General features: G+C 44.7%; 2 protein-coding genes across 3 annotated transcripts; both read left to right on the top strand.

Moving 5' to 3' along the window:
* The first annotated feature begins 37,850 nt into the window (after nt 1–37,850).
* On the top strand, nt 37,851–101,567 carry OSBPL8 (oxysterol binding protein like 8). Of its 2 annotated transcripts, none has more exons than XM_054399418.1 (21): nt 37,851–37,988; nt 63,559–63,629; nt 69,526–69,606; nt 70,434–70,535; nt 71,717–71,923; nt 76,568–76,652; nt 77,760–77,931; nt 82,342–82,570; nt 83,883–84,067; nt 85,149–85,230; nt 87,244–87,342; nt 88,510–88,606; nt 90,166–90,264; nt 91,852–91,949; nt 93,908–93,997; nt 94,560–94,696; nt 95,058–95,243; nt 98,618–98,705; nt 100,022–100,124; nt 101,081–101,186; nt 101,432–101,567. In XM_054399418.1, exons 1-21 carry the CDS (start codon nt 37,898–37,900, stop codon nt 101,565–101,567), a joined length of 2,544 nt encoding a protein of 847 aa, XP_054255393.1. In that variant the 5' UTR covers nt 37,851–37,897. The 2 variants fall into 2 exon arrangements, with proteins under 2 accessions (XP_054255393.1, XP_054255392.1); XM_054399417.1 differs by lacking the exon at nt 37,851–37,988 and adding an exon at nt 54,366–54,507.
* Nucleotides 101,568–106,421: 4,854 nt separating this feature from the next.
* BBS10 (Bardet-Biedl syndrome 10) lies at nt 106,422–108,604 on the top strand. Its single transcript, XM_054399717.1, has 2 exons — nt 106,422–106,606; nt 106,678–108,604. The coding sequence occupies exons 1-2, from the start codon at nt 106,422–106,424 to the stop codon at nt 108,602–108,604; spliced, it is 2,112 nt and encodes a 703-aa protein (XP_054255692.1).
* The last annotated feature ends 33,969 nt before the right edge of the window (nt 108,605–142,573 follow it).

Below are 142,573 nucleotides of genomic sequence, written 5' to 3' on the forward strand. Positions count from 1 at the left end.
AGATGAAAGGGCTCCAAGGAGACCTTACAACTACATTTCAGACCTACACTGAGGCTAGGCAAGGACTGTCTAGCAACAGGATGAGAGGCAGTGGTTTTAAACCGGAGCAGGGTAGATTTAGGCTAGACATTGGGAGGAAGCTCTTTACAATGAGAGTGATGAAATATTGGAACAGGCTGCCCAGGGATAGAGTTGAGGCTGTCTCTGGAGACATTCATGGTAACACTTGGTGTGGCCTTGGGCTTCCTGCTCTAGTTGGAGGTGTCCCTGCTGGCTGCAGGAGTTTGGGCAAAATGATCACACACTCTCACAGTACATCAGAGGCTGGAAGGGACCTCAAGAGGTCATCAGGTCCAACCCCCCTGCCAGAGCAGGAGCACTTAGGGGAGTCTGTACAGGAATCCATCCGTGGGTTTAGAAAGTCTCCAGTGAAGAAGACTCCACAACCCCCCTGGGCAGCCTGTTCCAGGGCTCTGTCACCCTCACTGGAAAGAAGTTTCTCCTCATCTTGAGGTGAAATCTTCTATGTTCAAGTTTGAACCCATTGTTCCTTGGCTCACTGTGCACCACCCAAAAGAGCCTGGCCCCCTCCCCTTGACACCCACCCCTCAGCTCTTGAGAGACATTGATCAGATCCTCTCTCAGCCTTCTCTTCTCCAGACTAAACAGCCCCAGGGCTCTCAGTCTCTCTTCAGAGGGGAGATGCTCAAGTCCCCTAAGCATCCTCCTGGCTCTCCCTTGGACTCTCTCCAGCAGGTCTCTGTCTCTCTTGACCTGGGGAGCCCAAAACTGGGCACAGGATTGCAGGTGTGGTCTGAGGAAGGCAGAGTAGAGAGGTAGAAGAACTTCCCTAGCCCTGCTGGACACCTTTCCTGATGCACCCCAGGATCCCATTGGCTCTCTTGGCCACAAGAGCACATTGCTGTCCCATGCAGAACTTGCTGTCCACCAGCACTCCAAGGTCTTTCTCTGTGGAGCTGCTCTCCATCAGGGCAGCCCCTAACCTGTCCTGGTGCCTGCTGTTATTCCTCCCCACATGCAGGACCCTGCACTTGTCCTTCTTGACCTTCCTGAGGTTTGCCTGCAGCCAGCTCTCAGCCTGTCCAGGTCACACTGGATGGCAGCACAGCCTGACAGGTGTCAGCCACCCCCCAGTTTTGTATCATCAGAACTTGCTGAGGGTCCTCTCAATGCCCTCAGCCAGGTCATTGATAAAGATATTGAACAAAACTGGACCCAGTACTGATCCCTGGGGGACACCACTGGCCACAGGCCTCCAAGTTGACTCTGTGCCACTGATGCCAACCCTCTGAACTCTGTTGTGGAGCCAGTTGTGGGAAGTGTTGTAGAGCAAGCTTTTGACTCATACAATGCTTTCCTGAATATACTGTAGTGCCTTGATAGAGATGTTTGAATTTAAGCCTTGGTGAATTCTTGGGTGAAGGGGAAGAGGGTTGTTTGGGTTATGGGTATGTGGGTTTGGCTATATTTGTTTGCCTCTGTTTTTTTTTTCTCTGTCAGTGGCCTGCTGGTGTTTTCCTGACTTGTGGCTTGATGCAGCTGACCTCCTGCAGTGTGTGTTCCCCATCAGTAGCCCAGGCAGCAGAAATTCTAGAGTAGGAAAAAGTAATTGCTAAATGAGTTCCATGGCAATAAAAGCTGGGGAAAAAATGTGAGTCAAGGAAGGTGTTGGGGTTTTAATTTACTGTCTGAAATGTCATGGAATCCTCACCTCCTTCTCCAGTGTGAAGGGTCCCAAGAATTGAGGCTTGGAGGAGGAGAGAAGAGATAATGGAGCTTTTCTGTTACTGCTTCAGTGTATAGTAGAAACTGTTTTCCGGCCTCACTCGTTATCTGCTCTTGTCCTGTGACCCATTATGGCTGTTTTCATCCATGCATTATGAAAACCTACTTTATCTCTTGGGAGCTTATTCTCCATCCTGCTACAGGATCAGGTTTTCTTGAAATTTATTCTATGCTTTTAGAAAAATAGTTGTTGGTTTTGTTTTTTTAATTCCATATTAGTTATGTCGTAGCCATCGTTTGGGTGATTGCTCTGTCTCCTTGACTTGCCAATTATACTTGGCCAGGACTTTGCCTTTTCTCTGCCCCAGCTTTACTCTCAGCCTTCTACTTGGATAATCATCCTATTTACTGTCACACACAATTACTTTGCTTTACTGTTGTCTTCCTAGTTCAGAGTAGTTTTATCTTTAGCCTCGTGCACCTCTCCTTTTCTTCTTTCACTTAAGCAATTGGTAGCATTTTCTTCTGGACTGCTATCACAGGATGTTAGGGGTTGGAAGGGACCTCTGAAGATCAAGTCCAAGCCCCCCTGCCAGAGCAGGACCATAGAATCTAGCAGAGGTCACACAGGAACACATCCAGATGGATCTTGAAATTTCGTTCCAGTGCTCTGTGACCCTCCCAGTGAAGAAGTTCCTCCTCATGTTGAGGTGGAACCTCCTGTGCTGGAGTTTCTCTCCATTGCCCCTTGTCCTATCCCAAGGTGCAATGGAGAAGAGCCTCTCCCCTCCCTCTTGACCCCCAGCCCTCAGATATTTATAAACATTTATTAAATCCTTCTCAGTCTTCTCTTCTCCAGGGCTCTCAGCCTCTCCTCTTCTGGCAGTGCTCCAGTCCCAAGCTGTGGTGCCAGGCAGCAGCACACCTACCTGCAGTCTGGAGTCTTCTCTTCTGTTCTTTTTGCTTTTCCTTGTTTTCTCTGGAGAAAAATACAGGTGCTCACTGATTTAAGCTTGCTGACATCAATGCATAGTTTGCTGTGGTGAAATCTTAAGTATCTCTAACTGAGTCCTGTGTGTGGCAATCTTTGCTGCTGAACTTGCAAAGATGCTGTTGTAACAGCGTGGGAGATGCTGCAGTGGAGGTGCTTCTGTATGCAAGTTCTTCCTCCTTTGTCAAACAAATTACTACAAACAAAAATAATAATGCTGCACCCCTCCTGGTACTGTGTCCAGGGAGGTTATCTGCATGAATTTGTTTTCTAGGATCAGTATTAGCAGGAGGCCTATTGCTGATGCTCTGGCCAAATGCAGTGGTATCAGACTGCTCTCCATTGCAGCCTTGGACTTTTATGTTCATGTGTCTTGGCTTCTGCTCTTCCTTCAGCACTGTTTTTGATGTCTCATGCCTCATATAGTTCCCTGCAAATGTTTTGCTGAGCAGTGATGACAGTAATTTTGATCTTGTGAGGAGCAGGCTGTCCTTCCTCATTGGAAGGGGAAATGCTGTTCTCTTCTGAATTCTGATTTGTGAGCATTATGATGAGGAGCTCTTATCCTTGGTGTCCTGGGAGAACCTGTTTGAGCTGGTGTGGTGGGTTGAAAATTCCCCTCAACATTAAATTGTCAGCCCAGCCCAGCTGGAAGCAAATGAAGCTGTATTTCCAAGCGAAACTACAGTCTGCAGTGGAATACAATGAATATGTACAAAATATACAATATTTACAGAGATTTACAACTTATACACAGCACAAGAACCCCACTGGACAAAACCCAGGGGAGCTAGCAACAACTTCCCTGCTCCTTGTCCCCCTCCTTACCCTCCTGGACACAGAAGAGAAAAGAGAGAGAATTATTTTGTTAGGATACTCAGCCAAAACAAAGAACACAGCCAAGGTCAGTGAGGCCAAGCAGAAACAAGTTAGTGTCTCCCAGAGCAAGGAAGCTGAAAAGAGAGAAAGTTAGTTTACCTATCTAAGTTTTATGTCTGTTATCAGTCCAATGAGATTGTTTAGAACCTATCATTCTTTTCCTTGTTACACCCAATGGTGATTTATTTGCATTCTACAACTTTCTGGCCAAGATCTGTGGAAAATTTTAAAGCTACAGCCTACAACTACCACAGCTGGAATTTTTACTCTGAGATGCATAATGAGGCTGACAGAGATATATATATAAATATATATATATATATATATTTTTTTTTAATCTGGGGGAGCATTGACATTGCTGTTGGAGATGGTTCCTAAAACTGTTGACTTAGTAGTGTTTGAGGTGTTTTTCAACCCTTTATGCAATAGATATGAACCAACAAGGGTGGCAGCATGTGTTCTGAATTCAATCTGTGCAGCAGAATGACAGATGTAGGGAAGTGCAGGTCAAGGCAGTATGTACATGAATGCACATCACTTGTGTCTTCCACAAGTGAAGGAGGTTATTCTTCCCCTTTACTCAGCACTGGTCAGGCCACACCTGGAGTCCTGTGTCCAGTTCTGGGCTCCTCAATTCAAGAGAGATGTTGAGGGACTGGAAGGTGTCCAGAGAAGGGCAAGGAAGCTGGGGAGGGGTCTGGAGCACAGCCCTGTGAGGAGAGGCTGAGGGAGCTGGGGGTGTTTAGCCTGGAGAAGAGGAGGCTCAGGGCAGACCTCATTGCTGTCTACAACTCCCTGAAGGGAGGTTGTAGCCAGGTGGGGGTTGGGCTCTTCTCCCAGGCAACCAGCAGCAGAACAAGAGGACACAGTCTCAAGCTGTGCCAGGGGAGGTCTAGGCTGGATGTTAGGAGGAAGTTCTTGACAGAGAGAGAGATTGCCCATTGGAATGTGCTGCCCAGGGAGGTGGTGGAGTCACCATCCCTGGAGATGTTCAAGAGAAGCCTGGATGAGGCACTTAGTGCCATGGTCTGGTTGATTGGCTCGGGCTGGGTGATAGGTTGGACTGGATGATCTTGGAGGTTTCTTCCAACCTCTTTGATTCTATGATTTGTGTGGAACTCATGCCATACAGGTCCTGAAATCACCTTTCAGACAGAAGTGTGTGGTTCTGAGAGGTTCTCTACAGAAGGCTTGTTGCCAGTGAACTGGAACAGTGTCAAAGAAAGGAATCTGAGACATTAGTCCCTGGAGGTGTTCAACAAAAGCTTGGCTGTGGCACTTGAAGCCATGGTTTAGTTGTCAGGAGGTGTTAGGTATTAGGTAATAGGTTGGACTTGATGATCTCTGAGGTCTTTTCCAACCTGGTTGATTCTGTGATTAGTGTGGAACTCACTGGTCTTCGCAGCAAACATCCATGCCCCAGTTCCAGGCAAACTGGAAGTCCAGAGAGACCAGATGTACCTTCCTCCATCACAATAGCACTTTCTAGGCAAGAATTTGAACCTGTTGTAGAAAACTTACTCGATTTTGATCAACTGAAATAAAATGTCAGAGCATGCTCAAATCCCATAAACAGGAACATTTTATTGTGGATCTCTGTTTTAAGGCTGTTAACCTCATTTGCAGTAACTTAAAGTCTTTGTTTAATATGTATTATGGTACATGTCTTTAGCTAGTCAACTGAGAAGTGACCAAGATTTGGTTTTGTCAAGGTAATAGTGTTCATCTTGCTTGTTTTCTTACGAGGTACAGCATCTTTTGCCAGTGCTTAAGCTGAACCTTCCTGAAGCAGCCTTATGGTATGTAAGATCCTGCATCTGGGTTGAGGCAATCCCAAGCACAAATCCAGGCTGGGCAGGGACTGGCTGGAGAGCAGCTCTGAGGAGAGGGACTTGGGGGTGCTGGGGGATGAGAAGCTCAACAGGAGCCAGCAGTGAGCACTTGCAGCCCAGAGAGCCAACCAGAGCCTGGGCTGCAGCAAGAGAAGTGTGGCCAGCAGGGCCAGGGAGGGGATTCTCCCCCTCTGCTCCACTCTGGTGAGACCCCACCTGGAGTACTGCATCCAGTTCTGGAGCCTCTGTTACAAGAGGGATATGGACATGCTGGAAGGTGTCCAGAGAAGGGCCATGAGGATGAGCAGAGGGCTGGAGCTGCTCTGCTCTGGAGACAGACTGAGAGAGTTGGGGCTGTTCAGTCTGGAGAAGAGAAGGCTCCCAGGAGACCTTCTTGTGGCCTTGCAGTATCTGAAGGGGGCTACAAGCAAGCTGGGGAGGGACTTTTGAGGGTGTCAGGGAGTGATAGGACTGGGGGGAATGGAGCAAAACTAGAAATGGATAGATTGAGACTGGACATGAAGAAGAAGTTCTTCACCATGAGAGTGGTGAGAGCCTGGAATGGGTTGTCCAGGGAGGTGGTTGAGATCCCATCCCTGGAGGTGTTTAAGGCCAGGCTGGATGTGGCTGTGAGCAACCTGCTGTAGTGTGAGGTGTCCCTGCCCATGGCAGGGGGGTTGGAACTGGCTGATCCTTGAGGTCCCTTCCAACCCTGACTGATTCTATGATTCTATGTTCTGTATTTTGTGCTGCTTAGTTCCAGGTTAAGGTAGAGAACTGAGCCATGTAAAATGCTGCCATCTACAGCACGATTCTGTGCAATAGCTGTGAAAGGTGAGCTGGCAGCAATCAAGATAACTCCTACAAGGAGCTAAATGCTTGAAATGTGCCTTTACTGGACATGAAGATGATTCTGACCTTTAGCCAGCTTGTAAAGTGGCTAATGAATAACTAATTCAGGGTTGTCTAAATACCTGAAGAAGTGCTTGATGAGCAGATACATCGTGTGTGTTTGAAAGGAAATTTAAAAAATTATAAAAAAACTCTAAACTCCAATGGTGAAAGCGTGAAGTTGTAGTAAGATATAACACATAAATCACTGGAAACAAAATTATAGTCCCGCCCAGTTTTAACTCCATAAAATGATGACTCCATAAAATGCATCTGGGTTGGGGCAATCCCAAGCATTCATACAGGCTGGGCAGGGACTGGCTGGAGAGCAGCCCTGAAGAAAAGGACTTGAGGGTGCTGGGGGAGGAGAAGCTCAACAGGAGCCAGCAGTGAGCACTTGCAGCCCAGAGAGCCAAGCAGAGCCTGGGCTGCAGCAAGAGAAGTGTGGCCAGCAGGGCCAGGGAGGGGATTCTCCCCCTCTGCTCCACTCTGCTGAGACCACACCTGGAGTACTGCATCCATCTCTGGAGCCTCTTTTACAAGAAGGATCTGGAGGTGCTGGAAGGTGTCCAGAGAAGGGCCACCAGGATGAGCAGAGGGCTGGAGCTGCTCTGCTATGAGGACAGACTGAGAGAGTTGGGGCTGTTGAGTCTGGAGAAGAGAAGGCTCCCAGGAGACCTTCTTGTGGCCTTGCAGTATCTGAAGGGGACTACAAGCAAGCTGGGGAGGGACTTTTGAGGGTGTCAGGGAGTGATAGGACTGGGGGGAATGGAGCAAAAATAGAAATGGGGAGATTCAGATTGGATGTTAGGAAGAAGTTTTTCCTCATGAGGGTGGTGAGACACTGGAAGAGGTTGCTGAGGGAGGTGGTGGAAGCCTCATCCCTGGAGGTTTTGAAGGCCAGGCTGGATGTGGCTCTGATGTAGTGTGAGGTGTCCCTGCCCATGGCAGGGGGGTTGGAACTGGCTGATCCTTGAGGTCCCTTCCAACCCTGACAATTCTATGATTCTATGATAATGCACTTGGATTTACTAGAGAATCCTAAGACACTTTACTTCCTTTTCCTTCTGTTGAGACAGAAGAGTTATCTTTCTACCTGCTTTTTGCACTGGAAAAAAACAAACAAACAAACAAAAACCAAACATGAAGTTTTGATCTGACATTAAACACTGATGAGGAATAATGGGAAGGAATAGATGGAACAAGAATAGCATGGAAAAAATCTTGATGGTATTAAAAGAGCAGAGTCTTGATACCTGGCATTAAATCTTTGGTATGATGTGAATTTCAAGCTCAAATAGGAAAGTGTGGAAACTGGGAATGCTAATCAACTTCTAAGCAAAGCTTACAGAGTTCTTTTGGTCTGCACCTGTAGCAGTATTTTGTCATGCAAAATAGCTCTGGTTCAGACTGGATGCTCTGAAAGGCTCATGAACTGCCTGGTCATTGGACTACTATAATCCTTTGTTCCTTTCATCATTAAGGGGTGTGTCTAAAAGCTCCTATTCCTTGGTTATTCAGGGGTATGGTAGTAGAATAAGGTAGTGATTGTCCCAACTGCCACAGAACCAAGGGGTTGGAAGGAAGCTCATTGTCAGCTACAGGGCCACATGCATCTGAATTTCATGGCAGGTCAACATGATTTTTCTCTCTTGTAAGAGGAAATAGGATATCCATTGTGAAATTGATAAAAATGCCTTTTTTTTTTTCTCTCCACAAGGAAGAAAGAGACATCATTCAACAGTGCTTTGGAAATTCATAAGTACTTTTGATCAGTTTAGAGTACCTTGTGTACTCTAAACCAAAATGTTGCCACTGTTAGAGATATTCTTGACAATGGGCAATTGCTTGTAGTTTTCTGGTGTTCCTTACTATTTTAAAAGCCACTTGGGCTTACAGAGGTGATCTCCAAGGATATTCTACTGCTTACATGTGTTTTTTAATTTTTTTTTTTTGAGTGAAGCTTTCAGTGTGTAGGCATTTAGTTGGCTTTGGGATCTGTCTAAAGCCTCACCTTGCAATTCGAAAACCCTGGGCTACAATATCTGTGCTTCTTACATCTAGGAAAGAAGCAGTTGGAAAGAAAAATGAGAATTCCAAGTCCTGGCTGGTCATTCTGCTGGTTTAAAAATGGCAGCTACAGGAGAAGCAGGCTTGCAACATAGGTTTTGAGTAGAGTTCTTTTTAACAGTAATTCAAAAGGCAGAATGAATAAAGATACCTTATTGTGGAAGAAGGGATTTAAACTTGATAAATGTGGGCTGTGCTGTGCAAGCTGAGAGAGCTCTGTCTCAGAACTCTTATGATTAATATCTATTGTTCTAGATCAGCAGGAAATGACAAAATCAAACATCATAGCCTGCCTAGCTCATTTTTGTCTTTTGTTTCTATGCCTGTGTTCTTGTTAAACCTTCAGTTTTGCCAGGATCAAAAAGTTCCCTTCATCAACCTTTAAGTGTTTCAGGGTCTTCGTGAAGAACTGAAGAATTAGTCATTTCTTGTTAAAATGATTTATTTATGTATTATGCTTTGTAATAAGAAGAGCTAACAGATCCTTGGAGGTGTCTAAGGAGATAATTGTGCTTTGCTTTTGGGGGAAAAAAACATGAAATAAAATGGAATGCAGTATGCCATTCTGCACTCCCAAAGTGGATAGACTGCTTAGCATTTTAATTGGTTTGGAAGCTGAATTCAGCTTTTAATAGTGAAGGCCAAAGACTGGGTTATGAAGGTTAATTATACTTATCAAAATTTAGAAGCAGTCAATTCTTACTCTGTGTGAAGTGTTGGCACAGTACGTTTCTCCTGGAGGAGAAATGGGATGTAACTGGGATGTGCTTGTTTGCTTATCTTGGCTGGGTGGTTTCCATGGATAAGCTTCTCGGTTATTTTACAGTTTGCTTATAAATGGCATTGAAATGTCCAAGTGGCTCTTCATTTAAAATCTGGATTTGATGAATTTAATAGCACTCCTAGCTGCCCAGGGAGGTGGCATCCCTGGAGGTGTTCAAAAAAAAGATTGGACTGGCTGGAGAGCAGCCCTGAAGAAAAGGACTTAGGGGTGCTGGGGGAGGAGAAGCTCAACAGGAGCCAGCAGTGAGCACTTGCAGCCCAGAAAGCCAAGCAGAGCCTGGGCTGCAGCAAGAGAAGTGTGGCCAGCAGGGCCAGGGAGGGGATTCTCCCCCTCTGCTCCACTCTGGTGAGATCCCACCTGGAGTACTGCATCCAGTTCTGGAGCCTCTATTAAAAGAGGGATCTGGAGGTGCTGGAAGGTGTCCAGAGAAGGGTCATGAGGATGAGCAGAGGGCTGGAGCTGCTCTGCTCTGGAGACAGACTGAGAGAGTTGGGGCTGTTCAGTCTGGAGAAGAGAAGGCTCCCAGGAGACCTTCTTGTGGCCTTGCAGTATCTGAAGGGGGCTACAAGAAAGCTGGGGAGGGACTTTTTAGGCTGGTAGGACTAGGGGGAATGGAACAAAGCTGGAAGTGGAGAGATTCAGACTGGACGTAAGGAAGAAGTTTTTCCCCATGAGGGTGGTGAGACACTGGAACAGGTTGCTGAGGGAGGTGGTGGAAGCCTCATCCCTGGAAGTTTTTGCAGCCAGGCTGGATGTGGCTGTGAGCAACCTGCTGTAGTGTGAGGTGTCCCTGCTCATGGCAGGGGAGTTGGAACTGGCTGATCCTTGAGGTCCCTTCCAACCCTGACAGTTCTATGATTCTATGATTGTGAGGGCTCTGCACCTTTCTTGCTGTCATTGAAATCAGTACTGTATGTGCTTTTGCTTGACTGTTTTGAGGGAGAAAAAACCCCAAGAATCCAAACCAGCAAATCTTTTTTTCTTTCTTTCACATGTTCATTATGAGACTTACTAAAGAAATCAGAGCTTTTAAAAGCTAAGCCCTCTATTTGTGACTACAGTATACCTGCTGAAGTTCAGTGGTTTCTCTCTGTGACCACTCTTTTTGGTTATTCAGTCTTGGGCACTCGATGATGGAATGTAAACACAGGACATGAGATTTCTCCAGTCACCCCTTTTAGCATAGCAGGTGACTGGAAACACAGTGCCAGTTATTCTTAGAGACAGTGCTGCAGGAAATCTAAATGGGTCCACCCGGTGTTCCTCCTCCTGACATCACAGTGGTGTGTGAAATTGAGTGCCAGAGAAGGGATGTGCCTCAGGAAGCAGGCGTTTGGCTGTGGGTTAAGTTTCTGTTCAGTTAGATCTCTGAGACCTGAGCTGTTGCTGCCTGGCTCCACTGACATGGTGAAGAGTGGAAATCAAGTGTTTCATTCTTTTTGCTAAATGCTAGCCCTTGAAATGCTGCCTTCAAGGGCATAAAATGTGTAATGTGATACTTAGAGGTGTAGTTAACTGCTGTGCCAGAGATAGAGAGTACTGAATTGCTTTATGCTAATATTATCTTGGTAGTTAAGCAAGTGTTATCTTGGTATTGTGTGGGATTTTATATATGGAAGTAAACTATGAAATGTTACTAAGCTGATAACACTTAGGACAAGGAGCAATGGATGTAAGCTGCAGCACAGGAGGTTCCACCTCAGCACAAGGGGGAACTTCTTTACTGTAAGGGTCACAGAGCACTGGAACAGGCTGCCCAGAGAGGTGGTGGAGTCTTCCTTCTCTGGAGACTTTCAAGGTCCATCCGGATTTGTTCCTCTGTGACCTGAGCTAGATTCTATGGTCCTGCTCTGGCAGGGGGGGTTGGACTTGGTGATCTCTTTGGGTTCCTTCCAACCCCTGACATCCTGTGAACACTCATCAGTTTTGGTGACAGTGTTGAATGTGAAAGGAAGAATACAGTTTCTCCTCTCTTCATTCTGCCTTGGAAGTGCTCTTTCTGTTAGTATTGTAAACCACCAGCTGAGTTTGCTGTGCCTCACAACCATTGCATCCTTCCTTCCAGGCATTTGCCTGTCTCCAGCCTATGCCTGCGCTCTCTTCCAACCTGTACCACAGCATTCTGACTTCTCTTAAGCAGCTGAGTACTGAGGAGGTGTGTAGAGGATGGCTCCTATCACACAGTCCTGTGGGATTGCACAGCTGAGAGGATAGCATTCCCCTTGAACCACATACTCAAGGTATCTGATGGTCTTGTTAACCCATTTCATGAGAGAGAATTCCCAGTACTTGAGTCGACTGGGTCACAGAATCACAGAATCAATCAGGTTGGAAAAGACCTCAGAGATCATCAAGTCCAGCCTATTACCTAATCCCTAACACCTCCTGACAACTAAGCCATGGCTCCAAGTGCCACATCCAATCCTTTTTTGAACACCTCCAGGGATGGTGACTCCACCACCTCCCTGGGCAGCACATTCCAAGGGCCAATTACTCTTTCTGGGAAGAACTTTCTCCTCACCTCGAGCCTAAACTTCCCCTGGCACAGCTTGAGACTGTGTCCTCTTGTTCTGTCACTGGCTGCCTGGGAGAAGAGACCAACCCCCACCTGGCTCCAGCCTCCTTTCAGGTAGTTGTAGAGAGCAATAAGGTGGAAGGGCAGGAAAGAAATGCCTTGTCCATTCAGTATTTGTTTGGGCCAGAATGGAATTATTTTGTCCAAGACACTAGTGGGTTTTTTGTTTTTTTTTTTCTCATTGTTTTCTTCTCTGAAACATTTCAAAGAACTTCCAAGGAAATGCTAAGACCCTGCTTTCCTGCCTGTGCTGTATGAAATGACCTTATAACCACTCCCTAGTTGTCAAAGAACAGAACTCTTACCTCCACCATGACACATACTTTTTCTGCTTGAGTGAATTTTCTGTCTTCTGTACTGGTCCCTGAAGAAGAATGTTAAATGTACTTTGGTGACGTGGAGTTCTTGCTGCTGAGAATCTTTGTGTGTCCTCCCCATATGGGCAGCCAGAAACATTCTGTCCTTCAGAAGCTGGGGCAGTTTTGGGGACAAATGTTTTAACTCCTGTGCATGAGGGCTGACACTGAGCTATTAAAGGCTTGGCTTCCATTGTCAGCTCTGGCAACATTTATTTGTATTACTTTTATGTAAGTTGCTCCTTTATTGTTGCAAATAGTGTAAGCAGTTGCCTAACTTGCATTAGGCAGCTGATTTCTGAGGGTTGTGAATTGCAGGTAAGTTGCCACTTGTTGGTGCTTGTATCTTGGCCATAGCTGCTGGTTGTGGCAGGCTAGGTGCTTCTCATTGCCCAAAGAATTGTCATGGGGAGCATGGCATTTGTTGAACAGAAATGGGTGGGGAAGGGAGATCTAGTGCTAGGTCACTTGCTGTGTTTGCAGTGTGACAAGATTTTTGGAGTTCTCATGCACCTCTTATTTTATTTTTTAATGCTGTTTGATTGTCCTCTTAAACTAAAAGCTTCTTGCAAAATCTCCAAACCCAAGCTGATCAGCAGTTAGTTGTTTCAAAAAGACAAGGTTGGGTGTTTGGAGATACAAGTGCTAGTCCTTGTTAAGCCTCTCTAAAGGCTTTTTGAAATACTTTTGACTTAAATAAAATCACCAAAACAAACAACAAAACCCCACAAGAGAATGGAACAACACCTACACAACCCCCCCATCCACTTCCCCCAAATACCCTCCAAAAAACCTCCCAAACCAAAACCAACGAAAAAAACCCCTAACTTCCTACAAAAACCCCAAACCCTGTGAAAGAGCCTGAATTGCAAAAGTTAGGTTCATCAGCCGTTTTAATTAGGCAAGCAGTGAAGTGAAAAAAGGCCAGCTAAACTTGGCATAAACAATGGAAATGTAAATGAGACTTTGTAAATCTTCTTAATAAACCCTGATGTGTAAGCCAGATACTATCGCTGTCTGTTGGAGCCTCCTGCTGCTTTTTAAGTCAGAATCCTGTTTCTAAGCTTTTTCCTGTTGCAAGATGCTTCTCTGACCTTTTGTTCTTAAATTCTCATACAGATATCCTGTATCTTGAAACTGGGGAAGCTACCTTTTAACACTAGCTTAAAGAATGCCAAACGAAGGCCATCTCTTATGTCATCAACTCTATTTTAATATCCAGGAGAGACACTGCTGTCAAGATAGGAAAACTCAGTTGTACAGGAGAATAAACAGAATCACAGAATCAACCAGGTTGGAAAAGACCTCAGAGCTCAAGTCCAACCTATTACCTAATCCCTAACACCTCCTGACAACTAAACCATGGCTCCAAGTGCCACAGCCAAGTTGTTTTTTTAACACCTTCAGGGATGCTGACTCCACCACCTCCCTTTGCAGCGCATTCCAAGGGACAATTACTCTTTCTGGGAAGAACTTTCTCCTCATCTCTAGCTTAAAGCTCCCCTGGCACAGCTTGAGACTGTGTCCTCTTGTTCTGTCCCTGGTTGCCTGGAGAAGAAACCAACCCCCACCTGGCTACAACCTCCCTTCAAGTAGTCATAAAGACAATGAGGTCTGCCCTGAGCCTCCTCTTCTCCAGGCTAAACACCCCCAGCTCCCTCAGCCTCTCCTCATAGGGTTTGTGCTCCAGACCTCTTACCACTAGTGCTTTGTAGTATGTTAATTGCTTTTCCACACTGCTCAAGGTGTGGTCTAACCAGAGTTGAGTTCTGTATTGAGACTGTAGGTGAGAAAAGGAAGCAGATCTCCTTAAGCAGACAGTTGTGTAGTCTTGCAGAAATGTTTGTGCCTGTCTCCTAGCAATAAAGGCTACAAACAGAAATGGTGTTGTAACGTTACTTATCTCTCTAATCCCTTAGATAGTTGCTTTAATGGTGTTCATTTTAACATTGCAAACTGTTTGTAAACTTAGTGAGCAAAATGTTTTACAGTACCAGTCTGACCAGGTTGTGGCAGGTTGAAATCTTCCTTGCTTGCTTCAGTCAGCTCAGAGAGAAGCAATGGAGCATCCAGTTCTGGAGCCCCTATTACAGGAAAGATCTGGAGGTGCTGGAAGGTGTCCAGAGAAGGGCCATGAGGATGAGCAGAGGGCTGGAGCTGCTCTCCTATGAGGACAGACTGAGAGAGTTGGGGTTGTTCAGTCTGGAGAAGACAAGACTCTGAGGAGATCTTTTTGTGGCCTTGCAGTATCTGAGGGGGGCTACAAGAAAGCTGGGGAGGGACTTTTTAGGATTTCAGGGACTGATAAGACTGGGGAGAATGGAAAAAAAAAACTAGAAATGGATAGATTCATATTGGATGTTAGGAAGAAATTCTTCCCCATGAGGGTGCTGAGACACTGGAAGAGGTTGCCCAGGGAGGTGGTGGAAGCCTCACCCCTGGAGGTTTTTGCAACCAGGCTGGATGTGGCTGTGAGCAACCTGCTGTAGTGTGAGGTGTCCCTGCCCATGGCAGGGGGGTTGGAACTGGCTGATCCTTGAGGTCCCTTCCAACCCTAGCAAATTCTGATTCTATGAAACTGGCTGCAATAGCTTTTGATGTGACAAAGAACTGCCTATGTGATGATGCCTACCTGTCCAAGCAATTCCCTGCAGCTTCTGAAATACAGAAACTTTACAGTAGTTTCAGCTAGTGTTTACTTTATTTGCAATGTGTAAACAGCACTCAGCTACTCACCTACAGTTCACCTGGCAGTTGGCAGTTCATTGGTCTGCAAGGATTACTCACCTTTTGTATATATAAACTCAAAATAGCTGAAACTTTATTCCTTGTGAAGTCAGTTGTACTCTTGTCCTGCACATGAGACTTGACAAGACTGAGAGAGGGGATCTGATCAATGTCTCTCAAGAGCTGAGGGGTGGGTGTCAAGTGGAGGGGGCCAGGCTCTTTTGGGTGCTGCACAGTGATAAGCCAAGGAACAATGGAGACAAACTTGAACACAGAAGATTTCAGCTCAACATGAGGAGAAACTTCCTTCCAGTGAGGGTGACAGAGCCCTGGAACAGGCTGCCCAGGAGGGTTGTGGAGTCTCCTTCTCTGGAGACTTTCCAAACCCTCCTGGATGCATTCCTGTGCAGACTCCTCTGGGTGATCCTGCTCTGGCAGGGGGGTTGGACCTGATGATCTCTGGAGGTCCCTTCCAACCTCTGATATGTTGTGATGTTGTGAAATATTTCTGTATCTATGATCACATTATAATCAAGATGTTTGGGAGAGCTTCAGCACTGAGGACACTGTTCTGCATCATTTTAAGTATTAAAGTACCCTTTCAGCATCCCCTTCTTGAGGCTTTTTTAGCCTAAATAATTAGTTCTTACATGCTTAAAGTATTTTTCACAGGTTTGCAATAGTAAGTGTCCCTTTCCCCCCACCTCCTTTTAATGCTTTTACTCTTAATTGACAGGAATATCTGTCAGAGATGAGGGAAATGTTCCTTTAGGGAAAAGCAAAGTTTTTGTTTTGGAAAACTCCACGCAGAGGAAATCCAGTCTCAGCAACTGATTCCACTTTGGCATCAGCAACAGAAGGGCTTGTTCTGCCACCTATCCAGCTTGTCTCTGGAAACATCTCTGCTTGACTTATGCTTTTGATTTCAGAAGAAGCTTTAGCAGCAGCCCTGCTTTCCCTTTTGCCTTTGCTTGACTCCCTTCACTTCCCACAGTGGTTTCCAGTTGGTGTTGGGTGAATCTGTAGCTGGTAGACAGCGTACAAAGGCTATCAAGGTTGGAACAGAGTGGGGTGAAGAGGTGAACCTCAGCTGTTCTTTGCCACTGCCATGCCAGAACAGCCAAGTCCCATGGCCATAGCTTTGCATTTTAAGAGTGTCTGTTTAAGATCATAGAATCAGAGTTTTTTTGAGTTGGAAGGGACCTTTAAAAGTCAGCTGGTCCAACCCCCAGAAGACCTGGAACTTGAGCTTTTTGAGAGGTTGTTGAGTGTTAGTAGTGGGATGTGACTCTTACCACCTCTTCTGTACTCCTTCATTTTCATCAGGAGAAGTTCAAGAGACACTTGCTTAAGGCAGTAATTAAGTTGTAGTGGGTATTCAGAACTTGCTATGCTTTTCACTGCCTTTCATCCCTCTCGAAATACAACTGAGCTATCTGGACTTTGCCAAGGTTTTTTTCTAGATAAAAGATGTTTTCAAGCCTTGTTTTTAAACACTTCCAACTTCCCTTTTTGGTGTTGAATTTTGAATGTTTTGAATGTTTGGAGTTCTTCCCCTTCTAAAAGCAGCAATACAGAAACAAAGGAAACAGCTTTCTTTGCACATGGACTGTTTATTCAGGAAGTGAGCAGGCAGCTGGTGAAACTTGGGAGGAAGGAAGTGTTTCACAGGGGTGGGTCTGGTGGCAGATAGCACTGAGTGAGCACAGGGTACTCCGAGGACATTCGTTGAGGCAGTTACTGGGTCTGGTGTGGTTACACTTACAGCAGGCTTTTGAGCATCAAACACTGCAATTCAGTGTTAATGCAGCCATGCAGTCCATCATCAATACTTCCCCTATGTTGTAACTGGGTTTTGTCAAGCTCTTCTGTTTGGCTTGACTTCAGAGCAGAAGGAACAGAACCTAGAAACTTAATTCAGCTTTAATTTTGCTTCTAAACTTGCAGAATGAAACCTCTTCCTAGTTCTTGCTAGCATGTGTGTGGTAGTTTCAGTCTGTGCCTTGAAAAAATTTCCACAGATCTGGAATAGAAGTCGGTAGAGTGTGAATAAATCACCATTGGATGTGAAAAGGAAAATAATCATAAAATCATAGAATCATAGAATCAAGAAGGTTGGAAGAGACCTCAAAGATCATCAAGTCCAACCTGTCACCCTAAACCTCATGACTATCTAAACCATGGCACCAAGTGCCACGTCCAATCCCCTCTTGAACACCTCCAGGGATGGTGACTCCACCACCTCCCTGGGCAGCACATTCCAATGGCCAACCACTCTCTCTGGGAAGAACTTTCTCCTCACCTCCAGCCTAAACCTCCCCTAAGGTCTAAACAATCCCATTGGAGAGACTACTAACAAAGTTGATTTAGACTAACTTTCTTTTTCTGTTTTTTGCTTCCTCTCTCTGAGAGATACTAACTTATGCTTCTGGATGGCTTTGGCTGTGTTCTTTGTTGTGGCTGTGTATCTTAACCTCTCTAGACCCCAATTAGGTTTCCTTTCTCCTAGTGCACCTTACCCGTTCTTGTTGCCACATTGATCTTTGAATTCAAGTATATTATGCCTGAGTCATCTTTGGACATTAGGAAGAAGCTCTTGACTATGAGGGTTGGGGATCACTGGAAAAGGTTACTCAGGGCAGTGGTGGAGGCTCCATCCCTGGAGACATTCAAGGTCAGACTTGATGAAGCTCTGAGTAATCTGATCTAGTTAGGGATGCCCCTGCTCACTGCTGGGGAGTTGGCCTAGCTGGCCTTTAAAGGTCCCTTCCAACCAAATGCATTCTATGATTCTATGATCTTAAAGAAATCTACAGTATACTCTTACCTGATACCCATCCTGGGCAGTTTAAGTGCATTAACTTATTGTAGGCCTTAAGGAAAGAAGGCAAGCATCCAGCAGAGCTTTGTTGAAGGTCAGAGCCCTGGAGTATGCTTCCCCTTTGAAGAGGTTGGCTCAGCATGCTGTGATCCTAACAGTGTGCACTTGGGTCACAGAGGAGGTTGTATCTTGCTGATGAGGTATGATGCTGGCATGTAAGAAGGTACTCTGATACCACAGCAGAACACAAAGCAGTATCAGAATGCAAATGCCGTATCTAATGACTAGGTGCCAGTACTTAGGAAGAAAGCTAAAACCATACAGTATGCAGGGGTTCAAGTAACTTGCTCCATTGATTAAACTGAAAATGTTCAATTTGGGAGTCATCTCTACCACCTTCACTTCCTGGCTCCACCTGGGCTGAAAGTCAGCAAGTCAGGAGCAGAGGCAAGCACAGTGAGGATACAGGAGGTAGTACAGCAGGCATCTCAGACATGAGATCAGGCAAAGGCTCTTGATTAAATTCTCTGAATTCAGCAAAGTGTTTGAATGAAAGGTAATGTTCAGTGAGAAAAGGGAAAGAAAAGGAGTCCTTTTGTGAGAGGAATTATGTTTTCAGTGCTAGAAAAATACCTCCAGTAGCATATTACTGCCAGGGAGTCAGATTTAAACTGATCAACGTGCCTGGAACAACTTAAGTATTTGGTGAGGAACCTTTCTTATACTAGAGGAGAAAAGAGTTTGTCTTTCCTAATAACCCCCTTATTCAGTTAAATGGATCACAGAATCATCGAATACATCCAGTTGGAAGAGCCCTCCAAGCTCATCCAATCCAACCCTTGAGCCAGCACTGCAGGGTCAACACTAAACCATGTCCCTAAAGTGCCAGGTCCACAGGCTGCTTAAACACCTCCAGGGACGGTGACTCCAGCACTGCTCTGGGCAGACCATTCCAATCTTTGAGAACCCTTTCAGTGAAGAAGTATTTCCTGATATCCAGCCTGAACCTCCCCTGGTGCAGCTTGGAACCATCTCCTCTGGTCCTGTTGCTTGACATCAAGGAGAAGAGGCTGCCTCCACCTCACTCCAACCTCCCTTCAGGGAGCTGTAGAGAGCAAGGAGGTCTCCCCTCAGCCTCCTCTTCTCTAGGCTGAACTACCCCAGCTCCTTCAGCCCTTCCTCATAGCCCAGGTGCTCCAGGCCCTTCTCCAGCCTTGTTGCCCTTCTCTGGACACACTCCAGCCCCTCAGTGTCCTTCTTGTAGTGAGGAGCTCAGAACTGAACACAGTTCTCAAGGTGTGTCCTCACCAGTGGTGAGTACAGGGGGATGATCACCTCCCTGTTCCTGCTGGCCACTGTGTTTCTAATACAAGCCAGGATGCCAGTGGCTTTCTTGACCACCTGGGCACACTGCTGAACTCATAACATATTCCTACAATAAATACTGGCATAAACTGGTTAACATAGGAAATTTAGAAGTCACAGAGAGTGTTAGGGGTTGGAAGGGATCTTGAATACCTAGTCAAACCTCCCTGCCAGAGAAGGATCTTCTAGAGTCAAGACAGAACTTTGCCAAATTCACTTGTCTGTGAAGGTGTGAATAAAGATGTGCTGCCACAGAGACTTCTGGCATGGCCAAGGCATCTGGCTTCTGCAGCTTTCTGTGTCCTGTGCAAGTATACCACAAAGAGTATCATGTAACATTATAGGACAACAGCATTGTCTAGGTAGGAAAAGACTTTTCTGATCATTAAGTCCAACTGTGAATGGAGCTCTACCTGGTCTGGTTCATCACTAAACCATTTCCCTAACTGCCACTTCTACACATCTTTAAAATACCTTCAGGAATGGGGACTCAGCCACCTCCCTGGGCAGCCTGTTGCAATGCTTGACAACCCTTTCTGGTAAAGAAAACTCCTAGTATCAAATCTGCACCTCTCTTGGCACAACTTAAGGTCATTTCCTCCTGTCCTATTGCTTGCTGCTTGGGAGAAGAGACTGACTCCCACCTCACTACAACCTTTCAGGTAGTTGTAGAGAGCGAGTTTTACCCTGAGCCTCTTTTTCTGCAGGTTAGGTCACACCAATTCCCTCAGCTGCTCCTCACAGGACTTGTTTTTCTAGAGCTTTGTTGCCCTTCTTTGGACACCCTCCAACACCTTGGTGTCTTCCTTGAGGGTGGCCTAAAACTGAACGTAGTGTTTGAGGTGCAGCCTCACCAGTGCCTGGTACAGGGGGGACTATCACTTTCCTAGTCCTGCTGGCCACGCTGTTTGATACAAATGAGGATGCTGTTGGCTGTCTTGGCCACCTTAGCATGCTGCTGACTCATACTCAGCCATCTGTCAACCTACACTTCCAGGTCTTTCTCTGCTGGGCAGCTTTCCAGACACTTTTCCCCACGCCTGTGGTATTGCAAGGGGTGGTTGTGACTGAAATACAGGAGCCAAGGCATACTCTGACAGATCTCATTTTAAAGAGTAGGAGTTAGGAAGAGGTAGAAGGTCTCCCAGGATGTTTGAAAATGCATGTGTGTGGAGAGTTAGATAAGATCCTACTCACATGGAGTAGTAGCTGTCATTGGTGCATGCTGTCCTTTGCCTCTAGCAGGGACTCAAGCAGGATTTTCCTATTACAGAATCCACCAGGTTGGAAGAGACCTCCAAGATCATCAAATTCAACCAATCACCCAACCCTAACTAATCAACCAGACCATGGCACTAAGTGCCTCATCCAGGCTTTCCTTAAACACCTCCAGGGATGTTGACCCCACCACCTCCCTGGGCAGCCAAACTGTTCTAAAAACTCCCAATGTCTGGTACCATCTGTTAAATGAAGATGAAATACACATGGGAACAGGACAGGCTGTTGATCGTGTAATAAGTAGGATGTGTTTCCTGACTGCTTTAAATATACAGGCTACAGGCTGGGGACAGAGTGGCTGGAGAGCAGCCAGGCAGAGAGGGACCTGGGGCTGCTGGTTGACAGTAGGCTGAACATGAGCCAGCAGTGTGCCCAGGTAGCCAGGAGAGCCAATGGCATCCTGGCCTGGATCAGCAATAGTGTGGCCAGCAGGAGCAGGGAGGTTATTCTTCCTCTGTACTCAGCACTGGTCAGGCCACACCTTGAGTCCTGTGTCCAGTTCTGGGCTCCTCAATTCAAGAGAGATGTTGAAATGCTGGAACATGTCCAGAGAAAGGAAAGCAAGGAAGCTGGGGAGGGGTCTGGAGCAGAGCCCTGTGAGGAGAGGCTGAGGGAGCTGGGGGTGTTTAGCCTGGAGAAGAGGAGGCTCAGGGGAGACCTCATTGCTGTCTACAACTCCCTGAAGGGAGGTTGTAGCCAGGTGGGGGTTGGTCTCTTCTCCCAGGCAACCAGCAGCAGAACAAGAGGACACAGTCTCAAGCTGTGCCAGGGGAGGTCCAGGCTGGATGTTAGGAGGAAATTCTTCACAGAGAGAGAGATTGCCCATTGGGATGTGCTGCCCAGGGAGGTGGTGGAGTCACTGTCCCTGGAGATGTTCAAGAGAAGCCTGGATGAGGCACTTAGTGCCATGGTCTGGTTGATTGGATAGGGCTGGATGAGCTTGGAGGTCTCTTCCAACCTGGTTGATTCTATGATTCCATGATTCTATGCATCTTAGCTGAACACCTTAGAATCCTCCTCTCATTTGGAGAGATACCTAATGTTGTGGTGTGATTTGTCTCATGGGTACAGCTACTTTAAAATGGGCAATACCTTCCTAATGGCCTGTTTGTATCTGTTGCCTGTTAAAAACACATGGGGGATTAGTTGGGAAGCCATCATAGAATTCTTTTCAAACAATTTCAGTTTGTGCCCTTCTGAACACTTAAGAGTTGTGCTTATGGAAGATGTTGTGATTAACATCTGTTAATTAGAGCTGCAGACCAAGGAATCAGGCAAACAAGCACATTGCAAATACATGAGGATGTGAAGACAGCAGCAAAGGCATGCCATAAATATCTCCCAAAAGAGGAAAAACAAGGTTATTTAAATTTGGTGTTATGTATATTCAAATTGAAAACAGCTAAATTAGAGCAGGCCTCACTTCTTCAAGGAAGCACACCTCATAACAACCTGGCTGCATTTACAAAGAAATAATAAATAAATAAATAAATAAATAAATAAATAAATAAATAACCCCCTTCCTTAAATTTGATCAGGAAAAGCCTTGGGGCTCAGATGGTTGGAAGTGTTCTGTAATTCTCCAAACAAAGGTATGTTCTAAGGTCATACTTCCTTGCCTTTTTGGCAGTGGTTTTTTGCTGAGAGCTCCTTTTTCCCTCTTTGGTGTTTATTTTGGCATATTTCAGAAGCAATGTTGTTCACTTTCAGCCTTTATTTTGCCAAGCAAAGCCAAGCTGGCTGCCTGCTCACAAGCTAAGCAATGTGTGGGGAGGGTAATCCTTTAACCATTTCTGTATCTGCTTTACTCTGCATGTGTGCTCAAACATCAGCATGTAGAATTTTCTCTCTCCTTCCCTCCCTCTCCCAGATAACCTCTCTGAAGTCTTTGGGACTCTTGCTGGACTAGTTTGCTGGGAGCTTGGTGATCCTGAGGGTCTTTTCCAACCTGAATATTTCTGTGATTCTGTGAACCATGAATGACCACAGCTGCTAAGAGTTAGACATTAGGGTACCTGCCTCATAATACTGCTCTTGAGGCTGACAAAAGGAAAGGTACAGTGACTGTAAATGGAGATGAGATTATGCCTGGAGCACTGACAATAAAAATTGAGAATTAAAGATGGCTTTAAAACTTTTTTAGGGTGTACCTTGAGTACTGTGTCCAGTTCTGGGCTCCTCAGTTTAAGAAAGATGGTGAGATGCTGGAACATGTCCAGAGAAGGGCAACGAAGCTAGGGAGGGCTCTGGAGCACAGCCCTGTGAGGAGAGGCTGAGGGAGCTGGGGGTGTTTAGCCTGGAGAAGAGGAGGCTCAGGGCAGACCTCATTGCTGTCTACAGCTACCTGAAGGGAGGTTGTAGCCAGGTGGGGGTTGGTCTCTTCTCCCAGGCAACAGTGACAGAAGGAGAGGACACAGTCTCAAGCTGCACCAGGGGAAGTTTGGGCTGGATGTGAGGAAGAAATTCCTCCCAGAAAGAGAAATTTGCCATTGGAATGTGGTGCCCAGGGAGGTGGTGGAGTCACCATCCCTGGAACTGTTTAAAATAAGCCTGGATGAGACACTTAGTGCCATGGGTTAGTTGATTAGATGGTGCTGGGTGATAGGTTGGACTTGATGATCTCTGAGGTCTCTTCCAACCTGGTTAATTCTGTGATTCTGTTCCTGTGTCAGGACATATTTGGATATTTTGAGAAAGGCTGCAAATTTGTGTAACTAAAAAAAGCTGACTAACTGCTTTACATATCAATATATGCATCTGTTTGCCACTATTCTGTCATCCTGTTTGAGAGAGTCTAGTGTTTCCATAGATTGAATGTGTGTGCAGTCTGATGTTGCTGAACTACCTGCTAATAATAGAACCTAAAATACATGTGCAGAGGAGAGATGATAGAATTCATAGAATCATAGAATTGTTAGGGTTGGAAGGGACCTCAAGGATCAGCCAGTTCCAACCCCCCTGCCATGGGCAGGGACACCTCACACTACAGCAGGTTGCTCACAGCCACATCCAGCCTGGCCTTCAACGCCTCCAGGGATGAGGCTTCCACCACTTCCCTGGACAACCTGTTGCAGTGTCTTACCAGATGACAAGGAGCAGTCTCCAAGCATCATTACCTGATTCTGGACCCCTGTGCTGTGGAAGGTGCATGTGGCAGTGCCTGCCAGCCTGGGAAACAGGGCTTCTGGGGTGGATTCCTCTATGTGGTAAATGCCATTGTGGTAGTTTTAGGCTGTACCTTTAAAATTGTCTACAGATCTTGAACAGAAAGTGGTAAAATGCAAATAAATCACTATTGGGTGTAAAAAGGAAAATCATGGTAAGTTCTAAACAATCCCATTGGATGGAGAGATATCTACCATAAGAATTAGCTTGGTAAATAATTTCACTCTCTTCTCACTTCTTCACGCTGGGAGCTACTAACTGGCTTCTGTTTAGTAAGTTTCTTTCTCTCTTTTTGCTTCCTCACTCTGGGAGACACTAACTTTGTGCTGTGCTGGCTTCTGCTGACCTTGGCTGCATTGTTTTGGCTAAGTTCTAACAACCCTCTGCTCTTTTCTCTTGTCCCTTTGTGTCCAGGGGGATAAGGAGGAGGGCAGGGAGTGGGAAGCTATGAGCATCTCCCCTGGTTTTTGGCCAGGGGGGTTCTTGTGCTGTTTATTGATTGTAAATACCTATAAATATTGTATATTTTATACATGTTCATTGTATTTCATTGCAGATTGTAGTTTTGCTTGTAAATACAGCTTTTATTTGCTTCCAACTGGGCTGGACTGGCAATTTAATATCGGGGGAATGAAGGGGTGGGTGGAATTTTCAACCCACCACACAGCCATCTTTCATTTAATTAATGCAAATTAATCACTTGTAGTCACCTCCCTTCAGATGCCAACTGTTTCTAATTTGCATGAAAGCATTTAGCCATAAGCTTCCCAGTTACGTGCCACCTCAGTGATTACTCAGGTACTTGAGTAAGAGCCTTTGAAGTGAGTCACAGGGAGCTAGAAACTCTGCAGTTTCACTCTATCACAGTCCCTTTTGTTTCAGGTTTTTTTTATTAATGCTTCCTTTTGCATTTTAGGGGCATATGTTATGGTAACTTCTTCCAGTGTGTTCATGCTGCATGTCCTTCCTCAGGGGGTTGTAATTCTGATGTGCTTTACATAAAACAAGAACAAAAACTACGGTAATAACATTGAAAGCAGTTGAGCAAAGAGTTTGTAGTGAGATTTGGTTTTGTAAGTGTGTATTTCTCAGGCAGGCTTTGAAGTGCAAGATCTTTTTGTGTACTCTTCTGGCCCTCTCTTTGTCCTGTCCTCCTGCACCCAGGATGCTCCTCAAGCTCCCTGGAGGGGCTGTAATGCCTCCTGCCACCTCACCTGCCTTACCCCTCTGTCCTCAGTGAATCTGTTCCTGCTAAAGCTTGAGCTGAAGCCATGGCTTGGTGGCTAAGCACAATTGGGCTCCCCAACTCAAGAAAGACTGGAATCTACTGGAGAGGGTCCAACAAAGCTTACAAGGATGATTAAGGGATGTGAACATCTCTTCTATGAAGAAAGCCTGAGGGAACTGGGACTGTTTAGTTAAGAGAAGGCTGAGAGGGGAGTCTTAGTAATGTCTATAAATATCTGAGGGGTGGGTGTCAAGAGGAAGGGGCCAGGCTCTTTTCAGTGGCACCCAGTAGAAGGACCAAGGAAGAATGGATATAAAGCTAGAACACAGGAAGTTCCACCTCTACAGGGGGAGAAACTTTACAGTGAGGGGGATGGAGCACTGGAGCAGACTGCCCAGAGAGGTGGTGGAATCTTTCTCTGGAGACCTTCAAAGCCAGCCTGGACATGTTCCTGTGTGGCCTGCCCTAGGTGATCCTGCTTTGGCAAGGGGGTTAGACCCAGTGATCTCTGGAGGTCCCTTCCAACCCCCTGAGTCTAACATGGCAGCTTAAATGTCACCATCTCCATGCTACCCCTGCTCTTGCTCAAGTGTTAGTTTAGCAATCTGATTTGTAATTGGACTGCTTCCTGCTGCTTCACCCCACCCAAGACGAAAGAAAGGAAAAAAAAATCCTTGGGCTGATTTTCTGGTCGAATACTTGCAGTGGCTGGAGGGAAGGGCAGTATGAGCATGGTTTTGTAGAGGGTGGGACCACAGAGTCCTCTCCTTGGGGTTGAATGGCTTTTGATATTTTGAACAGGCCAGCTTACAGGCTTCTCATCTGCTTTGTGTCTTTTGCTGACGGGTGTCTCAGAGAGAGAAGCAGAGTGATGTGGATCTTTGTAGGCACCCCAAGTTGACCTGCTTCCCTCTTGAATGCTGAAGGCTCATTTTTTCCATGGGAGTTTTGTTTGATTCTTCTTGTCTCACTGGTGACTTCAAACATGGTGAGAATGCTAAGGTTTCATTCTGTAGCAAAAAAAAGTAAATAGGAAATGTCTCGAGAGGAAGGTGTTGCTTTCTGGCTGTGGGTGGTGACTGCCAGCTGAGTGCCTGCTCTCCCACAGAGGGGGCTGCTTTGGACAAATTATTTCATTTCTGTGTCTCTGGTCCACAAAACACAACGTGACTGTTTCCAGAGCTATACTGGGAAGCCCAACACTAGCTCCTCCAGAATAGCTTTTATGTACCCAAACAATTTGTGTGCAGCCTGTGGGGTGGGAGTGGTGTGTGGCTGGGGACTCTGGAACCAGGAGAAACACTGGGTAAAACTTACTGGTTTCTTTCTTTCTTTCTTTTTCTTTTTTTTCTCTTGTATTCTTCCAGCATAAATCTTCCTGCTTCTTCATAAAAAATAAATGCTTTCCCTTGTGAATAGCTTTTGGTTTGAAGCTATCCTCTCCACTCCTAACCAGCTGATTTTTTTTTCTTTATTTTTTTTGTAGGGTAACATGCATGTTTTGCAAGGAACTGTAATATGCAGAGTTTACTGTAGGTTAGCCTCTTAAAAGGTAGAGAGGAGAGAGTGTGTAGCTTTTAAACAAAATCCAACTACTGGAAATGATTTAATTTTTGTGTTTTCCTCTGCCAGGATCTCAAGTAGCAGGATGGAAGAACTCTGACTGAGAGACAGATAACAAACCCTTCCAGCATGGAGACCGTTCTGGTTGATGGGGAACTTGACAGAAATTCAGTGAGTACCTTAAACATGATTTCATGTCATCAGATGAACACAAACATGGTTCTGCAGGCAAAGGGTTAAATGATTTCAGTCTGTTCTAGTTTGGTTTGAATCCATACTTTTCTAGTGAATGCATTTGGATGGGTAATTTGGCAAAAAGTTAAACACCCCCTTGTGTTCCAGCTGGTGCTGGGTGGGGCTGAGCTTCTGATTGATGCCCAATTGGACCTTCAGTGTGACTAACTTTTACACTCTCAAGAAGAGAATTGTAAGGAAAAATTAATCTGATCTAGAAGTTCCTGTTCACAATGGAGACACAGGAGGCTTGTAAAACTTTATTCGAACAAAGGGAGAATCCACAGTGCGATTCCTTGTGGGGTCTCTCCAATTCCTGGAAGGCACAGCTTCCCTTTTATCCTGAATTCCCAGATGCAAATTTCTCTCTCCCTTTCCCCATTGGCTAAGGTACTCAGGATTTACAGTCTTTCCCAAAATGCCTATGTGCTGGTTTGAGGCCAGACAGATCCTCTCTTGCCCCAAGAGGGACAAAAGAATGACACTCACACAAACGGATTGGAGAGTGATGGAAAGTTTAAATGGAAAAGCAATTGGTGAAACTACAAAAAACTACAAGCATAGTGGTAAAGATATCCCAAAAGCATACAGGGTCCCTTACACAACACTCGAAGGCCTCCCAGCTCTTCCCTTTTCCCCACCTGAGGATATACCCAAAACCCCCAGGGCTCTTTCTTCCCCTCCACCTCTAGACTAGTCTCAGGCTGGCCAGGCCTGAGACTGCCTCCCCCTTCCTCCTGAGATACTCCCCCACTGTTACCCGATAGGGAAGCATCTCCCACGGGAGCAGAGAAGGAAGAAAGAGGAAGAGAATGACTTTGAAGATGGATTTATAGGGTGCAGGATATATGGGTAGAAATACTTCCTTTTCTGTGTCCACCTTATTGGGTTGGACACTTGGGACACCGGAGGTGTAACTTATGTGGCAGTAACAGGAGGCACCCAGCCTAAACTGCCACAGCCTACCACATGTCCCCCTTGCATCGCACTTCCTATGTTCATTTAAATTAGATTCTTCACTTCTCTGGGTGGAGAAGTTAATATTCAGTAGTCTATTAAGCCTGCGCTCTGTCCTAAAAGTTCAGCAGTTCAGGCTGTGCTCAGTGTCTGCTATCTTCAGTCAGCCCCCTACTGATTTACAGCAAGGTTCAAGGTAAGGCACTTAGCAGAGGCCCTGTGTGATTTACATACACGTAGATAAGGTGAACTGTCTGGTTCCTCCTTTGCTGTTCCAACTCCCTCTTAGACAATTCTTCCTTCGTAAAGACACTACCTCCTTTTAATGCTATCAGAATTAAGACTCACAACGGAGTCAAGTGCCTAAAAAGGGTTTATTAAAAGACTGCAAAATGGATACCGCAGTGGTCCAGCGGTGATGACACAACAGAGGAGGGAGTGGTGCCGGGCGGGACGGCAGTGCTCTCTCAGGTGCACGGCAGGGCAGGGAGGCAGGCACAGGTCACCGACTCTGCATGGACAGGCAGGTACGACAGGCAGGCAGTGGCTCCTCATGGCAGGCACCACACAGGAAAAACAAGCGGTGGCTCCTCATGGCAGGCATCACGCAGGAAAAACAAGCGGTGGCTCCTCATGGCAGGCATCACACAGGAAAGGCAGGCGGTGGCTCCTCATGGCAGGCATCACACAGGAAAGGCAGGCAGTGGCTCCTCATGGCAGGCACCACACAGGAAAAACAACCGGTGGCTCCTCATGGCAGGCATCACGCAGGAAAGGCAGGCAGTGGCTCCTCATGGCAGGCACCACACAGGAAAGGCAGGCAGTGGCTCCTCATGGCAGGCACCACACAGGAAAGGCAGGCGGTGGCTCCTCATGGCAGGCACCACACAGGAAAGGCAGGCAGTGGCTCCTCATGGCAGGCATCACACAGGAAAGGCAGGCGGTGGCTCCTCATGGCAGGCACCACACAGGAAAGGCAGGCAGTGGCTCCTCATGGCAGGCACCACACAGGAAAGGCAGGCGGTGGCTCCTCATGGCAGGCATCACACAGGAAAAACAAGCGGTGGCTCCTCATGGCAGGCACCACACAGGAAAGGCAGGCGGTGGCTCCTCATGGCAGGCATCACACAGGAAAAAGCAAGCGGTGGCTCCTCATGGCAGGCACCACACAGGAAATACAAGCGGTGGCTCCTCATGGCAGGCACCACACAGAAAAAACAAGCGGTGGCTCCTCATGGCAGGCATCACGCAGGAAAGGCAGGCGGTGGCTCCTCATGGCAGGCATCACACAGGAAAGGCAGGCAGTGGCTCCTCAAGGCAGGCATCACACAGGAAAGGCAGGCGGTGACTCCTCATGGCAGGCATCACGCAGGAAAGGCAGGCAGTGGCTCCTCATGGCAGGCACCACACAGGAAAGGCAGGCAGTGGCTCCTCATGGCAGGCATCACACAGGAAAAACAAGCGGTGGCTCCTCATGGCAGGCACCACGCAGGAAAGGCAGGCGGTGGCTCCTCATGGCAGGCACCACACAGGAAAGGCAGGCAGTGGCTCCTCATGGCAGGCACCACACAGGAAAGGCAGGCAGTGGCTCCTCAAGGCAGGCACCACACAGGAAAGGCAGGCAGTGGCTCCTCAAGGCAGGCACCACACAGGAAAGGCAGGCAGTGGCTCCTCAAGGCAGGCAGACACGCAGATCCTTCTCCCAGCTCCCAAACAGCCCAACAGTCCCTCCAAGCAGTCACACGCAGTCTCCAGGTAGTCTTCCAAGCATCCCCCAGCAATCCTCCAGGCAGTCTCTTTTATCCTTTCACACCTTGCCACCAAGCAGTTGCCCCCTGTCCTGATGGGTCAGCAGAGTGTGTGCCTAAACCCTCTCCATGGCTTTCAAGCCTGCCTGTCTCCAGAGCTTCAAAACCTGTCCCAGGTGTTTCTGCCACCTTCACTGCCAGGAAGTCCCAGGGTCCTAAGTCTCACCAGGGAGTCTCCTGAGTTCAAAGCCCCTTACTTGATTGCAGGGGTCTAAGTGTCATGCTGCCTTGTGCTAAACCATTATCCCTAATGATTTCCCCAGCAATGTTGAGCCACACACATATTTCGGTCCCTTACAGAGTATTGTGCAGTATCACCCATCATTTGCTAGGTTCTCAGGGGGCTTAGTGTCTCAGAGTCCCTGAAAAAGGTATTCCTCAGTCTCACTAATTGGCGCTCTACTAGTTAGTGATGGGGACGAAAGAATAAAAATGATAATTACATTTCATCAGAGTAATTTCAGGTGCAAGGGTTCATTATTTGTGCTGATTATAAAACTTCTGAAAGTACTGAAAACAGCAGCACGCTTGTGCTTTCTGAGCACACTTTAAAACCAGGAAAAGGGTGATATGACTCTTGGTCACCATCGTCGGAATGTTGAAATTATTCAAGAATTTAACTTTTCCACAAGCTGTGTTATATGGAAGCAGCCTTAATAGCTGAAGCAGGAAATTATCTTTGAGTTTCCAAAGCTGCTTTCTGATACAGAGCACTGCCTCCCAAAGGCAGTATAGGATATTTTTTCTGTAACTCAGGGTGAAGCTCAAATTTAATACCTCAGTCAAGACAGGCAGTGTGGCTTTACTAGGGGCAAGTCCTGCCTGACCAGCCTAATGGCTTTCTATGATAAAGTGACTATGTCAGTAGATAAGGGACAGCCTCTGGATGTGATCTATCTGGACTGCTGCAAGGTCTTTGACACAGTCCCCCAGAACATCCTGCTCGCCAAGTTGGAGAGATACAGATTTGCTGGGTGGACTGTTCAGTGGATAAGGAATTGGCTGGGTGGTCACAACCAGAGGGTGGTGCTCAATGGCTTGAAGTCCAGATGGAGAGCAGTGACACTGGTGTCCCTCAGGGGTCCCTACTGGGACCCGTGCTGTTTAATATTTTTGTCCATGACATAGACAGGTTGAATACACCATGAGCGATGTGCAGATGACACCAAGCTGAGTGGTGCTGTCAATATGCCAGAGGGACAGGATGGCATCCAGAGGGACCTGGACAAGCTGGAGAGGTGGCCCAGGTGAACCTTATGAGGTTCACAAGAGCAAGTGCAGGGTTCTGCAGCTGGGCTGGAACAATCCTCACTGTCAATACAGACTAGGAGAGGAGGTGAGAGAAAGCAGCCCTGAGGAAAAGGACTTGGAGGTGCTGATGGATGAGAAGCTGGACAGGAGCAGACAGCTCTTATTTTTACCAAAACATGTATTTTTATATATGGAGCCTTTGACATAATTTGTACAGTCAGTCCTTGCTATTTAAATACATCAGCAGACATAAAAATATACTTGTAGTATAGAATTGAGGTCCTTTGTACTGATAAGCTTTGCAGGTTGGGTTAGTGGTCCTCAGCTGAAATGTAACATGATTTATCTTAGTGATTTACATGTGCTAAGAAAATGCTTCATGAAAAGTCTATGTCTTCAGCAGGGTGAAAACTCTAACTTGGCTGTGAAGTGTGCATTTAAACTCTATTAAGAATTTAACTGTAGGTTTAGACTGTAAATCTAGTAAGTATGTCTAACAAACATCTTTTGTAGCATGAGATTCAGACATGCTAGCATGACAGGGATCTGCTGGAGAGACTCCAACAGAGAGCCATGAGGATGCTTAGGGGACTTGAGCATCTCCCCTATGAAGAGAGACTGAGAGCCCTGGGTCTCTTTATTCTTGAGAAGACTGAGAGGGGATCTGATCAATGTCTATCAATATCTGAGGGGTGGGTGTCAAGTGGAGGGGGCCAAGCTCTTTTGGTTGATGCACAGTAATAAGAAACAACAGGTTCAAACTTGAACATAGAAGATTTCACCTCAACATGAGAAGAAACTTCTTTACAGTGAGGGTGATGGAGCACTGGAACAGGCTACCCAGAGAGGTTGTAGAGTCTCCTTCTCTGGACACACTCAAAACGCATCTGGATGCTTTCTTTTGTGGACTACCCTGGGTGATGCTGCCCTGGAATGGGGGTTGCACTGGATGATCTCTTGAGGTCCCTTCCACTGTACTGTGATACATCTGCTTTGGCTTTGACCCTAATCTTCAGCAGGATGACAAGTTGGCAGATAACATTTTATGTTCAGTAGCATTTGATAGAAGCTTCATTTCTGAGAAATGAATGCCTAAAAATAGTACTTTTCAGAGGCACAGAGCTGCTTTATTATGAAAACAGAGTTATGGCTGCTGTCTCATGTGATGTGCTGGTTTTATTTCTTAGTCTTAATCTAAAGCTTCACTTGGAGGAGGGATAGGTTTTAGGTTTTAATAGTAAAATTTTTAACTAAATGTGCCTCAGCAGAAGCTAAATTAATCGTGTAGTGTTGAGAACCACCCTTTGTTAAAGGACTTGTTCTGTAATCTGTAATCAGTAATCAGTTAAATACATGTGAAAATGAGGCTAGGCTTGTGTCTCTGGAAATAAGTGTACATGTCTCTTGATTTTTTTTTTGTATATTTAGGAAAAAAACATCATGGGAGATGATGGACAGGAATGCCCTGATGACATTCTTCTCAGAGAGAACACTGAAATAGTAAAACTGTCATTTTTTTGTACCCTTAGGGATTTGAATGGCTGATCTGCAGTGATATGAATTGCAGATGATAGAGATACAGTAGGTTGCAGTATCACAGTACATCAGAGGTTGGAAGGGACCTCCAGAGATCATCAGGTCCAACCCCCCTGCCAAAGCAGGATCACTTATAGGGTACTCCACACAGGAATGCATCCAGGTGGGTTTGGAAAGTCTCTAGAGAAGGAGACTCCACAACCCCCCAGGGCAGCCTGTTCCAGTGCTCCGTCACCCTCACTGGAAAGAAGTTTCCCCTCATGTTGAGGTGAAACCTTCTATGTTCAAGCTTGTACCTGTTGCTTCTTGTACACCACCGAAAAGATCTTGGCCCCCTCCACGTGACACCCCCCCCACCCCAGGTCATTGGAACATAGAGAGGGCTCTCTGGATTAAACAGTTTAATTTCAGTGTCTCAGCATCCTGCATCAGTATAGATTCTGCATACAACACACAGGCCCAAATAGCTCTACTGAAGAGAGGGGGCTGACCAGCAGTGAAGGCAGCTTGATGTGTGAACAGCATGTCTGTTGGAAAAGATCAGGGGCAGAGTTAGACTGGCTTGTGTTTCAGCCTCTGGCGCAGGAGCTGTTTGTACCAGTTCATAGGATTAACCATGCAGTGCTGAAATATTTACGTAAGAAGCCCCTGCACCATCTCAGGTGACGGGCTGCCCTGCTCTCTGGTGTCATGTTGTGTCTTGGTCAAGGCTGCTTGAGAGGCAGGCAGGCAGACAGGACCTGCTGGGCTGCCTCTGCACTTGTGTTTCTTCAGCGTGTAAGTATGCGCTGCGAGTGAACGTGCTGTCCGAGCCTCAGAAACTTCTGATCCTACATGCCTGGTAACAATCTGCTTTTACAGTTCTCCTCTTGCTTCCCAGCTTTCAGTGTGGAATAAAGCAGACCAGTGCTGAATCATGATGCTCCCAGTCCTTCACTCAGTTGCTGGAGCTCTGTGCAGTTACTGCAGACTCCTGTGTCTTGCTCTCTCATCAGGAACTTTTCTCTCGAGTCTAAACCAGTGTAGGGCAATATGGTTTCAGTCAGAATAGAAATAGTTTCCTAGTCTGCAGTATGTTATCTGTATATTAAAATGAAAAGCTTTGTCTTGAAAGCCATTGGATTTTTGAATGTTTCATGTATTAGTGCCTCAACCTGTCTCTTCAGTTCCTTAGCACTGTTTCACTCTTTGACCTAAATTTACTCTCTGACAGAAAGTTGCTTATGAAGTGCACTTCCAGTTTATTTTAGCTTCTCTTGTCTAACCAAGTCTTCTTCCAGTAAGTGCAAAAATTTATGGAAGAAGGGTTCCCCTTACCTTTCCAATCATGGTGAGGTGTCCCTGCCCATGGCAGGGGGGTTGGAACTAGATGATCCTTGTGGTCCCTTCCAACCCTGACTGATTCTATGATTCTATGATTCTATGAACACTGCAATTGCAGTGCTTCACATTGGCACATTGCACTGTCAATGTGGCACCCCTGGGCAGCTTTGAGGGGTAAAATCTGTGTTTTGATATATAACGTATAATACAAGACTAGCTGAGATTTTTTTTTATATATTTCCTGATAACCAAGAGGCAAAATTGAATCCTCTTTAAAGGATATCTCTCCTTCATAGAGCAGAAGATTTTGTTTGGGATACAGAAGATACAGCAGTTATTTTATTTTTATGGAAGGAATGTTCATGCTGTTTAGCATCTTTCTCACCTTTTCCTGTCATTTGTGGATTTCAAATACTGTAAATACTTTTAACACATAGGTGGAAATTATATCTGTCCACAGCTGAGTGCAGTGGCCTTGGGTAGCAATGATTTATAAAAGCTTCCAGATGAAATGTCAGCAAGGACTGGAGGCTATTGCTCTGTAATTCCTTTCCTGTAATGCCTATATTTGATGTGTTCAGTGGGACAGATTATTTTTTTATATACAATTTGATTCCTTGGAAATGCTCTGATATAAAACGACTTCTTGAATGTAAAAGTGCCCAGCTTGTCTTGCATTGTAAGCAATTTAAAATGTTACCCATGTCTGTAGATGAACTGAATCCATGTCTCAAGTTCATGTTTGTATGCAGAAGCAGTTAGGCTTGGATCTGGCACATTACTGATGGCTTAAAAGTTTTTGTCCTTCCAAAACACCTGTCTGAAAGTGGAATCGTTTTGGAAACAAATGTGTTAATTCAGCTTTCTTCTGACCTTTAGCCTTCTGAAAATACATTGCAGCTAAAAATTTCTTGCTATGTTGTGTATCAGTTTGTATGAGGACTACATTGCTGATGGAGCTTCCTCTCAGAACTAGCAGTTGAAGCAGTTGCTGTTTACTAACCACACACAACGATGGCTTCTAATAATGGCTAGAAATGTGTCAGTGTCATTGCTTCAACTTCACTGAACTGCTAAGACCCTTTGGTGTTGAGGTGCATGTTATATTTTAGCTGTGAACTAACACTGTTTTCATTGTCCTTCTTTCCTCCTGCTGCTGCTTTTGTGCACTTGCTTCTTCCTGGCCTGGATTTTTGTGTTTGCTGTTCTTCAATTGTATGTGTATGCAGCATCATGGTGATAACAGAGACTCTCATGGACCATCAAGTAAGTGACTGCCATCCCCCTACAAGTATGTTTGCCCATGTTACAATATATTTTTGCACACAGGCTGCTGAGCTAAATACTAGTTTGTGGGGGTTATTTTCTGTGTAGTAATTGAGAAGCTGAAGTATAATGAAAATTTACTGTTGGAGAAGTATTTGACCTGGCATATTACTTACTTAAATGTTTCCCTGCAGTAGCTTTTTTTGGGGGGGGGGAAACTTTATTCTTCATGTCTTCCAGTCATGGCTTGAAAAAAACAAAACAGATACCCAAGCTTTTACAATACTTACCTGAAAGAGAAGAAAATATTTATGAGTTTGAAATTAAACCTTCAAATGTTATTGTAGTACAGATAACGAAGCCATGGAAATAATGGCTCAGAAACAGTTTTATTTTTGAGCTTGACTGTTTATAGTGCTGTGTTATTCCTGCAATTTCAATATGTTAAACACCTGTTCATTTCTGAAGATGTAATAGTGTAATATTCAAATAAAGCTTGGATCTGGCATGGTGATAGGAAGAACTTCATTCTGTGTATATTTGTGCATGCATGCAGCCAAAGACTTATTAGTGCCATTGGCTCTAAGGGCATTAGTGTGAGCGTATGATTGGCAGAATAATTTTGTGTGGGATTAGGGATTTGCATATGAAGGGAAGGAAGGGAAAGGTGCAGGCACAAATTCTTTTTCAGTGAGAAATCTCTGCAGAAACAATGGTCTTAGCTGACAGTGCTTATTATAGATATTAAAAAATAACGCTGAACTGAATTGTAAGAAAACTCTTCCTCTAGCTGATGTTGCTATTTTCAAGGGTGTAGGCACTTCCACATGCTCATTGTAGAAACAGAACTGGGAATCTGCCACTTCATACTAAGGCTTTTTTCCTCCCCTAGCTTTATCTGATGAAATAAATTGGCTGCAAAGACCCCCAGTTTGTGTTCTTCTGAGGCATGAATCTTAGTGACAAACTATGTTAGTAATTTGATAGCCAGTATGAAGAAGTTGACCAAAGTATGTTTTACCATCTCTGATAGTTATGTTGGTATTGAAATGTGCTCCAGAGAGTTGGGAGGAGGCTTTGATGCTTGCTAATTTATGTTTCTTCTCTAAAATAACCCTCTGCTCATCTTCAAGTATGTAGATGATAGGAGTTTAATCTTACTCAAGTAAAAGAAGGAATGAACAGGGGTCATCTTTCTTCTGGAGGTGCACTCTGAAGCCTGAGTGAAAGTCTAAGAATAAATTGCCACTTTATGGCCTTTGAGTGAGAGGGATAGTTGGTAATGCTGTTGTAGGGCTCATTGGACATGTTGAGTGTATGCCTACAGTGTCTCAACTGCCCTCATCCTAAATCGGTTCTGTATGTCTAATCTAAATCTATTTTCTTTTAGTTTAAAACTGTTGCCCCTTGCCCTGTCACTGGAAACCTTGGCAAAAAGTCTTCATCTTTCTTTATAAGCCTTCTTTATCTACTGCAAGGCTGCAATAAGGTCTCCCCAAAGCCTTCTCTAGGCTGAATAACCCCAACTCCTGAACTCCTTTTTAATATGAGAGGTCTTGCAGCTTCTGATCATTTCCATAGGTGTGGTGTTCCCTAAGAACAATTTAAAAAACCCCAAACCAACCAATCAAATAAAAAACAACAAAACAAAACAAAAGAAGGCAAAACACACACACACAAAACCCATCCAAACCCAACCAACCACCCTCCCTCCTCCTATATTTTGGACCAAAACTCACTAAAAGTGTGAGTGCTTTGAAGATTAGTCAGAAACTCAATATGGTTTTTTAGGTGCACTGCAAATACCTAAGGACTTGAGTCCAAAACTGTAAATTTCAGTTTGGTACTTTGGGCAAACAAGAGAACATAGAACTGCTTTGGTTGGAAAAGATTTTCAAAAGGTCATTGAGTCCAACCATTGTCTAATTCTGTCAAGTCTGGTGCTAAACCATATCCCTTAGCACCACATCCATGCATCACATTTGACTAGAAGCATCTTTTATTCATTCTTGCTAAGTTTTATTTCACAAGTGGGTAAGGCTGCTAGAGTAAATGGGCATTATTCTCTTTCAGGATCTCTCTTATTTTTATTCTGTAAATGTAATGAGTTCAAAATTAGCTGTAGGACTTTCAGACATAGTCAGTGATGGATGGTTCAAGTACCTACCAAGCTTTTTAATATTGTTTGTAAATTCAGTCCATCAGAAGATACAAGGAAGAGCCTCTAGGAGCCTCTAGGAGCCTCTACAAGTTGCTGAGCAAATTATTAGTATGTGCTAGCAATTTTTTTTTCCCATGCTGCCTTGTGTTCATTCTAGGCTTTGCTGAAAAAAAAAAAGTTTTAATTGCTCTAATATTGGTGGTGATAAAGCTCTGTACTTTGCAGAGTCCATTCCGACTATGAAGCTTGCTTGTTTTGACTGGATCACCTGGTGAATTTTAGAAAAAAAAAATTAGGAAAAATTTGGGAACTCCTCAAATGAGCCAAATTATAATCCAGTTATAATTCCAATCTTTTGGGCAGGCTTTCCCCCCTCTGCTTCCACAGGCAGGTACTACTTAAGCAGCCATTCTTCTACTTTGGGGAAATAAAAAGGTGCAGTTTTGTTGGGTGCAGCTTAAGGAAGTGTGTAGACACCATAAACAGGATGGCTGTCCAGGACATCTGATGAATAGCTAGATCATGTTAGACAAGTCTTTCAGACTGATAAGGGCTATTTAGGCAAAGTCACTCTTGTGCTTTAAGCCTTTGCCTCAACAGAGTCTATACGTGATCTCTATTAACAGACTTGTTTCTTGTGGTATATGCACTTGAATCTTAGCTTTCTGGCACCGTGGCACACCTTGATCTGGCAAGACATCTCCTGGGCTGGCTGTAGTGTGGTTAGTTAAACCAAGAACTATCACAAAAGTGGTGAAGAAAGCAGGATTTCAGAAATTAAGTAACAGCTCAGTGCTGTAGCTGTGTTCAGCCTTTCCTACCTCCTCCTAGTTTTGACTTTCTGCCCCATGTCTTAGACCAATCTTGTTTGCTTCTTACTGCCATCCCCTCCAAATGAAATGTCTGGTTCAAAATCCTTGTTTTCTAGAAGGAAAATTTCACCTGACAGCATTTAAACTAACAGTTTACTAAATGGCAATGAAGTTGCTAATAGACATCTAGGCACAAGCACTTAATGAATGAGCATCTATTTTGTGTTTCAGCAGTGGTAACAAACAGTGATGAATCACAGCTTTTAACTCCAGGAAAAATGAGCCAGCGACAGGGAAAAGAAGCCTATTCTACTCCAACCAAAGAGTTACTCCAGCCATCTCTCAGCCCAGGAACTGCCCATAGCCATGGTAAGACAAAGCTATTTTTACAGAGGTTTTAAAGAACTTAAATCCTGGCATTTAAATCCCCGTTCCAAATGTTAGTTCAAAACCACTGCCGTTCACAATAAAGAGGTAAGGAAGAAAGTATATTGAAATACTGTGTGCAGCTTATTTGCTGATCTGAAACAGAAAAAAAATGTATCATGTGGTTCATTAGAGCATGCTATGATTTGTGGGAGAACAGTCCATGTGGTGGTGAACCACAGAATCAACCAGGTTGGAAAAGACCTTCGAGATCATCAAGCCCAACCTATCACCCAACACCATCTAATCAACTAAACCATAGCACTAAGTGCCTCATCCAGTCTGTTTTTAAACACTTTCAGGGACAGTCACTCTACCACCTCCCCAGGCAGGCCATTCCAATAGCCAATCTCTCTTTCTATGAAGAATTTCTTCCTCACCTCCAGCCTAAACCCCTGCTGGCACAGCTTGAGACTGTGTCCTCTTGTTCTGTCACTGGTTGCCTGGGAGAAGAGCCCAACCCCCACCTGGCTACAACCTCCCTTCAGGTAGTTGTAGAGAGCAAAAAGGTTTCCCCTGATGTTCCTCTTCTCCAGGCTAAACACCCCCAGCTCCCTCAGCCTCTCCTCACAGGGCTGTGCTCCAGACCCCTCCCCAGCCTCGCTGCCCTTCTCTGGACACGTTCCAGCATCTCAATGTCCTTCTTAAATTGAGGAGCCCAGAACTGGACACAGTACCCTAGGTGTGGCCTAAGCAGTGCTGAGTACAGGGACAGAATGATTTCCTTGCTCCTGCTGGCCACACTATTCCTGATGCAGGCCAGGATGCCATTGGCCTTCTTGGCCACCTGGCCACGCTGCTGGCTCATGTTCAGCTGCTGTCACCCAGCACCCCCAGGTCCCTTTCTGCCTGACCACTCTCTGTTTGTAGTCAGTCATGTCTCAGGTATTTAAGTTGTGACTTTACTCAGAAGTGTTACAATACACCACCTAAGACTGGAACTTTTGTGTAATGATCATTTAAAATTACTTCTACTGAAAGATCCTTCCCTTTAGGAAAGGGGCAGGGGAAATCTCAGCACTAGTTTTTGCCACCTTTCAAACAGTCCCCTCTGCCTTGATATGCCTGTTTAAAACAGACTCTCAGTGGACCCATGTGAAAGCATGTGACTGGATGCAAAATGAAGCTCATCAGCAGACCTGGTACATTGTTAGTCTGTTTTAAAAAAATCAAAACCAAAAAGCAAAACCAAAGCTCTCTGTGTGCTTGTTTGCTTTTGAAATGAGTTCTGTTGCCTTATTGCCTAGGCTGTGATTAGTCATCTTTGTTACAGTGTGTGCAGTTGTTAGTGAAAACTTCAGACTTCTCAAATTAATCTCCTTGGAAGACATTCCACTCATCTGTACTTCCTTTAGTTCTTGCCTTCAGTAATGTTCTTGATGGTTTTAGGTGTGAGCTGAGCCTCCCCTTACTTTGCTTTATCTTGATGGTCATAAAGGCAGTTTGTCAGGTACTTGAATCATTTTCCTATTTTTCTATTCATAACCATTCAGATAAAAAGAGGGGGAAAAAAAGGCTTTGAAACTGAAGGTAGTTGTTTCTGTGTTGAATTAGGTAGTCTACTTGAGAATTATTATGGAAGTCTTTTCAGTGCTACCCACTGCTAGTTCTGATACGTTTTCGAAGTCAGTTCATATTCTCTCTTGCTGGTCTGGAATTACTTTCTGTAGAATATGTAACTTGTTTGTGATTTTTACTATGATGAAGGAAAATTTGGGTTATTTTAGTCAAGTCTTTTTTCAAATGCTCCTATCCCAACTAGTTTATGAAGTCAAACTGTTGAGCTTTTTTGAGGGCTTTCACTCATAGGAAAGTCATTTAAAAGAGGATGGAAAAGCACTCTGACTTGATTGTGCTATGTCAGACTGCAGATATTGTATCTTCTGGTTTTCCTCTGATTATTTCAGGGCTTATACAAGTGATTTTTAAGCTGGTTAAATGTGTCTCTGTCTTCTTTTAGCATCAGTCATCACTGACGTAGTCTTCCAGCAATGCTACTATTAAAGTGTCTGTAGTTTCATGAACCAATGAATTTGGCTTGGAGTCAGTTTTAGTAGTGAGGAGGTGTGATGTAGGCTAGGCTCCAGTAACCTTTAATTTACTAACTTCTAGGTTATCTGCAGCTTGGGAGGTGTAGGTTTGAATTTTAGGGAGGTGGTTGACCCAACTATAGAGTTGAGTGGTTCTTCTGAGATAATTACTCCTAGAGGGAAATTATGGTGCTGGTGATAATGCAAGCTTGTTAGATAGGGGAAAAAGAATGCTGTGCAAGCCTGAGAAATAAAAAGAATAACAGATTTTAAAGTTACAGAGTACTCCAGGCTGACTGTTGTAATTGAAATCTGTACAATATGCCTGTGGTATTGTACAAAGAAAATGTGCAGCAATGTAGGAAATGTTTTGAAGTAGGACTTGAAGGTATTTACAGTGAACTAAGTGGAGATATTCTTAGCTGCTGGCACCTGAACGCATCCTTAGGAGGTAGGTAATGTAAATAAGCAATTCAAAAACATACCTGGCACAAGACAAGAAAATCAAACCAGAAAAATGTGTGATATAGTCTACTAAAAACTGACTAAACATATATAAAGGAACGTGGCTTTTGCCATTGACAGTTGGATGCTGTTGGATGCTGTTTGGCCACCGTTATGTAAGTTTGTTTCCTGCTGCCTGAACAAAAGAGCCTGTGTGGCAAAGCAAGCTTTGTATAGAGCTTGTGGCTAAAAATAAACTAGTTGGAATGAAACAGAAAAGCCTGTGAAGAGGCAGTCTTTGGAGCAGCCAGCACTTTGGTGTTAGTGGGGAAATACCACCATGTGTGCTGGATTCTTTGGCATGCACTTAGAAAATCTGGTGAAACAAGCTTCATTTGTCTTCTGCTTGTATCTTAACTACAAATATTATTAATTGGATTAAAAGTAGATGTCAGCTTGAGGCTTAATATGAGGAAGGAGTGGAGGTCAATGTCTTAACATCTGTTTGGGCATTGACTTCCTATTTGGAGGCATGTACCATGTCATTATGAAGCTGTAAGTGGTAAGTAATTTGTTCTTTTAAACCCTTCTATGTATAGCTACTGGGTTCTAACTTACACAACTAGCTCTGGATTTCAGAAAGCTTACATTGTCCTGTACTTTGTTCCTTAGTTTAAAATATGACTGCTTCCCTCATTGCTCCTTTTACTCCTTGTGGTGGTTTGGCCCTGGCTGGGGGCCAGATGCCCACCAAAGCTGTTCTATCGCTCCCCTTCTTAGAGGGACAGGGGGAGGGAAAGTATAACCGAAGGCCCATGAGTCAAGATAGAAGCAGTTGAATAGGATGCACAGCCAAAGTGAAGGCTGTGTGCAGGAGTGAGAGCAAACAAAGATGTTACTCTCTACTTCCCCTCAGCAGGTGACATTTGGCTGCTCCCCAGGAAGCAGGGTTTTGATAAGCATAGCGGCTGCTCCAGAGGACAGACACCAGCAACAAGTGGCCCCACGCTTCCTTCTTTGACCTGGTGTGATGGTTTGAAACTGTCTCTTTAATGTTTCTTCTCAAAGTTCAAGCAGAGAAAGCTGAAGAGTGTAAATAAGTCACTATTGGGTGTAAGAAAGCAAAATAATGATTGTTCTAAACACTTCCATTGGATGGATAGAAATGTTTAAGAACTTTTACTCAAAACAAAGTGGGGAGTCTGCAGTCTGCAGTCAGGGCAACTTGCTGGGCTGTCTGGCTGCTGTTTCTTCTTCTCTTCTGGCTGAAGATAACACACTGACCTTGGCAAGCTAAGCTAACAATCCTCTTTGCTTCTACCTAACTAACTGCTTTCTGCCAGGGGGGTCTGGGAGAGGAAGCCCCTGGGAGAGAGGCCCCTTGGGAAAGGTCCCCTTTGGGGGGAAGCAAAGGGAGCTTGGTTGTGCTTTTTCTGTTGATTGTACATATTTGTAAATGTTGTGAATTTTGTATATTTGTACAGATTCATTGCATTTCATCATAGATTGTAGATCTGCTTGTAAATACAGCTTGCATTCGCTTCCAGACTGAGCTAGCCTGGTTATTGTTGGTGTGGGGGGAATTTCAGCTCACACTGACACACCTGGCTTTTCTCTCTGAGTTGACCTCATATGGCATGGAGCACCCCTTTGCTCAGGTTGGGTCAGCTGGCCCAGATGGGTCCCCTCCCAAGGTCTGGCCACCTCTCAGCCTACTGCTGCGGGGTAGATGCTGGAAGAGCACAGCCTGGGTGCTTGGCTTGGCAGTAGCCAAAACACTGCTGTGTAACCAACACTTTGCTGCAGCACTGCAAAACACAGTGCTAGAAAGATGTTTTGTGGAGAATTTACTCCAGCTCTGCCAAACACAATGCGCTCCTGTGAGGTGGAACTTGGTATATCATAGAGTCATAGAATCAGTCAGGGTTGGAAGGGACCACAAGGATCAGCCAGTTCCAACCCCCCTGCCATGGGCAGGGACACCTCACACTACAGCAGGCTGGCCAGAGCCTCATCCAGCCTGGCCTTAAACACCTCCAGGGATGGGGCCTCAACCACCTCCCTGGACAACCCATTCCAGGCTCTCACCACTCTCATGAGGAAGAACTTCTTCCTCACATCCAGCCTGAATCTCCCCACTTCCAGCTTTATTCCATTCCCCCTAGTCCTATCACTACCTGATATCCTAAAATCATCCTGATAATCATCTGAGCCAGAGTTAGGGATCTTCTTTTTAGGAGTCAGTACAGATCTGTTTTACAAGTGTAGAATACAGCTTGATCTGGCAGCACAGTCTGGTGATTGTTCAACTGAAGCCTGTTTACACTGTCATTGTTCTGTATAATGTTTGCAGGAGGAATTTGCACTTTCTTATTTTGCCTGGTATTTTAAAATTTCAAGATATGCTGTCCTTTGTTCAGAGGCTAGAGGCATGAGCTTGACTTGTAGGCTGCAGACTGGCCTTTAAAGGTGTGCAGGTCAGACTTGCTTCCATAGAAAGCTTCAGCAAGCATGTTTAATAAAAAAAGTGTTAGGAAAAAAACTGATGGTGGGAATTATGCTTGCTTATTATGCTCACCAGTTAAAGTAGCCACTTCAGATATTTAATACTGACAGCCTACCTCCACTGTGTATAGCATGGGTCCTGACATATACTTGTAATTTTAATTATTTTGGATTTAATTTATTTCTACCTTGCCTCTCAACTAGTTAATCAGAGAGTCAGAACAAGACAATCCTGCTCAGAACACTGCAGTTACAATTGGTTCTATAAAATAAATTTGTCAAGCCTCCAAATGCCAGCGAAGAGAATTGGAGAATACTAAAATCCAAGTGGCATCTAGTGCAGGAGCTGGTAACACTTGAATGTGTTGAGGCTCAAGAGGTGTCAAACCTAAAAGCTAGGTTTTTTGCATCCAGGAAAGCATTTAGCAAAGGTACAAAGTTAACTTGACAACCTTTAACGTTCTTTGTGGAGCCACCATTTCTAGAAAACCATCAGTTGAACTTTTTGCGGGAGCCCTAACCTTGACTGCATAAAGGATTATGGAGCTTCTCAGCATCATAACTCCTTGTGAAAGTGGCCTTGAGCCAGCTCCACATTGAGTTGATCTTGATCATTTTTACTGGTTTTCCTTTGCTTTTCATCATATGTGTTTCAAAAGTGGTTTTTAGACTGTCACTGAACAGCTCGCTCAAATGGAGCTTGGAACGATCAAAATGTTGCAGCCACTGTTCTGAGGGCAACTGCTGGCCACATGCAGAGTGCAGGATTCCTTGGCTGACCAGTTCCTTAGCAGGCTGCCTAGAGCAAAACAATCACATTCCATGGGTGCCCAGAACAACAGCCTCACGTTGGCACCCTTGGATTGGAACATGCTGCAGAAGCCACCTCCTTGACACACTGGCATCTCTTATTGGGAAAAGATTGTAGCTTATCTATGTGGCTGGGTTTTATTGGTTAAGTGGTTGATGACAGAGTGTCAAAACCAGCCACTCTGAGCTATAATGGAGTTTGAGGGGTTTAGGGCAGCTGGGGACTTCTGCTTCTGTAGGTGAGCTACTTCTGGTTAGGGCTTCGGTGTAGGGATGCTGCTAGGGATATGCTCAGGACTTCTGTTAGCTGCTTTGTCTGTTAAGGGTTTCCAGGACTACTTCTGTTAAGGACACTCTAAGACTCTGTAATGCTGGGGAATTCTACAATGCTATAATAAAGGACTTCTGAGATTCTCTGCATTTCTGGAATCTCTTTGCTGTATGACCACAGGGTTCATGCACCATTCGTCACCCAGTGGCCCCCGAACCGGGGGAACAGCAATCAAACAGTGATAAAGATTTGCAAGATCAACCTTTCTGAAAGAAATCTTACTTTTTCCCACCTACAGTCATCAGTTCTAACTTTTGAAGTTTAATTATCCTTTTGTAACTTCTGCCAAATTAGATCTGTCTCAAACTTACGAATCATAGAATGTTTTGGGTTGGAAGGGACCTCCAAAGGTCATGTAGTCCAACCCCCTCTGTAGTCAGCAGGGACATCCTCACCTGGATCGGGTTGTCCAGAGCCTTGTTGAGTCTCACCTTGAGTATCTCCAGGGATGGGGCCAGAGCTACCTCCCTGGGCAACCTGTTCCAGTGTTCCACCACTCTTATAGTAAAGAACTTCCTTCTAACATCCAATCTAAATCTGCTCTGCTGTAGTTTGAAGCCATTGCCTCTTGCCCTGTCACTGCAGACCTTTGCAAACAGTCTCCAGCCTTCTTGTAGCCCCCTTCAGGTACTGGAAAGCTGCTATTACATCTCCCTTCTCTTCTGCAGGCTGAACAGCCCCAGCTCTCTCAGCTGTCTTATAGCAGAGTTTTTCCAACCTCCTGATCATTTTTGTGGCCAGTGCTGTGAATTGCACATTAATGTTGCCTTCTGGTTCAGATCATTGTTGGTTTTCTTCTGCCTTGCCTGCTAGGCAATGAAACCTTTCTCATTCTCCATGCCTTGAACACACTAAATGACCATACTGCTGCTTTGCTAAATATTTCATTTAGAATTGTCAGACTTGGAATTGGAGCTGAATAATTCAGTAGGCTTTTGATGGAAACTTTAATGGGTTTAGGGGAGTTAGTTTCTGCTGTAAAGCCTGGCTTTTGTGGCATGGTGTCTTTTTAGACTCTCTAGTGAGGTAGTGTGGCCTTGCTAATACACCCTGATGGTTTTTTCTCTCCTTTTTTTTTTTTTCTTTTAGTGCATAGAGGTTTTAGGACAGCTATAATATTCTCCAGCTCTAGCTGTTCACACATAGATTGAACTATATCAATATAGCTCATTTTCTGTTTGCATTCTGTAGTTGAAAATATTATCAAGCATTAATTGGCAAACTACTAAACCTTCATCAAACTTATTTTTGGGGTTTTGCTGGGTTTGTGTTTTTTTTTTTTTTAATCTAGCTACATGTGGCAAAAAGGAAATCATTGACAAAACTATTTTATTACAGATAAAAAATGAACACAGAAAATACAGAGTCCAAGACTGTTTTCAGAAGCTGTAGAGCAGAACTCTGCTTGCTGGTCTAAGCTGTTTATTTTGTTACACAAATTATCTCTGGTAAATTGGATTCTTGTATATCTTGTTCACTCAATATTGAATCAGGACACTGCTTTATTGATTTGATAAAATAGATTTATGTAGCTATAGTAATCACTTAAAATGTATGAAAAAATTTCTAAGCCTCCTTAGAAAGGGATTCCAGTGTTTTCTAACATACAAACCTCTTTTTGGTTTGTGTTTTACTTTTCCTGAAAACATCATAAATGCTTAAATAAGCTGTACTGGTGGTAAAGAAGGAAATCTAGTTAAGATAGTAATAATTTGCAGGTAATCCTAAGTAGAGCATCATCCAGACTTTAAGAGGAGCAAATAGCAGTGTTGCTTGTGTTGCCAGTATTACATTTGATACTTTCAGGCTAGGAGCTCAGTAGGTGATGCATTAAGATTTTGGAGCTCTGATCTCTGTGTATGGGTAGCAGTGACCTGTGCAAACAAACATAGCTGCATCAGCCCTCAGTACTTTTCCTATCATTATTCAAAGCATTCAGCTGCAGATGGGGCAAAAATGTGAGGAGTATCTGGGAAAAGCATGCTAGGGTGAAGACCGAGGAGATATTTTACAGTAATGTTCATTTTTGAGCTGAACTAACAACTTCTTGCTGCTTTTATTTTCTTTTTTCCTGTTCTTTTTTATTGTTTGTTTTTTGGGTTTTTTTGTTGTTTTGTTTGGTTGGGGCTTTTGGTGGGTTTTTGTTTGTTTGTTGGGGTTTTCTTTCTTTCTTTCTTTTTTTTTTTTTTTTTTTCCAGTCAGCTTGTTAAATACAGGTAAGCAGGGGAAGTATGTGCTCAGAAGGAGCTTAATGGTGAACTAAGGAACAAAATCTGCCCCCCCCTTTCCAGTAGAAAAGTAGCAGTTGTTAATTCAGTTTGTACTGTGATGAAAATGTATTCTGTGTTGTGTGACTGAGAAACAGAAGTAGCTTAGGGGAAGGGAGATTGAATGACAGTGGAAGCGGAATTATAGATCTATACTGTGATACAGATCTATACTATGATAATCACAATAGCAGAAAGGAGGAGGTGAAGCTGATTTTGAGGGAGAGTAAGGACATTTTTGGCAGAGCTGAGCTTATGCTAAATGCTATTTGCTCTGGATTATCATAGGATCATAAGATGGTAGGGGTTGGAAGGGACTTTTGAAGATCATCAAGTCCAACCCCCTGCCAGAGCAGGACCATACAATCCAGCACAGGTCACACAGGAACACATCCAGGTGGGTCCTGAAAGTCTCCAGAGAAGGAGACTCCACAACCTCCCTGGGCAGCCTGTTCCAGTGCTCTGGGACCCTCACAGTGGAGAAGTTCCTCCTCATGTTGAGGTGGAACCTCCTGTGCTGGAGTTTCTATCCATTGCCCCTTGTCCTATCCCAGGGTGGAATTGAGCAGAGCCTGTCCCTTCCCTCTTGACACCTTCAGCCCTCAGATATTTATAAACATGTATTAAATCCCCTCTCAGCCTTCTCTTCTCCAGACTAAAAAGCCCCAGCACTCTCAGCCTCTCTTCATAGGGCACATGCTCCACTCCCCTAACCATCCTGGATGTCTGACATCCTGGATTAAATGTCTAAAGAACATGCTAGAATTTTAATCCATAGGGCACTGCATGTGGGGAGAAAATACAAACTTTTTTGCCATGTGAGAGAAGATGGAGAGAGGAAAATGGATGGTTTTAAATCAGTAGGTGCTAAAGAACACTTACTACCCATTGAAGGGATGAGCTGACTCTGGAGCCACAGTAACTAAGAAAACACAAGACCTGGACGTTACTATCCACCTGAGGCAGCTAACAAGTTGAAGGTGGTTTGTTGTAGACCTGTACAACTTTCAGCTTTTAAAAAACATTGCTTCAGGTGTTTGGTTTAACTGACAGCAGCAGCACCAAGTTTTGTTTGACCAGGCAGCAGTAAATGTCAGCAGCTCCAGATTCTCATCATCCTTCTTCTGGCTGCTGGTGGCCAGCATTCAAGAAGTTCTGGAGGTACAACATGAATGTCTTTTTACCAGCTCTCAGGGAAAGACAGATTTCTGTGGTCAAGTGGAAGGAAAGATGCAGCCCCCATGTAAGTGAACTCAAAGCTTTTTATCTTCCTGAGATGGGCACTTGGCTTTAGTGCTTTGGCCAGATTTCTTCCAAGATGTCAGCTGGGGGCTTGTTTGTTCATGTGGGGAGTGCAAAACTGAAGCCACAGTGGAGAGGTGCCTTGGAGCTGGAGAGAGAAATCCTGCCTGCCCATGATACAGCAGATGCTGAGCACAGAGGGGGTTGTAACTCTGCTTCTACAGTACCAGTCATTACTTAACTATCAGCTTCTGCTTTTCTTTCAGCTACCTCTTTCAGTGTATTAATATTTCTTTCTGATAATGGTGCTTGGCTTGTAGATGGTAAAATCTTGTTGATCTGTCTCGTTCCAAATCAGGCTTTACCTGGGCACTTGGCTTATATCTAATGTTTGATAATGATTTCTGGTTTTCTCCTCATTTCCTTTGACTTTACTCTGTACATCCAGGCAGAGTAGACTGCTGAAGTCAGGCACCTGCTCTGTAGACTAAATATGTCTAATGTCTTGGAAAAATGTTAGCACTCTCCTGGTGCATGGAAATTCTGCATCAAGCCTTGTGAGGTCTTGCACCTGGAGAGTCTTGCTGCATTCTTGGGAGGTGTTTTGAATTTGTCTTACCTTATCCTTTTGATGCTGAGTATTTTGTCGTCAGCAGTGTACAGGAGCCACACAGACTGGTGGTTCTTTAGGTCAATACCTGTTGTACTGCTGCAGGGACCTGACCCCAGTGACACAGGTGGCCACTTGTAAGTTTTGTCATGATGCATATCTCATGGAGATGAAGCTTTGGTTCCTCAAAATGCATGGCTTGTTTGGAATAGCTTTAGTTGCATTTGTCTCCAATGTGCTGTGAGGTAGGTTCTGGTCATAGTAATCAAGGAAGGAGTTTGACCCCTAAATAATCTACTCAGAGCTTGTATTGCCAGACAGAATTTCTTGTGAAACATTTTAAATTCTACTGTGTGCGGTTAGTCTCCTGACTCTGTTATGCTGACCTCCTTCTTTCTTACTGTAATGTATGCTCTGGCACATTCCTCTCTGTGTTTATTAAAACCTGCCATTTCTGAAATGCTACCACACCCTTTGTTTGTGGCTTTGGTAAACTGCATGTATGCCTCGTTCTGTGGGTTACAGCTTCGTGAAAGCGTGGGGCTGGGTGTGAAAGGCACAGCAGGGCTATTACTGTGAAGCTTTTTAAGCAAGTTCTTTCTCCATGACAATCTCTGCAGAGCTGGCCTACTTGGACATGAACTGTGACCTTGAGGATTTAATAAAGGCTGAGATGAATGCTGTTGAAGCCCTAGCAGTGAGCAAGCCTGTTTACTTTGGGTGGGAGGAGCTGAGCAGGAGTGTTGGCTAGTGAGGAGGTACAGCCAAGCAGGGTTTGCCAGTGGGGCACTGGGAGCCTTGCTGTTCATTCATCACCACTCTCAGGTGTGCTGCTGAAATTACTCCTCAGCTAAAGTGCACTCAACTTGGAAATACCAGAGACTAGAAGACTACTGGGTGAAAGAAACTTGCCACAGCAAACTGCCAGCACAACTTGTAGCCTTCTCGTTCAGATATCTTTTGTTTTGTTTTGTTTTAATCAAATCTTGGTGTCTGAAGGCAAGTATTATCTTTTGTAGCCTTTTTCTTAGAGGAAAAAAATGGAAGTTTATGTGCAGACATCAGGTGTGGGATAAAACTAATTTATGGGCATGAGAGTCTAGCAGCTTCCTTTTATGCTGTTTTTTGTGTGCTGAAAAGTGTGTACTGCATGTAGAGAATTATTTCTGACCTTTTGTTGGGCTAGGAGGAGAATTCTACTGGAAAACGTAGTGTTGTCAAGATGTCAGGGCAAATTATTGTCAGACTTGAATGGCAAGTCTAAAAGGCTTCTGCTTTCTCTGCTACACAGTCAGTTTTCCTTCCTCCCTTTAGCTTCCACAGAGTTCAGGTTTAAGAGGGGTTTGGCTTTCACTTGTATATCTTTAAGGGAAAAAGAGTATTTTCTTACATTATGTCATTAGATAGATTTTTAGATCTACTATTACATCAATATCAGTTTGTGTTCATTATTTTAAACCTTAGTCATTTAATTCAAAGTGTTCATTATTTGGAACTTCTGAATCTGTGAAAAGGATTATTAGATACAAAATTCCTTGGCAGGATAGGTCAGAACAGATTAGATTTGAGTTCAACTTTCACACTTGGAATTCACACCTGTACAATACAGAGAAATCTTTTTGGGATGAGCCTATACTTTTCTGCAGCTGTAAACACGTTTCAGCTGGGGAAATGTTCTAAACCCAAACCCAGGCTTTGTCAGAAGTGTTCATGTGCTGTTGGAATTGCATGTGTCTTCTATTCATCTTTGTTTTGGACACTGAGCTTTAAGTTTTCCTCCAGGCAGTAGCCTGTAAGAATGTCTCATGCATGGGATTATGATTTATTTTTCAGGCAGCATTTCAGAAGCCCTGACACAGTAGCCAATATGAGAAGTGCATTCTGCCCTTTAGAAAATGGAATACAACAGATGAGTTTTCCTCCTTTAAAGATACCTTCAGTAGTGTGGTAGTTTGAGGCTATGCCTTTAAAATTTTTTCACAGATCTTGAACAGAAAGTGGTAAAATGTAAATAAAATTACTCTTGGGTGTGAGAAGGAAAATAATGACAGTTCTAAACATTCTCATTGGAGAGAGAAGGGACTTAAAGTAGTTGTACCAAAACAATCTCTCTTTTAGCTTCTTCAGGCTGGGAGATGCTAACTGGCTTCTGCTTGACCTTGGCTGCATTGTTTTGGCTAAGTCTAACAAAACATCTCTCTGCTCCTTTCTCTTGTCCCTTTTGTGTACAGGGGGGCAAGGGGGTGCAGGGAGAGAGAAGCTATTAGCTTGCCCTGGTCTTTGGCAGGGGAGTCCTTGTGCTGTTCATCAATTGTAAATCCCTGTAAATATTGTATATTTTGTACATATTCATTGCATTCCATTGTAGATTCCAGTTTTGCTTGTAAATACAGCTTCCATCTGCTTCCAACTGAGCTGCTCTGGCAAATTTAATGTTGGGGGGGAATTTTCAACCCACCACAAGCAGATTGACTCAGAATGGATTCTTCCCCTTGCCCCCTAGGAGACTGTTTCCCTTTCACTGGCATAGTTAATCTAGTGCTTGCTTTCATGAAGTACTGAGCTTTTATTATGAGGAATCTTATTTTCCATGTACAGATACAGTGGCAGACACTGGATGCATTTTACACTAGAGTGCAGATGCTTTCCTGTTCATGCAGCTCTGCAGTTGGACTTGGCCCTAGCTAGGCTCTATTTGTGAGCGTTTTGAAATGGTGTAAAATTCCAAGATGTGTACCTTAGTGCATTTTTTTATGTACATCAACTATGAAGGCACTGAGAACTGCTATCAGAAGGATAGAAGGCTTCCTGGAACATTAGGCCAAGATCACCTGATGAATGATTGCAATTCTGTTTTTATCAGTAGACTGACCCATTCTGTCTGAATTTTTTTGGGGGGAGGGTAGAAGATGAGAGATTTTTTTTTTTTAATTTATTTACTTTGGGTGTGGCTGATTATGTGGTAGCTAATGAAGTGCACACTTTGGTTGTCAGGTGTAGAACATACAAATAAAAGCCCATACAATTAAAAGTAGTTGGCTACTCAAAAGTACTTCTGTGTCCTTTCAGGCATCAAATTTATTGCAAGGAATTAAAAGACTTTAAGAGCATTGTGTGCTGAGTATGTGGAGAACAGAAACTCCTTTAATTATGCAGGCTGATACTCAAGAGTGACAATAAACTTCAGCTTAGAATCACACTGTGGAACATATACTTCATGTATGCCTGCAAGTTTTAGCAGGCATAATAAATTTTAAGCTGCTGAGAAAGTGGAGAACTAGTGAATTTCTACAGCTAAACCATGCAGTTTTTTATTGCTGCAGATTTCAATAGCATTTGAAGATGACTTGGGAGGAGATGAGAGAGTCAATTTAGATGTTTTTCTTTTCCCCCTTTTTGTGTGTTAAGAGAGTCATATTTTTGTCCAGCAGGCACAGAGTCTGCCTCTCTTTATATTGCTGTTGACTTAAAGCAGAAGGTACTTAATCAGAACACCCAGATAACAGCTTCCTTTGTTGGGAGAAAGCTAACATTATCTGATTTGAAATTCTTAATTTTATCTAATCAAAGATTTAAGTTTCATTTCAAAATTAAGGGCTTAAGAAGGAGGAAGATTTTTAATCTGTTCCCCTTTAGTTTGGCTGCATGACCAGTGTCAAGATACCTCCGAGGGCACAGAGAGAAAGAAGGGAAACCCTCCAGGATAAATTGTTTCCTCAAGCAACTGGATGTCTAACTGCTTTTTAGTAACATGACCATAAAGAGGCAGAGAAGGCTGTTGTGGAAGAACCTGGTAGTGTTGACTCCAGAACTGGCAGGCACAGCAGCTGGAGGTAGATGCAGACAGAGTGGTGCAGGTGGTTGGTGGTGTAGCCTCCCATTAGGCTGTTGCGACTCTGCTGTTCTGGTACAAGATATGGAAACGTCCTGATACCAGTGTCAGCAGAGTGTTCCCAGGCAGGGTCATAGCCCTGACTCTGAAAGATGAGATAACAGACCCATTAACTGGGCAAGATAGGTCTGTAATGAGAGGATACAATTCCTTCTGTGTGTAAGGGAAGCTTTTTTTCTTTGTCTTGGTTTTAATGAGAAAAAAAGGAAAAACATAATCTGAAGATATTTGGACCCAAGGTAGTTGCCCTGTTTTGTAGTTCGAAAGATGGATTTGGAGAAGTCATTTAGACCTGTGTTTTTCTTTGCTCTTAAAACAAAACAAAACAATCCAAACAAGTGGTGTTCTCCCTCCTTTTATTTCTTCCTTGTCGCTCCAGCATTCCACTCCTTCAGTTTTTCATATGCTGTTTTTGTTCCTTCTGGGACATCTGGGGAAAGGACTACTTCAGCTGAGGGAAGCATGAGATGCAGTAATAGATAAATGGAGACAGGCCCAATAAATGATCAGCCAGTTTCTCCTCCAACCTTGTGCTAAACTGAATAGAGTTTTTCACTTCTTGTACAGAAGAAGTGACAATTACATATCACATCAAATGATTTCTACTGCTGGCTCATATTTGTTGGTTGTTTGGGGGTTTTTTTCAGTTACATCTTTTTTCCTTGGCATGCATTACGGCATTAGTCTGTTAGGAGGTGTGAAGTTCTTTCTAGTCATTCATAGAATCCTGGAGGTTCCTGTACCTCATAATCAGAAAAATGAATTTTTTTGGTGTTTTCTGCATGTCTCAGTGTGTGTATCTCTAGCTACTGTTGCACATACACTCTGCACAGTCAACAACTTTATAGAGGTTATAAAATACTTCAGTCTACTGTATTATCCTTGAGCCAGTGTGAACTGAAACAGTACAGTTATTGGCATAAGAGCTAGACTAAACAGTATTGTTTGAGGATAAATTACATTTACACTGTTTATTTCACTTGTGGGACACATTTCACTTTTAAGGAAAAGAGATCTCTGGTACGAAGTGAGAGAGAACACAAGTTCTTAGTTTCAAGCCAGCTTTTAGTGTCTTTTATTTTTCTGCTTTCCAGCCAACAGAGTAGATTTCAAAATGGGTTTTGTCAGAAATAGGGTGTGGTGAGGAAAGTGGAATCAACAGAGAAGCACCAAATGGGAAGGAAAATCTACCTCTGAAGAGGGTGGCCATGCATGTTAGTCACCAGGGCAGAGAAGCAGTGAATCTAGTGATCAGTGGATGAAGGAGGTTAGAGGGAGCTTACTTGACTTTATTGTGGTAACTATCAGCAAGAGCATCTTGGATCAGCTGGTTTCTAGACCAGTATAAATCTTTGGGATTGTTTTTGATATTTAAAATTCAAGTTGGTTCATTTGAGTGTTCTGTTCATTGCATGAAATATTTGAAGCATCAATAATAAAAGGATACAGGGGTTTTGAGCTTATTTTGCACAGCTCTTCTAGGAGTGAGTCTGGTTTGTATACATAAATACAGCAGAGTAGAGAAGAAACAAAAATCTGCCTTTAAATTAAAAAAAAATAAGAGTTGAAGATGTAGAAGCCATTGCAATCAGTTGTTTGAAAATCAGTTAGGTAGGTGCCTAAACAGGAGAGTTCAATGTAGCTGTGTACTGCAAAACATTGGCTCCCTTTTCACATTCTTGGGGTGTACCACAACATCAAGTAGAGAAGCCACATAGCTCATGGGTTGCCTTTTGTGAAGTATAAATGTGGAACTTGAAAGACTTAACAGGAGAAAGAACTGACGTAAGCAGTCCTTAAAACCTAAACGATTGCCGTTTTTGTGTGCTCAAAAAGCACAGATAAATAGGACTAAGACTGAGATGTAAAAAAAAAAAAAAAAAAAAATGAGGTGTTTGTGGAAAAGAGAAGCTGAAACAAAGCCATTCTGCTTTAAGCATCCTAATGGGTTTGATGAGAGAAGTATAACGTTGCTTGGCTCGCTGCTGATTTGGCAGCCTCTGTCTCTTCGCTGCATTTTTCATGTGTGCCCTTCGCTTGGTGGTGGGGTTGGTTTTTTTTCTTTCCTTTTTATATCTTACTCATCAGAATGTGAGGTAAAAGGCAGTTACTGCAACACTCTTGTTTCAAGCAGCTAATGCTAACCAGCTCTCACAAAGAACATAATCCTTACACAAACACCTTAACTGATGAAGGAAGAGGGGCCAGTGCGACGTAGGTTTTCTTCATGTGCTGGGATTTCATCTGTGTTTTCCCCAAGAGCCGATGGCCGAAAGCTTGTCCGGAATGCTTCCTTTGGAGGATATAATGAATTCTCTCCTGCTTTACCAGGTTTGTTTTGCTCTTATGTTTCTTAAAATGTGAGATGGAAACTAGATCTTCTGCTGTACACTTTTCAGCTTGAATGAAAGTAATGTACTGAGATGTTGGTAGAAATTAGAAAGAATATTTTCTCCTGTACATTTTTCAGCCTGACTGAAAGTCATGTACTGAGCTGTTGGTAGAAATCAGAAAGGATATTTTCTCCTATGTATTTTTCAGCCTCAATGAAAGTAATGTACTGAGATGTTGGTAGAAATCAGAATATTTTCTTCTGTACATCTTTCAGCCTGAGTGAAAGTAATGTACTGAGAGGTTGGTAGAAATCAGAAAGAATATTTTCTCCTATATATTTTTCATCCTGACTGAAAGTAATGTACTGAGCTGTTGGTAGAAATCAGAATATTTTCTTCTGTACATCTTTTAGCCTGAGTGAAAGTCATGTACATGTAGAAATCAGAAAGGATATTGCTTGTTTGCATTTGATTAGTAGCTCTGTTGTGGCAAGATTTGCAGGTAGGCAAGCAAGTGAGTTAGCTTACACCACAGCAAATCCCTCTTTAAAAGACCTGTATACTTGGTACTTACTGGAATGTTTGTTTTGGTCGTTAAGGCTTTTATCACCCAAGTTTTGTAACCCTGTTTATAAATGCTTTCCTCCCTTGTGCTTTACACTCCCCAGGCACACAAAGGACTTGCTTTAAAACTGTAAGGTGCAGTCAGAAGGTTTTAATTTGGCTATAACTGCTAAAGAATCTCTGTGTTTATCTGTGCTTTGACATAGAATGAGTTAAGGCTAAAAGCACAGCCTTGCTGAACTCTGTCCTGCAAGATTTGTCAAGGCATTTCACAGCAGACAGAGCCTGAATCTTGTTTTGCTCATACTCTTTGTCTCCTGAGATTCAATACTGGAATACTGAAATTCATTTCCAGAGTTTAATGGTCCATAATAGGTACTTCTGATATAGGTACCTCAATTTCAGCAGTTTACATCAGGAAACTCTGATGCTTGAAAATGTGTTACAAGGTCACCCTCTCAAAGGGGACACTGTAGAAATTGTACCTTTTTAGCAGGGTTACTCTGGGTGTGTGATTTATCTCATGCATGTGCACATATGCTCTTGGTTGTGTAGTCCCAGGGGGCCACAAGGATGGTTTGCAAGTGAAACAGTTTCCACATTTTCTTGTATGCCCTCTGCAGAGTGGCTCATTGAATTTGTAAATCCTAGCTCTGAAACCATGGAAATAGTTGGGGTGCAAAGACTGAAGGCTGATGATGAGGGAGATGCCTGCATCACTGTCTGCTCCTGGTTTGCAGAATCACTGGAGCATCGTGTTCAGCCTCAGATGGGTGGGGGCACTTGCTTGGGACACCACACTCTATTAAACTTCATATTTTACCCTATAATATTTCCTTTCACTCTATTTCATGGAATGATTAGCAGGCTACCAAGAATGTACTGCATAGTTTTATTCAAGCTGCTTGGAAAATAAACATCTCAAAGCCTGAAAGCGTGGAGTTGGCAACTAGACAGATCCTGCTTCTCTGAAAGGCCTGTAATCTGGGAATTACTGAAACAAAAAAGGATTCCTTTCCTGTTAAGAATGGAATCACAGAACTGTCAGGGTTGGAAGGGACCCCAGGGACAATCCAGTTCCAACCCCCTGCCATGGGCAGGGACACCTCACACTACAGCAGGTTGTTCACAGCCACATCCAGCCTGGCTGCAGAAACCTCCAGGGATGAGGCTTCCACCACCTCCCTCAGCAACCTCTTCCAGTGTTCCAACCACCCTCATGGGGAAAAACTTCTTCTTGACATCCAATCTGAATCTCCCCTCCTCTAGCTTGGATCCATTCCCCCCACTCCTATCACTCCCTGACACCCTAGAAAGTCCCTCCCCAGCTTTCTTGTAGCCCCCTTCAGGTACTGGAGGGCCACAAGAAGGTCTCCTGGGAGTCTTCTCTTCTCCAGACTCAACAGCCCCAACTCTCTCAGTCTGTCCTCACAAGAGAGGTGCTCCCAGCCCTCTGATCATCCTCATGGCCCTTCTCTGGACACCTTCCAGCACCTCCAGATCCTTCTTGTAATAGAGGCTCCAGAACTGGACGCAGTACTCCAGGTGTGGTCTCAGCAGAGTGGAGCAGAGGGGGAGAATCCCCTCCCTGGCCCTGCTGGCCACACTTCTCTTGCTGCAGCCCAGGCTCTGGTTGGCTCTCTGGGCTGCAAGTGCTCACTGCTGGCTCCTGTTGAGCTTCTCATCCCCCAGCACCCCCAAGTCCTTTGCTTCAGGGCTGCTCTCAAGCAGGTCACTGCCCAGCCTATATTAGTTTGTTCCTGTATAGAATTCTACATTAAAACTGTTTGCTGTCCATAAGTTGATAGTGAATGACTTCCTAATGAGCAGAACAAATGGAAACCAGTTTTTGATTTTAACAAATAGTGTAAAGATCCAACTAAAAATGTTTGATCTTTTGGAATCTTTCCTCTAGCTGAAGAATTTTAAATATTAACATGCTGCAAGGTATACTCTTGCTATTTGTTTTAAGAAAGGAATAACTATTTCCTGTCTATAACATACTCATGTATAGTTGCAGTAAGGACTAATTTTGGTTATTATTCTTTGTTTTATATACTGTTTGTAATAGCAAAGATGTCTGATGAAACACAGAAAGGGACTTTGCTTGGGTCAGCAACGTGCCCTTGTGGCCAAGAAGGCCAATGGGATCCTGGGGTGCATTCAGAGGAGTGTGTCCAGTGGATCCAGGGAGGTTCTCCTCCCCCTCTATTCTGCCCTGCTGAGACCTCACCTGGAATATTGCATCCAGTTCTGGGCTCCCCAGTTCAACAGGAACAGGGATCTGCTGGAGAGAGTCCAATGGAGAGCTACAAGGATGATGAAAGGACTGGAACACTGCCTGGTGAGGAGAGGCTGAGAGACCTGAGGCTGTTTAGTCTGGAGAAGAGAAGACTGAGAGGGGATTTAATAAATATTTATAAATATCCGAGGGCTGGGGGTCAAGAGGGAGGGGACAGGCTCTGCTCACTTGCACCCTGTGATAGAACAAGGGGCAATGGATAGAAACTCCAGCACAGGAGGTTCCACCTCAACATGAGGAGGAATTTCTCTACTGGGAGGGTCACAGAGCACTGGAACAGGCTGCCCTGAGAGGTTGTGGAGTCTTCTTCTCTGGAGACTTTCAAGCCCCATCTGGATGTGTTCCTGTGTGACCTGCACTAGCTTCTATGGTCCTGCTCTGGCAGGGGGCTTGGACTTGATGGAAGGTCTCTTCCAACCCATAACATCCTCTGATCCTGTTTTTCTGACTACTTCTGTTTCAAAATCCATGGAGGAGTCTGAATTAGTAACTAGATTATTTTCTTAAAACTGGTTGTTAGAAAGCTTTTGGAAACTAGTCAGTTTAAAAGACTATTGGCTCCTGGGTTCAATTCTTTAAAAAGATTTTTCCTTGTGTTCAACCTTGTTCATTATATAACTCCAGTATGGATATCTTCCAGTAAGTACAGCTCATGACTCTTCTAGAAGCATGAGTTTTTTTCAGCTTTATATTTTGTTCTTCACATTTGCACACCAGTAATCAACTCAGTCTGTTCCTTGCTCTCCATTTGGAAGCTGGTGATGATATTGTTGGCTTGCCATTTGTGACCTTTTCATGCATTGCATTGAGTTTTGTTGGTTTGGGTTTTTTTTTTCTGGCTGTTCTTTTTGTTGGAAATGAAAAAGCTTCTAATGGATAGTAATTATTTCTGCTGGATGAAAGAGAGCTGACATTAAAAAGTAACTTTTTATTTTTTTCTAATGTGTTTTTCTCAGGTACTCTTAATTGCAGATGGTATTTGTGGAGAGGTACCAAACCAGTACTTGAGATGTAGGAGGTGTGACGTGGTTGGTTTCTTTTTTTTTTTTCCCTTCCCTCAAGATTGATTGAAGGGACAGATTGGAAGTGTGACTGTAAAGAATTAAACCCATCTAATGCTTCACACTTGAAATCCCTTCACTAAACAATTTGGGTTTAACATGCCACAGTTTTTAACCTAAAGGTTCTTTAGCAATCATCTTACAATATATATGCTTCTCATTTTTTTGTTGAAGGTGATGTTTTGGAGGATTTCTAGTGTTTTCTTTTGTGGTATCCACTGTGTATTCCACCTCAGTCACTGCAAAAGCACTGTTTGATTTTTATTTAGTTGACATGCAGAGTGTACAGAGTTCTAGTTGTTCCAGTTCCACAACCTGTCTGAAAACTCAGAGAGATTTCTACCTGCTTGTTTTGGAAGCATATGCCCAGTGCTCACAGTAGGAAGGTGCTAATGGACAGTTTCCCTTGGCTTCAAAGGTCATAATGTAAACTGTGGCTGACTGCATTGGGGCTGGGATCAGCCTTCAGAGCTTTGTGATGCCAAGACAAGGAATGTTGCACTGGGAGAAAGCCTGCTGAGACTTAGTGTTGCTCTAAACACAGCCTCTGATGTCTGGAACTGCTTTGGAGGCTGCAGCTTGTGTTTAAATTAAATTTGTAAGTGTTTTAAATCTCCAAGTGGCTTGATATTGAGAGCTCTGAAGGTTGGTTCAAACAGCACTTTTTTGCTGTCTCCTAACTTTGAAGATCGCTTTCAGGATTTCAGGTAGAAAATGATACCCAAATTGTAACAGAGAGGAAGTTGCAAAAGGAACTGCATCTTCAACACCTGAATTTCTACACTGTGAAATGTGAGCTCAGGTTGTATTGTTGGAGAGTTCCTGATTGAATTACAGGATGGAAAACAGCAAGTTAAGCTTAAATATGAAGCCCAAACCCACTCTTGACAAACACTGAAATGCTTGAAACATTCTTTTTGTTAGACTCTGCCTCTAGCCTCTCATGCCCTGGCAGTCTCTGCTCCAGTCACTGAATCAGTGACTTCTTGTGGTGCAATTTTCAGTACCTCTAGGGTGAACAAAACTGGAAAAAAAAAAAACAGCAGCCACACAAAGCATCATTTAGAGGCACAGCTTTCTTGGCTTTGATGTTGTCTTTGTCAGAAATCCATAGAGAAATTTGTAACTGATAGCAGGAAGGGAACAAACAGTATTTCTTATGGTTGATTCTGTGAATGTAATTGTGGTGGTGGTGTTTCCTTGACTAAGGATTTCCATAGCAAAGTGTGTATCACCCTCAGCTTGGACTCCTATATAGCTTTTTGTGATATTTCAGTGCAAGCCTCCCTGCAGATATTAATTTCAAACTGTGCTTGTTAGAAGTAGTATAACTGCTTATGGTACTCAGCTCTCCTCTGCCTCAGTAGAGGCTCACTTGAAGACATCCTCAGAGTGGATGAGTGTGTGCCTGGATCAGCTGCTGGATTGTGATTTATTTTCTCTCCATGTACTAAAATGTAGAATCATAGACTCAACCAGGTTGGAAAAGACCAGAGAGATCATCAAGTCCAACCTATCACCCAGCACCTCATGACTAACTAAACCATGGCTCCAAGTGCCACATCCAATCCTTTTTTGAACACCTCCAGGGATGCTGACTCCACCACCTACCTGGGCAGCACATTCCAAGGGACAATTACTCTTTCTGGGAAGAACTTTCTCCTCACCGCCAGCCTAAACTTCCCCTGGCACAGCCTGAGACTGTGTCCTCTTGTTCTGCTGCTGGTTGCCTGGGAGAAAAGACCAACCCCCACCTGGCTACAACCTCCCTTCAGGTAGTTGTAGACAGCAATGAGGTCTGCCCTGAGCCTCCTCTTCTCCAGGCTAAACACCCCCAGCTCCCTCAGCCTCTCCTCACAGGGCTGTGCTCAAAACCTCTCCCAGCCTTGTTGCCCTTCTCTGGATGCATTCAAGTATCTCAATTGAGATACTTCCTCTTAAATTGAGGAAGGGACCCAAATAGATCATCAAGTCCAACCCCCCTGCCAGAGCAGGACCACAGAATCTAGTACAGGTCACACAGGAACACATCCAGATATGTCTGGAAAGTCTCCAGAGAAGGAGACTCCACAACCTCTCTGGGCAGCCTGTTCCAGTGCTCTGTGACCCTCATAGTACAGAGGAGTCCACAACTGGACACAGTACTCAAGGTATTGTCTATTCAGTGCTGAGCACAGGGCAGAATAACTTCCCTGCTCCTGCTGGCCACACTATTCCTGATGCAGGCCAGGATGCCATTGGCTCTCTTGGCCACCTGGGCACACTGCTGGCTCATGTCCAGCTGCTGTCGCCCAGCACCCCCAGGTCCCTCTCTGCCTGGCTGCTCTCAAGCTGCTCTGACCCCAGCCTGTAGCACTGCTTGGGGTTGTTGTGGCCAAAGTGCAGCACCTGGGACTTGGACTTGTTGAATGCCATCCTGTTGGACTCTGCCCATCTGTCCAGTCTGTCAAGGTCCCTCTGCAGAGCCCTCCCACTCTTTAACAGATCAACACCTGCTCCCATGTATGTTGAAAAAACCCAAACCCTTCTGTGCCTGCATTCCAAACGAGCTTATTCCCTCTACAGAGAGGGAGGTTACAAGTGGGGTGGTGTAGGATGTGAAGCTCACCCATTGGGTTTTGTCACAGACCAAGATGGAGCAGTGCAAGGTGTTTCTTGCAGCACACTGACTTGGGTTCACTGGCAGACCTGTCAGACAGCCCTTTGCTGTGCATGTGAGTAGGGATTGTTTATCAATCAGCAAGCACACACAGCTCTCAGACTGGAGGCACTGGAGCCAAGGAGATGAAATCCGTGGAAACATGAGGGAACTTTGGTCCTCCGGTCTGATGCTCTGGCACGGAGTAGTTCTTTGATTTCATTTCTGCTCTTGTTTATGAAAACAGAAATATAGGTTTGTTAGGTAAGGATGTGTGAAGCCCTTCAAGCTCTTGTGCATTAGTAAGCAAGCTGTGAATTACAGCTGCTATTCTCCAAGAGCAATCCTGACTCAACACATCTTTGTTTATTCTCATCGTTGAGTTCTCTGTATGTGCCTATTAATAAGTAAAAATGGAAAACCCACTAGAAAATTCCTGCATTACATTTTCAGTGGAACTTGGTTCCTAGTGAGGGATTTTCAAATAGGTGTTCTCTAAGGTACCCTCCAACCTAAGCCATTCTATGATTTCTTTTGGATATAGGGGTGAGGGAAAAAACCTCATTACTACTGTTCTGGTGTGTGACTGCCTAAAACTGGCATCAACTTCTCAGTGAACTAAGGCAGGTCCTGTCCTCTAAGGCTTGAAGCAACCTTTGTTTTGTTCCAACACTGACTGACTTAATGCTGTACAAAGTGTGCTTTCCTATTTGGTGTTACATAGGAAGCTTGGCTTCTGGCCTCTGAATCATGACTTGCTCTTTTGCAAATCTTCTGCCTATCTATGTACTTCTTCCCTGTGGTCTAATAGTATTCTGCACTATCAGTTTTCATTAGCTGCACAAACCCATCACAGATGTGTTGGAAGAATTTCAGAAGAGAAAGGTTTCATGAACTCTGCACAGAGGAGCTTCTGTAAAGGTTTATTTACAGGCATGTAAGGTTTACTTTGTGTAAACATGAAATATCAACGTGAAATGTACAGCATATAAGATTTTAAAATCTCATCTTAAAAAAGAATCTCTGCAAAACTTAGTAAATCAGAAAAAAAATAAAAAAACCTCCAAAAGACTGATTACAAGCCCAAAACTAAGAGGAATCTCAGACTTCTCATGTAACCTGAAGACCAACCTATTTCCTCTACAACTAAGTGAAATTTCCCAAGATTTGTGTGTGATAGATAAATTATTTCTGTCTTAGAGTTTCTGGGTATGGAAAGTTGTTGAAGGCTGAACACACTAAATAAAAAAAAAAAAAGGAAGAGATAAAAATAATCCTACTGTGAACAAACTGTTCAATGCTGCTGCAAGGAGTCACTAGCAATTCTTCTACTCATGCTCCCCTGAACAATGTTCAGTCAAACTGTCTCTGATAAATCCTTTCATTTTAGACACCTGAGTACCAATTTCTATTGCAAAGTTCAGAGTATGTTCAAAGGGAAGCTCAGAGGAGCTTTTGGTGTCCATTTATGCAGTTGACCTGCTGGTGCTGTGCCCTCTGTGAGCTGAAGCTCTAGGGTTCCGCTGTGGGAGCCATGCAAAGCTTTTCAGCTGCCTGGATTGTTCCTGAAATTCACCTATGACTTTGTGTTTCTCCACATATTTACCTATAAATCCATGGCACAGTTTGTTTTATTACTGTTTATAAAAGCTTTAGGCTACCACCAACCTTTTCAAATACAATGGATGGCTGAGGTGTTCTGTCTCTTGTAAAGAGAGCAGATAATTTTTCTTTAGGAGGATGCTTGTTTCTCAGGGTATGTTCTCTAGCAGATAGCAGCTGCACAGCAGCACTAATGCCAGCTGTGATTCTCCTTCCTATTGTCACATATTTATAGGCTATAGCCATTGCCTCACTTGGCTCTTTGGACACTGAGAAAGGGGTTTGCACTGTGAGTCACTCACAGATGACAAATGTGGGATTTCAGTGATGTTTAATATAAACCTTGTAGTTATACTTACGCAATGTGAAGTGGAAAGTATAAATTCAAGGCTGACATAAGCAACCTTTTCCACCTTCTTGCTAAAAAAAACCCAAACAACTGACTGGTGATCTTCATCTGTGGTTTAGATTTGCTTTCTTGTAGGTGGTATTTGCAATTGCAATTATTTCTGAACAAGCCAAGAAAAGGCTTTATTTAGTGTTCTGCCCAGTGCATGCCTGTATGCAGATGAGGGACAGTGAGAAGAGGGACAAGAGGTTACAGACTGTATTTACAATTCATCAGGTTATTGGATCAGGTGCAGCACTATCCAAGTGTAGTGGATTGCTGCTGTCTCTTAGTGAGCATTGCATTAGTTTGCATTTCAGTAGCTGCTATGTTTTTAGCTGATGGGATGGGCTGGCCTGCATATGTTGTTTGAAAATCCAATTTGCACCTTCCTGTGCTGAACACAATTCCTAAACATGTTTCAAAGGCTAGCTCATATAACATGTTCGTGTCTCCAAATCATTTGCAACAGTGCTGTCTTTTTTTTCTTTAAGGTTTTGACAAGGGGAAGGAGGATGTGTCACAGAGTAAAGAGGATGCAGCACATTCTATGTCAAAAAGCAAGGTAAGGAGATCAGCCTCTTAGTCTGCCAGTGTGCAAAGGAGTTCTGCATTTTGAACTAAATGCAAATGTATGCACCTTCTGTTGTGGGTAATCTTGAGAACTGCTCTTCAGATTCAGCAACAGATAAAGATTAAAGGGATTTTGTTAACAGAGTTCTCAGCATGACATCACAAGATCTACAATACAAATGAGTGAAGATGAAACATGAAGTCTTCTTACTGCCAAGAGGCTGGAGCCAGGCTCTGCTGGGTGATGCCCAATGACAGCACAAGGGGCAGTGGGTGGAAGTTGAGGCATAGGAAGTTCCATGGAAACAGGAGGAAGAATTATTTCTCTATGAGAGTGACAGAACACTGGAACAGGCTGCTCAGGGTGGTTGTGGAGTCTCCCTCTCTGGAGATATTTAAGACTCACCTGGATGCATCCCTGTATAATCTGGTGGAGGTGATCCTGCTCTGGCAGGGGGGTTAGACTGGATGATCTTTCAAGGTCCCTTCCAGCCCCTGACATTTTGTGATTCTGTGAAATCATTCTATATTTGCAGCTTACAGTTATAGAAGGTGTCAATTTTAGGATGTTGTATAGGCCACTCTGATGCAACCTTCTTTATTTCTTGACCTGTTGTAACTCTTGAAGTGCATGAACATTTTGGTCAGCAAAATTGTCTGTCATGTCAGTGCACTGATTTTTTTCATATATATATATTTTAAATCTAGTGATTTTTATGTATTTAGAATGTGGAATTTCAGGAAAAAAATATTTTCAGTTTGGTATCTCATAAAACAGGAATCTTTCCCTTCAATACTTTAAGGAAGGAAAGACTACCCTTTGTAGAGGGGGTTTTGATCACTGAAAGAAGTAGCCAAGATCATTTGTTTTTCTTATTCAGGCATTGCTACAGGATAGAGTTTAAAGAGTTTAAATTACTCAGCTGTGGGATTTTAAATTTTGTTTGTTTCTGCTAGAATGTCCACTGCTTTTTACAGAGGCAGATGTGGCAGATCCTTAAACAGATTGTCAGGACACAGCTGGCATGGGCTGCCCTATAAGGGAAGGAGAGGACCTAAGGTTGAACACAGGGTAGATTCAGATTGGATGTTAGGAAGAAATTCTTCCCCATGAGGGTGGTGAGACACTGGAAGAGGTTGCCCAGGGAGGTGGTGGAAGCCTCATCCCTGGAGGGTTTTGCAGCCAGGCTGGATGTGGCTGTGAGCAACCTGCTGTAGTGTGAGGTGTCCCTGCCCATGGCAGGGGAGTTGGAACTGGCTGATCCTTGAGGTCCCTTCCAACCCTGACAATTCTGTTTCTATGCCTGCAGCTTTTAGCATAGCACTTTGCTGCAAGGTTAGCACTGCAGAGCTGTCTGTCAGAGCTAGCCCTGAGCACAAGCAGATGCACCCCTTGGAGTCAAATTGATTGCACTTGAGGTCTTGACATGAATCTTTCAGTGATATTTTCATGTCAGAGCCTTAAAGAGAAACATTGGAGAGAGTCAAAGGAATCATAGCCTCATGGATTCTATGATTCTGTGAAATCAGAGTGACTTAAGGATTATAGTAGCATCTCCCTGTTTAAATGGTGTCATCAGAATTGCCCTGTGCTGAGCAGGTTGGTTACTGCAGCTGATGTTGCAGTCTTGTGTGTAGCTAAGCATTTCAGGCTGTTGGTGTTTTACATCTGACTTGAAATCAGAAAACCTTGCATCTTTCATCTTTACTGCACCTTAGAGCTTTACTTGTCAGGGATATCAAGGAATCCTACTTTTTACCATCCAGCTGGCTTCTGATAAAAGTATTTATGTTGGTCTAGAAACCTCAACATCAACCTTAAAACCATCACAATTTTTGATTTAGAAAAGTTAATACTGTCTCTCTTAACTTGAATTTGTTTGAGATTCTATTAATCATTTACCTTTGACTGTCCAGTTTGTTTTATTCTCTTCCTTGTATTTATTTTTCTTGGGTTTTGTTTTTCCAGGATAAGTGGCTGTGTTCTTTATTGTTACTTCTGCTTGTGTCTTTCTGCTATCAAAAGTACCCCTACTGCTCCTGACACATATATTTCTGGTATCTGTATGTCTGCAATTATTCCATGTGGGCATTGATAATATTATTACAACCAACAAATAAACTAACAGAAGGTGGTAGCTGCCTGTCACAACTGTAGAGGTGAAGTAGAAATCCTTCTTTTTAATTAAGGATGGAAAAGCAGTGATGAGACTTTCTCAGGATCTAGTATTGAAGGTATCTCACTGGGAGCCCCAGTAGCTTCTCTTCAAATGTTTTCTTCTTGTAAATTTCAATCCTTGTGTGGATGTAGCACTGAGAAAGTTAAAAGCTTAGAATCATAGAATCAGTCAGGGTTGGAAGGGACCACAAGGATCATCTAGTTCCAGCCCCCCTGCCATGGGCAGGGACACCTCACAAAAATATAAATACAAATAAATAAATAAAGCTTAAAAATATATGGATCACTGCCCTGTCTCATAACCCTTTGGAGAGGTAAAGATGGACCTTTACTCAGTGTTGTCTTAGTGAGCTTTAGAACTGAGATGCTGTTACTCTTTGAAGGTGGAACTTTCAAAGCCTAGTTCCATACTGCAAAGACTTAGAGTAAAAAAAAAAAATAAGGTAAATAAATTACCACTGGACATGAAATAATGATAACTGGTAAGTATATATCATTTCATTTCTTTGTTGAATAGCTTATACTTGGTTGCACAGAGAGTTCTTTCTCCTTTTCTCCTTGCAACTTCTCTCTCTCTCTGGAGACTGCAACTTCTTTCTCCTCATGGACTCTCTGTCCTGTGGCCTTGCCTGGATAATCTCTGTTTTGACTACTGTGTGTGAGGGACTGGGAAGGAAGCAGGGGGAAGAGGGGAGGTTTTGAGCAGCCCCCTGGAACATCCAGGGGGGTGATCCTGTACAAGAGGATCCTTGATTTGTGTTTTTTCTGGATTGTAAATACATTTTGTGTATATTCATTGCATTTTATATTTCTAGATTTGGCTTGCTTTGTAAATACAGCTTCCTTCTGCTTTCAGACCAGCTGAGCTGATCTGGTGATTTTTTTTGGGGGGGGGTTAGTTCTCCAAATTTCTTGGGGAGATAAATGCTGAGAAAATGAGGGTTTTGTAACCTGTGATACAGGTTTGGAGCTTTTATATGCATGACCTCTAGATTGCATTAGCTTTCTGTTAGTGAGCAACTAGAATATTTATGAATGTTTTGCTTAAGTTGCTCCATTAAAGCTTGCATAACGAGTTCATTACCTCTTCTTATGTGACAGTGATAAGCAATTTTCCCTCTTCTGTTATTACATTTAAAGTACTGCATTTCCTTAAACTTCAGACAGAGGAGAATTAAATTGCAGGTTGTATACTTGCTAAATTTTGAGTGTTAAAAGCATGCCTTTAATACAAAAGGAAGAGGTTTCCTTCATTTTTCTAGGATGGATACAGAAGTTAGAGAAGTTACTTATTGTTGAAATGGCTTTGAGGTAAAATTACCTTTTGCCAGCTACTGCAAAAATCTTTTTGATACTATCTAAGCAGACTGCTGTGAAGTCTTAATTGTGAATTAAAGGCATCAAAGCAGGATCAAAGTTAAGTTGCTTTGTTTCACTTTTCAATCTTTTTCCTTGGTGTGGCTCAAGTGGTAAGAAAAGGAGTGCTCAATTTTTATTGCTGCAGGAACTTTTCTCAGAACCTGCATATTTTTGACAGTCATTTTATAGAATTCTGCAATAGAAATTCAGTGACTAGGCTTTGCATTATAGTCTGAGGCTTGAAATGACTTAGTCAGAAATGTTGAGCAGCTTGTCCTTGAATTTACATGGTTCAGAAGGTTACATTGATTTTTTTTTTTCCCTCCCTGTTTTTTTCTTTGACTAAGCCAGAATTTTGGGTCCATCGGGTTTATTTCAGTGCAGAAAGAAATGCAATATGCAATTCTTTGTAATTTATCTGAGGTTTATTTATATATGTATGCTTATATATGTACACATACATATATATATATATATTTTTTTTTTTTTAAGTTTATAGATGTGTTCCTCTGTGACCTGCACTAGATTCTATGGTTCTCCTCTGGCAGGGGGTTTGGACTCGATCTCCAGAGGTCCCTTCCAGCCCCTAACATCCTTTGATCCTGTGATATATAGTGAATCAGTCTTCTCTGAATTTTGCAGTAGGAGTGACATAACTGGGATAGAATCACCTTGGGGTTTTTTTTCTTTATCTTTTTCTCCTCTCTTTTCTTTTCCCTCCCCCCTATTCTCTTCCCTCCCCCCTTTTCTTTTTCCCACCCTTCTCTTTTCTTTTTCCCACTCCTTCTCTTTTCTCTTTTTCCCCACCCTTCTCTTTTCTCTTTTTACCCCCTCTTCTCTTTTCTCCCCTCTTCTATTTTCTCTTTTCCCCCTCTTCTCTTTTCTCTTTTTCCTACCCTTTTATCTTTTTCCTACCCCTTCTCTTTTCTCTTTTCTGCCTCTTCTCTTTTCTCTTTTCCCCCTCTTCTCTTTTCTATTCCCCCTTCTCTTCTCTTTTTCATCCCTCTTTTCTCTTTTTCACCCCTTTTCTCTTTTTTCCTATCTTCGCTTTTCTCTTTCCCCCCTTCTTCACTTTTCTCTTTTCCCCCCTTTTTTTCTCTTTATCCCCCATCCTCTCTTTTCTCTTTTGCCCCCTCTTCTCTTTTCTCTTTACCCCCTCTTCTCTTCCCCCCCTTCTCTTTTCTCTTTCACCCCTCTTTTCTCTTTTTTCCCTGTGTTTGCTTTTCTCTTTCCCTGTGTTTGCTTTTCTTTCCCCCCTTCCCTTTTCTCTTCCCCCCCCTTTTTTCTCTTTATCCCCCCCTATTCTCTTTTCTCTTTATCCCCCCTATTCTCTTTTTTCTTTATCCCCCCTATTCTCTTTTCTCTTTATCCCCCCTCTTCTCTTTTCTCTTTTCCCCCTCTTGTCTTTTCTCTTCCCCCCCCCCTTTTTCCTGTTTATCCCCCCTCTTCTCTTTTCTGTTTATCCCCCCTCTTCTCTTTTCACTTTATCCCCCCTCTTCTCTTTTCTCTTTTTTTTCAGAACTCTGTATATGAATCTCTGTATGAATCTAGTTCATTTTCAACTAGTAGGCAATGCATTCCAAAGAGTAAACTTTGATCTTGACAAGGTGCAGGGCAAGGCAGGAAGGAGAAATCATGTGCTGCTGAGGCAGCATATTGTCCTGCCATGAACAAGGACTTGAGTTTCCTGAACAAACCTGAGTCTTATTACCCTGCCTGTGGGCACTGAGAGCTTCTTGAAGATGATTTGCAAAGTAATCAGAGCATGGGATTAGTGAGGAAGGAGCAGAAGGAGTGCCATTAGTGGTCAGTTGTACTCTGGTGACTTAGAGCACTGAATCCTTGATTGAAGAGGCTGTGTTTTCCTTCATGGGTCACAGGGTAAGTGCCTCTAGAGCAATCCATTCAGAGGAGCTGTCAAGTTATGAATGAAGATGTTTGGATTCATATGGCATTGAAAACTCCTGTGTTTAAACACCAGGATTCTCCTCAAACTTTTCCTTTCTGCTACAATAATGCTTAGCTCATCCAGACTGTGGCATACCAAGTAACAGGCTACAGGGGCTGTGTATTTACTGTATATAGTTCAGCTGCTTCTGGAGGAGTTTCAGACTTCTTTCACATAAAACCCTTATGAAAAATCTCCACAGAGAGGTGATGAGCAGCTCATGTTCCAAGTTGTGCTTGATTTTGTTTGTTTTTCTAAAGTGGGAGAATCAACAGAGACTTGAGTGGGCATGGGAACCTTACAAAAGTAACTGTACACTTTAAACACTTACTGAAGTCCCTCCAACAGAAATATATCTTTGTACCTGTCATGGTTATTTACCAAGTGTTTTGTGAATTTCAGTCTGAATCCAAGCTTTTCAATGGCTCTGAGAAGGACATCTCTTTATCTTCAAGCAAACTTACAAAAAAGGAATCTCTCAAGGTGAATTAATTCCCAAGTAACTCCTCATGGACTATTGATGCATTCACTTATTTGTACCCTATTTTCTAAGGAGAAGACAAGAATGCCAAGTAGTGATGAGACCCATGGAGCATTACAGTATTTTGAGAAGTTGTGGTGTTGTTTCACTTCACATGTTACTGTACTGTTACTTGAGTATGGACTTCTATAGTGCAGTCTTTCAGGTGAAATGAGATTATAGGATGACTTGGGTGATGATAAGATACTTCATGTTGGCAGGGACCTCAGGACATGGACATACAGTGACATGAAAAGCTGAGTTGTCAAAGCTACAGTTTGCATGCAGTACCAATGGGGAAAGAAGGCTCTAGGAAACCCATCAAGACCAAACTCTGCTGTGTGGCAGATGTCATGTCAGGAGAAATATTGTATTATTTGTCTCTAAAGAGAGACATTGCTGCAGTAATTGGTGTGTGAAGACTGCAGATCACGTACCTATAAACCTGAATCTAGCCCAAATTTGATTCTGTACTTTGGCACCAGGAAAGGAAGGGGGGAAGGGGAGTTCTTTGGTTGATTCTAAGAGGAGTTTCGAAGTCCTGAGTCTTAAAAGCAAATTGCAGAAGAATCTGAAATGGGTTACATCATAGCTGCTCTTGAAACACAGCATGAATAACTAGTAGTTCACACTTCAAAGTCAGATGCTGTGTTTTAAAGCTACTCCTCTGTATCTGTATTGCAACTTGAATTCAGCAGGCTTTTTCCTCAGCTTGTATTGGTAGATGTCTTTTTGTGCTCTGTTTACTGGCTTCTGGCTATGACATTGTGAATATTTTTATTATTTACAGGTTCAAAAGAAAAATTACAGAGAAGAAAAGAAGAGAGCCACGAAAGAATTACTTAGCACTATCACAGACCCATCAGTTATTGTCATGGCTGACTGGTTGAAGGTCAGAATCCAAGTGTGACACCTGACTTGAAGATGTAGCAGCTGCTTGATGCTTGCTGACCAGAACTGAAAGAGTTCAATCTTTTACTTGCTGTTAATGTTTTCCTGCAAGCACAGCAGCCACTAATTGCATCCCAGGGTCTCTGTGCTCAAATCCTAGGGGAATAATAGAAGATCTAGCTCTCACTTAACTGCAGTCACCATAGTCACATCCCTCATGGGTGTACAGCCATTAACATCAGATGAGTTGGCTTTACAGTTCTTTTTTTGTCCTGTTTTTATTTTACACTTTGAATTGAAGCTCTATTACATCCATAACAATAGCAAAAATGGTTCAGATTTCTTTGTGTGTTTCTGGTCACTCTCCTTTCCTCTCTTGAGAACTAACTGTCCTCTAATACTGGTACAAAAAGTGAGGAATTTTCTCAAAACTAACCATCAGCATCATCAATAGTAGTGGAGTTCATGCCTTTGTATATAATTCCTTGGAAATTGTACCAAAAAAAACGATGGGTTACCCATTTTTATAGTTAGGTCCAAACAATAGCTTGTCTGGAAAAAAGTGTCCCCAGTTTTTGCACAAATCAGTGTAAACAGGCTAAACCAGTGCTGAGAGTTGATGCTGGCATTCAGTCCTGCAGACACAGAAGTAATTAAAATCCAGAGCTGACAGAATTGATGCAAGCAGTCTCAGCAGATGTGCAGATTCAGGAACTTGAAAGGATCTTGCATTTCACTTACAGGTTGCAGCTAACAGCTGTGATAAGAGGTTTTATGTAAGCAACTCTGAGTTGTTTTGTGACTATCCTATTTTTGTTTGTCAGATGTTTACCCTGCTTTCAAAGGAGCTCTGTTTCCAAAGTTTATCATTGTTTTCATTCTAGGCTAGTGGTAAAATATGTTCCAGACAGGAAAATTTATGAAGGTTTCAGATGGATTCTAATACTTCTTATACCAGGATTTGTGTGTAGCCATTTGTAGACCCAAGTAGTTATCAAGAAAGAAGAGTGAGCATTGAAACTGTACCTTTGTGTTGTCTTTGATTAAACCCGGATAAACTTTCTCAACAGACCTGATAAACTGTGCTTGAAGACTAAAAACTTAATCCATTGTTTTAATTTTAAGGGGGATGGGTTTGGCATTGACTTCACAGAGATGTAACTGCAACTATTTGTCTTCTAGATTCGTGGTACCTTAAAAAGCTGGACCAAACTGTGGTGTGTACTGAAACCAGGAGTGTTGCTTGTTTACAAAACTCCCAAAAATGGCCAGTGGGTAGGAACAGTGCTCCTGAACGCTTGTGAACTCATTGAGAGGCCTTCTAAAAAAGATGGCTTTTGTTTCAAACTTTTTCATCCTTTGGAGCAGTCCAACTGGCGAAATACGGAAGTTGGAAGGAATTTGGATTCTAATAACGCATTAGAGTTGAGTACCAGCCGACTTGTACCCTCTATAAATTATCCTCATACCATAATATAAAAAACATCCATACCATCATCATACCTCATACAATTCACCCATAAATATCACATAACAGACAATATCAAATCTTTATTTAATCTTTCTTAAACTCTAAAAACCATCAACATTCATCATACTATACTCATCATACCTATAAAACCATTACCCATCACCAACCTCCTTCCCATCAACATCCAACCCCTTAATCTAATACACCATCAAAAATTTTTTTTAACCACTACAAACATACCACCCCATACTAACAAATCATTATCTCATTCAACTATATTACCCCCAATCCAATAAAAATTTTAAACAAAAAAACACTAAATCCTCCAAAACCAACACAATATACTCCTAAAAACATAACAACAATACAACACCAAACCCCCACTAACAACCAACCACAAACCCCCCACCCACCCCCCCCCACCCCCACCCAACCCACACCCCACACAACCCACAAAAAAAACCACCCCCCCCCCCCCCCCCCCCCCCCACCCCACCCCCCCCCCCCCACCCCCCACCCCCCCACCTCTCCCCCCCCCCCCCCTCCCCCAAAACCACACAACAAAAAACACCCCAACCCCACCACCAAACATAAAACACCCCACACCCCCCCAACCACCCCCCCCCCAAACCCCCCCCACCCCCCCACCACAAAAAAAAACAATAAGAAAACCCCCCAAATTTAAAAAAAAAAAAAAACAAATACCCCCCCCCCACCTTAAATATATAATTAACCCCCCATATATATATTATAATCCCCACGGCATGCACAGCACAAGTGAACATATTTGCCTCCTGAAGTAACATTTTTGCTTTGGGTGAAATTTTGGTACAATACTGGGACCCTCCTCATAATTATTCCTTCTGCAACATGCACCCCAAAGATAGGTACTGATTGTTAGATAGCATCTTCTGAATTTTAAATGGCTAGTGATACGCTGTCAGAGCTGTGGAATATGCTGCACTGATTTTGTCTTCCTTATCTCAGACTGGGAAGTCAGTCTGCTGGCGTAATTCCTGATGCTTGTTGTTGGTCTTTCTGAATTACTGTCATGATCAATGTTGTCTAAATTTGCCCAGCTTAGACCAAACCTGTCGCAGGTGGCTTTGAATGACTTCATTTTAATGTTGTTTAGGAGGGCTTTTCATCAATTAGTGGTGATCTCACCTTTGCAGAACACGACCTTCATATCCTGTTTCAAAGCTGCAGGGTTTGGTTGTCAATGTGCTTTCAATGATTTATGATGGTGTATGCATACGTTGCAAAGTGGTGGCCTGTCTGCAGAAGATCACAAATCAGTCTTATATTTCTTTATTGCCTGGCAATGAGAAACGGATTTGTTTGTTTTTTTAACTAGATATTTAGAATTTAGAGGACATACCCCACCAGATTTTTACTTTTTTAAGGTAGGTCAAATTTTGAACCTGAACAAGTTGATATTGTCCATTTTAAATGTGCTGAGAGCTGGAGTGGCATTTGTTCATTTTGGTATGGCTATTTGCAGTTGAGAATTCCTGGATTCAATTAGGTGAAAGGCTTTGAAACGAGAAACCTTTTTCTGCCCTGTTTACCTAGTCAATTATCATGTCCTAGTTACAGATTTATTATCCTGAGGCAAACCCTTCATGAACATAATAGCAATTGACTGACTTACAGAGTAGATTTACCAGAAGGAGCTGGAAATCTCAGGCAAAATGAACTGTGTTTGTCAGTGCAGGAAGATGATGTTGCCAGAAACATTTACACAGGTGCAAATACTGCAGGAGACTTTTCTCACTTGAACCCACTTCACATAGGGTGTCCTGGCAGACTGCAAATTCTCCTCTGCAGTAGTTTGTGGCCAGTCCCTTCACACCCTCCTTTAAGCCTGTTGCTGAGGTTTTTGGTGTTCCTTCTGCACTCTGAGGTAGCTGATCCAAAGTACCTTGTCCTGCCTTCCTAATATGTACCTGGATGCCCTTTCAGTTTTCTAAAATTAGCAGCTAGAAAAGTTACTGCAAATAATTTTGGGTGAGTCAATATAGTGATGCGTGCCCATCTGTCAGTTTCTATTGCTTTCTCTGAATGTTCATGGCATTGAGTGTGATTGGCATGGATATTCTGCAGGAAGTGATCCTAAAAGGGTTTGATCATCTAGTGGAGTTTTTCACTTGCCCATTACCTTGTATTGGAACGATACCATTGTTCTGTTAGGAACTGAGACAGGTCAGATGAAGGCATCTGAAAAATGGACACTGATGTCTCTCTCAAACAAAACACAAACATAGCTGAAAATTGAGTTTGAATCCATCATGGCTGATGTCAAAGGTGAATGTCCAGTGCTTTTGGAATAGTGATCAATTAGAGGAAGTAAAGATCCATAAGCACTTATTCCAAAATAAGTCAACCTATTTGAATGTTCACCGGAAATTATCAGTTGGGTTCTGATCAAATGTGTTGCCAAAGCGCCTAGGGGAGTAGAGCTTTCCTGATTAAAATAAAACCCCAAACACCAAAACCACTCTTCATCTCTAAATCATAGCTGTTTGGTACACAGTAAGTAGTGCACCCTGCTGCCCACAGAACAGCCCTAAATGGGAGGTCTTGTCCTTAGCCCATGTCCTGTGACCTGAGAGTTTGAGGACTTGTGCCAGCCGAGGCTCTTGCCTGGTGTTAGTGCACCCATGGTACCCCAGTCCCCTTTGTGCAGCACCCCAGCTCCTCTCACTGTACTGCATCTTGGTGCTCTCCCCTCCCCAGGGGCCTGGTGGGAAGGAGGACTTTTCTGTTCACCCCAAGGGCAAGGAGTGCTCATGCCTGGGGCTGTCCCTCCCTGTTCTCAGGAATAACCTCCTGGTTACCCCCTAACTCCTAATCCTTAGGATGCCACTTCAGCACAGGCTTTTGGTAGGCACACCTTTCTGCTTGCTCAGAAGGGGACTGAGGTTTGGCATCTTGTTTCTAACAGGCAAGTTGCTGTTACTCTATAAGGACTATTTGGGAGTGTCTGAACATCATTTACACCAGCACTAGCTTGACTATATTGGGTTTTAAGTGCCACCAAGACTCCTCCTTACCTGCCTCTCACCCTCAGAAATGTTCTGGCTGTTTCATTTGCTTGCTTCTAAAATATCTGCCTTTATCTGCTTTTGCTCAAAACTTCTGCTGGCTTTCCAATTCCCTCTTCTAAGCCTTGTACTGACTTTTCATTAGATTTCTCTGGGTGAAATCAGTTAAGACCAAAATATGTTAACTCATGGGTTAGGCAGGATTAACCCAGCTGTCAACAGTAGCTTCAAGTATGTTTAATACAGCCCTCTTTGCCTATCAGTTGTCTTAAAATTACCTTAGGTAAACTTTTTTTTTTTTTGTTTTAAAATGGTGGTTCCAAAATAAAGCTTGAGAGAAATTGAAAGGTCTTTTGGATTTTATGTTTTAAATTTGGAATGTGAAGAACTTCATAATGAAAATTCAACAGTGGCATTTGCCATCCTCTCTGTGTCTTTTGGTTGAACATAATGCCATGGTGTCCTGCTGATACCCTTTATAGAGAGACTTAAGCATCTAAATGCTTCTTATGGACCTGGGCATGAGCTTGGGTTTTTTTCTTATTTAAATGCCAAGCCTTCAGTTAGGCACTTAAATATTTTGTGGTGTGAAGTAGTGGATAGGTAGGGAGGTTGAAGGAGAAGAAGGAAGGGAGAGAGGATGGGTGGGTTTCTGTTAGGGTGTGAGGAGTTATTTCCATGTTATTTAAATATCAGTTGACTCATCTCTCTTAAGTCAGGCAAAAATCATGCAGTTCTGGAGCTCAGGATGCTGCTAAGACTCCAAGTATGTTGTTATGTAAAATAAGCATGAAGTATATCACTGAACAAGGCCTCCTATTCTCTGCAAGGGCTTGGCTTGCCCTACTGTCTGCTCTGTGAACTGTAGCATCCTTGTAGGAATTGAAAGGAACCTTTGCTCTGACCAAGAATGAATGGGACTGGAAGGGGAAGAGCTAGATGCTCTACAAATGCAGGGTCTTCTACTAGGCAGGATTTGTTGTCAATCAACTCTCTTAAACCACCCCACAGATGTCTTCTGTGTTGATTGCTTTCAGTCTTAGCTCAGAGGCTGAAATAATGAGCTGAAGAGAAATAGCTTGTCCCTTGTGTGATCTTTCTATACCCATCTGCAGGAATCCCCAGACAGTGGGGATGCCTTCTCCATGGCATTCTTTTTGATGCTTTTGTCTTCTTGCTATAAGTAGTATCAGCAGAGCATTTCTGAGTTCCTGTGCCGTGTCTGATTTACAAAACAAAGCCCAAACCAAACAAAATGCCACCACAAATTATTCGAATCCCAAAGACCATTCTTTTCAAAGTGGGGTTGGGCTGGGAGCTATAGTTAGAGTGAAGTCTTTGAAGAAGAAATTCAGTAAAAGAGGGCTGTCCATCTTTCCATTCATGTCTTCATTAGATGTTGCTGAGTGACAGTCAATAGCCCTGCATTGTGTCATCTTGTTTAAATTGCATTGAATGATGAACTGTAAAACTGAATTAAAATCTGATACTCTTGCTTCTTTTGTGTATTTCAAGGGTCCCAAAGGTGAAGCAGTTGGTTCTATAACTCAGCCATTACCCAGCAGTTATTTGATCATCCGAGCTGCTTCAGAATCAGATGGTAAATAGATACCTCAGTGTTTTCTGCAGTGACAGCAATTAGTTGTTTTGGGATGGCTTCAGTGATCTTACCATGACTGTTAGAGCACTGTGATTGTAGTTTCATTGTTGTCAAGGTTCACCCATAGTGCATTCAATTGTGTTGGTACTAGTAGCTTTGCATGGTTATCAAAGGTCAATTGTGACTGAAAGAAACTGTCACCGACCTCCTTCAAGCTGCCCTGACTGTGCTGGGTAGAAGGGGAGGGAGAGTTTGTTTCAGATTTAACTGTGTTCATGTATGTCAAAATACTCAAGTTGGGCATAATTTCTAATGAAACAATTTGTCTATTATGAAGTGCAGCAGTTGCACAGGGTTCTAGTAGTAAAAATTTCATTAAAAAGAGTTTTCTAACACCCTCATCGCTGGGAAGATAGTGGTCAAGGTCAATGCAACCATCTTCAAAGGTTACAACACGGAAACAAAATTTGTGTAACCTCTTTAGCAGCTGCTTTCCTTTCACTGGCAAAGTATACCCATGCAGACTTTAAAAATAGGGCTCTTTGCCTTTTCTATTGGAAAATTAATTGGATACATGGAAATGAATCAATAAGGAGTGGAAAGAACACACAAATTTGATTAGCTACTTGGCCAAAAAAAACAAACCCACAGTAGTATGTCTGCTTTTTTCTGTTGAGATGGCATTTACATGCTAACATTATAGTTCCTTTTCCACATGGGTGTTGTATTACATGAGCAAAAAATTGCCAGCTGATGCAGTTACCTAGTCTTCAAAACTAGAGCAATGCTGCAGGCAGCTTTGGAGGCACTCAGCAGTCAGGGCCTGGGCTGAACCATACTTGCATCAAAGAAGAAATGGAATATGCTCTAAAAAAAGCATTACTTACTTTGTTTGCCCTGCCCTGAAGCAACTCTTGCTCCAGAGCAGGGTAGTTGTGAGTTGGTCTTTATGTTGCTACCAGATTATATATAAAATCCAGGGCAGGTAACATGGATCAACTCTGAAGTGTTTCTTCCAAGGCAAAGTAAGCAAACTCAAAAACATTGTGAAATTAGGGCGTGGAAGTTGCATCGTTCATTGTAGCCTAACCATAAACTTGTCTTTAGGCAGGTGCTGGATGGATGCTTTGGAGCTGGCACTGAAATGTTCAAGTCTGCTTAAACGTACAATGATTAGAGAAGGCAAGGAACATGATCTGAACTCTTCAGCAGACAGTACTCATGTCTCTCTCTATGGTCTGCTCCGTGCTAACAACTTGCACAGCGGAGAGAACCTGCCGTAAGTGAACTGATTGCTGCGCTTGATTGTCCCTTTAGCAGAACCTCGTGGGGGTAACTTCTCCACAGGGAGAATCTCTTTCTAAGGTCACAGTTCTTCTTGCTCCTCGTTTCTCTTTATATGTCTTGTCTGCACTGTGGCTTATACTGTATGTGGATAAAGCAAACAAACGATGCAAAACTGATGATACAAAACTGGGGGGTGGCTGACACCCCCTTGGGCTGTGCAGCCATCCAGTGTGACCTGGACAGGCTGAGAGCTGGCTGCAGGCAAACCTCAGGAAGGTCAAGAAGGACAAGTGCAGGGTCCTGCATCTGGGGAGGAATAACAACAGGCACCAGGACAGGTTAGAGGCTGCCCTGCTGGAAAGCAGCTCCACAGAGAAAGACCTTGGAGTGCTGCTGGGCAGCAAGTTCTGCATGGGACAGCAATGTGCCCTTGTGGCCAAGGGAGCCAATGGGATCCTGGGGTGCAGCAAGAAAGGTGTCCAGCAGGGCTAGGGAAGTTCTTCTACCTCTCTACTCTGCCCTGCTCAGACCACAGCTGCAATCCTGTGTCCAGTTTGGGGCTCCCCAGTTCAAGAGAGACAGAGACCTGCTGGAGAGAGTCCAAGGGAGAGCCAGGAGGATGCTTAGGGGACTTGAGCATCTCCCCTGTGAAGAGAGCCTGAGAGCCCTGGGGCTGTTTAGTCTGGAGAAGAGAAGGCTGAGAGGGGATCTGATCAATGTCTCTCAAGAGCTGAGGGGTGGGTGTCAAGTGGAGGGGGCCAGGCTCTTTTGGGTGGTTCACAGTGATAAGCCAAGGAACAATGGGTTCAAACTTGAACATAGAAGATTTTAGCTCAACATGAAGAGAAACTTCTCTACAGTGAGGGTGACAGAGCACATGAACAGGCTGCCCAGGGGGCTCGTGGAGTCTCCTTCTCTGGAGACTTTCCAAACCCACCTGGATGTATTCCTGTGCAGCCTGCCCTAAGTGATCCTACTCTGGCAGGGGGGTTGGACCTGATGATCTCTTGAGGTCTCTTCCAGCCTCTAATGTTCTGTGATACTGTGAAAAAGTCTTTTCAAGCAAGGCAGATAGAGAGGACAGTCTGGCTTAAGGAACTAAAAGTTGAGTATCACATCAGTAAGTTGAAGCACTTGGGGTTTTTTTATATCTTGATCTCTCATGTTAGCCTCACATGGAAATAAATTTAGTACATGTGACAAAAGCTGGTAGATGTGCATATAAGTTGCTGTTCCTTGGTTTAAATCAATAATTCCATAATGATTTAAATGGTTTCAATGTGCCTCAGCTTTGAATCATCACGGATGAATAACTATTCATCCACCCTGTTATACTAAATGCACAGATGGTCTGGTATCACCTGGTGGTATCTAAGGTCTGAGTGCTCTTGAGTAACTCCTGTGTATTTCAGTAAATACTTCCAGGTAGGTTTTTGGTCAGTAGGAATGTGTTAAAACAAGCATGGTGAATGCATGGTGTTTTCAAACACTTTGATTCTGCTGCTGAAACACATTAGAAAAGAAAAGATTGGGTCCTTCGTTCGAAATAATTGAGTTTGAAGCTTGTGCTGTGCACAGTTTCTCTCAATAATCTTCCAGTCTGAGGTACTTTCAGGTGAATGTGAATTTGTTTGAAATAATCCCTCCCACCTCTGAATACTTAGCTGGCCATCTGTCTTTTTTGAGTGGGCAGGAATTTTCTTCTGCTGTGAAGAGTACATGCCTGTGTTTGAGACAGAAGACCTGAACTGGAAGAAATGTCTGGCATGGCTAGTCTCAAGAAAAGCACAAAAAAAGATTAATTATTTCCCCTGGCCCCAGATTCAAGGCCCTATCCAGATGACCAAGCAGGCTTAGCTACACTTTTGCTCCTCTGTTATCTCAGGGAAACAATACAACTGCTGTGTACAATTCAACTCAAGATCTGTACTCCTGAAGAGTAATTTAAAATCAGCAGCTGGCCTAGATTACAATCACAGCAATTAGCCACAACTGTGAAGCCTAATTAAGTCTGATGGTTCAGTTAAGTAGATCTTTGGATACAGCATGTTATAAAAGTATTTAGTGTGTTTAACTAGGCAACAAAACCTGCAGGCCTAGTTTGAGTGGAGTTGGCAGGAGAGGGAAAAGAAAGTTGAGAGCAATTTTAGCTTCAGCTGAGGCTTAGCTTTTTAAAATATGTTAATAGCAAGAGGAGGTCCAAGGAAAACATTGGAGCAATACTCGAGATGGTCACCTGAAAAGCAGAGATCAAGAAAAAGCAGACATTCAGTGTGGGTTTTTTGCCTTGTCTTCAATAATGCTATTAGGCCTTGGGCTGTCCAGACCTCTGAGTTGGAAGACCACAGTTGTGGAAACAAGGACTTGCCATTTGTGAACACTGAAACTGTAAGAGGGAGACTTGATTTTTATCAGCTGAGTGTTCCCTAAGTCCATGGGGCCTGGTGAGATTCATTCCAGAGTACTGAAGGTGCTCCTGGATGTTACAGCAGGACACTTTTTGGTTAGTCTGACCTCAGTATCTAGGGAGGGGCCAGAAGAGAGCCATGAAAATGATCAGGGGGTTGGAGCAGCTCTGCTACGAGGACAGGCTGGGGGAGCTGGGGGTGTTCAGCCTGGAGAAGAGGAGGCTCCAGGGAGACCTGATAGCAGCCTGCCAGGACCTGAAGGGGGCTACAGGAAGGCTGCAGAGAGACTGTTTGCAAAGGCCTGCAGGGACAGGACCAGGGTCAATGGCTTCAAACTAGAGCAGAGCAGATTGAGATTGGATGTGAGGAACAAGTTCTGCACTGTGAGGGTGGTGGAACACTGGCACAGGTTGCCCAGGGAGGTGGTTGAGGCTCCTTCCCTGGGGATATTCAAGGTGAGACTGGACAAGTCCCTGGGCAGCCTGATCTAGTTGGGGATGTCCCTGCTGACTGCAAAGGGGTTGAACTGGATGACCTTTGGAGGTCCCTTCCAACCCAGATCACTCTGTGAAAAAAATGGAAAAAGTAATCCAGGGTGCTACTAAAAGACACTTGAAGAACAATGCATTCATTGGGCCCAGTCAAGATAGTTCACTAAGGGAAAAATTTATGTATTTTATATCCACCTATGATAAGGTCACCTGCCTAATGGATGAAGGCAAGGTAGTTGGATGTAGCTTTTCCCAATTTAGTAAGGCTTTTGATGCTGTCTCTCACAACATTCTTCTGGGCAGGTTGTCCACCTGTGAGATGATTGTATCACAGTGCACTAGCTGAAGAAATGGGTGAAAGGCAGTGCTCAAAGGAATGCAGTGAATGGGACCATATCTGGCTGGTGACCAACCAACAGTGATGTTCTTCAGAGCTCAATCCTAGAGCCTGTTCTGGTCAATATTTTCATCAATGACTCGGATGCAGGACTTGAATGCACAATTAGCATGCTGGGAGGTGCTGTTGACTCTCTCAAGGGACAAGTGGTCTTGCAGAGGGATCTAGATAGCTTGAAGAATTGGGCACTGACCAATGGATGACATTGAACAAGAACAAATGTTCTGCATGTGGGGCAGATTAACGCTGCACAGAGATATAAACAGGGAGAGGAGTGGTTGGAGAGCAGCTCTGCAGAAAGGGGTCTGGTAGGCAGCAATATGCTGTGAGCTCTGGCAGCCAAGAGGGCAAAATGCATCCTGCCATGCATCCAAAAATGTAAGCAGCCAGTCAAAAGAGATGATTATTCAGCCTTGGTGTGGCCTCACCTTGAGTACTGTGTGCCGTTCTGGGCTACACAATTTAAAAAGGGTCTTGGAATGCAAGCAGAGGAGGGAAACAAAGATGGTGAAAGAGCTGGAAGGCATGTCTCATGAGGAGCACCTGAGGACTTTGAGATTGTGTAGTCTGGAGAAAAGGAAGCTGAGGGATGACCTCCTTGCTCTTTACAGCTTCCTGAGGAGGGAAAGTGGAGATGAAGGTGCAGGTCTCCCTGGCATCCGGTGATAGGATGTGTGGGAATGGTTCCAAGCTGTATCAGGGGATGTTCAGACATGATATTAGCAAGTGTTTCTTTACCAAGAGGGTGGCCAAACATTGGAAAGGGCTGCCTGGAGAGGTGGTCAATGCCCCAAGCCTGCCAGTGTTTAAGAGGCATTTGGACAGGTTTTAACTGTTACCAGCTGTGAGGTGGTCAGGCAGCTGGACTAGAAAGCCATTGTAGTCTAGTGGATCTATGCTAATAGTATTCCTTCTAATGGAACTATTGTGAATGTGGTGTGTTTGGCAGTTCAGTGAGAAGAGCACATCCTGTGTGTTTCTACCAAATCTGGGTTTACCTTTACTGGCAATTTTAGTCTATATTGTACTAGGATCCTGGTTTGGAAATGTGAAATTATTGTGTGAAATCGAAGATTCACTTAATTTTTTTTTTTCCCCTTTGGTAGGTTAAATGACAGTGAAATTGAGAGGCAGCACTTTAAAGATCAGGATGTGTACTCTGACAAATCTGATAAGGAAAATGACCACGAGGAATCTGACAACGATGGCTTGGGGAAAAGCGAAGACAGCGATAGCGACACATCAGAGCGACAGGATGATTCTTACATCGACCCAGAGCCAATGAATATCAAGGAAACCACCTACTTAGAACAGAGCCATGAAGAACTTGGGGAGGTAAAAGTGCTGCCGATGTAGTGAGCAAGCAGCTTCTCCAAATAGCAAGCTTGAAAGCTGACTTGCAGAACTGGCTTTAATGGGGGTGGAAGTTCTCCCCCGTGCTCTGCTCCCCCCTGCTCTGCTCTGCTTTGTGCTTGTGCTTGTGTCTGAGAATTTAACCAAGCTAGTGAGGTTTTCTGGAATATTGCTCAAATGGAAAGTGCCACATACACAGAAGCTGACCTGTCCTTTTGCAGTTTTCTGCTTCTTTTTTATTCAGTTACTACTGGATTATTCTTCAGCTAAAAATTCTTGAGTGGGAAATTTTAATGCAAGCTGACACCTGTTTTTCTGCTGCAAGAGGAGTTAAGCAGCTGTTTGCTCTGCAGATTTCAGTGGCAGGCGTGCTGTTTTTCTGATGTCACCTTGCATTCTAATATATATGATGCCCCAAAGCTGCCATTCCACTCCTTAGGTTGTGTCTTGTATCAGCACAGACAAATAAGACAGGAACCTGTATGTTTTACTTGCTATGAAGACACCAAAAAACTTAGTGACAGAAATGGAAATGAGCTTTTTCACAAATCTCCCCTTTCTTCTCAAGTGCTAACTATGAGAACTGTTTTCATACCTATGAGACCTAAAGTACAAAGTTATTTATTGCTTTCTAGTATTGTTTTGAGAAGGAGGAGTAATATAGGGAAAGTCAGGAAGTTTACATTGACAACAAGTTCTTGATTAAGCATTTTAGAACTGCTCTAGGAAGAGGGATGCTTTTCTTACCACCTTTGCTTTTGATTTCAGCAGCTGTAAGGAAGAATATCTTCTTGGACAGAAAGGAACATATTGGAGTGGCACTGCTGGTTTTGCTCACTTATCCCTGAGTAGTGATTTTATTCAGGGGAAACCACTAATGCTGTTGACTGGTCAAGCCAGTGGAAAGCTTAAACAAGCCCAACTTTTATGTTGGGCAAAAGTTAGTGGGATGAATGAGCAGCCCTTTGTTGTACAAGTCCTGCATGTGATAACACAGGTTAAGAGATGTGATACCTAGGAAAGGACTAAGGGAGGATTTCTGAACAGCATTCTACCTCTGCTTTTTCTGGGTTAGATATAATGAAAACAAATGCAGTTTTTAATCCTTCATTAAGGATGTATCATAAGTATATTTAGAGAAACTTCATTTTTCTTCCATAGTTGCTTCAGGTTCTCCAAGTGGTTGATTTCAATGACCCATTTTCTATTCACATGTCATCTTTGGAATGTGTTAGCCTGTCTTCTGGAGGATTACTGTTTCTCCTTTCTGTAAACAGTTTGTTGTTCATCCTAGGCAGGGGAGGCTGCTCAGACAGAAGTAGTGTCAGAAGAAAACAAAAGCCTGATCTGGACACTACTGAAGCAAGTCCGCCCAGGAATGGACTTGTCCAAGGTTGTGCTACCTACATTTATCTTGGAACCTCGTTCTTTCCTGGACAAGTTGTCTGATTACTACTACCATGCAGACTTTCTGTCTGAGTGAGTCCATCCTATCTCTGGTTTTCATTCTTTTGGGTTTTTTTTTTAAACTAAAATGGGGTAGCAGTGTACACTGAAACATTTGATCCAGTCTACTGAAACAACGATGTAGACCGCTTAGAGCTTGAAGGTTTGTCTGATGGTGTAGCTGATATCCTTGTTTGCAGAGAGCTGACTGCCTGAGAGCTCACATGGTACATCTTGGTTAGAAGAATCCTCAAAATTAGTTTAATTATTTTTTCCCTAGGAGGCATATTAAAAGCAGTAAACCAATGCCAGTTAACCTTTGTCATAGAATCATAGAATCAACCAGGTTGGAAAAGACCTCAGAGATCATCAAGTCCAACCTATCACCCAGCACCTCATGACTAAAACCATGGCTTCAAGTGCCATGTTCAATCCTTTTTTGAACACCTCCAGGGATGGGGACTCCACCACCTCCCTGGGCAGCATATTCCAAGGGCCAATCTCTTTCTGTGAAGAACTTTCCCCTCACCTCCAGCCTAAACTTCCCCTGGCACAGCTTGAGACTGTGTCCTCTTGTTCTGGTGCTGGTTGCCTGGGAGAAGAGCCCACCCCCCACCTGGCTACAACCTCCTTTCAGGTAGTTGTAGAGAGCAAAAATAGTACATTGTTAAGTGCCAATGTAAAGTTGTTTAGTACATTAAGTTCAGATGTACTAATAAAGACAATGTACATTAAGTTCAAATGTAGCTAATAAAGACAAGACTGTGAATTAAAATACTATTCAACTCTTGACTTGTGTGAGCAAGGCAGTTCTCTGAAGTAGTCTCTCATAAATGGAAGAACTTCAGTGGAGGTAGAACAGAATTTAATGTTACAAGGAAGAGTCTCATTCCTGGAAATACCATTTCTGAATTTTTGTTGGTTTCCATTTTCAGATGATTGTTTGAAACCCTTGAATTTGATGCAATGTCAGGCTGAAAGTTTTACAGTACTGCATATCCCCAAACCTTGGTTTTAGTCAACTCCTAGATTCAAGACACACCACAATTGAGAGCTGTATTGTAACTGAAAGGATGCTGACGTTTGATCTGTGTGTGGTCTGCTTGCTTCACAGGGCTGCTCTTGAAGAGAATGCTTACAACCGCATGAAAAAAGTGGTGAAGTGGTATTTGTCAGGATTCTACAAAAAGCCAAAGGTGCCCTCTCATGTTGTTTTTGTCTTGTGTCTAGTTTGAGGGCTTAGGGATGTGCTGTGTAAGTTTTTCATTTGCACAAATCTTTGTTGAAAGTTACCTGTTCTGCCGCTCTTAAAAAGCGAGGCTATGTTTTCAGTATTTACTCAACCTCATGATGGAACTTTCTGGCTCCTAGACATGCTTAAAATAGGCTGTGCCCGTTTGATTATCTCCCTTGTAGTAGGAGCTGAACTAAACATTTTATGATCAAGTTGAGTCAGTTCTATTTTTACCATTCTTCACTGATAACGAGGATGATTCTGGTTCTTCCCAGAGCCAGGAGGATGCTTAGGGGACTTGAGCATCTCCCCTGTGAAGAGAGCCTGAGAGCCCTGGGGCTGTTTAGTCTGGAGAAGAGAAGGCTGAGAGGGGATCTGATCAATGTCTCTCAAGAGCTGAGGGGTGGGTGTCAAGGGGAGGGGGCCAGGCTCTTTTGGGTGGTGCACAGTGATAAGCCAAGGAACAACGGATTCAAACTTGGACATAGGTGGTTTCACCTCAACATGAAGAGAAACTTCTTTCCAGTGAGGGTGACAGTGCCCTGGAACAGGCTGCCCAGGGGGTTGTGGAGTCTCCTTGTCTGGAGACTTTCCAAACCCATCTGGATGCATTCCTGTGCAGACTCCCCTGGGTGATCCTGCTCTGGCAGGGTGGTTGGACCTGATGATCCCTGGAGGTCCCTTCCAACCTCTAATATACTGTGATGCTGTGATACTGTGTGATAACATGCTGCAGTTGGAAGGTTAATATTTCCACTGCTTCATGTAGCTGTACACTGAGCACCTTTATGATCACTGGTGGGAAACAGTGTTGAAGGCAGAAAGTACTACCTAGCTTCATATGAAAGGTCCATGTGGTGGGATGAAATTTCCCCCCAACATATAATTGCCAGACCAGCTGAGTTAGAAAACAAATGAAGCTGTATTTACAAACAAAACTACAATCTAATTATGAAATGCAATGAATATGTGCAAAATATACAATATTTACATAGATGTGCAAGTTATAAACAGCACAAGAACCCCCTCTGGACAAAACCAGGGGGCTGCTAATAGCTTCCCCTTCCCTGCTCCCTTCTCTCCCTCTGCACAACGGGCAAGAGAAAGAACAGAGAGTTGCTATTAGTATTTAACCACAACAAGAACTCATTCAGGGTCAGCAAAGCCAGCAGAAGCAGTAATTAGTATCTGCTAGAGTGAGGAAGCTGAAAAGAGGGAAAGTTAGTTTATAAAACTAGTTATTTTTAGTTACTATTTATATGCTATTATATTAGTATATTATATACTAGTTATATATTCTATTCTATTCCTATTCTATTCTATTATGTTATATTATGTTCTAGTCTAGTCTAGTCTAGTCTATTCTGTTATATTATGTTATATTGTATTCTGTTACATTACATTGTATTATATATTCTATTCTATTCTATTCTATTCTATTCTATTATATTCTATTCTATTCTATTATAGTTATATTTAGTTTATAAACCTAATTATTATTATTTAGTTTATAAAACTAACTTTTAAGGCTGTCCAATGGGATTATTTAGACCTTATCATTATTCTCCCCCTTTACACCCAGCAGTAATTTATTTACATTCTACTACTTTCTGTTCGAGATCTGTGAAAAATTTTCTAGGCACAGCCTGAAACTGCCACAACTATGCTACAAAATGGAATCCTCTGCTACAAAATGAAATCCTCTGTTGTGTTTGTCATCATCTGTAGCCTTGGAATAGTTGCAGCTGTGTGACTTCAATGCTGATTTCCTTCGAATGAAGAGCAGAGTAACTGAGCATAGCTGTTTAAATGATGAAATCAAGTCCAGTGTACTTCAGCCTGTTTATTATGATTGTTTTGGGGGTTGTTTGGTTGGTTTCTTTTTTAATGTGTTGTGTTCAGTGACAGAGTGATGAAGTATTTGTGAGCTGTGTAGCTGCATTGTATGGTTCCTGTCTGTCCCATTTCTGCTTAGGGACTGAAAAAGCCGTACAACCCTATCCTTGGTGAGACTTTCCGCTGCATGTGGATTCATCCAAGGACCAACAGCAAGACATTTTACATTGCAGAACAGGTAGCTGCAATAACTGAAGAAGTATTTCTAAAAAAACTAAAAGAAAAAAATGTGAATGTGTTGCATGTTGGCACTAGCCACACAATGTGGTAGTTTCAGAAAAGGTACTTAACTGTATGAGTAGTATCCTAAAAGCTTCCCTGGTAAGCATAGTTGGTTTTGGTTTTTTTTAACAGCCCTATTATTTAAGTGTGTCTCTCTAGAGACATGGTTCCAGTATTTAATCTCATCAAGTTTAACAAAAGCAAGTGTAGAGTCCTGCACCTGGGGAGGAATAACCCCATGCAAATTATGGGTGGACCTGGGAGTGCTGGTGGACAAAAGTTCACAATGAGCCAGCAATGTGCCCTTGTGTCCAAGAAGGCCAATGGTGTTTGGGGTGTGTTAAGAAGAGTGTGGCCAGCAGGTCAAGGGAGGTTCTCTTCCCCTCTACTCTACTCTGCTCTGGTGAGGTCAGACCTGGAGTACTGTGTCCAGTTCTGAGCTTCCCAGTTCATGGGACAGGGAACTGCTGGAGAGAGTCCAGCAGAGAGCCATGAGGATGATCAGGGGACAGGAACGTCCCTCTTACGAGGAGAGGCTGAGTGACCTGGGGCTCTCTAGCCTGGAAAAGAGAAGACTGGAGGGGATCTTATAAATGCATGGAAATATCTAGAGGGTGGAAGCCCTGAGGATGGGGGTGGGCTCATTTCAATGGTGGTCAGTGATAGGACAAGGGCCAACAGGTACAAACTAGAGCACAGGAGGTTTCCCTTGAACTTAAGGAGAAACTTCTTTACTTTGAGGGTGACGGAGCCCTGGAGCAGGCTGCCTAGAGAGGTTGTGGAGTCTCCTTCTCTGGAGACTTTCAGAGCCCTCCTGGACTCTGTGCCTGTGCAACCTGATCTCAGTCAGGAAGGCCTAGTATTTTATGATTCTAAGATTTCTGGTCCCTCTTCCTCCAGTGAAAGTCAGGTGTTAATTTTCTTAGCTTATAAAATTCTTCAAGTGTGTGTCTGATCTTACTGAGAAGATCATAGTCACGTTTCATGTATACAAACTGTATTTTATTATGTGCAGCCTGAATTTTCTCTTCTGCCATTATTAGCTCAAGAGTTGTACTCCATTGCATGTTCTTCTGTTATCTGTATTTAGCAGCTCAGTGTTGTGGTTTTTTTTTCTCACCAGGTATCTCATCATCCTCCAATATCTGCCTTCTATGTTAGCAACCGCAAGGATGGGTTTTGCCTTAGTGGTAGCATTCTGGCCAAATCAAAATTCTATGGTAAATAACAAGGTTTTTTTTTTTTTTGGTTGTACCTTCATTGAGGGGTGTAGGGTCTGTGCAAATGAGACTATTAGGAAAATCAGGAATTTGGTTATTGCATCATCATTTCTTCACAAAGTTTTTGCTCCTGGGCTTTGGGATTGTTTCTATTTCGTTTCTGTGTCTATTTCTGTTTCTGTTTCATTTCTGTTTCTGTTTCTGTTTCATTTCTGTTTCTGTGTCATTTCTTTTTCTATTTTGTTTCTGTTTCTATTGTGTTTCTGTTTCTGTTTCATTTCTGTTTAGTTCTTGTTTCGTTTCTGTTTCATTTCTGTTTCTGTTTAATTTCTCTTTTGTTTCGTCTCTGTTTCATTTCTGTTTCTGTTTAATTTCTCTTTTGTTTCTGTTTCTATTTCATTTCTGTTTCTATTTCATTTCTGGCTTGTTTCTGTTTCTCTTTCATTTCTGTTTAATTTCTGTTTCTGTTTCATTTCTGTTTCTGTTTTTATTTTGTTTCTGTTTCTATTTTTCTGTTTCTATTTAATTTCTGTTTCTATTTCATTTCTGTTTTGTTTCTGTTTCTGTTTCATTTCTGTTTCTGGTTCCTTTCTGTTTCTATTTCCTTTCTGTTTCTATTTCCTTTCTGTTTCTGGTTCCTTTCTGTTTCTGGTTCCTTTCTGTTTCATTTCTGTTTCTGTTTAATTTCTGTTTCTGGTTCCTTTCTGTTTCTATTTCCTTTCTGTTTCTATTTCCTTTCTGTTTCTGGTTCCTTTCTGTTTCTGGTTCCTTTCTGTTTCATTTCTGTTTCTGTTTAATTTCTGTTTCTGTTTCATTTCTGTTTCTGGTTCCTTTCTGTTTCTATTTCCTTTTCTTTTTCTGTTTCCTTTCTGGTTTTATTTCCTTTCTGTTTCATTTCTATTCAGTTTAAGAAAGATGTTGAGTTGCTCCAATGTGTCCAGAGAAGGGCAACAAAGCTGGGGAGGGGTCTGGAGCACAGCCCTGTGAGGAGAGGCTGAGGGAGCTGGGGGTGTTTAGCCTGGAGAAGAGGAGGCTCAGGGGAGACCTCATTGCTCTTTACAACTCCCTAAAGGGAGGTTGTAGCCAGGTGGGGGTTGGTCTCTTCTCCCAGGCAACCAGTGACAGAACAAGAGGACACAGTCTCAAGCTGCACCAGGGGAGGTTTAGGTTGGAGGTGAGGAGAAAGTTCTTCCCAGAAAGAGTAATTGTCCCTTGGAATGTGCTGCCCAGGGAGGTGGTGGAGTCCCAGTCCCTGGAAGTGTTTAAAATAAGCCTGGATGAGGCACTTAGTGCCATGGGTTAGTTGATTAGATGGTGTTGGGTGATAGGTTGGACTTGATGATCTTGAAGGTCTTTTCCAACCTGGTTGATTCTGTGATTCTGTGATTTTTGCAGTGTTTTAGTTTTTAATTTGAGACACCGTGTTTCATAGTGGCTTCACTGGACAGCATAGACTGCAGTGCTAAATATGCTGATGTTCTGAATTGCTTAGTTCCTGGGAAACGTTGGCTGCTGCCTTGCAGGGTCAGAACTGTGATTTTTCTGTCTTTGTGTTTCAGGGAATTCATTATCTGCCATACTGGATGGAGAAGGACGGCTAACGTTCCTAAATAGGGGAGAAGATTATGTGATGACAATGCCATATGCTCATTGTAAAGGTAGTGGGTTTTTTTTTCTTTTACTCTCTAAATGGCAAAGTTATGAGAAGAGAAGTTTATTTTATATAGTATACTGTCTTGGAGTCAAGCTTGTCATCTGATAAGAGTGTTCTGAACACTGACAGCATTGGTGGCTCTAGAATTCCTTATCTTTAATCAAGAGAAAAATGCTTGTGTTATTTAAGCAATAATCTGCTCTTCAGCACAGAGGAAGATTTGTTTTTCATGAACAGTAGGAGCATGTATAGAGCTATCTGTCATTACATGGCAGCAATTTACTGTTTGAGTTGCTTTTTGTCCTTACTTAAAGAACAGTTTTGAGCTTTTCCAATGTTGTTCCATTGCAAGCATAAAAAGCAATGTGGTATCTCCACCTCCCTTGTGTGATTTGAGTGTAAATCATGACCATTTGTCTTTAACTTCACTATGGGAAACAAGTCAGTAGTTTGTAAAGCTTTCTGAAAAGTCAGAGGTAGTATTACAAAATGCATTGCAGAACTGCTGACTTTTAAGCTGTTACTTGTTATCTACCCATTCTCTGGGGAAATTCCCTTTCAGAATCCTTACAGTTAGCAATTATAATTTTTCTTTTTTTTTTCATTTAAGAAGTATGAAAGTCAGTTAGCAGAATTCTCTAATGTGGCATTAATTTGGTAGGCTCTAATCTTCCCATTGTTCACAGATGTTTTTCATAATCTGCTGGATTTTGGGGTTTGTGGCTCTGACTAAAATAATATTTAACAGTTTTTTAAGTATCTAAGATCTATACATTCAAATCAAACAGAAAGGAGGTGAATTAGTGAGCTGATAGGCAGGGAGAAAGGTAGAAGGAGAATCTGCATGGTGAAAAAACATATTTGCACATGCATCCAGTGTATGTAAACTATATTCATGTTTCAAACAGTGGACTGCAGAGGCACAGACAGTGATCCTGTACTTCCAAAAGTCTTTGGAGAGGTCCTCAGCATTGTCTTAAGTCGCTTGTCTGTGATTATCTTCACTTGTGGTCTGACTGTGCTTACTGCTTCTGTCCAAGGGAAGTTTTCCTTTGCACTCTTTGTTGTAGAGTTATTTTCCTGTATTAACATCAAAAGCTTCCCTCCTGCAATCATCTCCAATAAGACTAAATGCCACCCTTGCTAGGAGCAGTACTGTATGCTGCCTTAATAAAAGGGTTTTTCTGCTTATCTGTAATTCACTTAGATTGTTCTGTTTCTCTTTGGGTTGTCTTGTTTGGCAGAAAGGTCATGAGGATAATGAGACACTGGTAGAAGTGGTCAAGAGGGTAGTGAGGTGGTAGAAGCCTCATCCCTGGAGGTTTTTGCAGCCAGGCTGGATGTGGCTCTGGGCAACCTGCTGTAGTGTGAGGTGTCCCTGCCCATGGCAGGGGGGTTGGAACTGGATGATCCTTGAGGTTCCTTCCAACCCTAACAATTCAAAAGGTCATCTGAAAAGATGATTCCTTTTCCTCTGGCACAGACATGTCTGTTCCAGGAACTGTGCCCTAAGAACCTGGGGGGTTTTGTCTTGTTTAGGTATGATCATTCATTTTATCTGTGTTGTGTTGGGTTTCTTTCCCTCTTGCAGGAATTCTTTATGGCACAATGACCTTAGAGCTTGGGGGAACAGTCAACATCACCTGTGAGAAAACTGGCTACAGTGCTACAATCGAATTCAAACTGAAGGTTAGTGGATGGGCAGAAGAAGGGGAATGAGCATAATGATGACTAAAGAAAAAAAATATTTATTAGATCACTTCTTAAATATAACTTGGATTAATATGGAATTGTCTTTTTGGAAATAAGGAGTTTTAACTGCTATTTATTCAGCTGTGTTTGTCTAGCAAATAGCAATGATTTTTTTGTTGTTTGTTTCATAAAAAAAATTAATTATTTTGCCACCTCTTTTCTTAATGTATTCTTCTGGGTCCAAAGGTTTTGAGTGAGATTTACAGTGCTGCCCTCACCTCTGATGGTAACAAATGCAAACACATTGCTAAGTTGTATGCATTTTCAGACCAGCTCTAGTGGGGAAAAAAGCAGTGGTTTCTGACTTCTCCAGCAGTGTCAACAGTGTGTGTCTAGGAAAATGTAAGAAGTAACCTGATCAGTGGTTCAAGTATTTTGTGTGGTGTTACAACTACTCCCTGGTTATTTTTAATTCTCTATGAGAGTTCAGGGACTTTGAAAACTCCTGGAGAGCTCTCAGAAGAGAACACAGGCTCAGGTCCCCCTCTTCCATCCTCAAGTTGCTCATGAATAGAGATGATGCCAAGGCAAACATTTATATCAGCCTAATGCCCTCTGCTAAGAAACAGTAAACTCTGGACTATTCTTGGCAATTGGGCATGCTGTAGGAGCACCTTCCCACTCACAAAAGCTGAGTGAAGGTTTCTAAACTTCTTGCTTGTACTTGTGAAAAATACATTTGCCATCTTTGAGGCAGAAACAGACTTAAAGCTGAACAAAGAGTTCACAGGCTCACAGGATGTCAGGGGTTGGAAGGGACCCAAAGAGATCATCGAGTCCAACCCCCCTGCCAAGCAGGACCATAGAATCTAGCTCAGGTCACACAGGAACACATCCAGATGGGCCTTGAAAGTCTCCAGAGAAGGAAGACTCCACCACCTCTCTGGGGACCTTGTTCCAGTGCTCTGTGACCCTTACAGTAAAGAAGTTCCCCCTTGTGCTGAGGTGGAACCTCCTGTGCTGCAGCTTACATCCATTGCTCTTTGTCCTATCACAGGGAGCAAGTGAGCAGAGCCTGTCCCCTCCCTCTTGATATTTATAAACATTTATTAATTCCCCTCTAAGACTTCTCTTTTCCAGACTAAAAAGCCCCAGGTCCCTCAGCCTCTCCTCATGGGGCAGTGCTCCAGTCCCTTAATTATCCTCATAGCCCTCTGCTGGACCCTCTCCAGCAGGTCCCTGTCCCTCCTAAACCCAAAACTGAATGCAGTACTCAAGATGAGGTCTCACCAGGGCAGAGTAGAGAGGGAGGAGAACCTCCCTGGATCTGCTGGACACACTCCTCTTAATACACCCCAGGATCCCATTGTCATTCTTAGCCACAATGGCACATTGCTGTCCCATGGATAGCTTTTTAGTTGCTAAGAAGCATCCATGTAGAGAGAGAAAAATGTTGAAATTATAGAAGAAACATAAAAGTTAGGAGGCTGTGTGAATTGATATTTTGCCTCCTCAAACTATGGGATACATGTCCAGCCTATCAAAAATGCCAAGGAAAATCCCTAACAATCATTTTGTTGGTGCTCATGCAAAAGCTAATCTCTAGTAACAAAAAAACCCTTGGCAGAGAGGTGAAATTAGTGTAGCAAATGGCTGTGTCCTCCAAGATATCAGTGTCACTGTTTTCTCCATTATTTTCCATTTTTTTTCTCCATTTCTTAGGCAGTGCTTTTGCTCAGCAAACCTTTTAAGAAGATACAGCATGAGAGAACAACTTTCTGTGGTTTGGGACTCTCTGTGGGAATGACATAGGCAGAAGTTCTGATGTGAAAAGCCATCAAGGCTGTTTACATCCCATTTCATAAATTCCCTTTTCCTTGTAACTAAACATAAATGCAAAAAAATAATAACTTGCTATTAAAATAAACATGGCAGCATCTCTTTTTGCTTTGCAGCCTTTTTTGGGTAACAATGACAGCGTTAACCAAATATCAGGGAAAATTAAGCTTGGCAAAGAAGTCCTGGCTATTTTGGAGGGTCACTGGGTGAGTAGCAAGTGATTGCTTTATAAATTCTGGCTGATAGTTGAGACAAATGAACACAGCACTGAGGTACAAATAAGGCTCCAGTTTAAAAACAAACAAACAAACAAAGCTTTGTTAAGTACAGCTGTCATAGAAAGTGTTCCTTTACAGTTCTCAAGAAAGCATAGAGTCAACAGAGTTGTTTTCATCTGTTAAGAGGTGGAAAAGTTGTGTATGTTTGAGTAGCTCATGAAGAAAATACATTGCAGCTTCTGAAACGATTTTTTGTGCCTGTGTTAGTAGTGTGAAGAATTGTTGTGGCACCAAGATGAAATGTTTAAGTCTGTTTCAGTTCTGGTGAGATGGCACTGGCAGTGCTGGGTTTTGGCTGTGGCAAAGGTTCCATTGTGTTTCTGTTCCAAGTTACAATTAGCACAGGGTACAGAAATTGAACTTTAAAGTTAGCATATTGGATTATTCTTAACTATGTTCATCCAAAAGGAAAAAAAAAAAGCTAATTCCTCCTTTTTGTGTTGTCACTTTGAGATGATTGCAGTTGAGGTAACTGAATTATGTGTTACAGGACAGTGAAGTTACTATTAGTGAGAAGAAGACAGATGTTTCAGAGACCTTCTGGAACCCAACATCTGATATCAAGCAGCGTAGATTACCTAGATACACAGTGAAGTTTGAAGAGCAAGATGACTTTGAGTCAGAGAAGTAAGTCCTCTTTAGAACCATCTGTAATTGTTTTGACAAAACACAACTGATAATCCTCTCCAAATTATTGGTAAATGTGATGGTTTGGACACTGAACAAAGGAGAAATAAAATATGGTTTCTTTCCTTCCCATGTTTGCTGGTGCAGACCTGTAAAACAAGAAAGCAGCACTGTTAAATACAAGGTCATGATCTACAGACCTTACAAGCATGGAGGTTCTTGGTGGAAAGGTAGCAAAGGCTTCTATTGCAACATAGGAATGTTCTGATAGAGGTGGATCCCTTTGCTTAGCCTTGTAAGTAGAGACATTTTGGCAGTTGTTTCTGTCAAACAGATTGTAACCATACTGCTCTTTCATCAGGCTTTGGCAGCAAGTGACAAGAGCAATAAATAATAAAGACCAAACAGAAGCTACTCAAGAGAAATATGTTCTGGAAGAGGCTCAGAGGAGGAGTGCCAAGGAGAGGAAGCTTAAGGGTGAAGAGTGGACGTGCAAACTGTTTGATCAGGATCCAGTCACAGGAGAGTGGCACTACAAATATGCTGAGTGAGTCCTGCAGTGTTTGCAACCAAAAGAGTTTGTTAGATACCTGCTAGCATCACTGAGCCTCTTGCTGTGGTTTCAGGAGCAAAAGGATAGGTAGCTGACTTCAAACTCATGAAATGTGTAATGCTACTTAATATTGCTGTTCATGTGCTTTCATTAAAATACATCTTTGTTCTAAGCTGAACTTGGTAGGGCTTTCACCAAAGAGAGGATGTTGTTATGTCATGTGAAAAAGGGTAGTGACTGATAAAACAGGAAACCATGTTTCATGTAACTATGGCAGGGGTTTCCTTTTCTTTCCTATCTTTGTGGTTACATGCTTCATCAAACCCGTGCTTGTGTTCTAGTGTTTCTTTGGCATGGCACTTCAGGATGCACTGTGCTCCTTTTGTGACCTCTCAGGCTGACCAAAACAGTTCCACAAGCTTTCCCAGACTGGTGCATATCTTTGATCTTCATGAGGGTAGAGAGGCTCTGCAGAGGGACTTGGATAGATTGGATCCATGGCCAACGTTAACAGGAGGAGCTTCAACAAGGCCAAGTGCCAGGTCCTGCACTTGAGCCACAACAACCCCAACCAATGCTACAGGCTTGGGGCAGTGTGGCTGGAAAGCTGCTGGCAGAAAGGGACCCGGGGGTGCTGATGGACAAGCAGCTGAAGAGGAGCCAGCAGTGTGCCCAGGTGGCCAAGAAAGCCAAAGGCATCCTGGCTGGGATCAGCAATGCTGTGTCCAGCAGCAGCAGGGAGGGGATTGTCCCCTGGGACTCAGCTCTGGGGAGGCCACACCTGGAGTGCTGTGTCCAGTTTTGGGCACCTCAATCCAAGAGAGATGTGGAGGTGCTAGAGCCAGGGCAGAGGAGGGCAAGGAAGCTGGGAAGGGCCTGGAGAAGAAATCTGATGAAGAGCAACTGAAGGAGCTGGGGATGGTTAGTGTGAAAGAGAGGAGGCTGAGGGGAGACCTCATTGCTGTCTACAACTACCTGAAAGGAGGTTATGGAGAAGCTGCTAGTGGTCTCTTCTCCCAGGTAATTAGTGATAGAACAAGAGGCAATGGCCTCAAGCTGCCACTGGCTAGGTTTAGACTGGACAGTAGGAAACATTTTTTCATGGTAAAGCCTCCTTCAGTAAGGAGTTGCCCAACTGGACTAAAACCTCTGTGATGCATTTTCTAAGGACTTTCTAGTGGTGGTGATGCCTCTTCCTGCTGGAAGAGTTGTGATAGTCCATCTGAACTGACTGCCCACACTGTTGAACTCTGTCTAAAACCATCATGAGAATCCCTGCGCTTAAAACCTGTTTGGTTTTAAAGCTGCAGGGGATGGTCTGTCTTGTTAATGTATGCATTTAGACCTCGTTTCCTTGAGGCCTTGTGGCTCAAGGATGTGCCACAGGAGTTTTACTACATGCTAGAAAGCAGTCTGTGCTGTAAGAAACTTCAGTCTCCTTTCACACACAGAATCCAGCTTGCCACCTGGGCCAACATAGAGAGCAGTCTTTAATGCTTACTGTGAAAAATGTGTTCAGTGAGCTGTGGCATTTGAGGTATCTGGATTATGGATTTAGGCATCTGGATTACAGATACAAAAGACCTTTGGGGGAACAATGTCTAATTCTTACCCAGTTACCTTAGATGACATTTAATTCAAGTCAGATTAAGCTAAGATGGAAATGCAGGTCTGTGTTCACAACATCTGAAACAGCCACAAATGTTTTTTTGAAGGCATCCAGGAGGAGATAAGAGGAAATCCAGGCTTAATCTACTCTCACTAAAGCTGTGCATTGGAACCACCTTCATGCAGCTGGCTCTGTATTCAGTGGGGACACCAGTCCTTGCCTTTGGCTGGTTGCTGTTCTCCAGTGAGCTATGGGGTTTTTGCCTTTAATTCTATATCAACCTGTACTTGGAAAGGCACTCTGGAAAAAAATAAGAATAAGAAAACTCTACGTAGCTCATTAGTGCCTCTTGAAACCAGTCTGGATTGCCATTAGCCACTTGCAGATGAAAGGAAGTTTGAGGTAACTGATTCTTAACCTCTCCTTCCTAGTTATCTTTGAAAAGAAAAAGAGCAGTCCTAAATAATTTTACTAAGTCCTCTGCTTTCCCTGTAGTTCTAAAATAACAACACTGCAATAAGTAAAATAAGCAGAAAATGTATTTTTTGACAAATACATATCACTAGCCAGATAAATCCATAATGATGATGTTGGTTAATACAGCAGTTTGTACCCCAGCTGGCTGAGGGTTTGACCTGGACATGAAGTTTCTTTTTGGCTCTCTTGGCCCTTCAGGTTAGAAATGGGCTGGAGGCAGAAGATAAGATCACTTGTTTTGTCTGATGTCTGATATCATTATTGATGATCTGGACGAGGGGACTGAGTCCATCATCAGTAAATTTCCAGATGACACCAAGCTGGGAGCAAGTGTTGATCTGCTAGAGGGTAGGAGGGCTCTGCAGAGGGACCTTGACAGGCTGGACAGATGGGCAGAGTCCAAGGGCATGAGATTTAACACAGGTAAATTCCAGGTTCTACAGTTTGGCCACAACACCCCCATGAAGTGCTACAGGCTGGGGACAGAGTGGCTGGAGAGCAACCAGGCAGAGAGGGACCTGGGGGTGCTGGGTGACAGCAGCTGAACAGGAGCCAGCAGGGTGCCCAGGTGGCCAAGAAGGCCAATGGCATCCTGGCCTGCATCAGGAATAGTGTGGCCAGCAGGAGCAGGGAAGTCATTCTGCCCTGTACTCAGCACTGGTTAGGCCACACCTTGACTACTGTGTCCAGTTCTGGGCTCCTCAGTTCCAGAAAGATGTTGAGGTACTGGAAAATGGCCTGAGAAGGGCAATGAAGCTGGGGAGGGGTCTGGAGCAGAGGCTGAAGGAGCTGGGATTGTTTAGCCTGGAGAAGAGGAGACTCAGGGGAAACTTAATTGCTGTCTACAGCTCCCTGAAGGGAGGTTGTAGCCAGGTGGGGGTTGGTCTCTTCTCCCAGGCAACCAGCAGCAGAACAAGAGGACACAGTCTCAAGCTGTGCCAGGGGAAGTTTAGGCTGGAGGTAAGGAAGAAATTCTTCCTAGAAAGAGAGATTGCCCCTTGGTATGGGCTGCCCAGGGAGGTGGTGGAGTTGACATCCCTGGAGGTGTTTAAGAAAAGCCTGGATGAGGCACTTAGTGCCAGGGTCTGCTTGATTAATTAGGGTTGGGTGATTGGTTGGACTTGATGATCTCGGAGGTCTCTTCCAACCTGGTTGATTCTATGATTCAATGTCTAAATAAGGAGAGTAAAGCTTTAACCTATTCACAGAGCTGTTTCTGAGCAGGGAGGCAGTTCATATTTAAATTGCTGTGGTGTTAATCAACTCCATGCACTTTGTCTAGTACCAGACCATGGGACCCTTTGAATGACATGATCCAGTTTGAGAAAGATGGCACCATCCAAACAAAAGTTCGGCATCGGACACCAATGGTATGTTCCTGTTCTCTTAGCACCTGCAGCAGGAGCCAGGGGCTTGCACATTTTGCATTATGTGTTTAAAGGTCATCAAAGTATTGGAACTGATGGGGAATACTGTTGTCAGCCTACAAAAATGTAGCTTACCCAGACCATAGTCTTTCACCTCTGTGTTGTGTCCTAAGCAGTAGAGATGACTTAATTGAATGGGAATAGAAAATATGCAGGCTTGGACACTGACCAGCAGGACAAGGGAGGTGATTCTCCCCCTCTGCTCAGCACTCATGAGATCCCACCTGGAGCACTGCATCCAATTCTGGTGTCCCCCAGCATAAGAGGGCCATGGAGCTACTGGATTGGGTCCAGAAGAGGGCCATGAAGATTATCAGAGGGCAGGAGCATCTCCTCTGTGGGAACAGGCTGGGACAGTTCAGCCTGGGGGAAAATAATGCTGTAGGGAGACCTTACAGCAGTCTTCCTGTACCTGAAGGGAGCCTCCAAGAAAGCTGGAAAGGGACCTTTTACAAGGCTTTGTAGTGATCTGATGAGAGGGAATGGATTGAAACTTGAGGAGGGCAGATTTAGACTGGATATTAGGAAGAAATTTTTTACAGTGAGGGTGCTGTAACAGGTTGCCCAGGGAGGTTGTGGATGCCCCCTCCCTGGAAGTGTTCAAGGCCAGGTTGGATGAGGCCTTGAGCAATCCGGGCTAGTGGAAGGCGTCCATGCCTGTGGCAGGGAGGTTGGAACTGGATGATCTTTAAGCTCCCTTCCAACCTACATCAGTCTATGAATCTATGAATTAAACTGTTTAGTTCATTGGAATTGTTCAGTTAAATGGAAAGGTGTTAGATGGAAAGATCTTAAGGGGGCTACAAGAAAGCTGGGGAGGGACTTTTCAGGGTGTCAGGTAATTATAGGACTAGGGGGAATGGAACAAAAACAGAAATGGGTAGATTCAGGTTGGATGTTAGGAAGAAATTCTTCCTTATGAGGGTGGTGAGACACTGGAAGAGGTTGCCCAGGGAGGTGGTAGAAGCCTCATCCCTGGAGGTTTTTGCAGCCAGGCTGGATGTGGCTGTGAGCAACCTGCTGTAGTGTGAGGTGTCCCTGCCCATGGCAAGGGGGTTGGAACTGGATGATCCTTGAGGTCCCTCCCAACCCTGACAATTCTATGATTCTGTGCACAAACTTCAGACTGCTTATCCATTAAAAAAGTTAACATGGACTTGTATCAGATATTTGTGCCTTTACCTATTACTGTTAGAAGGTGCCGGTTTGTTACAGTTCTGGTTCTCTGGAAGTGCTTCCTAAGTTTTTATTGATTGCAGGTCAGTGTTCCAAAAATCAAACGAAAGCCAGCCAGTCAGAAGAAAGGAGAGTGTGGTTTCTCATCCCCAGAGCCTGACAACCAGGATTCCTCTGGGAGTGAAGGTAGGACCAGACACATTTGCATGCAGAAATAATAAATGTATTTGGCAGCGAAGCAGAGCTCTGCAGTCAACTCATGCTGCCCTTATCTCAGTGGTTGTGTGATGAAAGAATGGGTGCTGTAGATCAGGGTTGTGCCCAGTGTGAAGCAAACACACGCAGCAGAATGGCTGATGGTTTTAATTGCAAACTTTCCTGTCCTTTTGAACATCAGTATGTAGTGTAGGTAGGCTTAAGTGCTGCACATATTTAGCATCTGGGGGGAAGAAAAACAAAGTTGGTCAACTTTTTTTTTATTTCTTAAAACAAGATGAATCGTTTTAATTTGCAGATCAGTATGTAGCCAGAGGACAGATCTTTGTTGTTGTTGTTAATGGAGAAGAGAAGACTGAGAGGGGATTTGATAAATGTTTATAAATATCTGAGGGATGGGTGTCAAGAGGGAGGGGACAGGCTCTGCTCAGTTGCAGGCTGTGATAGGACAAGGGGTAATGGATAGAAACTCCAGCACAGGAGGTTCCACCTCAACATGAGGAGGAACTTCTTCACTGTGAGGGTCCCAGAGCACTGGAACAGGCTGCCCAGAGAGGTTGTGGAGTCTCTTTCTCTGGAGACTTTCAAGACCCACCTGGGTGTGTTCCTGTGTGACCTGTGCTAGATTCTATTGTTCTGCTCTGGCAGAATGATCTTTGGAAGTCCCTTCCAACCCCTAACATCCTGTGATCCTGTGATTAATGCTTGTAGAAATAAGCATCTTGCAGTGAATGCTGCAAGATACTTCAAGCACTTAACTTGCTCTCCTTCTGTGCTATAGTTGACTCTGAAATAAAGTTTCCTGTAGAAACTGTTAGAAAACTTTCTCCTCATTTTTGCAACCAGTTCAGTTTGTTGTTGGTATTTTGTTCTTTTTTTGCCTTGGTCAATTCTATGAATTACATCTGGATTTTTCATCATTCTAGCACAACTTCTGAAGCATAACACAAGAATAAGGAAAAAAGGAGCAGACCTTGGTGAATTACAGAGTGCCATTGAATCTATAAAGGAAACACAAGAAGACATTAAAAGGTAGTGCTAACCAAAATGCTTTAAAATGGTTTAGAGAATGCTAATTTTCTCCTTTTTGTTCTTGGAGGCTGATATGTATCCTTCAGCTCTAGAACACTGATGTCTTTTAATTACCCTTTTTCCCAAATGGTGATTGCTTATTGATGTTTCATCATTTTCTTTCAAGACTGCCTTCTGCAGAGAGACTTAAGATACTAGGAAATGCAAATTGCCTAATTCACAGATCATTCTTTTCTCTCTTACAGGGACATTATGGCTCTACGGAATAGAGTCACTTCTAATTCACCCCCCACAGACTACCATTTCTTGCAGTTCAAGCACTATGTCTTCATTTTACTTGTGGTTCTGCTACAGCTTATCATTAACTTCTTGTTCAAATAAAGTGTGAACAAGGGCCTTTCTGAACTGGAACATTCAAACTGTTACTGGGGACCATATTTTAAGTTGGACTGGAATTGATGCAATATTATCTTAAAAGAGCCCTGTAGCAACAACTTCACAGAACTTTGCCTCAGCGTCCATGGTTCAGAATCATGTTCCTGTCTACCCAGTTGAAGGAATGATCATGTAAAGTGCCAGTATGCTCTTGCTCCTGGTGTGTGCCTCTGTCTTGCAGACCCGTGACATCAGCCTTGTGTTTTTTATTACATCTCATGCTGTACTGCTGAATCTTTTACCACCGAGTAGATGAACCTAAGCATTCAGAGGTCAGACCCTGTAGGTAGGACGTGATTCCTGTTACAGTAGCGTGAGAAAGGAGCACACTTTGTTACACTGAAACTTAAGCATTTCTGTAACAAAGCAACTCTCTGAAGTAGCCAGCAGTTTTTTGTAAACGGTATGGGGTGTTTGGAAGTCAAGTTTTGTTTAAGGTCAAATGAGTATCTTATTACACAAAGGTCAGGAGTGTTGGGAATCGGCCAGTTGAAAGCCTGAAGTCTCTGGGAATTCTGCGATGTAACGTCCTTGATTCGTTTTGGAAGCATGAGGGGTTTTTTATCCTGAATTATTCTCATGGATTGTAAGCCAGCACTTTTATCTCTCTAGTTTTAAAACTTCAGATTCTTCACAAAAACATTCCTGCATCTACTGTACAGAGCATGTTTTTAGTAGTCCAGCACCTGGGAAGGTGCTCTCTTGGTCCACTCTCTCTCAAGAATCGCAGATGTCAAGGGATTTAGGCTATGTTTTGAAGCCTTGATAAATCTACAGCTTTGCATTTACATGTGTGTGTGAACTTGTACAGTCAGCAGACAAACTGCTGATGCCAGGACTCTTATTTTTGAAACAGAGTGTCTTGAAGATGTAAAGGTGTGCTTGGTATGTAGCTTGTGTTGAACCTCCCAAAAGGTAGACGATGTAGAACGGAATTCAGGCACCATCGTGAGTTCACCTACAAGGAAAAGGATTTGTGTTTACAAGGGGAAAGTCTTTGGAAACTGGGATGGCTAACAACATGTCAAAACAAATGAGGGTGAAACTCTTTAAGTCTCTGTTAAATTCCTCCTTACTGCAGCATATACTACTTAACAGAACACACAGATGCACCTATTCATTATGCTGTAGCCATATGAGTTATTGTGAAGCCTAAGTTTCAGTTTCAAGCCAAGGTTTCTAAGGTTTTTGTTTGAAGACTGTTATGCATGTATAGAACTTGGAAAAGTCCAACAAAAACATTTAGTACCAGAGTTTATCTGGTGAATCCTTAGTCAGGTGTACCAGGTCAAAAAGGGGCTGTAGCATTCTAAAGGTACACTCAGTAACCCAGACAGGACAACAGCATGATGAGCAGCACAGCACAACATTGTTTTCAGAAGATCTCGAGCAGCAGAACAGTTCTGAGGTCAGGTGTAGCTTTTTGCCATGGCCTATTTACTCCTCTGACTCTCCAGGTGATCTGTCTTCTGTTCTGCATCAGTCTCACCAGTATTTAGTGAAACCACTCCTTGTTTGTTGGTCTAGCTCATATATTCCTGTGGCTGATACCTTCATGCACCTCCCCTTCTCTTTTACCTTTCTTCTTCTTTGGGCCTCATCAATGTGGATGTTTATTACTTAAAGCAATCAACTTCAACTTCTTACAGCTTCCTATTAGCCTAGCTTGGTCTTGAATCATTTTCTGGAATGAGTACCTTAACCACAGTTATCTTGTATGTGTAGATATAATAGAAATCCAATTTGATTGGACTTCTATTATATCTACGGTGATGAGGTAAAATTTGTGGAAGTCCCTGTGGGGGAAAAAAATCCCCAAGTCTCTAAACAGAAACTGAAGTTGTTATTGGTGTATAAAATGGCATAAAGAAAGCAGAATATTAGAGCAATAATGTTCTCAGCCTGGTATTTGGCCATTCATTATCACATTCAGATGTCAAGGCTTCACCTTTCTTAAGATCCATTACAAGCCTTTAACATACTTTGTACATGACAGTAACCCAGGAGGAAATGAGTGATAATTTGGGCAATAACTTCAATCTGCTAAATTTGTGGTGCTGAAACTCTTGACTTACCAGTTACAAACTTTTGTCTTCCTTATATAAACGTAGAAATGTCCTTCTGCCCTTTCATGGGTTTGTTCTGTTTCTTGTTTTGTTTTGTTTTGTTTTAATCACTTCAAGGTCAGTTCCTAACACAGTCTGCACGTATTTTCATACAGACTGCACAGCAGTCACTGTGGGTTTGATCCAGCCAGCTCCCTGGCAGCCTGGTGCTGGACAATGTCAGACTAGACAGATACTCCCTACCTGGAATTCATGCTCAGCTCAAGCCAAGACTTGAACAAGAGCAAGACAAGATGCTTGTGCTTATTTTCCTTTTCACCTTAACGTTTTTAAGTTCAGTTGTAAAAGTGGGGCCTAGTGATGGTCTAGGAAGGTGAAGGATATGTGATAAAACTGTCTGAAATGTAAAATGGCAGGCTTCTGCTTGACTGTATGATTAGCTAACTTAAACTCTTGACAAGTACATTGGAAACTTTGGTAATTCCTATTTTGCTGGGTTTTGTATACCATTCATTCACGTGAAGAGAAGAGAGAAATACCTTGCCTGATTTTTACAGTGCAGCTGGCCACAGGCATGTATGAAGCCTTTTCTTTAAGTGCATCACTGCTGCCCTATTTAACCACGATGTGTTAGCCCATCTTGAATATTATCATGAGCTCTGCACACAGTTACAAAAATCGATTGTACAGTTTACAGATGTTTGAGGGCTGTGGCCTCCTGGTTTTTGAAGTTCAAAACAGCACTTGTTTTCACAGTTGATTTGAAATCTTTATTTGTTTTTCTTGTACAGGACAGATTTTCAGGATTTATTGCCATGTGTTTTTGTTGGTCTCTTTTGTTGCTTTGTTTGTTTGTTTTTTCTCAAATGCACTCTAAGCCTTTAATTTGCCATTTGCCTAGGTGACCTAAGGTAAGAAAAATGAACTATGCCATGTGAAATGTAGCAAGTATCAGTTCCAGCAGTACATATTTCTTGCATTTCCTGTGGTGATACCATTGAAAGAGATGACATTACTTAATGAGGGTAAATCTCAAATTATTTTAAATGTAATGATGGTGGTTTCCTCTCTTTTGTTTTGTTTTGGTGGGGTTTGTTTTGTTTTGTTTTGTTTTGTTTTGTTTTTGTTTTGCTGCCATCCTGTGCCTTTGAGATTTTTTTCCTCTTTTTTTGTTTTGTTTTGGTTTTTTTGCTAGACTGATGTTAATGAAACAGACTTCGGATCTGATGTTTTGTATAGTTTCTTAAAGGATGTTACTTCACCGCTGTAAATAACGTAACTAGGATTCTGTACATCTGTTAAGTTTTGTTATTCCAAGGGTGTCCTCAAATCAGAAAACTGAGCAGATGAATTCAAGTATTGGAAACAGTGCCTTCTTGATGGGTTTCTTGCTCTTCTGAGACATGTAAAGGTTTGTCAAGTTTGTGCCATATGTAACATCTGATCTTTGTGAGGGCTTTTGTGTTTGAAAACTCACTTTTCGTGCTTTGTCAGACTCTGGGGGAAAAAAACCCAACTATTAAAACACATTAAATTATTCCCTCTTCTGGCTAGTGCGGCATGAGTGGAGTATTTCTGGTGTTCGGTACAATGCAGCTGCTGTGCTTTTTTTTTGTGGTATTACACAAATAGCCATAACAAAACAATAACCTCACAGACATTATTTTGGCTTTTTCTCCATCCTGAGCTGGTCTTGTAGTTATCTTAAGGAGGGTAGGAACCTGCCCCCATGTCACTGCACTCTGCCAAAGGGCAGGGAGCCAGCAGTGTGCCCAGGTGGCCAAGAAAGCCAGTGGCATCCTGGCTGGGATCAGCAATGCTGTGTCCAGCAGGAGCAGGGAGGGGACTGTCCCCTGGGACTCAACTCTGATGAGGCCACACCTACAGTGTTGTGTCCAGTTTGGGGCACCTCAATCCAAGAGAGATGTGGAGGTGCTGGAGCCAGGGCAGAGGGGGGCAAGGAAGCTGGGAAGGGCCTGGAGAATAAATCTGGTGAAGAGCAACTGCAGGAGATGAGGCTGTTTGGAAAAGAGGAGGCTGAGAGGAGACCTCATTGCTGTCTACAACTACCTGAAAGGACCTTGTGGAGACGCTGGTGCTGATCTCTTCTCCCAGGTAATTAGTGATAGAACAAGAGGGAATGGCCTCAAGCTACAACTGGGTAGGTTTAGACTGAACATTAGGAAAAATTTTCCCAGAAAGAGTGGTCAGGGATTGTAATGTGCTGCCCAGGGAGGTGGTGGAGTCACCAATCCTGGATGTGTTTAAGGGTCGTTTAGACGTGGTGCTCGGAGATATGGTTTAGGGGTGAACCTTGTAGAGCAGGGTTCTGGGTTTGACTTGGTGACCCTGAGCGGCTCTTCCAGCCTTGAATGTTTCTGTGATTCTGCCACTGTGCTGCGGCACCCACAGCCTCTGCCTTGGTCATTTCGCTCGATCAAGCGAGAACAGGGAGTTCTCCCCCTCCCTCGATCTCTGTGCGTGACCCCTGCTCGCCCCTTGTTTATGGGATGTGAGCTGTCACAGAGCCCCACTCAAGCCATCTCGCATCTACACGCCCCTGGGCTGCTCCCTCCGCCGCACTCCCGCTCCGGGCCGGCTCCCCCAGCCTGCGTCGCGGGCATCCCTTCACCGCCCCCGCGCATGCGCCCTCGCCGCCAGCCATCGGCCCGGTCGCCCATGCGACTGTCTGCCGAGAGGGACCGGCGGCGGTTGGCGCGGCGCAGGGGCCGCCATGGCGCGGCGATTGCAGCTGGTCCGGTTGGAGCAGGAGGCGGCAGCCCTGGCGGCCGTGGTGCGCGACGCCTTGGGGCCGCGGGGCGGGCAGGCACTGCTGGTACGGCCCTCTGGCGAGGCGCTACTGACGCGGGACGGGCGGCTTCTGTTGCAAGCGCTCAGCCTGGGGCCGCCCACGGCCAGGTATCGCTGCGGACCGGGCCGGGCCGGATCGGGCGGGGCGCGGTTCCGTCTAACTGTGTTTGTGCCCGCAGGGTGATAGCGGCCTCTGCCTGCAGCCACCGCGCCGCGACGGGGGACGGCGCCAAGACGTTCGTGGTGCTGCTCGCCGGCGTGCTGGGCGCCCTGCGGACCGCTGGCGGGGGCAGCCTGAGGCAGGCGCTGCGGGCCTTCGAGGCGCGGGTGCTGGAGCGGGCGGTGGCGGAGGGTCTGCGCCGCCACCTGACATCGGCTCTGCCAGGGTGGGAGGCTGAGGCGGGCGCCCTAGAGGCGCTGGTGGAGGCCTACCTGGGCGGTCGGCTGGGGCCCGGCGAGCGGCGGCGCCTGGCGCGGCTGAGTTGCGAGTACGTTCGCCGCTGCGCCCCGGCCGCCGCTCCCCGCCCGCAGGTGCTGCGGCTCCTGAGCAGCCGCTTCGCGGAACTGCACGCCGCTGTGGTCGGCCTTCCCGCCGCAGCGTCCAGGGTCTTGCCCGGGCTCGTCCTTCGCAGGGACTTCGCCACCTACTGCCCGGCAGGAGGGGATCTGCGGGCTGTGCTCGTCACCGAGGCCCTCCGGCCTGCCCTCGCCGCCCCCGGCGTCGAGTTTGTTGTAGACTCCGAGGGTCAGTATCAGGCCTCCCTGTGCTGGATCGCAAGGAGGACGGAAGCTGTAATGAAACACTTGCAGAGTAACAACGTTAAGCTGCTACTGTCTAGCGTGAAGCAAGAGGAAGTAGTCATCTCCTATGCACAACTGTATGGTATGTCCGTGGTAGAGTGCTTATCATCGGAAGAAGTGTCTCTTCTCTGTGAAATCACAGGAGTCTCACCTTACGCCCCTCATGGTGACAACCTACACGGAGAAATCGCTGAAACCACAGGGGTAACGTTTTGCCAGCCCTTGCTTCTTGGCTCCAAGAGATGCGTTCACATTGGCTTGGCCAGCGTGTGTGCCTTTCAGCCCCACTGCCTGATTCTGTGTGGGCCAGTCGATGGTGTTACTGAGCAGCACGCTGCTGCTTTACAAGGGGTGTTTACAATGCTGCAGCAGCTGTTTAAAACGGTTGGTCAGAGGGAGAAATGCGAAGCAGAAGGTGAAAGCCAGATCGAAGCCGCGGGGGTTGGCGTTTGGCCGCCTTCAGCTATTCGGAAGCAACTTGTAATCCAAAACATTTCTTGTGACAGTGATCAGATTCCTGAATGTCAAGTGAAAGCACAGAGGGATGAAACAGAGGCACAAATCGTAGACCCTGGTTTGCAGGGAAGTGAAAATCTAACCTGTGTGCACACAGACTCACAAATACCCTCAAGTCCCATGTCACACATCAAAGTCGATGTTGCCACTGAAGCAGATGGCTCTTGGAGAGAGGTGCAGAAGCTACATGCCAGATGGGAGCATCCCATGCACGATTCACTTTTGGACACTCCAAAGGATTACAGCACTACTGTCTTAGCAGCACATGGTGCTAACAGAGTCACTGCTTGTGAACACCTAGATGCTGGCAGAGGCCTAGAGCAAACAGGTTGCAATGTAGTTGCATTTCAGACTGGAAAGAATTGTCTGAGTAGTCCACTGAATCATTCCAACTCCCTCATAGAAGCAGGATCAGTTTTGCCAGTAGGAGGCTACTTTGAAATCCTGTTGCATTATTATATTCAGTACTACGCAAAACAGCTTCAGCAATCAGATCTAACTATCATATCTAATGTAGTTGCTGAGGCTTTGCTAAGTATTCCCAAATCCCTGTGCAGGACAGCAGAACAAAGCAGCTTCACCAAATTCTATCTCAAAACCATAAATGCACTTAGAAATAATCAGCCACTGTCTGTGAGTGAGAAAGGTCTTGAATCAGTGTATTGCAAGTACCAGTTAGTCCTTTCAGTTCTTCACTGTGTCACAGAGCTGCTCTCCATAGATTTAATAATTGGAATTAAGCGGCCCCAGCAAAAGGTGGAGGATTATGACTCAGAAGATGACTTCTGAAATGATTAATAAAGAATGTTTTTGATCGTGTGTTTTCCTGTGTCTTCCTGTCGAATAGATGTGCCTCAAAATTCACTGCTGCAGAGAGAAAGAAACTCAGTGCTGAAAACTAAAAGAAATCACAGTCTCGTAGTATATCTGAGGTTGGAAGGGACCTCAAGAGGTCATCTGGTCCAACCCCCTGCCAGAGCAGGATCACTTAGGGTAGTCTGCACAGGAATGCATCCAGGTGGACTCGGAAAGTCTCCAGAGAAGGAAGCTCCACAATCCCCCTGGGCAGCCTGTTCCAGGGCTCTGTCACCCTCACTGTAAAGAAGTTTCTCCTCATGTTGAGCTGAAATCTTCTATGTTCGTCTCCATTGTTCCTTGGCTTATCACTGTGCACCACCCAAAAGAGCCTGGCCCCCTCCACTTGACACCCACCCCTCAGCTCTTGAGAGACATTGATCAGATCCCCTCTCAGCCTTCTCTTCTCCAGACTAAACAGCCCCAGGGCTCTCAGTCTCTCTTCACAGGGGAGATGCTCAAGTCCCTAAGCATCCTCCTGGCTCTCCCTTGGACTCTCTCCAGCAGCTCTCTGTCTCTCTTGAACTGGGGAGCCCAAAACTGGACACAGGATTGCAGCTGTGGTCTCAGCAGGGCAGAGTAGAGAGGTAGAAGAACTTCCCTAGCCCTGCTGGACACCTTTCCTGATGCACCCCAGGATCCCATTGGCTCTCTTGGCCACAAGAGCACATTGCTGTCCCAAGCAGAACTTGCTGTCCACCAGCACTCCAAGGTCTTTCTCTGTGGAGCTGCTTTCCAGCAGGGCAGCCTCTAACCTGTCCTGATACTGTGATACTCTGGTACTTAGTACGTTAAGTATTCTGGGTTGAGTTGTGCTGCTGCTATAAAAGGTATAATCCATGGGGAAAAGCATGAATGCTATTCCGTGTGAAAAACCTGAGGTCGTTTTTAAGTTCAAACTTTGACCATTAGGATTTTATTTTGGGGGGGGAGGGTAATTTGGAGTCTAGTTTTGTTTTCTTCCTTTTCTTCCACAGCCACCCTCCTCTCTTTGGATTTTCATGCTCCTAAGATTTGCTTTCAGCTCAGTATCACTTGGATGTCAATAAACTCACTTCCTGCTGGGTCTTAAAAACTAAAAGTTTGGTGAGGGAAGGTGTTTGAGTAAGTGAGCAGCTGCAGCTGATAAGGGTATCACAGCAGTTCTCTGTGTGCCATTGATGGTATTGCATAATACCTGCAATAGCTGGATTTATTTTTCTTTTTTTTATTTCTAAATCTGACATGAAGTAAAATTGAGTGAGGATATCTAAAACCATAGGCACAAACCATCTTTTATCTGCTATGCCTGAGATCATTGCAACTGGAAACATGGGGAGTTTTCTCCATTAATGAGGGCTGGTGCCTTTCCCCTTTTCAGTTCCTTTAGAAAACTCAGCAGCATTGGTGCAGTTCTTTGTTCTTAGTAGTACAAAAGACTTTAATTATTATTTTTGCCTGCCATACACTTTTACAGATGTCTGCAATAGAAAACCAGTGAAACTCAGTGTTCACTAGAGTGTTTAGTCAAGGAGTAGAGGCAGTAATGCTTTTTTTCCTTTCTTTTTTTCTCCCTTTTTTTTCCCCTTTTATTTTTTCTTTTATTTTAAGAATAATTTTTGGTGGGTGCAAGATTAGGAGAAAGTTGAACATGGAAAAGAGGAAAGAAAAAAATCACCTTCTTGATGTTACCAGATGCTTTCAGTAGCTGCTTAGTTGTGACAGGTCCAGACTGAGCAAAGAGAAATCTCTGTGTGGAAGAGCTGTGCACCCTGCTTGCTCCAGGGACCTCAGGTCTGCTACTGAGCTCCCACCAGCCCTGGCACTTCAGCAGGTGCTTGGGTTCTGTGTTTAATTGAGAGAGTTTTGCCCTTGCACAAGGTTCTGTATTATCTGGTCAAAGTGCTGACCAGCTTGCTGGCCAAAGGGTGATGGTGTGCTCTGGGGTAGTGCAACAAGTGCAGCACAGAACCTGTGAGGCCTGGACACATAGACTCCAATCACATCCTAGGCTGCAGCAAGAGAAGTGTGGCCAGGAGGTGGAGGTGGAGGAGAACCAAGGGAGGTGATTCTTCCCCTATACTCTGCTCTGCTGAGACCCCACCTGGAGCTCTGTGTCCAGTTCTGGAGCCCGTATTACAAGAAGGATCTGGAGGTGCTGGAAGGTGTCCAGAGAAGGGCCACGAGGATGATCAGAGGGCTGGAGCTGCTCTGCTCTGGAGACAGACTGAGAGAGTTGGGGCTGTTGAGTCTGGAGAAGAGAAGGCTCTGAGGAGACCTTCTTGTGGCCTTCCAGTATTGAAGAAAGCTGGGGAGGGACTTTTGAGGGTGTCAGGGAGTGATAGGAATGGGGGGAATGGAGCAAAACTAGAAATGGGTAGGTTCAGATTGGATGTTAGGAAGAAATTCTTCCCCATGAGGGTGGTGAGACACCGGAACAGGTTGCCCAGGGAGGTGATGGAAGCCTCATCCCTACTGGATGCAGTACTCCAGGTGGGGTCTCACCAGAGCAGAGTAGAGGAGGAGAATCTCCTCCCTCACCCTGCTGGCCACACTTCTCTTGCTGCAGCCCAGGCTCTGCTTGGCTTTCTGGGCTGCAAGTGCTCACTGCTGGCTCCTGTTGAGCTTCTCATCCCCCAGCACCCCCAAGTCCCTCTCCTTAGGGCTGCTCTCCAGCCAGTCCCTGCCCAGCCTATATCAGTGCCTGTGATTGTTTATTGCATTATTGCTACCAAGGCTGGACAAATCAAGAGAGTAATGCCTGAATTTATAAGCAGTAGGTTTGGATCTGTGTTGGCTGTGATGAACAGAATGATAATTTTGCAGTAGCAGTTTGTGTAAGGCATCATTTGCATTCTGTTAATGAAACTGGAAATAGATCTTTGGCTCTAGGATTATATTAATTACTTCTCTTTGAGAATATTAAACTAATAATTACTTCCACAAATAAGAATTTAACTTTTATCATTCCAAAATAGGGGCAAAAATGTTAGAACTGTAATAGATTTAAGATGTAGATTTATTATATGATTCAGTAGAAGACTGGGCTTTGGCAGTGACGCTTTTGCCTGTGACAGAGCAGTGCACTCTTTGCAAACAGTTCCAGCATGTTTTTAAAACCATTCCTGTTTATTCCTCATGCAATCACCAGCAGATAAGTGCTGCACAGAGGCTTTGCTTCAGAGCAGGATTAAGGGCACATAAGTAATACTGCTTCCTGTTGTGGCTGTGTTCTCAGCCCCCTACAGCAGAACTCACTATAAAAGAGAATATTTCCACTGAAGGTATTAAAACAAATGAGTAAATTTTTAAAATGGTTTGTTTGTTTGTTTTTTTTTCACCAAGCAGAATCTCTAACCTGTTCTTCTTTTGAGATTCTCAGTAAAACTATCCAGCATGGTAGTTTTTCTGTTGATAACAATCCTGACCTACTTTCAGTGGGTGCCTTCATTTCCTAGGCTAAGCATCTGATTAAAGATTACCTTGAAATATGAATGCAGAGTGTGAACACATGGCAGGGATTTCCCTGTGTATGCAGGGGAAGGGGCAGCTCCAGATGAGACTTACATCCAGTGAGGTATTAACATTAGGCTTGATACGTGTCTGGCATCCTGTGTGAGGGCTTTTGGAGCAGTGAAAGTCATTGTAGGAAATGCTGGATTGTATTCAAAGGGCAAATAAACGTATGGGATCTCTTTCCCAAACCCAGAAATTGTCCAAGCCTCTTGATTTCCAATGCAGTACCAACAAAAGATTAGAATCATAGAATTGTCAGGGTGGGAAGGGACCTCAAGGATCAGCCAGTTCCAACCCCCTGCCATGGGCAGGGACACCTCACACTACAGCAGGTTGCTCACAGCCACATCCAGCCTGGCTGCAAAAACCTCCAGGGATGAGGCTTCCACCACCTCCCTGGGCAACCTGTGCCAGTGTCTCACCACCCTCATGGGGAAGAATTTCTTCCTAACATCCAATCTGAATCTACCCATTCCTAGTTTTGCTCCATTCCCCCTAGTGCAGTGACAAATTGTAATCACTTGTCGGGCTGACTGTGTTGGAGATGTTCATTGCCATCTTGCTTTCTCAATGTACTGCTTTGGGGAGGACAATACTGAGGTCCAGTGCCCTGCTGCAGGGCTGCTTCTTCCATTCCTGCTGGTGCCAGAGGTAGCTCTACCGTTGTACCCGCACTCATCTTGAGTACCTTGAGTGCTGTGTCCAGTTCTGGGCTCCTCAGTTTAAGAAAGATGTTGAGCTGCTTGAACATGTCCAGAGAAGGGCAACAAAGCTGGGGAGGGGTCTGGAGCACAGCCCTGTGAGGAGAGGCTGAGGGAGCTGGGGGTGTTTAGCCTGGAGAAGAGGAGGCTCAGGGGAGACCTCATTGGTGTCTACAACTCCCTGAAGGGAGGTTGTAGCCAGGTGGGGGCTGGTCTCTTCTCCCAGGCAACAGTGACAGAAGGAGGGGACACAGTCTCAAGCTGCACCAGGGGAGCTTTGGGCTGGATGTGAGGAAGAAATTCTTCCCAGAAAGAGAGATTTGCCATTGGAATGTGCTGCCCAGGGAGGTGGTGGAGTCACTGTCCTTGGAAGTGTTTAAAATAAGCCTGGATGAGGCACTTGGTGCCATGGGTTAGCTGATTAAATGGTGTTGGGCAATAGGTTGGACTTGATGATTATGAAGGTCTTTTCCAACCTGGTTGATTGAGTGATTCTGTGATCTGTGACCTCACCCTTAAGCTTTTCTACTACCTGCAGTCTCAAGACACCTCTTGTTTGAATGTGACTACAACAAAGCAAAGGTCAGCTTATTTACTTCTGGGACTGATGAATTTGTGTAGGTGAAACCTTTCTTCACAGCTTACACATCTAAAAGGTTTAAAACTGCAGTACTGTGAAGACAGATTTTAATTAGAAGGACCCGGCACTGCCTATGGTGTAAGTTTTACATTTAGCAGTTGTAATTCAGCCTGGGTGTTCTCTCTCCCCACTCTTTTCTCTCTCCCCTGCCACGGGCAGGGACACCTCTCAACTAGACTCAGCTGCTCAAGACCTCATGCAGCCTGGATTTCAACACCCCCAGGGAGGGGGCAGCCACAGCCTCCCTGGGCAGCCTATGCCAGAGTCTCACCACCCTCATGCTGAAGAACTTCTTCCTAAAATCCAGTCTAACCCTGCTCTCCCTCAGTTTCAAACCATTCCCCTTGTCCTATTGCTAGATACCCTTATGAAAAGTCCCTCTGCAGCCTTCCTGTAGGATCCCTTCATCTATTGAAAGGCAATTCCAAGGTCCCTCCCAAGTCTTTTCTAGGCTGAACACCCCCAGCTCCCTCAGCCTCTCCCTCCCAGCAGAGCTGCTCCAGCCCTTGCATCATCTTTGTGGCCTCCTCTGGACTCGCTCCAACAGCTCTGTGTCCTTCTTCTGCTGGGGACACCAGAACTGGAGGCAGGATTGGAGGTGGGGTCTCCCAAGGGCAGAGCAGAGGGCAAGAATCTCCTCTCTCGACCTGATGGCCACACTCCTCAAAAATCCCTGGAACTGATTTTCTCCTTTGCTGCTGTTGGTATCTACCTCAGAAGGCATTAGGAGCCCTGGAGACAGCCTGTCTGCGTGTCCCAGAGCAGTCTGGGCTGTAAACTTGTGAGAGCCTGAGCTAATGATTCACATTTCTGTTCCTGAAGCCCTAGGAGTCCAGGGATGGGTGCAGAAATTGCTGGGTGTGGATCACATTCATTTAGATAGCACATCTTGCCCTCACTTGGCCTGGGCCTCTGGAATGTGCTTTGATCTTTAGGTACTTCCAAGATAATGTTTTGCTCCCCCAGCCTCTGTGGTGAGGGACTCTGGGCTTGAGCTTGTGTGGTTATTTGGGCCTGGGGAACACTGCAGAAGCTCATTGAGAGGTCATGCAGTGAGGAACACAGGGCAGTAATGGGGAGCTGCTGGGCTTGCTGATGAGGAAATAATTGTACAAACCCTGGTTGAAGCCATCAGTTATCATCTGATGAATTTGCCATCTGCTGGAACAGAGGATGATCAATACCAGTTATTTGCTGATTAAAAATTCTTAGGGTTCCCTGCTGTGAAAGAAAGAAAGAGAAAGAAAGAGAAAGAAAGGAAAGAAGGAAAGAAGGAAGGAAAGAAAGAAGGAAAGAAAGAAGGAAAGAAAGAAAGGAAAGAAAGAAAGAAAGAAAGAAAGAAAGAAAGAAAGAAAGAAAGAAAGAAAGAAAGAAAGAAAGAGAAAGACAGGAAAGAAAGAAATAGAAAGAATGAAAGAAAGAAAGAAAGAGAAAGAAAGGAAAGAAAGAAAGAGAAAGAAAGGAAAGAAAGAAAAAGAAAGAAAGAAAAAGAAAAGAAAGAAGAAAGAAAGAAAGAAGAAAGAAAGAAAGAAAGAAAGAAAGAAAGAAAGAAAGAAAGAAAGAAAGAAAGAAAGAAAGAAAGAAAGAAAGAAAGAAAGAAAGAAAAGAAAGAAAGAAAGAAAAAGAAAGAAGAAAGAAGAAAGAAAGAAAGAAGAAAGAAAGAAAGAAAGAGAAAGAAAGAAAGAAAGAAAGAAAGAAAGAAAGAAAGAAAGAAAGAAAGAAAGAAAGAAAGAAAGAAAGAAAGAAAGAAAGAAAGAAAGAAAGAAAGAAAGAAAGAAAAGAAAGAAAGAAGAAAGAAAGAAAGAAAGAAAGAAAGAAAGAAAGAAAGAAAGAAAGAAAGAAAGAAAGAAAGAAATAAAGAAATAATGAAAGAAAGAAAGAGAGAAAGAAAGAGAAAGGAAGGAAGGAAGGAAGGAAGGAAGGAAGGAAGGAAGGAAGGAAGGAAGGAAGGAAGGAAGGAAGGAAGGAAGGAAGGAAGGAAGGAAGGAAGGAAGGAAGGAAGGAAGGAAGGAAGGAAGGAAGGAAGGAAGGAAGGAAGGAAGGAAGGAAAAAGAAAGAAGAAGAAAATAAGGAAAGAAAGGAAGAAAGGAGGAAAGAAGGAAAGAAAGAAGGAAGGAAAGAAGGAAAGAAAGGAGGAAAGAAGGAAAGAAAGAAGGGAAAAAAGAAGGAAAGAAAGAAGGGAAAAAAGAAGGAAAGAAAGAAGGGAAAAAAGGAAAGAAGGAAAAAAGAAGGAAAGAAGGAAAGAAAGAAGGAAAGAATGAAAGAAAGAAGGAAGGATGGAAAGAAGGAAAGAAAGAAAGAAAAGATGGTTGAAATGAAATGCATGACTAAGCTGATGGATTGCTCTGTTGCTGTTGTGGTTAACATCTTTGAGTTTTAACCATTCCCCCTGTAGTGCCTGGAGGGTTTTGTAAATATGATTAACACCTGATTAAAAACAAAACAAAACAACCACAAACTTTTATTGACTTTTTATTGCAGCTTTGGCTGCAATGCTTTAACTGCAAAGACCAAATGCTACTAAGAGTATGGCAAACATCTCTGAGGACCTCCTCAATCCCTGGAGGAAATCCAGTGACTTCAGTGTCCTGGAGTTTTACAACAAGGTCTGTGTGATGTTAAGCTGAGGTCCCCAACCAGCAGCGTCTGCAGGCTGTGTTTGGTGTCTCACAAACTGCACAGCCTTTTAACGATTTTTGCCTTCACATTTTGCACCTCCTTCAGGTTCATACCCAAGTCTGAAGCTATGTCAACAGGCAGAGAAGTAACTTTCACACCATTATCCCCTCTGGGTGGTTCTGTTGTTGTCAGAAAGGAGTGGGCGTTCACATCAGAAGGCAGAACAAATGCTGCTGCCTCGAAGTGCTGCCTTTACAGCTCCTGATAGTATTGCACTTGTCACTGGGAGCTTTCTAAAGCCTCTAGTTCTGAGCCTGGAATAAATTTGCATTTAAAACCACCCTCCTCTCTGTGTGTACCTTTCTTTTGTTTCCATACTAATTCTTCAGTTTCCCTCACTGCATTTCCTCCCTTGCACTTCAATGTGTAATGTGACACTGGACTTTGTTTGTTTGTTTGTTTGTTTGTTTTCCCTCATGGTTGGAGAGCTGTTACTAGATTTTGTTAAAATCTCTCCCCACTGAAAACAGCAACTCTCTACTTCTGCATATTCAACCCCCAAACCTGTAACTCAAACACACAGGATCACAGGATGTTAAGGGTTGGAAGGGACCTTTGAAAATCATCCAGTCCAACACCCCTGCCAGAGCAGGACCATACAATCCAGCACAGGTCACACAGGAACACATCCAGGTGGGGCTTGAAAGTCTCCAGAGAAGGAGACTCCATAACCTCTCTGGGCAGCCTGTTCCAGTGCTCTGTGAGCCTCACAGTGAAGAAGTTCCTCCTCATGTTGAGGTGGAACCTCCTGTGCTGTAGTTTCTATCCATTGCCCCTTGTCCTATCACAGGGTGCAACTGAGCAGAGGCTGTCCCCTCCCTCTTGACCCCCAGCCCTCAGATATTTGCAAACATCGATTAAATCTCCTCTCTGTCTTCTCTTCTCCAAACTAAACAGCCCCAGGCTCTCAGCCTCTCCTCAGAGGGCAACGCTCTTGATCTTGTTGAACCTCATGAGGTTGTCATGGGCTCACCTCTGCAGCCTGTCCAGGTCCCTCTGGATGGATCCCTTCCCTCCAGCCTCTCTGCTGCACCACACAGCTTGGTGTCATCAGCAAACCTGCTGAGGGTGCACTCAACGCCACTGTCCATGGCACCAACAAAGATGTTGAACAGGACTGGTCCCAGGACTGATCCCTGAGGGACTCAGCTTGTCCCTGGCCTCCACTGGGACATGGAGCCATTGACAGCCACTCTTTGGGTGCAGCCATCAAGGCAGTTCTTTATTCATCTCATGGTCCACCCATCAAACCCATGTGTCACCAGTTTGGAGACCAGGCTGTGGTGTGGGACAGTGTCAAAGGCTTTGCTCAGGTCCAGGTCAATGACATCAGTTGCTCTCCCCTCATCTATTAATGTTGTGACCTGTTCACAGAAGGCCACCAGGTTTGTCAGGCAGGATTTGCCCTTGGTGAAGCCATGCTGACTGTACCCAGTCACCTCTTCACTATTCTTCTGTCTCAGATTGTAGTTTTGCTTGTAAATACAGCTTCATTTGCTTCCAACTGAGCTAGGCTGGCGAGTTTACGTTGGGGGGGAGGGAGGGAGGGGCAAGGGGATTTCGACTCACCTCACAGGGTCATGCTCAGGGTGTGGTGTGGTGCAGCCATAGCCAGGCCAGGCACACCTGCTGTGGCTTGGTCTGCATGGCAGGACACAGCTCTGGCCAGGGGCAGCATGGCTGTCCCTCTGCATGCAGCACCGTTCCGATGGGCTGGTGCCTGTGCAGGTGGCACAGAGCTAGAGAAGACAGCAGACTTTGGGGTTTTAGCCTTGGACTCTACATCTGGATGAGGGGCTTGGGAACATCTGAATATGAGCCAGCAGTGTGCCCAGGTGGCCAAGAAGGCCAATGGCATCCTGGCCTGTATCAGGAATAGTGTGGCCAGCAGGAGCAGGAAGCTTTGTTTGTGGCTTTTCCATGGCCAGGAGGGACAAACTGATCTCATGGCCTGGGTGGTGCATAAGTGAAAAGCTGCCTTGCCTCACTGCCTGCTGAGAGAAGTCCCTTGCAGTGCTCTCTTCTCACATCGAAACATCAAATTCCCAAATACAAGTGGGAAAGGTGGAGAGCATGCAGCCCTGCAGCCTGGACTCCCCTCTGCACTTCCTGGAACAGACCTCTTCTGGCTTTTGAAGCTTTCTTACCTTATTTAGAATCACAAAATTGTTAGGGTTGGAAGGGACCTCAAGGATCAGCCAATTCCAACCCCCTCCTGCCATGGGCACGGACACCTCACACTACAGCAGGTTGCTCAGAGCCATATCCAGCCTGGCCTACATGGGTTCCTGTAGGACAGAGGTTTGAAGATTTCAGGTTATGTGGCAGGGGATGGTTGGGAAGAGCTGACCCTGAACTCAGTGGAGCTGATGAAATGCTCACACTGACTCCAGAAATTGGAATTCAGACTGTAAGTGATGTGGAATGGGAATAGGAGTCAGGGGCTGTAACGAGGGGGCCTGTTTGCATTTGTCTCTGGCTTCATTGACAGCACCATGCTTAATTAGCAAGCCAAGGATATCTGCTGTCTGCAAGGCAATGACTCCCAGATCCTGCTGAGCTGCCAGGCTGCAGGAGCCAGAACTGGCCATCTTCCAGGGCTCCCTGGGATGCGGTGGCAGCACCCCACGAGGAGCTTGGCAGTCTCTCTCTGACTGCTCTGACTGCACACAGCTCTGGAAAAGCCTTCCAAAGAAGAGAAGTTTAAAAAAGAAGCAATCATAGAATCATAGAATCACAGAATCAGTCAGGGGTGGAAGAGACCACAAGGATCAGCCAGTTCCAACCCCCCTGCCATGGGCAGGGACACCTCACACTACAGCAGGCTGGCCAGAGCCACATCCAGCCTGGCCTTAGACACCTCCAGGGATGGAGCCTCAACCACCTCCCTGGACAACCCATTCCAGGCTCTCACCACTCTCATAGGGAAGAACTTCTTCCTCATGTCCAGCCTGAATCTCCCCACTTCCAGCTTTATTCCATTCCCCCCAGTCCTATCACTCCCTGACACCCTCAAAAGTCCCTCCCCAGCTTTCTTGTAGCCCCCTTCAGATACTGCAAGGCCACAAGAAGGTCTCCTCAGAGCCTTCTCTTCTCCAGACTCAACAGCCCCAACTCTCTCAGTCTGTCTCCAGAGCAGAGCAGCTCCAGCCCTCTGCTCATCCTCGTGGCCCTTCTCTGGACACCTTCCAGCATGTCCATATCCCTCTTGTAATAGGGGCTCCAGAACTGGATGCAGTACTCCAGGTGGGGTCTCAGCAGAGTGGAGCAGAGGGGGAGAATCCCCTCCCTGGCCCTGCTGGCCACACTTCTCTTGCTGCAGCCCAGGCTCTGCTTGGCTTTCTGGGCTGCAAGTGCACATTGACAGCTCCTGTTGAGCTTCTCATCCACCAGCACCCCCAAGTCTCTCCTCAGGGCTGCTCTCCAGCCAGTCCCTGCCCAACATGTTAGCAACAAGAGCAGATGTTCTTCTCAGATGCCACACCAGCTTCAGGTATCCTGGACACTCTTCAGTGCCCTATGCAAAAGCAGTTCAGGCACATTTTAACCAAATCAGCCTGGCTCCCCTCTACCTCTTTTTCACCTCAGATGAAGGGAAGCCTCTTTCTTTTCTCTCTCCCTGGAGGCCCTTCTTCCTAGCCCAAACACCCCACCACAGCATGTGAGAGCAGGTAAAGGTTTTGTGTGCTCCCTCTGTTGCTGATCTATTTGAAAGGTCACCAAATTATGATGGAGGAACCAGAAGTCCTGAGAGGCTTTGCAGGCATTTACTTTGAAGGTGTCAACTGACAGATAAAGAACCGGAGAGCTCCTTGGGCTGAACTAGTGGCTCTGCTCTCACCTTCTGGTGCCCTTCTTCTTTTTGTCCCTTTCTTTCTTCATATTTTTGTAAACCTTCTTCCAGCAGCTCTCACTGAAGCTTCTGGTGTCTTCCAGGCGGCTTTCTGCTCCTGGTTCCTTCAGTTCTTTGAGGTTCAGAGGAAAATTAGCTCCAAATGATGGAATTACATGGTAGTTTTGGTGATGGAGAGGGGGTGGGTTTTCAGGGTTTTTAATCTCTGCTTGTCCCTAGATTTTAGGTGTGAGGATATCACAGAATCACAGAATGTCAGGGGCTGGAAGGGACCTTGACAGATCATCCAGTCCAACCCTCCTGCCAGAGCAGGGTCACCTATACCAGATCACACAGGAACTCATCCAGGCAGGTCTTGAATATCTCCAGAGAGGGAGACTCCACAACCTCTCTGGGTGTGATGGTTTGAAACTCTCTTTTTAATTTTTCCTTGCAAAGTTCAGAACAGAGAAAGTGAAAGAATGTAAATAAGTTACTACTGGGTGTAAGAAAGCAAAATACTGATTGTTCTAAACACTTCCATTGCATAGATAGAAATGTTTAAGAACTATTACCCAAAACAAAGTAGGCATTCTGCACATTCTGCGTTCGGCAGTGGGGGCAGTTGCTGGGCTGTCTGGCTGCTGTTTCTTCTTCTCTTCTGGCTGAAGATAACACACTGACCTTGGCAGCTAAGTTAACAACTTTCTGCTTAACTAACTCTGCTTCTCTGTCCAGGGGGGTCTGGGGGGGAAGCTCCTGGGAGAGAGAGAGGCCCCTTTGGGAGGGTCCCCTTGGGGGGAAGCAAAGGGAGATCGATTGTGCTTTTCTGTTGATTGTATATATTTGTAAATGTTGTGAATTTTGTATATTTGTACATATTCATTGCATTTCATCTGCTTGTAAATACAGCTTTTCATTTGCTTCCAGACTGAGCTAGCCTGGTTATTGTTGGTGGGGGGGGAATTTCAGCTCACACCGACACACTGGGCAGCCTGTTCCAGTGCTCTGGGACCCTCACAATGAAGAAGTTCCTCCTCATGTTGAGGTGGAACCTCCTGTGCTGGAGTTTCTATCCATTGCCCCTTGTCCAAAGCAGAGCCTGTCCCCTCCTTCTTGACACTCAGCCCTCAGATATTTATAAAACATTTATTAGATCCCCTCTCAGTCTTCTCCAGACTGAACAGCCCCAGGGCTCTCAGCCTCTCCTCACAGGGCAGTGCTCAAGTCCCTTCATCATCCTGGTAGCTCTCTGTTGGACTCTCTCCAGCAGATCCCTGTCCCTCTTTAACTGGGATGCCCAAAACTGGATGCAATATTCCAGGTGAGGTCTCACCAGGGCAGCGTGGAGGGGGAGGAGAACCTCCCTGGCTCTGCTGGACACACTCCTCTGAATGCACCAAACTGGACACAATATTCCAGCACTCTCCTGGAAGAGGCAGTGGTTGACACTGAAACATTTCTGCTCCCTTCCCTTGCTAATGTTGTAAAAGTTGGCACCTCTTTAAATTGATGATGATGCTCTTAATCCATCAAGCTTTTTATTTATTTTTTTATTTTTAATCATTGTATTTTTCAGAGATAATCCATCAGAATGGCAAAGTAGCCTTTGGAAAGAAAAGTGCTGTCATACTAAGTTCATCTAGAAGTTACAGAGGAAAAAAAAACCACAGCCTAGGTGGTAATTGTTTTAATTCCATGTCTTTGGCTGATATTGAGAGCTCAGAAGGGCTCAGCAATGGTTTCAGTTACTTGGATGGAAGGCCAGAAAATGACAGTGGAGTTGGTCCAGATTTACATAGATCTAAAGGAGATTTAAAGAAATGCCTGCACAGTTCCCTTTCAGGCTTTAGATCTAATTAGCTTAATTAGCCTCTTAACTCAAGGGTCTGATTTCCCCCACAGTGGATGAATCACACTTATACTTGGTGTCTGAGTTGTCTTGCCCTTTTTTTTGTTGTTGTTTTTTTCTTTTTAGGGAATATTCTAAAGACTCCTAATCAGAAAAATAGCCTCAAAGTTCTCTAGTTTTGGTTGTTGGTTGTTTTTTGGTTTTTTTTTTCCCCAGGTGTATAGTGTTGTGTTTCCCAGAAAATATGAGTGACAGAGATTATCAATTCCTGAATGATACAGCCCACTTCCACTCCTGCCACCAAAAGAATTCAACTGGAGAACATAGAATCATCAGCTCCCTCCTTCTGTGCTTCAGGTTTCACTGTGAGTCATTGCTGAGCCTCACCTGAGCCAAAGAAATGTAGCAAATTTCTTTTCTTCTGTAGGAAATTATTTTAATGAGCAGCAATTTACTGGATAGTTCTCCTGTGAACAATAAGAAAACTCAGCATCAGGCACTGAAAATACATTCAAGTGAGAAATTTCATTTCTTTCATTAGAGAACATTTGATTGCACTTCAATTTCAATGGGCATTGGAAGCTTAACCTCTAGTAAATATGGACCTGATCTAAAACTACCTTACTGTTACTGAAGAGGGGAAATGATGTCTTCAGCCCAGAAGACCTCCAATTCTAGATGTTTCTGAAGCCAAGCCACCATAAATAGAATCTGAGAATTGTTAGGGTTGGAAGGGACCTCAAGGCTCAGCCAGTTCCAACCCCCCTGCCATGGGCAGGGACACCTCACACTACAGCAGGTTGCTCACAGCCACATCCAGCCTGGCTGCAAAAACCCTCATGCATTCAAACAGTGAGGAATAAAGGCTTCATTCAGCCTAAAACTGTAAATGCTCCCTGGGTTTAGTTAACACTGATGAAAATATTGAATAATATCTGAAAAAAACCCAACAAAATTAAAAGGCTGAAAAAAAAAATAAAAGACTGAAAAAAAAAATTAAAAGGCTGGGGAAAAAATTTAAAAGGCTGAAAAAAAATTTAAGGCTGGAAAAAAAATTTAAAGGCTGAAAAAAAATTAAAAGGCTGGAAAAATTAAAAGACGGAAAAATTAAAAGGATGGAAAAAATTAAAAGGATGGAAAAAATTAAAAGGCTAGGAAAAAAATTAAAAGGCTGGGAAAAAAGTTAAAAGGCTGAAGAAATTTTAAAAGGCTGAAAAAATTAAAAGGCTGGAAAAAAAATTAAAAGGCTAAAAAAATTAAAAGGCGGAAAAAAACCTAAAAGACTAAAAAAAATTAAAAGGCTGAAAAAAACCTAAAAGGCTGGGAAAAAGTAAAAGGCTGGGGAAAAAAATTAAAAGGCTGGAAAAAAATTAAAAGGCTGGAAAAAATTAAAAGGCTAGGAAAAAAAAAAAGACTAGAAAAAAATTTAAAGGCTGGAAAAGAATTAAAAAGGCTGGGAAAAAAATTAAAAGGCTGGAAAAAAAATTAAAAGGCAGGGAAAAAATAAAAGGATGGGAAAAAAATTATAAAAGGCCCCAAAGTATTACAAGCTGTAGCTGAAAATGAAGCTGTGCTCTGTGTAGAAGGCTGTTCTTGGCTCAGAGGAGTCCTTTAGAAAGCCCTCCCCAAAGCCATGGCTTGTGTTTGGCTGTCAGTGCTGCAAATCCCTGCCAGCCCATTCCAAAAGATGGCATTTGGACTCTGTGAGCAGCCCTTCAAGGCTGCTATGGTATTCCTTAGCAGTTGATCATTTTTCAGGAGGTTTTCTTTTCAGACAGATCCCAGTGGCTGCTTGGAAGGATCCCCAGTTCCTTGAGGCTCACGGGAAGCAATGCCCTGAATGTCCTGTGTGGGAGTGGAAGCAGAGCAGAGCACTGCTCCTAAGCAAGGTGACTGTGTCCTGTGTGTTATTGGTGAAGGAAGGTGGGCTTGTGCAGCAGCTGCTGGAGGGGCTCCAAGCTGCTGAGGTGATGGCAGTGGCTCTAAACCCCCCGTGGAGGAGTGCAACTCTGGGCAGATGCTTGTTTGCAAGCATCACCTCAGGTGGCACTCAAGTGCTGCCTCTGCCTTCACACCTTGCTGTCTGTACTCCTGCAGCACCAGCAAAGGAGCCAGCAGGCTTCCACTGTCCCAGAGGGACCAGGTAAGGTGCTCAGCTGAATAACTTTTAAATGATTGGCATCTCACCAGCTCTCCAGGTGCATGACTGCAAGCCTGGGGTTTGCTGCATTGCCATGGAGCACTGTGGTAGCTTGGGCAGGAATGACTGTCCTTCCCCACAGAGCTAAGGTGAAGGTGCCAACACTAGCACTCCTACTTGCAGTCTTGAAATGCTCCATACTGTATCCTCACAACTGGCCCTTTCCCTAATTACCACCTCCTTTGGCTCTCCCCAGCCAGCTTCCTAGAGCACAACCTGGTACTGAAGCCTGCCTCTGTGTGTGGCTTCACGCCAGTCTTGTCCTCATGTCATGCTTCTGGAAAAGGTGCAGTTGGTCCAGCTGCCCCTCCAGGAGCTGTGAACAGGAGAAAGTACTTGATTGCTGGTTGCTGTTCCCTTATAGAAAGAATCCAAGGCCTCCTTGGAGCAGATTTGCAACATCACCCCTCGAGTTTTGTTGTCTACCTTCCATTTGCTTCAGCTAGAAAGCAACCACAGCAGGCATCTGCTGCCTGCTGCACTGCAAAGCCTCAGATGTTATCCCTGAGCCTTGCACCACCTACTCTGTGGCACTTCAGTAAACAGTGTGCGTGGCTGCTGGGCTCTGAGTGAGTCAGAGCCCTAGAAATGAGCTGTTACTAACCAGCAGGGTACAAATGAGGCCTTTCTTTCCTCAGCCCAAGCACATAAAGCAACTTACTGCTGGAAATAGTTCTCCCTCTGGCTTTTTCTTTACTGCAAAAGAAGAGGTACACTGCTAAGAGATAGCAGACATCTGTTAAAATAGATTTGCCTTGTTTATTGTAGCATTTTAGCCTGTTAGATCCTGTGATGGAGATCACAACATCAATAGATGAAGGTCAAGCAAGTGATGTCATTTACCTGGACCTGAGAAAAGCTTTTGACACTGTCCCATACCACATCCTGCTCTCCAGGCTGGTAAAGTCTGGGTTTGATGGATGGACCATTCAGTGGATAAAGAACTGGCTTGATGGCTGCACCCAAAGAGTGGCTGTCAATGGCTCCATGTCCCAGTGGAGGCCAGGGACAAGTGGAGTCCCTCAGGGGTCAGTCCTGGGACCAGTCTTGTTCAACATCTCTGTTGGTGCCATGGACAGTGGCATTGAGTGCACCCTCAGCAGGTTTGCTGATGACACCAAGCTGTGTGGTGCAGCAGACAGGCTGGAGGGAAGGGATCCATCCAGAGGGACCTGGACAGGCTGCAGAGGTGAGCCCATGACAGCCTCATGAGGTTCAACAAGACCAAGTGCAAGGTCCTGCAGCTGGGTCAAGGCAATCCCACACACTGATATAGGCTGGGAAGGGACTGGCTGGAGAGCAGCCCTGAAGAAAAGGACTTGGGGGTGCTGGGGGATGAGAAGCTCAACAGGAGCCAGCAGTGAGCACTTGCAGCCCAGAAAGCCAAGCAGAGCCTGGGCTGCAGCAAGAGAAGTGTGGCCAGCAGGGCCAGGGAGGGGATTCTCCCCCTCTGCTCCACTCTGCTGAGACCCCACCTGGAGTACTGCATCCAGTTCTGGAGCCTCTGTTACAGGAAGGATCTGGAGGTGCTGCAATGGGTAGATTCAGATTGGATGTTAGGAAGTTTTTCGTCATGAGGGTGGTGAGACACTGGCAGAGGTTGCCCAGGGAGGTGGTGGAAGCCTCATCCCTGGAGGTTTTGCAGCCAGGCTGGATGTGGCTGTGAGCAACCTGCTGTAGTGGGAGGTGTCCCTGCCCATGGCAGGGGGGTTGGAACTGGCTGATCCTTGAGGTCCCTTCCAACCCTGACAATTCTATGATTAGGGAACAAAATATTTCCCTCTCTTGTGATGAAATCTGCTAACAATCCTGTGTTTGTAAGCCCCACTGAAGACAGTGCCACAGGTTGAAGACCTCCTCTAGACTTGGTTGCCTCCAGAAGCTGAGCCTGAAGGAGGAGTTAAGTTGGCAACCCGGGCATGGGTTTGTAGTGGCAGAGCTGGCTGCAAGTAAACACTGCCCCTGATTTCCTCTGTGTTTCACCATTTGGGCTGGTGAGAAAGCAGCTGGCATTTGATCTGTTGCTGTGCTGCAGTCCCCCTTGGCACTGGGAATGCAGGAAGGCAGGATTGCTGCTCTGCTTAAGCCTTGGAGGAAGGATTGGAGCCTCCTCCAGTCTGTGTGAGTGCTGTAATAAATGGAAAGTGAGTTCCAGCTGTGGGTTTGATGGCTGATGTCAGAAGCCTAGCTGTGCCTCACCTTCTCACCCAGCTCTCCATCTAACGTTTCTGTCTCCCCCTGCCCAACCTACTGCTGGATCCCATCCCTGCCTGACTCTGCAGCCAGCAGAGTCTCCTCTCAGAGACTCTTAAGCAAATCTTTGCAGGTCCTACACATTCTTGCCACTACCCAAAGCTTTGGAATTGGCAGGTTAGCTCCTGCCACACCATGGCAATTATGTTCTTCCAGCCTGCAGTGATAATTATGCCTGGCACAAAGCTGGTATTTCAAAGGCCTGTATTCTCCCCAGCCTGCCCCTTTAGCCCCTTTTACTGCTTTCTATTCAAGATCTGGGGAAAACTTCAAAAGCACAGCCTACAACTACCACACCTCACCTTGACTCCTACTAAACCTTGCTGCTTAAGGAGTTTCAAGAAGTCTCTGCCATGTCTGGGTTGCCCTTGGTTTCCCCAACAGCAGCTGGGATGAGAGAGATGCCTCTGAAGGGTGGCTGAATCACTCCCTGTGGTGTCCCTTTCTTTCCCCAGCATCCTAGCTGCAAGCATGATGCCTGGTACTAGGTGTAATGAACTCAAGCCCTTTCCAAGTGCTTAAGAGAGATGTATACCATCCTTTTTGGCACAAGGCCAGGCATGGATTTTTCCAGAGGAAGATAAATCTTCAGGGCCAATTAATAGCTCCCTTACACCAGCACAAACTTGCTGGTGTCATTAGAGCAAAGCAGCAAATGGGAAGGACAGTCTGAGGGAGGAGAAAGCTTCTGGACATTTATTTTTTTCTTAACTTTGATTCTTTCCCCTTTGGTTTTAATTTAATGCTTTTTCTCAACAGATAAATGAAGACTTTCAAATGAAAATTGTCTCTGCTTGAGTGAATCCCAGTCGTGATTTCCTCTCTTTGCCTTTGCAAAAATGCTATAGGATGAACAATGCTGCCTGTGCTGAATAAACAGAAAATAATGAAGAAAACACAAAAGAGAGAAGTAAATCTCACTGTCTATTTTCTGCTGAGGGTAAGGTAGAGGCAGGAATAATGAAGGATATGAAGGATGAGCTGTGTGATGCCTGCAGCAAAAGATCTGCCTGCAAAGCAGGAGCAAGCTTTGCCTGTCTCACCTGTGGGCAGGCAGCAGGCTCACAAGATACAGACTGAACCTTAAATAAAACAAGAGGAGAAGATGAAGATCCATAGAATCATAGAACTGTCAGGGTTGGAAGGGACCTCAAGGATCAGCCAGTTCCAACCCCCTGCCATGGGCAGGGACACCTCACACTACAGCAGGTTGCTCACAGCCACATCCAGCCTGGCTGCAAAACCCTCCAGGGATGAGGCTTCCACCACCTCCCTCAGCAACCTCTTCCAGTGTCTCACCACCCTCATGGGGAAGAATTTCTTCCTAGCATCCAATCTGAATCTACCCATTTCTAGTTTTGCTCCATTTCCCCCACTCCTATCACTCCCTGACACCCTCAAAAGTCCCTCCCCAGCTTTCTTGTAGCCCCCTTCAGATACTGGAAGGCCACAAGAAGGTCTCCTGGGAGCCTTCTCTTCTCCAGACTGAACAGCCCCAACTCTCTCAGTCTGTCTCCAGAGCAGAGCATCTCCAGCCCTCTGCTCATCCTCGTGGCCCTTCTCTGAACACCTTCCAGCACCTCCAGATCCTTCTTGTAACAGAGGCTCCAGAACTGGACACAGTACTCCAGGTGGGGTCTCAGCAGAGTGGAGCAGAGGGGGAGAATCCCCTCCCTGGCCCTGCTGGCCACACTTCTCTTGCTGCAGCCCAGGCTCTGCTTGGCTTTCTGGGCTGCAAGTGCTCACTGCTGGCTCCTGTTGAGCTTCTCATCCACCAGCACCCCCAAGTCCTTTTCTTCAGGGCTGCTCTCACATTGCAGTCTCTTGCAGCAAACCCCTTTGTTTCCCTCATTTTTGCACAGGGCAACAGGCCTGTCCTACCCTGTTCTGGCATCAGCTTTAAGGTCTGCACATAATAAAGGCATCCATTCCCAGAGACAACTTCTCCTGCACATGAGTGAATCCACTGAAGCGTGGACTTGAGGGTTGTTTGCTAATTAGCTCTACAGTGATGTCACAAGAATTAGACCCCAGGCAGAAACAGCTGCACAGCTCATGGGTGCCTGATCTGGGGGTGCTCCTAATTCATTTACCTTCCCTAGCAATGACCTGGTGGTTGATGTGCACCAGGCAAGCTCCATGAGACCTCTCCCCACCGATCCTGCCTGAGCAGTGCTCACAGCAGCGCTCTGGAGCATCCAGCACTCTGGAGCTTCCAAACTGCTGCTTCTTTCAGCTCACACATGCCTTCAGGAGAGGGAAGGGCATCAGTGAAAGTGCTCTTTCTGCTGTGTCACCTCAGCTTTGTAAAGAATTGGCTGCCAGAGCGAGCTGCAGGGCCTGGCAGAGGAGCAGGACGTGCTGTGCTCCGGCAGGCAGCCAGCCGCCTGCAGCCGCCAGCTCAGGCTTACTCATGGGCAACGTGGCCGTCCTGGGACACCTCAGCAGGTCCAAGGCAGCTTGGATGGGTCTCTGTGCAGCTGCCCTTTGGCTGGGCACTGCCAAGCTAGCCAGAGGACTCCAGCACTTTGGCCACTGGGCACGAGAAGCAGGTGACAACCTGCTCTCCCTGGGGATGCTGCTCCCAGCCCTGTTCACCCAGAGCGATGGGAGAGGGCCCACGCAGGGGTGTGGGCTTCTTCACGGGCAGCTGCCCACTGGGCCCCTTCCTGCTGTTTCCAGGCTGGCCATGGCACATATCTATCTATCCATCTATCTATCCACCTATCTATCCATCTATATATCGTCTATCTTTCTATCTTTCTGTCTGTCTATCATCTATCTATCTATCTGTCTATCATCTATCTTTCTATCTATTATCTATTTTTATCATCTATCTTTCTTTCTATCTTTCTATCTACCATCTATCTATCTTTATCTATCTATCATCTATCTTTCTATCTATCTACCATCTATCTTTATCTATCATCTATCATCTATCTATATCTATCATCTTTCTTTCCGTCTGTCTTTCTGTCATCTATCTATCTATCATCTATCTATCTTTATCTATCATCTTTCTTTCTATCTGTCTTTCTGTCTTTCTATCTATCATCTTTCTTTCTACCTATCAACCATCTGTATCTATCATCTATCTATCATCTATCTATCATCTATCTATCTTTATCTATCATCTTTCTTTCTACCTATCTTTCTGTCTTTCTATCTACCATCTATCTACCTTTACTATCTATCTATCATCTATCTTTATCTATCTATCATCTATCTTTCTTTCTACCTATCTTTCTGTCTTTCTATCTATCTACCATTTATCTACCTTTATCTATCATCTATCTATATCTATCATCTATCTTTCTTTCTACCTATCTTTCTGTCTTTCTATCATCTATCTACTATCTATCTATCTATCTATCTATCTATCATCTTTATCTATCTATCTATCATCTTTATCTATCTATTATCTGTCTTTCTATCTTTCTGTCTTTCTATCATCTATCTTTCTATCTATCTACCATCTATCTATCATCTATCTTTATCTATCTATCATCTATCATTCTTTCTATCCTCCTGTCTTTCTATCATTCTATAATCTGTCTATCTATCTATCATCTATCTTTCTATCTTTCTATCTTTCTATCTATCTATCTATCTATCTATCTATCTATCTATCTATCTATCTGTCTGTCTATCTATCTACCTATCCATCTATCCACACACACACAACCTCCATAATAGCAGGCTAAACTGGCTAGGTAGCTCAGTGCTCTCAGTCTCAATGAATAGTTACCCCTCCTGCACAGAGTCAGGGTTTTGGAGAAGAACCTGGTGGCAGAGGTGGGGACATGAGCCAGCAGTGAGCACTTGCAGCCCAGAGAGCCAACCAGAGCCTGGGCTGCAGCAAGAGAAATGTGGCCAGCAGGGCCAGGGAGGTGATTCTCCCCCTCTGCTCCACTCTGGTGAGACCCCACCTGGAGTACTGCATCCAGTTCTGGAGCCTCTATTACAGGAAGGATCTGGAGGTGCTGGAAGGTGTCCAGAGAAGGGCCATGAGGATGAGCAGAGGGCTGGAGCTGCTCTGCTCTGGAGACAGACTGAGAGAGTTGGGGCTGCTCAGTCTGGAGAAGAGAAGGCTCCCAGGAGACCTTCTTGTGGCCTTGCAGTATCTGAAGGGGGCTACAAGAAAGCTGGGGAGGGACTTTTGAGGGTGTCAGGGAGTGATAGGAGTGGGGGAAGGAATGGAACAAAACTAGAAGTGGATAGATTCAGATTGGATGCTAGGAAGAAATTCTTCCCCATGAGGGTGGTGAGACACTGGAAGAGGTTGCTGAGGGAGGTAGTAGAAGCCTCATCCCTGGAGGTTTTTGCAGCCAGGCTGGATGTGGCTGTGAGCAACCTGCTGTAGTGTGAGGTGTCCCTGCCCATGGCAGGGGGTTGGAACTGGCTGAGCCTTGAGGTCCCTTCCAACCCTGACAGTTCTATGATGCTATGAAAATGTGGAAGGTCACTACAGCAAGATGTTGAGCGTGGGCCACACAGGCATCCTGCAGACCTGGGCTAATGACTCATTTCAGATAGAAAGCAAACACCAGCAGTGCCTTGCTGATGGGAGGGGAGCTGCACAGCCATTTGAATACTGTTCATGTCTCATTTACCAGCTGGGGGCTGGAAACTGGCAATGGGAAAGCAATTTGGGAACTGAGGTCTGCTGTGTGGGAAGTTTTCATCTTGTATCCTCTTTAGATGAGATCACACAGGTGATCAAATGAGGTTTGGCTCACCCAGGCTCCTTAATTTCCTTTTTGCTTCTTTAGCAAGGGATATCACTGAACTGTGGTAGTCATGAAGACCCAGCCAAGACCCAGCACTGGGTAACTCCAGCTCAGGAAGCTGTTTACCAGCTGCACCAGGGGAAATTTAGGCTGGAGGTGAGGAGAAAGTTCTTCTCAGAAAGAGTAATTGTCCCTTGGAATGTGCTGCCCAGGGAGGTGATGGAGTCAGCATCCCTGGAGGTGTTCAACAAAAGCTTGGCTGTGGCACTTGGAGCCATGGTTTAGTTGTCAGGAGGTGTTAGGTATGAGGTAACAGATAGGACTTGATGATCTCTGAGGTCTTTTCCAACCTGGTTGATTCTGTGATTCTATGTCATGCTCTGATGGTGCTGATGCAGCATCAGGCCTTAAAAGGGTGCCCAGACTGATGCTGTGTCTGTAGCCCCAAATCTTTGCTGCTGCTCCCTGTGTGTGGGTCCTTGGCCAGTCTGGGTCCTCACCATCAGGGCAAGCAACTGCCTGCTCCAGCATGCAGCCTCCTGCCCCTAAGCAGTGGCTCCAGGGCTTCCAGTGGTGCATGGCTCACAGCTGCCTGCCCAAGGCTAGGGGAGCTCAAGGTCCACTTTGGGGCACTGTGTTGCACCACTCCAGGGCACTGTGTTGCACCATCCACAGCAAGGGGAAGGGGCTAAGGGTGCAGAAACTGCCTGTCAGGCTCTCAGGCAGAGTGAGTCACCCACAGCCATTCTCATTTTACCCCTCTGAAGCTCATCCCAGACCCTGGCTCCTAAAAATATATGTATCTGGATGGCAGAGTCCTCAGGGGCATCTCCTGGCTGGGGAGAGAGATTACTGGGGCAGCTGCATCTCCTGACTGACTGCCCCAGTGCTGATGGTTTCAGTGCTGCCCTCAGGACCTCTGAACAGAGTCATTACCTGGCACATGCCAGGCTTGTGGATCCAGCCCTCATCATGCAGGCATGCGAGTTGCCCAGGGAGAGGAAAGCAGGCTAAGCCATGTTTACCAGCATGGGATGATCCCTGCCAGACCCTCTGCTCCCAGAAAGATAAGCAGCTGCTATCTGATCCAGTGTGAGACAAGTAAAAGCCAAACCAACCAACCCACCCACCCAAGACACTGATCCACCTCCCAAAATTAGCCCCTGGCCATGAGAGGACAGGCTCAGGGGGCTGCAGGCTGACTGCTTCGCTGGAGCTCATGAAAAGCAAAAAGCAGAAACCTTGCGGAGGTGAGGCTGGGGGTGTGTGGGGTGCTTCTGGGCTCCCCTTTGGGCAAGATGCATGGGTGAGCAGTCCTGAGGTGAAAGCAGAGCCATGCCCCAGCGTTTGGGTTTCACTGCAGAGTGGTTTGCCAAGGCCACTCACTGTCCCTGAAAGAGCTTGCTCTTGTCCTTGGCACACCTCTACCCCAGGATTGCTTACTCTGGCTTCTCCCTTTCAGGGTGAAAAAGTACAGATCCTCCTCTTTCTGGCTAGCAAACCTCTGCAGTTTCCTCATCTTTCTTGAGATTTGGGACAAGCTGGATGTGGCTCCGAGCAACCTGATGTAGTGGAGGTGTTTAAGGCCAGGCTGGATGAGGCTCTGGCCAGCCTGATGTAGTGTGAGGTGTCCCTGCCCATGGCAGGGGGGTTGGAACTGGCTGATCCTTGAGGTCCCTTCCAACCCTGACTGATTCTATGATTCTATGTAGTGTGAGGTGTCCCTGCCCACAGCAGGGGGGGTTGGAACTGGCTGATCCTTGAGGTCCCTTCCAACCCTAATGATTCTATGATACAAGCATCCTGTTTTAACAGAAATAGCCAGATGGGCTTCCAGAGTTTCAGACTGCTAGGGGGAAGAGGAGAAGGGGGGAGGAGTGGCTGTTGGGGTGGGGGGTGTCCATTTGCACAATTTTAATGAAATACTGAATCTGAGCCATAAGGCTGAATGAGGCTACAGGTGAGCACAGGTGAAAGGAAACTGATCATGCACAGGTGTGAAAATCAAACACCCAAGAGAAGCTGCATGGCAGGTCATGTTCCCCCCTGCCACCTAGGGACCCAGATGGCTGCACTGGAGGGAAAAGAGCTTGGGGAGGAGTGGTTGGTCCAGATGGGACCCAGATGGCTGCACTGGAGGAAAAAAGAGCTTGGGGAGGAGTGGTTGGACCACTTACAGTCTAGACACCAGAGCAAGCAAACTCCTTCCCAGGTTTTACCAGCTTTTGGTATTACTGCAAAACTGACAGCAGTCACAAACCACAGCAGCCTTATTCTGGGGATGCTACTTTGTCCTGCAGGAAAGAAATCAGCGCTTTCAGCCTGCCCCACGGTGTGTCAGCAGCAGCTGCTGCTCTCTCCCGATGCGCTGGGATCATTTGCCTTTGGGGCAGAAGGAGAAATGACTCTCCTCTTAGTGCTCAAGTAGCAGCCGCAGTGCCCCGGGCACGGAAAGCTGAGTTGAGATATTATCTTCTCCCTCATTTGACCTGCACAGCCCAAAACAGGATAGCCCCAGGGTGGAGATAAAAAAACCCAAAAACCACAGCATCCTGCAGAGCTTGTCCTCTGCATTTGAACCAGCCGAGGTGCTGAATGCCTTTCCAGCTCAGGGGTGCAGGTCTTCTGCCTGGTACAGCTGTCCTGTGGGGCTGAAGACACCTGGCTGGATGTGCCTTTCCCACAGCATGTCCCTAAATGCACAGAATCATAGAACCATACCATTGTCAGGGTTGGAAGGGACCTCAAGGATCAGCCAGTTCCAGCCCCCTGCCATGGGCAGGGACACCTCCCACTACAGCAGGTTGCTCACAGCCACATCCAGCCTGGCCTTAAACTCCTCCAGGGAAGAGGTTTCCACCACCTCCCTGGGCAACCTCTTCCAATGTCTCACCACCCTCATGAGGAAGAACTTCTTCCTAACATCCAATCTGAATCTACCCATTTCTAGTTTTTTCCATTCTCCCTCAGCCCTATCACTCCCTGACACCCTCAAAAGTCCCTCCCCAGCTTTCTTGTAGCCCCCTTCAGATACTGCAAGGCCACAAGGAGGTCTCCTGGGAGCCTTCTCTTCTCCAGACTGAACAGCCCCAACTCTCTCAGTCTGTCCTCATAGCAGAGCAGCTCCAGCCCTCTGCTCATCCTCATGGCCCTTCTCTGGACACCTTCCAGATCCTTCTTGTAATAGGGGCTCCAGAACTGGACACAGTACTCCAGGCAGGATCTCAGAGGCACCTCACAATCTAGACTGTGGCATTCTCATCCTGTTTTCTGTGGCAATGATCAAGACAACATGCTTGGAGACATTTCTCACAGCACCTCTTGTAGCAGGAGGAGCAGAGGCTCAAAACAGAGGCTGACCACCTTAAGCTGCTGTTGGCATGGGTTTGTGCTTGCTCTAGGTCCAGGCAGGTACTCAGGTGAGGTGTGTGCAGTGCTGTGGATGTGCTCATGTGTGCCCACATAAATATCCTGAGGAGGAGCTTTTCTGCCTGTGTGAGCCATTAGCAACCTCCAGGCTGCAGGTAGTTTGGTGGGAGCACAGGCTCACAGCATGCCCAAGCTGTCCAACCCTAACAACTCTCTGATTCTAGGTGTGGTGCCTTGGCTTCAGAAACGTCAAATATTGGAGGCCTTCTGGGCTGAACACAGCATTTCCCCTCTGCAGTGAGATAGTTTTAGATCAGGTCCATATTTACTAGAGCTTAGTCTTCCAATACCCATTGAAATTGAAGTGCAATCAAATGTTGTCTAATGAAAGAAATGAAATTTTTCACTATTTTCAGTGCCTGATGTTGAGTTTTCTTACTGTTCACACAAGAACTATCCAGTAAATTGCTGCTAATTAAAATAATTTTCTAGACCCAGAAGTTTGCTGCATTTCCTTGGCTCAGGTGAGGCTCAGCAATGACTTCACAATGAAACCTGAAGCACAGGAGGAGGGAGAACAGCCTGCTGGGAGAAGAGGCCCTGAGGGAAACGATGAGCAGAGGCTGAAGCAATGAACCACTCAAACTAACACACCAAGGGGAGCTTTGCAGTGTGGAAAATCTCACTCACCTTTGGATGAAATTCTTCCCTATGTCACCACAAAGACACGCTGATGGAGATGTCACACATGGCTCCCCAGCCCCTGTTTCCCTGAATTCATTGTTTTCCCAGGACAAAGCCTGGGAAAAGTGTCCAGACCTTGTTCCTGCTGACTGACTGCTCAAGGTGCTGCTGTGCTCTCTAGAAGACTGAAAAAAACCACATGATTGTTTGGGGGGTTTGTTTTTCAGCTGGGAATGTTTTCCCATTTGCTAGCTAGCCACAGCCCATGTGGAGCTCACCAGTGTCTCTGAGCACATCTGGAACTGATGTCTGCAGCTGAGTTGTATGCAGATATTAAAATAAAAAGAGAGGCTTTTGCTGCACTCCTGTATGGAAAGCGCTCAGACAAAGCAGGTTGAGTACTGGAATTTTTCCAGCACTGCTTTCAGCACTTTCCTGACATAGAATCAGAGAATCATAGAATTGTTAGGGTTGGAAGGAACCTCAAGGATCAGCCAGTTCCAACCCCCCTGCCATGGGCAGGGACACCTCACACTACAGCAGGTTGCTCACAGCCACATCCAGCCTGGCTGCAAAAACCTCCAGGGATGAGGCTTCCACCACCTCCCTGGGCAACCTGTGCCAGTCTCTCACCACCCTCATGGGGAAGAATTTCTTCCTAACATCCAATCTGAATCTCCCCATTTCTAGTTTTGCTCCATTCCTCCCAGTCCTATCACTCCCTGACACCCTCAAAAGTCCCTCCCCAGCTTTCTTGTAGCCCCCTTCAGATACTGCAAGGCCACAAGAAGGTCTCCTTGGAGCCTTCCCTTCTCCAGACTGAACAGCCCCAACTCTCTCAGTCTGTCCTTACAGGAAAGTGATGTGGAAAAAAAATATATATCTATTTTCAAGGCCACTTGAATGAAGTGCACCAGTCTGTGTCATCTTTCCAGTTGAAATTCCCCAAATGGAATAAGTTAAGATTTTTTTCTTTTTTTTTTTTTCCTTTTTTTTTGCATAACTTGCTGACTGTCAGAAGTGTCTCCACATCATCTCTGCAGAAGGTCATGGATATCTTCACACAATGTATAGCTAAAAGGGGCCAGATCATGTTTAGATTTGACACTAACCTCGAGGGGAACAACTGCTTTGTTTTGCAGGGTGTTTTGCCACACAGTAAAGAAAGAGCACTAAAGGGAAATGTATTACAGAGGATCAGCAACCTGATCAAAAAAAAAAAAAGGAAAAGAAAAAAAATAAAGATTACTACTGTGACATTCAGAAAACGTATTCTGACTAAAAGTTACAGAGCTGTGTCCAGTTTGGGGCTATTGCATCCAGGTTTGGGCTCCCCGGTTCAAGAGGGACAAAGATCTGCTGGAGAAAGTCCATCAGAGAGCTACCAGGATGGTGAAGGGACTGGAGCACTGCCCTGTGAGGAGAGGCTGAGAGCCCTGGGGCTGTGCAGTCTGGAGAAGAGAAGGCTGAGAGGGGATTTAATAAATCACAGAATCTCAGAATCACAGAATGTCAGGGGCTGGAAGGGACCTCCAGAGATCATCCAGTCCAAGCCCCCTGCCAGAGCAGGATCCTCTAGAGCAGGTCACACAGGAACACATCCAGGCAGGGCTTGAATATCTCCACAGAGGGAGACTCCACAACCCCCCTGGGCAGCCTCTTCCAGTGTTCTCTCACCCTCACAGGGAAATAATTCTTCCTCCTGTTTCCATGGAACTTCCTCTGCCTCAACTTCCACCACTGCCCCTTGTGCTGGCATTGGGCATCACCCAGCAGAGCCTGGCTCCAGCCTTCCCACACTGCCCTCCACATCTTCATCAACATGAATGAGGTCACCTCTCAGGCTCCTCCTCTCCAAGCTACAGAGCCCTCAGCTCCCTCAGGCTCTCCTCATAAGGAAGATGTTCCACTCCCTTCATCATTTTCATGGCTGTTTGCTGGACTCTTTCAAGCAGTTCCCTGAGGTCCCTCTTGAACTGAGGGGCCCAGAACTGGACACAATATTCCAGATGTGGCCTCAGCAAGGCAGAGTAGAGAAAGAGGAGAACCTCTCTTGACCTACTGACCACAGCCCTTCTAATCCACCCCAGGATGCCACTGACCTTCTGAGGGCTGGGTGTCAAGAGGGAGGGGACAGGCTCTGCTCAATTGCACCCTGGGATAGGACAAGGGGCAATGGATAGAAACTCCAGCACAGGAGGTTCCACCTCAACATCAGGAGGAACTTCTTCACTGGGAGGGTCACAGAGCACTGGAACAGGCTGCTCAGAGAGGTTGTGGAGTCTCCTTCTCTGGAGACATTCAAGCCCCATCTGGATGTGTTCCTGTGTGACCTGTGCTGGATTGTATGGTCCTGCTCTGGCAGGGGGGGTTGGACTCAATGATCTTCAAAGGTCCCTTCCAAACCCTAACATCCTGTGAGCCTGTGAACAGCTGCTGCAGCATCTGCATTTGCATACCACAAATTTAAACCAAACATCCAACTGAGCTGTCATCTGCTCTCAGTTACCAGAGCATGGCCTTGCTGTTTCCTCTGTGCTTGGGGTATGCTGCTGCCATTGTGTGACCTGGCTTGTGACAGTGTGGTGGGTTGAAAATTCCCCCCTAACAATAACTTTGCCAGACCAGCTCAGGTGGAAGCAAATGGAAGCTGTATTTACATGCCAAACTACAATCTACAATGGAATGCAATGAATATGTACAAATACACAATATTTACAATATTTACAGGGATTTACAATTAATGAACAACACAAGAACCCACCCTGGTCAAAGACCAGGGGAGCTGCAACAGCTTCTCCCTTCCCTGCCTCCTCCCCTACCTCCTGTACAAAAGGGACAAGAGCCAGAAGAAGAGAAGTTCATACCAGCCATGGTGAAGCAGAAGCAAGGTAATCTCTCCAGTGGGACTGTTTAGAATGATCTTTATTTTCCTTTTCACACCCAGTAGTGATTTATTTACATTTTACTACTTTTCTGTTCAAGATCTGTGAAACAATTTTAAAGGCATAGCCTCAAACTTCAGCTGGCACAAGCCACCTGACCTCCTCAGCATCAAGGAGTTGCTGATGGTGGATGGGCACAAGCTGCAAATGCTCCCAGGGCAGTGCACTTGAACAGCACAGAGGCAGCCACACAGATCTGAGGAAAGGCAAATTCCCAGTGGGATCTCTCTCTTTCCCCTCACAGCTGTCTAGGACCAGCATCAGTCAATTTTTCTTTCTCCAGCTGCACAAAAGTACAGCTGGGTGATTGATCTCCTTTGCTTTCACCTTCTTGCCTGTGGTGCCTGACTGCTGTGTCCTGTTTGCAGAGAGGTTCCTGCATCCTGAGCCCTGCAGAGGCACTTGGTGCAGCCTCTCACCTTACTGAAGCCCAGAGGAGTGAGCTATATATTGATTTGCCAGATGTGGTCACTCTTCAAGAGCAAGATCTCAGCCAAATCCAGTGCCAGATGCACAAACACCTCTTCAGAAGCAGCTTGTGGCCCACAGGGACTAGTCTAAGTAGATTAAGCAGTGTGTTTCCAAAACCTAAGCCCTTGAGTGGTTTTTCTGCCATCAGTAGGTCTGAATCACTGTCAAGAGCAGGGAAGGAAAGCAAGAAGATGAAAGAGTATCTGGTGGGGAGTTTTCCTGCTCCAAAATAAATAATTATTTAAAAAAAAAAAAAAAAAAAAAGGACAACAAATGCACTGCAGAACTTTGTAACATAGCTTTTAAAAAATGAACTGAACTCCACCAGAGAAGGGCTTCCAGCTTAGTAAGATTCCACAAGCTAATGGAGTTGCATGGACCCAAAATGTAGTCAAAAGCTATCCAGGTCAAGTCCCATCATGAACTTGCAGTTAGCAAGTGTGTTGGACCCCTGAAACATGAAATGGAGTGGAGCTGCCAGGAGTGGATGACTCCACATCCTTCTCCTGCCAGTCTCTGTGTTTTCCCAAGAGAGGCTGTAGGACAGGGGCTCCCAACATCTCCTGTGAGCCAGTCTCACCACCTTGTCATGCTGGAGGCCAGGCACCTGCCATCAGCTAAGTGGAGATGCCCCTCTCTGAGATCACATCTGCCAGCTCTGCTCCCAGAGTCAGGACACAGATGGAAAATGCACTGGCAGCAAATAATGTCTGCAAACAACAGAGCTGGCAGACATGTCAAAAACATTTTGTTATTGAACTCTCACTTGAAATCAATGATCCAAATGGGACTCAGCTTGTTCCTTACGAAGGGCTAAGGGCAAAATTCCTTATTCAGTCACACATGGAGTGGAAGGATTTTATGAGAATTTGCTGCATGCAGCACTTTCCTGAATCATGCATTATTAAAATCCCACAACTGGAAGAACAGAAAATGGATGGGGCTTGCTCACCCATCCTTGTCCAGGCCCATGCCAGGAGGGTTGGCCTCTGTGTCCCTGCACCTTAACCCCATGTTAAGCCCTGCTGTGTCTTGTCCTGGGTGAAATCCCAAAGTTTGTCTCCTTCTCCTTTTGTGCTGTGTTGCTGTCATGGAAAAGAGAGAGGCAGTTCTTGTTTCCCTTTTTAGGATGTCAGGTAATGATAGGAGTGGGGGGGAATGGAGCAAAACTAGAAATGGGTAGATTCAGACTGGATGTTAGGAAGAAATTCTTCCCCATGAGGGTGGTGAGACACTGGAAGAGGTTGCTGAGGGAGGTGGTGGAAGCCTCATCCCTGGAGGCTTTTAAGGCCAGGATGGATGTGGCTGTGAGCAACCTGATGTGGTGTGAGGTGTCCATGGCAGGGGGGTTGGAACTGGAGGACCCTTGAGGTCCTTTCTGACCCCAACAATTCTATGATTCACTCCTGGAAGGGGGCTGAGGGAAGGGTAGAAGGAAGTCAGGAGCATCCGAGCTACAGGTGGTGTTTTTCCTGCCACCTGCTCTGAAGAGAGTCCTTAAAACCCAAAGATAATTCTGTGGACTTGCCTCGGGGAGCATGCCAGAAGGCATTTCTCTCTGTGGATGCTGCCTAGTCCCCAGATGACCCACAAAGCACAAGCCAAGCCCTGCCTTCCAGAGCAGCCCTGGCTCTCACTTTTCCTGCTGCATGCAGGTAACACTGTGTTATGATGTGGTGGGTAGGAATCCCCTTCCCTCATTAACCACACCAGACTAGCTCAGTTCAGACACAGATGAAGCTGCATTTACAAGCAAAAAACTACAGTCCCCAGTGGAATGCAATGAATATATACAAAATAGACAGTATTTACAGATAGGTACAACTCACAAAAACAGCAGAAAACCCTCCTGGGCAAAGCCAGGCAAGCTGCCCCCGCTGCCTCCCACTTCCCTGCCTTTCCCAGGCCCTCCTGGCCAAAGGAAAGAGAGAGAAGCAGCAGAGATTTGTGTTAAACTTAATGTTCAAGGTCAGTACATCATCTTCTTCAGCAAAGAAAGCAAGAAGTGCAGAAGCACCCTGCTAGACTGCCCAGACAGACTGACCTTTGTTTGGAGTACTACATCTTAAAGGATGCTGTCCCTCCAATGGAATCCTTTAGAATAATCGTTATTTTTCTCTTTTACCCCCAATAGTGATTTATTTACAATCTTACTACTTTCTGCTCAAGATCTGTGAAAAATTTTAAAGGCACATGGCCCTGAAACCATCACACACAGCAAAGAAGTAGTGTGGCATAGAGCCCTTCCTCTACAGGTTTTACCTGTGCAATGAGCAAGGTGTCAAGGGTAGAAAATCAGCCTGAGGGGCTGTGCATTGCATGTAATTGGGCTGCTAAATTACAGCCCAGCCAAGCTAAGTTGCTGCCTCTACCTGTTGGGTAAGTCATTGGCAGGGAACCATGGCTGGTGTATGAAATGTCTTGCAACTCCTTTAGAGAAGGCTTTGGCTGTGCTATTTCTGGTACTGCAAACCCCAGGTCAGCATGAAACAAACAAACAAACAAACTAAACCATCAGGAAAAGCCTTGAGATTTAAAAGCAGCTTGCACACAAAGCCAGGGTGTAAAAGAAATGCTAGCCCCGGAAGCCCCATCTGGATGTGTTCCTGTGTGACCTGTGCTGGATTCCATGGTCCTGCTCTGGCAGGGGGTGCTGGACTTGATGATCTTTGAAGGTCCCTTCCAACCCCTAACATCCTGTGAGCCTGTGAGTGTCCTGTTGGTCAAAATCCATGCTCTACACCAAACAGCTGCAGCACTGCAGCAATAAGCACTGTTCCACAGGTCCTTCTTTCTTCTGGGGTGAGTGGGTGCAGCCTGAGAGAAAATCCAGGGCCCTGCCAGCGTGCATCAAGATCACAGCCATGGCCACGAAAAGGTGCAGCCCTGGCCAAAACATCAGATGTTAAACAGTCCTAAGGGAAAGTGTGCAGCTGGGGAGCCCTTCAGGTGGCATGTGTTTTCAAGGAGGTACAGTTAGGGTTCACACAGATTGACTTGGTGGAGCTCTTTGTGCTTCTGTTGCACAAGCCCTTGTGAAGCTGTTTTGCAAAGCTCAGTGCAGTCCTCAGGCTGGTGGAGCACGGGAGGGCAGAAGGAGGGACGAGGAGCATTGCTCCCTTGCAACACCAGGGCAAAGCACCTTGCCAAAGGGGCCTCTTGTTTTTGTGTCTGAGTGATCAAGCCTCTCACAGGATGTTAGGGTTTGGAAGGGACCTCTGGAGATCTTCCAGTCCAATCCCCCTGCCAGAGCAGGACCATACAGTCCAGCACAGGTCACACAGGAACACATCCAGACAGGGCTAGAAAGTCTCCAGAGAAGGAGACTCCACAACCCCTCTGGGCAGCCTGTTCCAGTGCTCTGTGACACTCCCAGTGAAGAAGTTCCTCCTGATGTTGAGGTGGAACCTCCTGTGCTGGAGTTTCCAACCATTACCCCTTGTCCTATCCCAGGGCACAAGGGAGCAGAGCCTGTCCCTGTCTCTACCTTCCTGACCCCCAGCCCTCAGATATTGATAGACATTGATCAGATTCTCTCTCAGTCCTCTCCTCTCCAGACTAAAGAGCCCCAGGGCTCTCAGCTTTTCCTCACAGGGCAGTGCTCCAGTCCCTTCAGCATCCTTGTAGCCCTCCCTTGGACTCTCTCCAGCAGATCCCTGTCCCTCCTGAACTGGGGAGCCCAGAACTGGATGCAGTATTCCTGGTGAGGTCTCACCAGAGCAGAGTAGAGAGGGAGGAGAACCTCCCTGAACCTCTCCCTCTGCTGAGTCAGACCTGTGACTCCAGGCACAGGTGTGTGTGCTCCCCACTTCTGAAACCACCCTCAAAATTAGTGTGGTAGTTTTCTAGGCTGTGCCTTGAAAATGTTCCACAGATCTTGAACAGAAAGTAGTAGAATGTAAATAAATAATCACAGAATCAACCAGGTTGGAAAAGTCCTCAGAGATCATCAAGTCCAACCTATCACCTAATCCCTAACACCTCCTGACAACTACACCATGGCTCCAAGTGCCACAGCCAAGCTTTTGGTGAACACCTCCAGGGATGGTGAC

Source organism: Indicator indicator, chromosome 3 (assembly GCF_027791375.1).
Source record: "Indicator indicator isolate 239-I01 chromosome 3, UM_Iind_1.1, whole genome shotgun sequence".
Lineage (NCBI taxonomy): Eukaryota > Metazoa > Chordata > Aves > Piciformes > Indicatoridae > Indicator > Indicator indicator.

What these genes read in the sequence shown, in the direction of transcription:
- OSBPL8 (XM_054399417.1), top strand. Translation starts at nt 54,366, where the DNA reads ATGAAGGAAGAGGGGCCAGTGCGACGTAGGTTTTCTTCATGTGCTGGG. An exon ending in CATTTTACATTGCAGAACAG is followed by an intron (nt 87,343 to 88,509) that starts GTAGCTGCAATA and finishes TTTTCTCACCAG; the next exon opens with GTATCTCATCATCCTCCAAT. An exon ending in GGCCAAATCAAAATTCTATG is followed by an intron (nt 88,607 to 90,165) that starts GTAAATAACAAG and finishes TTTGTGTTTCAG; the next exon opens with GGAATTCATTATCTGCCATA.
- BBS10 (XM_054399717.1), top strand. Translation starts at nt 106,422, where the DNA reads ATGGCGCGGCGATTGCAGCTGGTCCGGTTGGAGCAGGAGGCGGCAGCC. An exon ending in CTGGGGCCGCCCACGGCCAG is followed by an intron (nt 106,607 to 106,677) that starts GTATCGCTGCGG and finishes TTGTGCCCGCAG; the next exon opens with GGTGATAGCGGCCTCTGCCT.